General features: G+C 42.9%; 1 protein-coding gene across 3 annotated transcripts; it reads left to right on the top strand.

The window, feature by feature from the left end:
• Window positions 1-42,788: 42,788 nt before the first annotated feature.
• On the top strand, window positions 42,789-123,790 carry PIP4K2A (phosphatidylinositol-5-phosphate 4-kinase type 2 alpha). Of its 3 annotated transcripts, XM_048511343.1 has the most exons (11): window positions 42,866-43,123; window positions 60,122-60,193; window positions 73,128-73,225; window positions 75,815-75,911; window positions 93,903-94,055; window positions 105,560-105,706; window positions 110,431-110,469; window positions 113,228-113,341; window positions 116,801-117,041; window positions 118,415-118,518; window positions 121,346-123,790. In XM_048511343.1, exons 3-11 carry the CDS (start codon window positions 73,161-73,163, stop codon window positions 121,424-121,426), a joined length of 1,041 nt encoding a protein of 346 aa, XP_048367300.1. In that variant the 5' UTR covers window positions 42,866-43,123; window positions 60,122-60,193; window positions 73,128-73,160; the 3' UTR covers window positions 121,427-123,790. The 3 variants fall into 3 exon arrangements, with proteins under 3 accessions (XP_048367301.1, XP_048367299.1, XP_048367300.1); XM_048511344.1 differs by lacking the exon at window positions 60,122-60,193 and having other exon boundaries at window positions 42,789-43,123; XM_048511342.1 differs by lacking the exons at window positions 60,122-60,193; window positions 93,903-94,055 and having other exon boundaries at window positions 42,864-43,123.
• Window positions 123,791-144,179: the final 20,389 nt, after the last annotated feature.

Genomic DNA, 144,179 nt, shown 5'->3' with positions numbered 1-144,179 from the left:
GGATGTAACCTTAACGAGTTCCGCAGGGCTTTTGGAGAGTCCGAGTAAGACCAAGTTATTCCGCCGGGCTTTTGGAGAGTCCAGCCGCTGATAGGGTGCCTAGAAACAACTAAAGCCCGCTGTTCCCTTATGTAGAGATTTTAATAGCCGGATGCCATCCTTATTTTAACTGATATAACTGAATGCTGCTTTTAAATTGTTTTAATTCTTAATATATCCACTGTCCTGCTTAATGTTGTGAACCGCCCTGAGCCCTTCGGGGGAGGGCGGTATAAAAGTGGAATAATAAATAAATAAATAAATAAATAAATAAATAAATAAATAAATGTTGTCATATAGGTGATGCTTTTTAAAGCAGCACTGCAATAAGAAATCTGATGCAGAGCAAAACATCTGTGCGGGAGCAACCAGTTCCTTGTGTGGCATAAATATGTTAGCATTTACCAGAAGCTTGTCTTAATGTGGTTTCTCTTGTGTTATTTCTCGTAAGTTCATTTTTAAAGCATTTTAGGAGTGCCTTGGATTGTCACTGAATGCCACAACAAAACAATAAGACTGCACTGAAAACTGATGTTTCCTTGTAAATAACCAAACAGCAGGAGTTCCTTTTGAAATCACTCTGAAGGGTAATCAGACATGTTAATTCTATTTAGGGGATGTCTGAGGATGAAATAACTCCCCCCACATTATTAACATTAATACTCAGTCTTTATATCATGATTTTGAATGTCCAAAGTGTTCACATACATTATCTCCCTGTAATTCTTTCAACAACCCTAAATCAGACCAGTATTACCATCCCTGTTGAAAGGATGGTGGTTTGAGACTGGGAGATAAAAACTTCCCAAAGAGTACCTAAAGGTTTTGAGGGGAAAGGTTTGCTCAGACCAAGGAGTATCTTCTTGTCATAGATGCAAGGAGGCTATGTGGGGGGTTTGTCCAAGTCCAAGTGGGTGCCCTTTCCCAGGAGTCCTCTAGCCATGCATCCTCCTACCCTCCTCTTTTCAGCCCTGGAGTACGCAGGGGTTGACACCACTCTAATCTGGTGGTTCAAACTATGGAGAGCCCAGAGTATCCTCAGAGTATTGTCCCTTCATTCTTCCAAACTGCCCCCTCTGCTAGCGTGGGTGCTGCTAGGTGAACAATTGAGCTTGAAGCATGAAGACTCAGGCAGACAAAAAAACCAACCACAACAAGGTGGGCAATAACCAAACAGATGAGGGGACCAACAGCCTTAACAGGGAACATACTTTCAGCCGAAATTAACCCCTAAAGAGGTAGTCAAGAAAAAATAAAGCTTCCCTTTCCCTCTAGTTTCACTGCTATCTTGTCAAGCACACAAGCCAAGGTTAGATCAGAAGGCAGCAAACAGAAGCCAGAGGAGCACAAGCCGAAGTCAGGACTGGAGGCAAGCAAGCAGGAACGCTGCGAAGTCAGTGGTACGTAGTGGCGAAGCACCAAAGGGACTGGGGGGGTTGCGATGCTCCGGGTGCACGCCAGTGCGTGGGTGGGTCATTCCAGGGCGTAGGGGCATGGCAGGGGCACAGATTCCCCCTCGCTCCGCCCCTGCTGGTACGGCCACATAAGAGAGACATTGCTACTACAGAGCAGATCTTCCCTTGGCCTCTTTTAAGCCAGACGTGCACCTGGCAGCTGGAGATGCTGTGCTCCTAGCTCATGCATCATTCTGTCTCCTGCTAGCACTCTCTGTCATAACTATGGCCTGGCCGAAGCTGAGCAGCCAAATGAGCACTGCGTTTTTTCTCATGTAAGTCACTGCACAGCTTTCTTCAGCACTGCTTGCAGGCCTCAGGAGAAATGTGGGGAGGGCATGCCCATCGGGTCCCCTGCACTGGTCTGGAGATGGGTGGCTGAAGGGCTTCTGTGCTTCTGTGTGGCTGAGGGTCTTCTGTGCCTGTGCCTGGCTGAGGCTGTGAGTCTTGTCTTGCATGGACTGTCTTGTCTTCCTCTGGTCAGGTCTGTCTTAAGGCAGGGGCATGTTGGGCAGTTGCCCGAGGGCCCAACGAGCATAGGGACCCCATGCTAATCTATGTATGTTGCAACTTGCTGCCAATAAATAAATAAATAAATCCTATACTATACTAAACTATAAGTATTTGTTATTGGAAAATGCATTTTCAGCACCTGTCTTTCTAAAGATAAATCAATATTAATGTTAATTTTTACAGTAACAAGTGGACATTGGCAAAGCAGCCAATGGAAAAAGTTATGGGACAGCAGATGAGAATAAATTTGGACCAAAAGGAGCTAGCTGACTCTGTTCCAATTGTCTTGCCACTTCCCCTCCCTCATTCCTTACAAGACAATCTTGCCAAAAACTGCTTGCATATTTTCACATTTATTTCTACAACAGAAAGGAATTCCCGGAAAGGCTTGGTTGATCTCTGTAGGGGTATAGCCCTCGTATGCCTCCCTATAAATACGGGCCAGATGTAACTGTGCTCTTTAACTTAACTGAGAAGATGGTGGTTTTGTTGCAAAATAACATAGTTTAAAATTATATATAATTGGCAAGAAGAAACATTCCTATGAGTACTAAACGTTCTGCCCAGATTGATTCAACCCAAACTAATGTGAATTTTCAGAGAATCCCAAACCCCTAGCAACTTGGAACATCGTATTTCATCTTCATTTTATAAATGCCTTTAAAAAGCAACATCTGCATATACCAAAGTCCAAGAGATCTGAAAGATTTAAACATTAGAATATGTGTGTACTTTGGATTCCTGAATTAATTTTTCCCAGCACAGGGAAAGCCTGCTGAAGAAGCCATTTTTCACCTCCTCAGTGATCGGAGTAGATTACATATGTGAGATTATTTACTAACATTGTAATGTACTTATTGTACACGTTGCATGGAACAGTCTGATTCCCCTCCTTCCCGCCAATATTTGTGTGACTGGTTTAGTAACATGGAATGGAAGTAGGATTGCTAGTCTTCCAGCAGGGGCAGGAGATTTTTTTTATCCCACCTCTCAGGAGAAAATTTCCAAAAAATAAAAATGGCTGTCAGGCTGATGCTATGAGGTCACTTCTGGGAAAAGAACAGAAGTGGTGGCACACCACTCTAGGAATTTCCAAAAATTGTGTGGTAAAACCACAGAAATTCTGCCATTCCCTAGAGAGGTGTGCTGTAACTTCCAGGTTTTTCCCCAGATGTGACATGCTGTAAGATGGCCAGCCCCCCCAGCCCCTAGCATCCTTCTGGAAACCATAGCTGCCGTCTCAACTGGGTTCTGTCAATTTCAATTATAGATGACAAGACCTTACTTGTCCTGAAACCAGTGGTCCCATGACCAGTAGCTATGATTGGGCCATAAGCATGCTAATTTTGAATGGTTTGTTCACAAAGCTTTTCCAGTTAGGAGCCTCATGTCCTAATCACTCACTTGGTCATGTATAGTGCAAGTCCACTCAATCCATGGGCTTTTCCCCACTTCAAAAGTGAAAGTGGAGGGGACCCCTGCTCCGTGTTTGGTGCGCGGTTTTAAAAAGGTATACTTCCGACCAGGATCCAAAATGACGCGCGTTGAGGGGTGGGAGGAGCAGCAGAATCGGGGTGACTGCGTTGTCGCTGCGTTGTCACTGCTGGTATAGTGGGGAGTGCTGCAGGACCCCAGGGTATTTGCTGTGAGGAGCGCACATCTAATGGTGGGTGGGGAATCGACCACATCTCAATATTTGGACCCTGTAAATGATCCGCTTGAAAAAAGAGCAGATCCCCAGTAGCATTTCCATAATTCGAATAAAGAGTAATCAAAGAGTACAAGTCTGAAGATGAAACTGTACAGAAACTAGGTGCCCAACAAGCCAAGGGTGCCTAGTTCTTTGTTTTATAGGAACAGGTTGGATTATCTTCAAGTGTCTTACAACGGTGAGTTAAAAAACAACAACAACCTAAGCTCCACTGAAGTAATTTATATGCTGCTAACTATCCATTCTCCCCCACCCCCATTCCTTTTGTTTGGACAAGCCTATTACCAACGGCTGAAATAAACAAAATGTTTGTGATGTGTTCAGTCCTTCTCTAATCTCTCTCTAAATTACATCGTTCATTTTTAATATGCACTCATAAGCTGAGAAAGGGTTGCTTATGTGCACTTCTAGTGCTGATAAGCAAGCGGGTGAGATGTGCTTAAAAGAGCTTTGACTTAACCCTCTATATAATTTGCTATTATTGGAAGCTAGTTGAGATGATTACTGGGATTTGGGGTTCACCACACTTCGACTGTGGCAGAATTCAAAAAAGCAGCGGGTAGCCACATACATTACTCTTGACTAATTGGATCGCACATGGGTCATGCTATCGCTCTTTTATTCCTAAATACTTCTAAAAGCCTCTCCTTGCTTTGTTGAGAATATTTTGTTTTCTTATTTCATAATTGGTTAGAATTGTCTTCTTTGCAAGAAAATAAAACATTGAACAAATCAGCTAGTAGATATTTAAGGCCAGTTCTTACACACAAACATATCTTACACACAAACTGCTTATTACTTGATGACTGGAAGATGAATGTGTGAGCTGAATCACAAGAACTTCTGCCTCAGACTGAGGTTCCGTATGGTCTAACATTCTGTCTCTGGCAGCAATCAGCAATATGTTAAGAGGTAATAAATACCCACCTTCTGTTGCTTGGCCCCTAGCATCCAGCAATCAGACACACTGCCTTGAAATGAAGAACACTTGAACACATGAAAATGCCTTGTACTGAGGGACCGTGAGTCTATCCAAGTCAGTATTGTCAACTGCTGAGGTCAGCAAACTTTTATAACTGAAGAGCTAAACTACATGGAAATTCAGAGAAGGAAATCAACAAAGAGCTAGTGTCAGAAATCCTATTTGCACAACTGAAAACATAGGGCTTAGCAGTACTGATAATCGACACATTGATCCATGAAGTTTCCACAGCCCAAACACTGGTTGTTGCAAGACTTGTGTTAGGAGATGGTACACACAGGCTGTCACAATAATTAATAAATACATGAAGAATCACCCTGCTGGTTCACACTTGGATTCCTGGCAACTGTTCCACAGGAGTTGGCTGCATATTCTTGGGCTTGTTATGCACTGTGGTCTGCCCTTTGGGTCAGATTCTCAATTGTGCACACCTTTTTCCCACTCCTGAACTCACCACACTGCAAATGAGAGAATGGCAGCAGTTTCCAAAAGCAGGGAAAGTGCTGCTTTCCCTCCTTCCTTTGCAGGGAAAGCAATGGCAATAGTGTGCATTACTCCCTGTTCAGATTTTCTTGCTCCTCCCTGACTTCCCCAGCCCTCATTCTGCTATTTGAGATAGTTAGAAAGGGCTTCTTTTATTTTTTTAAAAATGAGCCTAAAGGTCTATTGATGCAGCAAAGGCCTGTGCCAACGAAGCAACACAGAAGTCTTTTTTTTTTAAAAAAAAAGCTAAAAGAAGTAATTGAACAAAAAAAGATGGCAGGCAATGAAAACAAGGAAATGGCAGGTGGGCAGTAGTTCCACCGTTACATTAAGAGTGACCTGAAGGTTTAAAAAACAAATAGCAGTGAAGATCTATCTTTAATCCACTGAGATAATGCCAGATCAAAGACGTGGGAGGGGAGAAGGCACCAAAAGGATGCTTGCACAGAAGCAAGCAAGGTGGGCAAAATGGCAGATCGACTTGGCTGGTCTAAGGATGCTTTGCAGCGGCAGACTTCCCTTTTGAATGAAAGCTGCGGGGGAACCCCACTGCAAAGCGCACAGCCGCGCCGCAAACAGTAAGTGCATAAAAGGCCCTGCTAGTGGTTCTCCAGTTTTAGGGAAAGGTCTTTCATCTCCTGCCACATGATCCTCTTCACTAGACATGCCAGGGATTGGACTTGGGGCCTTCTGAAAGCAAGCAGGTGCTCTACCACTGATCCAGGGCCCTTCTCCCATTTTGATTCACTTGTTTCATTGTGGCTAACGTCAACTGACACAGTTATCTTCCATGAATTTGTCTAATTCTTTAATTAGATTGAGTGCGTCTCCCAATATGTTAGTGAACCCAACACCAAGACAAAGGTCTTGGAAAATCTGTGCTCTTTAATGCCACATCCAGGGGTCAGCAGAGCAAAGGAGAACTGCAGAATCATGGTCATATCCTTCTGCCATGTGCCTTCTGCTTCCTGTGAGAGCAACTCGAGAGAAGGAAACAAATTATGAAAAATAGGGGTTGTCCCAATGGCAATTATTATTGCTAGGTGCAGATAGGAGTCAGCAAGAAATTGGACTGGGGGTGGGAGCACTCCACCCCTTGGACCTATCAATAATGGGAAAACTGACGTGGATGAACTTGTACCCCCGACATTTCCTTTGTCCTAAGTCAATGACCCACATCTCATATGGAGAGCTGTGATCTTAAGGAAACGGAATGTTCTTCTTTCCAGAACATTATAGTTGTTTAACAGTAAACACTACTGATTTCAGAGCACCCCAGCCCCAGAGTAGAACAGAGAGCACATCTTCCCAGAAAAAAATCTTTGTTTTCAAATTGCAGTATACTAAGTTTCCTGTGCTTATTATGCCTTAGAGTAATAGGGTGGTTTCCCCACACAAAAAGTCTTGTGTGGTTTCCCTATTGCTGTTGCTGCTGCTTATACAGCACAACAGCAACGGGGCTTCTGCATGGCAGATTTCACTGCATTTTCCCTGCCACAGTCCTTCCTTCATGGCCATCCCTTTGCCCCCCAGGCCATTTTCAGGTTTAAAAATATCAGCAAATGAATAATGTTACATCTATATCAGGAGTGTCCAACTCTGGCCCTCTAGATCTTTGTGGACCACAATGCTGGCAGCAGGGGCTGATAGGAATCGTAGTCCATGAACATCTGATCCGTATAATATTATAATAATGTGTACGTACCAGGTTTTCTGAATTCCCAGCTTTCATCTTTTTTTAAAAAAAGGAATGTCTCTAGCTCCTTTGCTGTGGCAATAGGGTCAGTGAAATAACTGACTTTGATTAACACCTCATTCATCACTGAGTTGGAAGGAGCCATACAGGCCATCTAGTGCAACCCCTACTCAATGCAGGATCAAAACATCCTTTGCAAGTTCATCCAGCTTGAAGACTGCCAGTGCAGGGGGAGTTCACCACCTCCCTATGCAGCCAATTCCATTGCAGAACTACTTTTACTGGGGGGGGGAATCCTAATATCCAATCAGTGCCTTTCTGCCTGTAGTTTCTAGCCATTCTTGCAAGTCCTATCCTCTGGTACCAACAAGAGCAGCTCCCTGCCCTCCTCAAAGTGACAGTCCTTCAAATAAGAGAGCAATCGTGTCTCCCCCAACCCCCAACAACCTCCTCTTCTCCAGACCAGGCATTCTCAAGCCCAGTGTATTGTTGAAGGCTTTTACAGCCAGAATCAACAGGCTGTGGTGGGTTTTCCAAGCTGTGTGACAAATGGCTCTTGGTGAAGCGTTTCCTTTTTTTGGTTCTCAGAATGTTCTCGCTTCACATCTTGGCTTCCATGGCTTTGGCATCTCTCAGTGTTCCTTGGTCTTTATTTTTGGTCTTTCCCTTTTCCTTTCATCATCAGAGATGGGTGCTTTCTGTGTATTAGTAACGTGTGTGGGTATTGGTTGTTGGTTGGTTGGGAGTGTTAGGTAGAGATGCAGTTGTTCAGGGTGCTGTGGGAATGGTTGCCATTGCTACACTTTTTTTTGTCTACTGCTATTTTGACACTGCTGCTGAGAAAGCATAGGATTCCCTAACAATTATGTTGAGCTGGTATATGCCTATTTTGGCATGCCAGAGGCTGTCTTAACAGGACCGTAGCCCTTCCTTGCAGATGTACTGTTCTCATTTTAAAAGGTGCAGTGTGGAGTGTGCTGTGTTAATAGCAAAGCTGCTCTTCAAAAGGTATTTACTTAGACAAACGATACAGTATAAATCTAGTGACATTTGAAAACCTGACTGCAATGCAGCAGATACATTTAGCGAACAATGTCTTTTCTATGTAATTTGCAGTGTACGCATTCTGAAACATATTTTATTTGCTTTGGGTAAGCAGCAATTATGAAAATGCCTTAATAAAGTATGTCTTTCACAGCTGTAATTCTGCATATTAAGAACATTTCATTCTGAAAAGGCCCATTTTGAAAGTTACTTACTGTCTCCTGTGAGAGGTTAACATTTATTTTGGTAGAAGTCTGGCTGCTTTGAAATGCAATCTTAAACAGTTAATACTCTTTTAAACCAGTTGATGTCAAGCATTTTGATATCAAGCACTCTTTTTAGTACTGTACTGTTTATGAAGCTGTTTCAATACATTTAAAAAATACGTTAAGCTGTTTTGAATAAATTAAAAAAAACAAAATGAACTCATGTAACTGAAAAAGTCATTAATTTATTCATGTAGTAAACATCAGCTTTAAAATAATTTTCTTTGAAATACAAAACAGATGGCATGATAGGGTACTGAAATTTTGATCCCTAGCCCAAGGACAATTTATTCTGTTTACTAAGCTAGTTTCATTAGAGCAAACACATGAGGCAGATACCAGTGAACTGATGTTTCTGATTCTTCTTTTGACCCATAATGGATGGACCAGCATGGTGTAGGGGTTAAGAGTGGTGTACTCTAATCAGGAGAACCAGATTTGATTCCCCACTCCTTCACTTGAGCGGCAGACTCTTATTTGGTGAACTGAATTTATTTTCCCCACTAGTACACATGAAGGCTGCTGGTGACCTTGTGCTAGTCACAGTTCTTTGGAATTCACTCAGCCCCACCTACCCAGGGAGAGGAAGGGAAAGGACTTTGTAAGCCCTTTGAGTCTCTGTAGAGGAGAGAAAGGCAGAGTATCAATCAAAATTCTTATTTTTCCCCCATTATAGAATCATAGAATTGGAAGGGGCTAGGTAGCCCATACAGTCCAAACCCCCTGCTCAATGCAGAATCCGCCTAAAATATCCCTGGCAAATGTTTGTCCAGCTGCTGCATGAAGATTGCCAGTGAGGGGGAATTCACCACCTCCCTAGGTGACCCATTCCACTGCTGAACTACTCTTAAGGGTTTTTTTAAAATTCAAATGTCCACTGGGTACCATTCCACTCATAATTTATACCCATTATGGCAAATCCTGTCCACTACTGCCAACAGGAACAGCCTCTTGCCCTCCTCAAAGTGAAAGCCTTTCAAACCCTTAAAGAAAATAACCGTGTCCCCCTTGCCCCTCCCCACAAGTCTCTTCTCCAGACTGAACATTCCCAAGTTCTTCAGGCTTGGTCTCCAGTCCCCTGATCAGAGGTGGGATCCAGCAGGTTCTCACCAGTTCCCGAGAGTGGGTTACTAATTATTTGTGTGTGCCGAGAGGGGGTTACTAATTGGGTCTGCTTTTCCATCTCCACGCCCTCGCCTCCCCGAGAGGCATACTGCCTTTGAACGTGAAGGTTCCATATAGCAATTACGACTAATAATGTAACTCCCTGAACTGGGTTAATCCCTTTCAGGTACTGCAATTCATTGATTCTCAGCCTTTCGTACCTTTTATCTCACCAGTCTCTATCAAAGAACCTGTGTGTTTCACCATTGCTGTGTTCAGATTTGTGAGTTGGGGCATTTTCTATAATGTGATGATGATTTAGAAATGACCTGGTGCAAAAAAAAAAATTGGGGGGTCGTGGTGGGGTGGCTGCCCGGGGGGGGGATCCAACTCAGGTTTTGGCCAGGGCTCAGGTTTGCCTAGGTACGCCTCTGCCCACTTTGCTGAGGGGGGGCTGGCGAGGGAACCTGTTACTAAAAATTTTGGATCCCACCACTGCCCCTGATCATCCTTGTTGCTCTCCTTTGCACTTGGCCCATTCTGTCCACATCCTGGCCTCCTGGATGAGGCTTTAAAACATATGCCATTTATTTGTTTGTTCCATTTTTATCCCGCCAATCCCCCAAAGGGCTTGAGGTGGCTTACAAAATAATTAAAACATAATACAATGTATGCACCAGTGGACTCCTTTGCATCAAGCATACATTCCCTTTGGATTTGATTCTTGGTTACTAATTTGTTTCCCCCTCTTCAGCAGTCACCCCACTTTCATATCAGAGAATCCCCACAGTTTCCCAAAGCTCTGAAAGTGTGTCTTTTCCTTTGCCTTTGCAGGGAAAATGAAGGAGATCAGCACACATTTAGCTTTTTTCAGGTTTTCTTGCTCCTCCCCGCCTTCCCCCACCCACACTGCAGCAGTTCCTCCCACTCTTCAGGCCACCATTTCAGAAGGATCAGAAGGGCTCCCCCCCCCCCGAAAATCTATCACTAAAGCAAGAAACCCTGTGAAATTGGCAAGAAATTGACATGATGTAGCAAACTAACACTAGGCCAAAGCCCCCCCTCCCCGCAAAGGAGCAGATAACCTCTCCAAATGAAGGTTGCACAGAGACAGTGAGGAAGTGGCGGACAGGCAGGCAAAATGGCAAATTGCCTTGGCTAGGGACATTTCACAAGAAGAGAATCCCTATGCAAACAAAAAAAAAGCAGGCAAACTCCACAGCAAAGCAAACAGCTTTAGGGTAAGTAGTGTATGCATAAATGACAATAAACTCTTAGAAGGACATCTACCAATAGGTATTAGACCCTGGAAAGTCAATGGTACAAATACATCACTGTTTATATTGTGAGAAGAAGCTATTACAATGGAACCTCGGTTTTTGCCAGTAATTCATCCGGTGATGCTCGTTGAAAACCAAAACTGGCGAAAACCGAGGCTATGCCATTTGTGCATGTGCTATGCAAACGGCGTAGCAAATTTACGCAAAAAGCATAAATTTACACAAACTGCATGGGTGAAAACCAAGGTGCCAGCGAAAACCAAAGGCAAAAAAACGGCCGGGGGCAACCGACAAAAACCGAAAACTACGATATCCAAAGGCGACGATAACCGAGGTTCCACTGTATCACTGTTTAGGCAGTCAAAGACCTCAGGAGTCCTGTTTGTATGCTACAGCAAATGCATGTGCATGCATACATCTGATTGTAAAAAAGAACCAATGCATGTTCTCTTTACAAATGAAACTATTTGGATAAATAAATCATATATTCATCTGTACATGTGTTGAAAGTAGCATGTTACAAGAGCAGCCATCCTCAAATAGATGTTCAGATGACCATGCAGAACAAGAGGGAGTTAGAACCATTGGGTTTTTCCCCCCCAGAAATTTGACCTGATCGTAATTCCAGGTGTGGTGGGGAATGTACTTCTGCCCATGAAGAAAATGAATCTTTATGCCTAGGTCCTGGAATGGCCCTGCTCTCCAGCTACAACAGTAAAATTCACATGCAAAGATGCTGCAAAATATTTTAGGCATGCGTTTCTGTTCATTTCTGTTGAGACTTATCTGAAGCAATGACCTGTTATCATTGATTGACTGCCTACTGTCAGAAATATGAGTTCGCACTATGCATTGGTGGGGAGGAAAACACCTACCCGATAAGGGTCCTAAATGTACATCTTCTGATCCTAGTGTAACCTAGTGTAACCGTGAGAGGGGAATGATGCATTAAGATACAATCTCACAGTGTTCATTTCTGTTGTGGATTGCAGTCACTTGAGCCCTGCGTTGGACACATCCCAAAGGGTTCACCTCAAGATGACTTTCCTGCCATGCACATTATCACTATTCTTAGCATTTTAGCCCAAAAGGAGACCCAAGGCAGCTCTCAAGCCTATCATATAGCAATCAAGCAGGGATGCCAATCTCCAGGCATGGCCTGGGGATCCCTCAGAATTACTGCTCATCTCCAGACTATAGAGAAAATGGATGCTTTGGAGGGTGTACTCTAGGGCATGGGATCTTGAAGAGATATCTTCCCTCCCCAGGCTCCATCTCCAAATCTTCTGGAGTTTCCCAAACTGGATCTGGCACCCCCGCACCCCCAACCCCTCCCAGTGGTCAGCAGTGTGGGTGACCTGGCACCGTTACAATCAAGAGACTAGACTATGAAAAAAAATCAGCTTAAAAGCCACAATAATCAAAATCCCACCATAAAACAAACCCCTGTTTATTAATTATTCAAAAACATTTTTGTCAGCCAAAGGACTCCCCAGGTGGTTTCCGCTTTCTATACAAGTTGGAGAACCTATTGTTATCAATTCAAAATGACCAGCAATAAAAGGTTGGAACAATAACATACCTCCTACAGCACAGAAGTATTTTAAAAGAGTGGTTGCTGAAAGGTCAGTTGTTACAAGGATTGATGTTAAAAACCTACATGAGAGGCAGGCTGTAAAAAGGAGGGGAGAAGGGAGCGTGTGTGTGTGTGTGTGTGTGTGTGTGTGTGAAAGGCCTGGGGGGAAAGAAAAGTTTTAAGTTGATGCTAAAATCATACATCATGTGATCAGGTCGAGAACTGGAAGGTCCTTAGAAATCCTAGTTCTGTCCTCAAGGCTCTAGGACCCAAGCAGAGCATTCTAGAACAAAGACGGTCCAGGAAATGAAGGATAAATTCAGATCTGGTGTCATCTTTACCCTGAAAAGGGTATAGCAAGGAACAAGCTAAGCCAAGGGGCCCTCAGTTAAAACCTGACCTGTGGAGACGATGGCAAGGAGGGACACCATTCTCCCAGTGAAAATGAAAATAAAGGATACCATTCTCCCAGTGAAAATGAGGGATGCCATTCCCCTCCTCCCATTGCACCCCTCTGGAGAAATATTTTAAAGACCCATAGCATCATATGACATAGGTAACTCTAGGTTTTACCATAGAGTTTCAAGGTATTCCTAGAGCTACCTTATCTCACTAACAGTTTTTTTTTACCAGAAGTTATGTGGCACCACAGTTGGCATTGCAGTTCCTCATATCCTACTGTAACCTTCTCACCAGTTTCCTGGCATCAGTTCAACAGGTATAGGAGTGCATACCAGGGGTGTAGCTAGGGTAAATGGAGCCCGGGGCAAAATCTGAGTTTTGCGCCCCTTTATCCCATTTGGGCAAGCAGTAGCATTCTCCCACTACCCACTCACCCGTGGCAAACAACATTTTTTTTGCAATCCAGGTCATCTCTAAAGTCAAATGCATCGTGCATTATAGAACATGGCCCAACACACAAATCTGAACACAACCTAGGGCTCCTCTAGTTTAAACAACATGACTGAAAGTAGATGCTATTTTTTGAAGATCGGGAATCCCACCCTGAAACAGCATCACTGTTATCAATAAAAGCTTTCGTTTAAAACCAAGCAGAGCCCAGGATTCTCCCTTTTAAATCCACCTTTAAGGGGATACTCTGGGCCCCCTAGTTTAAACAACATTGAAAGTGATGCTGTTTTCAGGGTAGATTCCCACCCCAAACAGCATCATTTTCAATGTTGGTTATTGTGGAAGTTTTCTGTGCGGTGTGGTCAGTGTTCAGGTGTATTCAGCCTTAATAGTTTCACCTGCATCTGTGGTTAGAAGCTAGAGGTAATCACAGGAGAGAAGTCTATTATACACTGTGTCCGTAGCCTTCTTCTTATAACAGACTTCTCTCTGTGATACACCTCTGAAGATGCCAGCCACAGATTCACAGGCTAAACGCTTAGGAACAAGATCTATCAGACCACGGCTACACAGCCTGTAAAACTCACAACTACCAGTTGAATCTGGTTTCTTGGAAAAGCCTTCAACAATACTTTCAATGTTTTTTTAATCTAGGGAGCCTAGATTCTCCTCTTTAAATCCACCCAAAGGAGGTGGATTTTAAAGAGAGAAACCTGTGGGAGGCTCTTGAGTGGGTGCCTGTCAGGGGAGCAAATGTTTAAGCCAACAGTACCAAACTTTTAGGCTATCTTCAGAAGACTTTTTCGATTAAACCACTCCAGGTTTATGAAGTTTCTGGTTCAGGAAGCCCAAAGTTATGGACCCCTCAAAAAAAGGTAGCCCCATCTACCATTAGCTTCCATTGGAATGGGGGATGGAGTTAACCCCTTTTGGGGGTCCATAACTTTGGACCCCCTGAACCAACCTTCACCAAACCTGGGTGGTATCAGCAGGAGAATATCCTTATGGTACCACCAAGGTTTAGTGTGAAGTTTGATTCAGGGGATCCAAAGTTATGGACCCTCAAAATGGTAGCCCCATTTACTATTAGCTCCCATTGGAAACAATGGAGTATGGGGTCACCCATTTTGGGGGTCCATAGCTTTGGACCCCCTGAACCAAACTGCACCAAACGTGGCTGGTATCATCAGGAGAGTCACCTGACAATAGTCTGAAATTTTGGTGCTGCTAGCCTAAAAGCTGCGCCCCCTGCAGGCCAAAAATGGGAAAAACCCTGGAAAATAGAAAAAGCCACTAACGAACCTGCAATTTTTCCGCCCACCACAAGGTGGCGCCCGGGGCGCTTGTCCCCGGATGTCCCCATGGTAGCTACGCCTCTGGTGCATACCCATAAATATCCCCACTGTGGCCTGAGTCTGAGCCAAGTGGATCCTATATCATTGCCTAGACTGCTGGAGCCACCTAGTTCAGCTTGCTCCAGATATTCCAGTCCACTTCTGGAGGAGTTAAGCTTTAATGGACCTTCTTAGGAGAGGGACAGTTTAGACATCACAACCAAGAAAGCTCTACTCTGCTCTAACAGGACTTGCTTTGAGGGCAGAGACTATAAATCATAAAGAGCCATCTACTCAACCCATAGTAATTCGCAGACCAGAGAGCTGCAATGGTCTCCTTTATGGCTGCCTTCACTTCCCAGGGAGATTGACACTAACAAACAGTCTTCTAGATTGCTGTTTGGAACCTAATGTGTAATTAGAAATGAATGTTCTTCTCTGTTTATCAATAATGCAGATTCAGCGCAGCTCTTCTGCTGTTTGTGCTGCTATTATTATGCAGCACAATATGTTCACACTGACAGCGCTGGCCCAATTAATAATTTATAGCTGCTCTGAATGAGTCTGTCACACTGAACGACTGCTTTAGTCACAAAGTCTGTGGCTGGGTGTTGGTAGACAGGGCCAAACGAATGATCAGGCAAAGCAAGCTATAAAGTCGGAGCCATACCAGAAACCCATGCTGTTGCAACTAGAGGATGATTCCAAAGGAGATGACGTTCTCTTTGAACGACTCAATAGTCAGAACGTGGTGTCCAGTACTAGGACATAACATACCACATGACAATAGCCTAGCTGCCAGGAAAACAAAGGTGCATATTGTGATTTGGAAGCAGAGGTACTGTGTTTGTTTGTGACACATGCACCATCTTCTCAATTTGAAGTGCTTTTTTAAAAAAATATTGTCCTTCTCAGAATAATGGTATACATGGCTCAAAGCTAGGCAACCACCATGCCTTTGAGTAATTACTACCTTTTTAAGATGGATAGATAGATAGATAGAAGATAGATAGATAGATAGATAGATAGATAGATAGATAGATAGATAGATAGATAGATAGATAGATAGATAGATAGATAGATAGATAGATAGATAGATAGATGATGATGATGATGATGATGATGATGATGATGATGATGATGATGATGATGATGATGATGATGATGATGATGATGATGATGATGATGATGATGATGGATGGATGGATGGATGGATGGATGGATGGATGGATGGATGGATGGATGGATGGATGGATGGATGGATGGATGGATGGATGGACACTACACCATACCACATTATCTGATTCCACATGGGCCAAAAACAGCAATGTGAAAACAGTGTGAAAATGATGTAAAAGGGTTTAAAACGGTGTAAAAGGTGGGGTTGCCATTTGACCAGGGGGAAAACGGCTCAGCCTGCTCCTTCATCTTCAGTAGCAAGTTGATTTGCAGAAATCAGCACGAGACACTTTTCTGATGTAGATCACATGATCAAGCAGTTCTTTTTTTTAACCACAACGAAGCACTAACAGTGCAATTCGTTGGGGGCAGAGAGAAACACTCAGGAGATGGTTGTGACCACAGTGCTGGGGTCAGTACCACTTGTGCTGGTGTAAGGGGCACTTATGGTGGTGCCGAGGCACTTACGTGAGCGCTGGGGAGCAGCACAGCACTGTGACAGATGAACCCTGGTGCAGTTGTGGGGAAAGCACCAGTTTGGTGCAATGGCTCACACCGGCACAAAAGAGGGCTACATCCTCCCCCCACCCCCCCGGCCCGGATTGTGCTGCCTAAGAAGGAACTAATCGAAAATGCTGCAATTCCACAGTCAGGGATTGTTTCTGCCAATTTACAATTTACTGTGGAAACAATCATACTTGAGTTTATTTCTAATCTGCCTCCCACACACTAATGTCTGTGTTGAAACAACGTCCAAGCATGTTGTCCCTCTTATACATAAGCATCCACAACACACCTGTCACTTAAATAATTTGCATTTCTTGCCTGTTTACAAGATTAATTTGATGTAACTCTGTTTTCCCAACTAACTTTTCTCTTGTGGAGTAAAAATAAACATTTGCCAATAGGAAGTCTTGTTTACATTCCAGATTTGCACAGTGCCATGTTTAGAGTGGATAATGAAGCTTCTGAAAGAGGACAAACCAAATCCATCCACTGACATAAAGTATTCAGACTTGAGCACAGGGTTGCCAATCCCCAGGTGATGCCTAGAGACCTTCCCAAATCACAACTGATCTCCAGATAGCAGAGATCAGCTTCCCTTGAGAAAATGACTGCTCGGGCCCTACTGACCTTAATCCCTTTCCCAAACTCCACCATCCCCAGACTGTGCCCTCAAATCCCCAGGAATATCCTAACCTAGAACTGGCAACTCTATTTGAGCATCAAATTTCACATGGAGTCTCTCCTTCCATCTTGGCTTTCAAAGTGATTTTTTTTTGTGGTTGGGGAGGTAGATTTCCATACCCCCATAGAATGTAACTGTCCATTTCCTAGGTCATCTCCCATCTCCAAAGTGCTATTTAACAAACCTGTTTTGCTCATAGCTTTTTGAAAAGAACACAGCTCAAACACGTTAGCAGCCTAGAGCCAGTGCGGTGTAGTGGTTATGAGCAGGTAGATTCTAATCTGGAGAACCAGGTTTGATTCCCCACTCCTCCACCTGAGTGGCAGAGGCTTCTCTGGTGAGCCAGATGTGTTTCCAGACTCCTACATTTCTGCTGGTTGACCTTGGGCTAGTCACAGTTCTTTAGAACTCTCTCAGCCCCACCTACCTCACAAGGTGCCTGTTGTGGGGAGAGGAAGGGAAAGGAGCTTGTAAACCACCTTGAGTTTCCTTACAGGAGAGAAAGGTGGGGTATAAATTCAAACTGTTCTTCTTCTTATATCTGGAAAGAATGGTGTACATCTATACTTGCACTATTTTCCTGCCATCAGCCCCTTACAAATGCCATTTTCCTACTGTTTTTTTTTCAATTGTGCTACCAGGAGGTTTTTCTTTTTTAAAGTGATAACTCTTATAGCACTATTCTGATCTATGGCTACTTATCTTTTTCAGATTTTAATAGCGTCTTTATGGTGCATGTGTGAATGTGTGAAGAAAGAAACAGAAGAAAATAATGACATCACAACAGTTACGACTATACCCTTAAGATCCAGTGTGGAATAACTGCATCACACGTGGAAGAGAAAGACTGGGGAAATAATCCAGGAAAGTATGCAGGAAACTCCCACCTGTTAAAGTTCCACTGCCAGCATGCAGCAATGAAAGCAATGCAGAGAAGTTCACTGTGCGGAAGCAGCCCCAGTAGCAAATTTCAGAGCCCTATAAAGACTCCAAGAGCACATTAAAAACTAACAACTCTATTCTGGCATATATCCAGGAACGTTGCCCACTGTGAGTATTTGTTTTTTGTTTTTCTTCATTCTTGGTAATGCTTACTTAATACGAGGATATGATTTGCATGGCAATGTTTCCTGATCAACATACCAAGGACTTATCTGGAAAAAGAAGTTACTAGATGAGAGCAGAACTTCCTCTGTCTTTCTTTAGAACAGGATGGCACAACCCAAGTTTACTTAAATCTGTATGTTGTCTTCCTAGGCAGAGGTTGTCATCTGAGGAGGATTAACATATGATAAAACATCTCATGATAGCCTTTGGACCTTGACATGAACATATCCAATGCATGTGTGAATGATTTATCAGACACAACATGGTCACATACTCTGTGTATCAGTTGAAGACTTCAGGTTTCATAATGGCCTCAGAGGAACTCATATTTATCTGTGGCAAGAAATAAATATCAGGCCAGTTACAGCATAATACATGTGATTTGCTTGCCTGCATAGGACAACATTGTGAATAGAATTTAAAACATGTGGAGGACCTACAAGGATTTATGGGTGTAGATATGAACAGCTGAGGAAACCTATCCTTCTCTTAGACTGTATTCAGAGACCACATAAACCGTGGTTTATAAACCCTGATCAGACTCCTGTTGGTTGTGATGCCTGAATGTATATGATAAAGCAAATCCAAGTTTATTGGTTGAAATCCAAGTTGAATTTCAAACTGAGGCTTTTAACTGGCTTACTAGTTTATATTAATCATGATTTGTTGTGAGTCTGAGTTCACAGTCTACAGTCTGTTGAACAGGAGTGGGCCTAGAGCTGTACTGCATTTATATTTGCAAATAGATGCATATTATGATGTCATGTGAAGTCCCCAGTGCCCCTGTCTCATAAACTCTGTAGTGGGAGCCCTGGACTTCTCATTACCCAGGGAAGAGTTGCTGAATATTGTATCAAGATACTAGTGTTGCCAACTCCAGGTTGGGAAATACCTAGAGATTTTGGGGATGGAGCCTGGGGTTTGGAGAGGCAAGAGACTTCAACCCGGTATAATTCCATGGAGATCAGGTGTAATCGTGGGAGATCTCTGGCTACCACCTGGAGATTGGCAACTCTACAAGATACAAATATCTATCACTGCATTGCAGACACCTTGGTTGAATGCACTTTGGCTGCTTTCTGTTTGTGGCAGCAGTCATTGTGGTCTTTTTGAATTAATTTTAGGTCAGTGGTACTTTTACTGCGGCGGTACTTTTACAGAAAGCCACATATACAAGCAGCATCAACCATAAACTATATGAGAAGGATGTTCTCCATGATGGGAAGCGGTAAGAAGCAGAGAATACAGGATTAATGCACAAACTTGGATTTCATACTGGCATGTGATCAATGAACCCAAATTTTCTACACATACCACAGCTAATGTAAACCATGGCCTTTGTACGCAATCCTAAAAGAATCAGGTAGCGCAGTGGTTCTCAACCTGGGGGTCGGGACCCCTTTGGGGGGTCGAACGACCCTTTCACAGAGGTCGCCTAAGACTCTCTGCATCAGTGTTCTCCATCTGTAAAATGGATAAATGTGAGGGCTGGGGGTCACCACAACATGAGGAACTGTATTAAAGAGTCAAGGCATTAGGAAGGTTGAGAACTACTGATAGCGTATCAGATTCCCAAAGAGGATGCAGTGTTCCAAGATGCTTTGCCTGCATCTAGTTCACAGCTCTCTTCAAATTATTGTTTCCAAGTTCCCACTGAAAGAAGGGGAACTGCCATCCCCACCCAACAGAGCAAGGATGACAGGAGGAAAATGTAGGAGCCAAAACAGCATCCCACTATGCCTCAACATCATTTGCGTTGCTTAGTCAGAACAGATGTCTCTGTGTTGCAGGATGTTCTAGATTTTCCCAAACTCTATGGTTTTTTCAGGGAAACCCCACAGCATCCCATGACACAGTGGCATCACTTTCAGTAATGCAATCAGAAATGAGCTCACATACACATGGGGATTTTTTCAGTGAATTTTCGCATGCACGCGCACGCATACACTGCCCTGTGGTTGTCAGTAACAATTTGTCTTGTACAATTTTTTTAAAAAAAATCTCCTTTTAGCCATCTCTGTGTCCCTCAGATGGGTACTGCAGTCCAGAGCCAGCAAGGAATATTCAACCTATTTTGATAAGTTCCCATTACCTTCAAGGTTGTTAGGGAAAAGCACAGCCGCTAATTTTGTGTGTGCGTGTTGTCAAGTCACAGTGGACTTATGGTGACCCACAGGGTTTTCAAGGCAAGAGACTTTAAGAAATGGTTTGCCGTTGCTTGCCTTGGAGATTCTAACCAGGTGACCCTTCTTGATCTCTGAGACCTGATGAGATCAGGCCAATAAATAAGGTTAATTTAGTACCTGAGCCAGGTGGTGCCTTTTCTTCAATGCAGCAATCTCTCTTCAGTTCTCCATCTTATCAACTGTACATTATCAGCTTGTCTTCTATGCAGGCTAATTTAAGAATAGTGTATACAGGTATAATATTTATATAGCTTTTTTCTTCTGTTAATCCTACACACACAATAAAGAATAAGCTTCCACTTTACGCTTGGTCAACACAGCTATTTACACAGGGCCAGCCCAGTTATGTGCAAAGGGAAATTCGATCAAGGGTTGCACAGATGTGAGTAACAAAAAACTATTTTGCCTTGTACAAACTTAAGTCACAGAGTGAAAAGAGAAAAGGTCATCTCGTCTTCCATCCAAACATGAGGATGGATTTGTGAAGTTTCCATCCCGGAGTACGAAGCAAAACCCTCAACCTTTAATTCAGAACTATGTGATCAAACAGGAGAGGGCATTTTTTACATATCACAGCAGAAAGTGCTATAGTTTCTAGCTAGAAGTTGCAAATCGAGTTGTTTTGGGAAACTCACACTGATGAGAGACCAGATTTGTGTTGTGTGAACCTCCTTTGGGAACACCACTCAAGCTTCAAGCTTCACAGAAGGAAAACTTCAGTCGCACCTGTCCAACTCGGGACAGGGGGCTGGTGGCCAGGATTTAGAAAGATTCATGGAGTCAATGGGCATGATCTGAAATAATTAGTTAAGAGTTCTAAAGTCTGGGTGGACCTTAGAGATCTACCTGAATTACAACTGATCTGCAAATTGCAGAGATCCGTTTAACTGTGCAGTGGGCTGGACTATAGTACTTCGGAAGTTCCATTCAACTTCATTTTTCTATGTTTCCCTAGAGAAAATGACTTCTTTGGAAGCTTGACCTTATGGCATCAAACCCTTTTGTGGTTCTTCCCCTCCTTGGACCCACCCCTGGAATTTCCAACTCGGAGGCAACCCTAGCCACCCTTCTGTTTTGCCACATGTATTTCTGAGCAGTTATAGTTTATAGTCTAGAAAATTCGATCTCTAGTGGAGTATAATTAAATATTTGACCATCTCACAACTCTTGTGCACAACTCTTGTACACAAGCTGATTGACTGGTAATGTCAGGGGCTGAAGGGGAGGGAGGGAGAGGAGGGGAGGTGGTGAGGGCTGGCATGCAAGGGAAGGGGAGGGAGGGAGGGGTGGCATGCAAGGGAGGGGAGGGAGGGGGCCCGGCATCTGGACATGGCCCACCCACCCTAGCAGAGGGAGAGGGAGGGGAGGCATGCAAGGGAAGGGGGGAGGGAGGGGAAGCATGCAAGGGAAGGGGAGGGAGGGAGGGGTGGCATGCAAGGGAGGGGAGGGAGGGGGTGTAATTTATAAGGGTGTAATTCTGTTACATAGTTTATAAGGGTGTAATTCTGTTATGTATTGCACCAATAGTCTGTTTTACTTTCCAGAAAGAGCTGTGATAAAGAAATGTGGCTTTTTAAGGTACATAATAAAATACATCCCACTGGACTTTCCCCGTGTGCCGGGCTGATTTATCCAATGGGTCAAAGAGGCAGTTGCCCAGTGCCCATCACCATCAGGGGCTCACAGTGTTGTTTGCAAGAGGAATATGGGGATGCAGCCTACATGCATACCATTTATACCCATGTACAGTGATGTGCCCACTTACGTGCATTTGCCTGAAGATGGAAACAGCACCCTACATGTGATCAAATGGTACATACATGCAGGTGGATCCAGAGCCAGTACATATGCTCATCGGCCTGGAGTGCTTGATCCTGTTGTCCCTTTAAGTGCATTACATCCATGAATGTGGGGGTCAAATGCGATGCACCTTATCTTCCTAACCATCTACTTGGTACCATAGTCTTCCTAAACATCTACTTGGAAGTAAGTCCTGCTGTAGGGTTTTCCAGTGTAGTGACCATGGGCATTATGGTGCCCATAGACATGTTTCCTTTTTTTCTTTAAAAAAGAGAGTCCATGTCTCACTACCTTGCCCAGGCTAAGCTGCAATGGCTATTCACAGTTGCAATCCCACTATTATGATTGGCATGGGAGTTTTTACCTGCCCCATCTCCAACCTAGGCTAGCCCCCCCCCCCCCCTTAGGCAACCGAGTGGCTCACCATATTGACGCTGAACTTAGTGTGGGCACCCAATCTGCATAGCTCACTGCAGCTTAGAACTTCTGACTTCACGCGATCCGCCAGCATCAGCCTCCCTGGCAGCTGGGACTACAAGAGCACGCCACCACCTGGCTCCTATGAACACCTTTCCTAATTCTCACCAAAGTATTTTTGAAAAGCGGATGGAGACAAGTGGGAGATCTGATTGTCTGTGCATTTTAGCAACTTCCCTACAAACTCTTTGGGAACACACAGGTCAGTGCATTGTGGCCATGGCAACAGGAATAGTTGTAACACTTTGTTCTGAGCCAACACATTTTCACATGCACCACCAGAAAAAAGCAAAGTGATTTTTAAAAATATGCATATTTATTTTAATTATTTATGTTCCACTTTTCTCACAGGGACTCAAGGTGGATTACACGTAGTGAGTCAGTACAACCAACAAAATGGGACATTTAATAACCCATGCATTAGTATTTCAGAAGTCTAGAACCATCAGAAAGGGCTGAATCAGGTGTAAGTGGAACAAGAAATGGTTCCAGTAGTTTTTTAAAAAACTTATTCTAAACATGTTTACCCAGGAATCGGTATACTGAGTTTAATGGAACTTATTCCCTAGCCAAGCTAAGCAATAAATAATAGGTGCTGTTTGCCTCATACGGGAACTGGTATTTGCTTTTCCACACACCAATAAACAATAGGTGCTATTTTCACAGAAAGCTGGTTTGTACACTGGGGAAAACCTCAGAACCTCCCAGGCTAATTAAATGGTATTTAAAAATAGAAAAGAAAGGCCTTTGGTGAGGAACTTTGGTCCTAATTCTGTACGTACGTAGTAGATAGTAAAATTGCAGTCAACGTTCCTCAGTCCCATCCTATGCAGAGTTATACCTTTCTAAGCCTATTGAAGGATATAGTTCTTTTTAGGATTGCATTTTACATCTCTTAAAGAAATGGAATTGTCTTGGCCCTGCTTAAAAGGCAGAGACTGAAGAAGAGGATTATCTTAAGCCATGAGAGGTCACTCGAAAGCCTGCATGAACAGAAGGACCTGAATGCATGCATGCTACTTAAAAGTGTTATTCTGCCCTTCTTCTGCTGTTGGTGTGCATGGAGGAAAACCGGAAAGGTAGTTTCAACGCACTTGAACCAGGAATTAATGGATGACCATTTATAAAGGTTGATTCTCCAGTCACATTTCAACCTTCTTGGGCTTTACAGTGCATGTGTGAATTTGGCCGGTTTCCTGTTCCATGGAGGAAAATAAAGAGTCTTGTGCCTTTTAGAACAGGTTTAATTATTTGGTTACCAAGTGGTGTTATTCATCTCCATGCCATGAAGAAGAAGAGTTTGGATTTATGCCACTTCTTTGTCTCCTGTAAGGAGTCTAGAGCTAGAGTGTTATTAAGCTGTTAAATCTGCTGGTTTATATACCAGGCCCCATGGAAATTACTTTGGGTAGTATATGGAGCTACTATACGACTAGCAACTTAGCCACACTGTACTTAACCTGGTCATGTTCTGACTGTTCTCAGATTGAATAAATTAAAAGTAGAAGAGTTTGGATTTATATCCCATTTTTTTCAACAGTAAGAAGCCTCAAAGCAGCTTACAAACTCCTTTCCCTTCTATACACAACAGACACCTTGTGAGGTAGGTGGGGCTGAGGGAGTTCTCAGAGAACTTTGAGAAGTCCAAGGTCACCTGGCAGGCTTCAAGTGTAGGAGCAGGGAAACAAATCCAGTTCACCAGAAAAGAGTCCATTGCTCATGGGCGGAGTGGGGAATCAAACCTGGTTCTCCTGGTTCTCTTATCCATTACACCATGCTGGCTCTTCAGCTGCCTACTTTCACACATTAGACCTTTGTTAAAGGGGCAGGACAGTATTCTCCAGGCCTGTTGGCAACCCTAACTCCTCCCACCATCTAATGTTGCATATTTCTAATGTTGTATTTCCTCTATCCATTCAGTGGCATGGAATGATTCAACATCATGATTCTGGCGATTGCAGAGATGTTGCATTTCTGTGAGTCTCCAGCAACACCCCAGTGACTCAAGCCCTGTGCTATTATTTTCAGATGCAAGTTAATTAGCCTGGGAGGATCTGGGGCTGTCCCCAATGTATAAACTGGTTTGTGTGAAAATAGCACGTCTTGTTTTTTTGGTCTGTGGAAAAATCAAATGCCAGTTCTCACATGAGGGGAAATCTAATATAGAGGGAAATAAAAATAATCGAATAAACTACTTTAAAGAGAAACCCTAGCATGAAAACAGGGTGAATATATCCCTGACCTGGATAGACCACGCTTGCCTGATCTTCTCAGATCTCAGGATGGATCTTGAATGGAAATGAAAAACAAGGAAAGGGAATTAGTGTCAGGTTTTATGTGAGGCCAAATTGATCGCCAGAGTTTGGCTTACCATGTGAGGTGATAACAATTTGAGGTCTGTTTTTCCCCTTATCAAGGACTGACCTCAAGAAACTACCAAAGACCAGGGAACCCCAGGGCTTTCAAAACAGAGGGTGTGGGATTGCAGTTTTCCCAGCTGGGAGTCAGCATGACTTGGTGAGTTTAGCTGCACACCTATTGGAGGAATCTTTGAGCACCGACTGCAACATCCTGAGAGCATCATGATGGGCAGCCCCATCCAAGAACTGCAGTAGGGGAGGTGGTTGGCACTGCCTCAGCTGGTGAACCCACAGCAGGTTTGCCAGCTCAGATTGGCATGGGGTGGGGTGGGTGGGGTGTGGCTCACCAGGATAAATCAGGGTGCCTGGATTGGTGTGCCTGCAGTGGACTCGGCAGGGCCAGATAAGGAGCAAAGTGGGTTTGTCACAGCTGAGTCGCAGGCCTGAGGAGCCCTGTCAAGGGGCCAGATCCAGCCCCTAGGCTGCATGTCTGATACTTCTGTTCTAGAAGGATCACCACCTAGAAGACAGCCTGTGTGATATATTGGTTTTAGTGCTAGACTCTCAGAGACCCAGGCTCAAATACCCATTCTGCCACAAAGCTTGCTGGAGGATCTGGGACTGTTCATTCTCTCTCAGTCTAATTTGCCTCGTCGGTTTTTTGTGTGAGAATAAAATGGAGATTCACAGAACAATGCGCACTGCCTCAAGCTCACTGAAGGAAGGGCCAGATTGAAATATACAAAATCAATACGTTCAAAGGACCGCTGGGAAGTTGCACTGGCTCCCTGCCAGGAAGAAAACCACCTCCAAGGGGAAGACCAGACTGGTCTCTGACGCTAACCAGAGAAGGAAAGCATCAGAGAATTTGATTCACCTTTCTGTACCAGAAAGAACACTGCTCAAGAACCCAAGGAGTGCAGAAAAAAGGGCCTCTTGTTACTTCAGAGTTTTCTGAGAGTTGATAAACTGTTTTTGTTTCTGTATTACATGAAATCTGTTGTTTGTAAGACCTCTTGATAAATGTTTGCTCACAATGCGGGCGAATAAATCTCTAAAATAAATAATGTGGGATTTGCATTTTCCACTCATCAGAACCCTGGCACTTATACAGTTGGTGCTGCTTTTCTGTTGTTGCATCATGTGCCCACTGACAGCAGAAGAAGAGTGGGGAAGAATCTGACCATGTGATCTTCTGATGCATAGCAAATGGCATTGGGAAGGGTTCAGAGATAGCCTTGGTACAATAACATGGCCATGTTGCTGTTCAGGGGCCCTCACATTTTTATTGGCTGTGCACTTCAGTCAGAAGAAGGAGAATGTACAGCTTTTGGGGAACTACCAATATTGGGCGGACATTAAGGAAAAATATGGGAGAAAGGCAGCCTGGTATAGCCAGAGCTTTTCACATCTCAGAAGCTAAGCAGGATAGGTACTTAGATAGAAGACCACCAAGGAATATAACAAGGAACATAAGAAAGAGCCTGCTGGATCAGACCAGAGTCCATCTAGTCCAGCACTATGCTATTCGCAGTGGCCCACCAGGTGCCTTTGGGAGCTCACACGCAGGATGTGAAAGCAATGGTCGTCTTCTGCTGCTGCTCCCGAGCACCTGGTCTTCTAAGGCACCTGGTCTGCTAAGGAAAGCTCTGTAGAGGAAGGCAATGGCAAAACCACCTCTGCTTCTCACTTGGTGGGGACTCCATAAGTTGATTATGACTTTATGGCACTTTGTACACACACCAGGTAAGGTATATGCAATGTCAGGGCGTTGTTACACAAGAAAGGTGGGATTTGTTATTCTTAGCATACATAGACTTTTTAAAAAACCTAGGGTCTTTTGCGGTGTGGCTGCAAGCTTTGTAGTGGTTTCCCTATTTATTTATTTATTTTATTTATTTATTTGTTCCACTTTTATACCGCCCTCCCCCCGAAGGGCTCAGGGCGGTTTACAACATAATACATACAAGTGGATAATAAGATAAAATACTAAAATTTATACAAGTTAAAATGCAGCGCTCCAAGCTTATAAATGTTTAAAACAGATGGCGTTCAACCTTTCACTCCTCTGACTCTGAGGGGGGAACAGCGGATCTCAGTTGTTAATGGGCACCTATCAGCAGCCGGCCTCCCCAAAAACCCGGCAGAATAACTCAGTCTTTACATGGCCCTGGGCGGAATTCTACTGAGGTCCCGCGAGAGGCTCGGACAGCTGGCGGAAGAACATTCCACCAGGCAGGCTTCAGGGCCGAAAAGTCCTCTGGCCCCAGTGGAGGCCAGCCGCGATCATAGAGGGGCTGGGACCTCCAGTAGATTGGCCTCTGGCCGTCAACGCAGAGACCGACGCGGGGACCATATGGGGCCAGGACGGGTTCGAGCTTAAGGTACGGCGAAGGTCCCAGACCACGTGAAGGCAGCTCTTTAAAGGTTAATCACTAATACCTTTGAAGACGCATTCGAACTCAACAGGGAGCTGTAGTGCAAGCGGTGCAAACACGGGCTGATGTGATCTCTGGAGGCACCTCCCGCGGAGCAATCCGAGCCGGAAGCCGCGATGCTGGACCAGTTTCACTTTCCGAATCAGCCTGGCAAGGGTAGGCTCATGAGCGAAGTTGAAGGTAATAGTCCAATCTGGAGGTGACCGCTGCATGGATCACTGTACATGATCCGCCCTGGAGAGGAAGGGCCAGCCGCCGGCTCATGGCGAAGATGGAAGAACGCGAAATCCTGTTGAAAGTTACATGGGTCACCTTTGCCTGCCATGGAAAGAGACGCAATCCAGGTGGGACCCCTCCCCAGGCTGCGTAACCGAGGGGGCCGGTGCCACGAGACCTCCTCCCACACCAACGGGCGGCTGGAAAACCTACTCGCCGGCGTGCCTTAGCCACAGGATCTCCGCTCATTTTGCTGGATTCAGTTTTAACCTGCTCTGTGTCAACCAATCCAGCAACCGGGCCTCCAAACAATACCGCTGTAGAGCTGCATGGGCGGTATGTCTGCTCCCCCCTCCATCGACAGAATGAGCTGGGTATCATCAGCATACTGGATGGCACTCTCCAGCCCAAAGTCTGCATTCAGCCTGAGCAAGGGGTCGACATATAGATGTTAAATAACAACGGGACAGCAGCGCCCCTGAGGCACACCTCACAATGAAGCTGGCACCTCCGAAGCTTTTGGTCCCCGCGACCATTAACTTTGCTGACTCCGGTCCCGAGAAACGAGAGGCAATCCATTGATGAGGACAGTACCCCCCTCGCACTCGAAACGGGCCAGGACGGGTGGGTCAAAAGGTCGGATCAACCACATCAAACACTACGTGTGAGATCTTAACAACACCAGCAGCGCCGATCCGCTTCGGGTCGAAGCTGTATATCGGAGCTGCATCTGTGACGGGCGACGAACAGTCTCGGCCCCATGCCCAGCACGGAAGCCGGACTGGAAGGGATCGAAGGTCGATAAAGCGTTCCATTCCAGAAAACCCCTGAAGCTGCTCCAGAACACCACTTCCCACCCGATTACCTTCCCCAGAAACGGAAGATTTGAGGACGTCGGGCGTGTAATTGGCCAGGATCACTAGGATCTAAAGATGGTCTTTTTTTTAAGAGTGGGCGGACCACTGGCAGTTCTCCTTCAACCCAATCCTCGACAGACTCCTTGCCTCAAGGGAGCAGCTGATAATAGCCAACAGGTGGGGTCGATAGCTCCTCCCCGGCATGCTTCTTTAATAAGCCAGTGAGGGGCACGGATCCAGAGGACAAAGTTAGTAGGTCCTAACAGCAGCCAGGGCTCTGTCAACATCGCCTCTCGAGAGCAGGGAAAACTGGGCCAAACAAGGGCCAAAACGGCAAGGGAGCTCTCCAGTTCACTCTATTGGTTCTCCTGGGCAAGGTAGGCAGGGAGGTCTCTGGCGGAGCGACGCTGATTTTATCTGGCAAGTAAATAGCCTCAGTGCGAATGCCTCTACAGCCTGATAGCCAATTGATCATTTTTTTTGAACCCTCTGGATTAAAGAGGTAAGGGATCGGAATTACGCGGAACAGTTGCGCTTGGGCTTTGGAAGAGCTAGCAGGATGCCAGGAGAGGAGGAGAAGAACACTCTTCGGGCCTTCCTTCGCCGCTTCATCTCATAGCCCTTCATAAGCCTGCCCTATAAGATGTTCACAAGAGTCCTCGGCTTTCAATGCGAGACTTCCTCCACACCACTCGGGCTTCTAGTCCGCCTAAGCCTCGCTTCAAAACAGCCGTAGCTCCCTCGAAGTGTACCCTAACGGAGCCAGCCGGAGCTGGGTCAAGAGGGCGCCGGGGCAATAACCCTACAATTTGGCGGATTTGAGAGGCAGGTGACATTCCAATCTGCTACTAGTCCATCGAGGGTGCTGGTGGGGTTCAGGATCCCGCAGAGCATCTCCGAATCCATCAGGGATCCATAAGTCTCCTCCTCGAGTATGCGAGCATAAATTCGCTCATCGGCCATAGACGGGGTGTAAGGCGGCATGCTCATCCGGAAGCTCTTCAGGGCATAGTGTGGCTCAGATCTTCATGGCACTCTATCAATAGGAGTGATATGACTCAGCATCAACCCTCTGACCCAAAGATCAAATTCTAGTGTGTGACCGGCTCCTCTATGAGTGGGGCCAGAATTCTACTTCAGGGAGAGGCCCAGCGTCAGCCATTGGATGACACCAGGTCTCATGGGCCATCGTGCATGAGGGTAAGTAAGCCGGACATGGACGCTTTTGAAGTCCCCCCCAGGAACAATAAGTCTGGGGGTACCGCGAACGCCCAGTCCGCTTCACCACCTCTAGCAGCCGTAGCTGGGCAGGTCCGCTCCCGGGGCGCCAGGGCTGCACCGTAAGGTACCAGGAGAACAGCCAACCCTCTCCTCGATGCCACAACCACTCTAGGACCGACACACTCCATACCAATGATCTCGACAGGGATAGCCCTAAAAAGGGATAGAATCTCGACTAACATCGCCACGCTCCATCCCCCCCCCCCGCCCTGTGTTCAATGCGATCGGTGGAGGCATCGCCAAACCTGGTGATGCGTGACTCCGCCTAGGGCTTAATGGTCTCACCTTCGCGCACTCCAGGTTCTCGTGCGGACACAGGCCAGGTCCATCTGCTGATCTCCCAAGAAAGTCCCGGAGAACAGTGGTGGTCTTATTATTTTATGGACCTGGCATTTATCAACACTACAAAGACGGGCTAGGGTGTTCTCTTGAACTCCAACCACCCTTCACATCCCTTTGGGATAGGTCGGAGGCCTCAGAAGGTGGATCGAAAGCATGCAAATCCTATATCTCGCCCACCTTCTCTCATATGGCCGCCGGGCCACCGGGCCATACCTGCCCCGGCCCCATCAACAACACTGGGATCCCCAACCCCAAGGAAGGTGCCCCCATCCCCGCCTGTCCCTCCCAACTCAACCTCCGGCAAAACTCTTTCCACCGTGAGGTGGACTCCAGCTCCTGCCACTAATCTCCCATTTACTTCAATTCTAATCTATCTAGCCCTAATACTATACAATAAGCAAGCTAATATAAAATTTATACAAACCACCCACTCAACTAATCTCTCAGCTTAATCAATTAATCAGTCAATACAAACAATACAATCAATCAGTACAGTCAATCAATCAATTCAATTAACTCAGCTAATCAAACAATCAATCAATTAAGCAGTCGATCAGTCAGTATAATAAATACAAAGGAGGGAAGATGGTGGGCACCACAGCAGAATGCAGCACAGCTTCTTAATGCCTTCAGTAGTGCTTTGAATTATATGTCTCCTCATTACTGTCACTGTGGGCTTTCTCGGATGGTAAAAAAGGCAAGTCCCTAAAGATGGTAGGAAGTAGCCACTGCGTACCTCCTGGGTGGTCCTAAATTACAGGTGTTTCTCATAAAATCCCATACAGCTTCCAGGGAGAAAAGCAGAGATAATAAACAGTAACAAGTAAGGAAGCCAGCAAGTTGGAAATCACTGCCACCTGTTGTTTCCTCCAAATCCTGGGAGCACTGATAGACCGGCTGTGGGGGGGAGCTATTGAGTCCCACTGTTCGCACAGCTTCTTTGTCACTGGACAGCTGGAAACCAATGATGATAACCGCTCCCAAGGTCCCTCTAATCACCAGAACTGTAAATCTCACCCACCAGCCATAAAACTTCAACGGCTCAGTTCTTTGCTCTAGTGTCAAGCATAACCGGCAGGTCCAGTCGTGTATGGTCAATCCAGACGGCCCTGTCTCCGCTCTCACAGCCACGGGGTCGATTTTCCTAGGGCCTCCCCCTGCACCCAATTCTCGGCTGCACGCTTTGGATGTAGTTCCCATTCAGGTGCTCCCAATCATGGGGGCTCTCCGGACATAACTCCTCGCCGCGACTCCTCCGCCGCGAAATCCTCAGGCTGGAAATGCCCCAGGTTCTGCGCCTCGGATCCGGGCTGCCTCGCATGGGGTGATCTCTGCCACTGACCACCCCCTGGGGGTTTCTGCCACCAACCCCCTAGAGCACGCTCTATTGATGGCAAAGCTGGGCGCAATCAACGGGAGCAGGAACCAACCGGGCAAAAAACACAGCGTAGGCTGCGGGGAGCGCAGAGAAGGCAGCGTAAGGTGCAGCGAAGCCGAAAGTAGCGGCAAGCAGGGAGTAAAAGGCACAAAATTTACTGAATGGAACTTCAAGGAGGTCTCTGCCACCGACCTCAATAATAGTGCCTTATGCGTAAGGAGACCAAGTCCGAACAACGTTATCAATAAGGAGACTCGCCGGAGCCGTAATAATGGCGGAAGCGGTGAGAGGGGGGAGGGGAAAGGCTCTACGGAAGGCAAGTACTGCATGCCGCTGTCTCGCTGTTTCCACTCACCAAATCTTCCAAAATCTTCCAAAATTGTCCTGATAATGCAGGGTGCCCAAAAACTCTTTCGGGGTTAAAATGGTAAAATGTGAAGACAGGGAAGCTTAAAATCTCATTGTTGTTGTTGCGGAGCTCCGCTGCCGAGCTCCGTTCCGATCGCCATCTTGGATCTTTTCTGTGACAGGGGTCTGCAACCTGTGGCTCTCCAGATGTTCATGGACTACAATTCCCATCAGCCCCTGCAGCATGGCCAATTGTAGTCCATGAACATCTGGAGAGCCACAGGTTGCAGACTCCTGCCCTATGACATCCCATTCAAAAGGAAGTCTCCTGCTGTGAAGTCTCCCTAGACAAGTCAAGCTGACCTGCCATTTTGTTCACCCACAGCTGCCTTTCTTCCTTGCAACTTCCTTTGGGCACCTCTTTTTGTTTTTGGATTAGTGTTATTTCGCTGGATTAAAGATAGCATGCATAGATTTTTACTGCTAATGCTTTTAAAAGTTCCTCAAATGGTCAAACAACTGCTCACCTGGCACTTCACTATTTCTGTTGCCTGCCACCCTCTTTGTTTGCTTGCTTGCTGATATCTTTTTTATTTCTTTTTCGCTTTTTTAAAAAATGACTTCTGCATTGCTTCTCTGGCACAGTCTTTTGCTGCATCAATAGACAGTTAGACTTGTAAAAAAAAGTGAAAATAAAAGCCCTTCTGAATGATTTCAAATGGTAGTACTAGGATTAAGAGAAGTGGGGAAGAGTGAGAAAATCGAAAGAGAAACGTACACCACTTTCACTTTCTCCGCAAAGGCTGGGGGGAAAGTCAAACTTTCTGTATCTTGGCAACTGCAGGAATTCTCTCGTCTGCAGCATGGCAAGTTCTGGAGTGGGAAAAACATGTGCGCAATTGAGAATTTGACCCTAAGGTAATGTACTCTTACTGCAGAGCAGACCACAGTGCACAAATTCCCTAGCTTTTCTAAATATTATTTTGCTGATTGTACGAGGGAGTGTTTGTGTGAGAGAGATGCTCTTCTTAATAAAAGGTGGGAGGAGGTTTGAAAAAGATTCCCAAGGGTAGGGGCATGGGGGATGAGGGTTGTATGACATCACACAATATCCAGTCATTATCCACAAGACCCAGACAATCACATTCCTTCTGACAATTATTGTCAAAAACGACCAGTGAAGCTGGAGGGGAAGAGACACATTTCCCCCACTCAGAACCAACAACATTCATTTGAAGTGGCAGGAAAGGGCAATAACCTTGCCACTGAAGCATATTTTCATAGCAAGGACTACATGTGACAAGTGAGAAATGAAAATGCATTCATTGCACATTCATTGCTAGCAGAATTAGGAAGCAATGTGGAACACTAGCTAAACTCTAGTGCACTAATTCATAAGAAAAAAGGGGTCTTCAATTGTGGTCTCCCTCTCGCCCCTCAGTATCAGGGTAAGTTACCAGGATTCAAGTGTGCAGACACTTGACTATCTGTTCAAAAATCTGGGGATTTGCCTTACGAGATGATGCTAATATGGGTATTTTTGTGAGGTGACTCATATGTTTTGGCTTATCCTCGTCTCCTTTGTGTTCACAGAATGCGTAACTCTGCATAGCAATTTCCTTGTCATACAGTAGGTGTAAAAGAGGGGCGTGAAACACCCTTGCCTTCCTCTTCTTCTCTCCCCGCCCCATGCTGGGTTTCCCCCCTCTGTCTCTTCTCCTTTCTTTCACTCCTTTCAGCAATTTGCCTCCCTCCAGCCCTCCTCTTGGCTTTCTTTCCCTCAAACATCAATTTTTCTCTTTCTTGTGTGTGCCTGTGTCTTTGTGCAGTCTGTGTGCATGCCCTTCTCCTGCATACTAAGACTGGATCCAGTACCACAATGGGCTCTACACACTGTTAAAGCGTCTCTCAGGCAACTAAAAGGAGGGGGCGGGGTAAGGTTGACTTGAAATGGGCTTTCTGCCACCCTCTTCCAGTGCCACTGAGGTCAGATCCAAAGATGACCGTGACTGAGGTGAAAAGCACTTTTCCAGGGGACTTGGCATTTGCACAGCATCTTGCTTAAACTGGGATGCACACACCCTGCGTGAAGCAGTTACATGTGCCGCGCTTTGCATATGTTGCAGCTCTTTTTAAACAAGACACTGTAGAAGTTCACAGCACCAGTTGGGAATCCTTTTGCCAGAATCACATTTCAATTGAACTACAGAGAGAGCTCAGAGTAAGAAAAGTATTGACAGCAGACTGATACTCATCGCACCTCCAGGGCAGGGAGGGGTCTCAAGGATCAAGGAAAATGGTGAAGAGAGAGGAAAGAAAGCACGCTCCCGGTGGCAGGTGTCTTGAAAGGAGATGAGAAAAGGAAAGCGTTGGAAGGACAAACAATGATCCAGGTTACTGGATCTTGTCAGATCTCAGAAGCTAAGAAAGGCTGGCCTTGCCTAGTGGCGTAGTGGTTAAGAGCAGGTGCACTCTAATCTGGAGGATCCGGGTTTGATTCCCCGCTCTGCTTCCTGAGCTGTGGAGGCTTATCTGTGGAATTCAGATTAGCCTGTGCACTCCAACACATGCCAGCTGGGTGACCCTGGGCTAGTCACAGTTCTTCTGAGCTCTCCCAGCCCCACCTACCTCACAGGGTGTTTGTTGTGAGGGGGGAAGGGTAAGGAGATTGTCAGCCCCTTTGAGTCTCCTATAGGAGAGAAAGGGGGGATATAAATCCAACCCTCCTCCTCCTCCTCCTTCTATTTGGATGGGAGACCTCCAAGGATTACGGAGGTAATGATGCAGAGGCAGGCAATGGCCAACCATCTCTGAATGGCTCTTACCTTGACAACCCTATGGGGTCGCCATAAGTCAGCTGTGACGATAGCACAAAAAAGAAGTGGGGAGACAGACTGTGGTTCTGCCACAGGAAGTTTTTTTAATGCCATTTTCAGTTGCTTTCATGATACTTGGTTGCTGTTCCATTAGTTTCCCCATTATTGTTTTCCTTAAGTTCAAAAACCTGACACTCCCTCCCCAGTTTGTGCATTTTTGCTGTCTAGCCCAGTGGTGGTGAACCTATGGCACAGGTGCCAGAGGTGGCACTCAGAGCCCTCTCTGTAGGCACGCGTGCACAGAGTTCATCATGTGATAATAGTGTAATTATTTCAGGGAGATTATTAGCATTAAACCTAAGACCTAGTTTTGGGGAAGCAGCATAGGTAACCCTGTTAAGCGCTGTTAAACCCCACTGATTTTCTTGGGAAGAACTAAAGCGTGATCCTTTACCTGGGAGTAAGCTTGGTTGCTGGCAATGGGGCTTGCTTCTGAGTAAACCCTCCTAGGGTCGTGATTCACTCCGCTCGAAGCGCTGCCAGACTGTTGCTTCAAAAAGCAATGCCACTGACTACCACTCAAGCTTTTTTTCCCTCGAAAGTAACGCCGCGCGTCTTGGCACTCCAACCTCCGCTTTTTCTATACTAAAACCTCAGGTATCATCAGGGATAAAATTCGCCATGTTGGGCACTTCTTTGCGATAAATAAGTGGGTTTTGGGTTGCAATTTGGGCACTCGGTCTCAAAAAGGTTCGCCATCACTGGTCTAGCCTCTTTGGTAATGTTTCTGAGGCCCCTTCCGCACACGCAGAATAATGCGTTTTCAAACCACTTTCACAACTATTTGCAAGTGGATTTTGCTATTCCGCACAGCTTCAAAGAGCACTGAAAGCAGTTTGAAAGTGCATTATTCTGCATGTGCGGAAGGAGCCTGAGTGACCATTTGGTCATTCTACAAACAAGGGTAAATTGTGTGGTTATGATCTAGAACTGTGGCTGGCTGGAGCTAGGTCAAAGACTAGTGGTAGACCAGAGGCCAATTCTTGGTAGATCCTCAACTCCTTGAATCTAAGCCCTTGGAGCAGGACTCAGGAGCCTGTATTCTTGTACTCTGTAAAACACTATGCACAGTGATGTGCAATGTGCACTTTATATATATGGACACCAAGAGAGGCTTGTGGCAATGTGCCCTTTGGTCTAGGAGAGGGAAAACGTTTGGAAAATCTGCTCCTTCCTGTGCGTGCTGTTTATTTCGTAGCTTGGCCTTGCAACCTTGGTGTTTTTAAATTTTAAAATCATCACCTGCAATGTGAGAAGTTCTTTGACCCTGAAACATTGCTCCTTCTTCTGAACTCTTAGAGCTCGCAGGCTTTCTTTCTATGCTGCTTGAGTATATTATTATCACATTACCTTTGAGGGTATTGTCAGACACCGGTATGATTCACTATGAGAATCACACATATGCCTTTTTTTTAAAAAAAAAAAAGTGCAAGAAACAACACTTAGGATACCAAAGCTGGGATACTACTCCTGCTAAGTGGAAAAATAAATGTACTGGCTGCCTTATGTTTTTTTAAAAAATGTTTAAACTAACACTTGTGGTTAGCTGCTGACAGAAAGAGAGTTTTACAAATGGCATTACCTCTTTCCTGGGTTCCATCAAGGCTGGAATAGGACAAAATGTTGGCTGCCCTACTGTTCTGTAAGGTTTTGACCTGGTTCTGAAGCTACGAGAGCCAGGAAATGTTACACTCTCCTTAGAACAAACATTTAAGATTATCTGTAATCTAAGATGCTGTCCAAGCTCACTCACTCCTTGGGCTGAAAAGGAACAAACGTGAACTGGAGAAATGTCATGGCTCAAAAACACAAAAACACACAAAAAAGCCAGGCAGATGAAGAATAGGATGCCACTCAAAAGTCTGCATTCTACCTTTAACACACTCAGGATAAGCTGGGGCCTGCGCTAAGGAATTTTTGGTCTACCTTCTAGTGCTCCTTGCTGCATTCACAGCTGCAAAACAGAAGGGAACACGAGTAGCAATAGGAATCCCGATATTAACAAACAAAACAACTAAAAAATAGAAAATAATGTTTGTTATTATTATTTTAATGAAAGTGACTACTTAAATTACCAGTTAACATTTGGAAATATTTAGATCTCTTCATTATTCCGGTACCTGGCTGACTGGTTGTCATCTTCTTGCCCGGCAAGCCAGACATCAACATGTGAGGAGTTGTCCTGCTGAACTCTCAATGCAGATCTACACAGGTGAGCCAGGGTTGCCAACTCTGAGTTGAGAAATTTTTGGAGATTCAGGGGTACAGCCTAGGGAGGGCAGGGCTCCGAGAGTGGAGAGACTTTATAATGCCACAAAGTCCACCCTCTAAAGTAGCCATTTCCCCCCAGGAGAACTGATCTCTGTTGTCTGGAGATCAGTTGTAATTCAGGGACATCACCAGGCCATACGTGGAGGATGGCAACTCTAACCCTGGCTGAGTCAGCAACATCTCCCAGGCAGAATGGGAGGGAGACAAGGGCAGCACCTCTGGAACCCAAAGCCAGCTCCACCAAGTATGTAGCCACGGTCTCCAGCCAAGCCTGATGTCCTTGCAGGTGGTGACTACACCTTGTAAGATATCTGCATGAACTTATGTGGGGCTGGTTTACAATTCATGGAAGTCAGTGAGGAGGCAGAAATGAGAGGGGATTTTTTGCCAAGTCACAGACTTGTGATGACCCCATAGAGCAGGGGTAGGGAACCTGCGGCTTTCCAGATGTTCAGGAACTACAATTCCCATCAGCCTCAGTCAGCATGGCCAATTGGCCATGCTGGTAGGGGCTGATGGGAATTGTAGTTCCTGAACATCTGGAGAGCCGCAGGTTCCCTACCCCTGCCATAGAGTTTTCAAGGCAAGAGCCATTCAAGGGTTGTTTGCTGTTGCTCACCTCTGTGTCATGATCCTGGTATTCCTTGGAGCTAATGTAATTGAAATAGACTTCCTACCTCATTTATTGCACCACATGCTGGTGCTGGGCCACTGCCGTCAGTACAGCCAGCCCAATCGATCAGAGAATCAATCTCTCCTGCCTCTCCTGCAACTTCAGGTGATCTTCTGAGAAGTCTGTGACACTGTGTTTTTAGTGCACCATGAGAAATGTAGTCTCACGGTAAGTGACAGGTCAGGCATTCTGGGACAAGGACAACATTTCCCAGGGAGCACTGAACTGGGGAATCTTTGTTCCATCAGAAAGCATATCTTAGGTTCTGATACCCAGCGGCATACCTGTACCGCACATGGGGACAAGGTGGTCAAATGACCCCGGGTACAATGGCAGGGGGGGTGCAAAATTGCCCCCCCTCCCCCACACCGACCCAGGTCAGAAGAGCTGAGGGAGCAGGGGAGACGCCTAAAGACAGTCGCGGCACCCATCTGAGTCACCCCCTTCCCTCCCCAGGCCCTCAGGGGCAGCTTGGACGGGCACAGTAGAGGCAGGCCACCTTCTGGGCCACCCACCGTGGCGCCCTTCCCCCCTCCCCCCTTTCTGCAGGCCAGCTTCTGCTTTCCCCAGGGCCTGGGAGGGCAGGAGGTGGCATGTAGGGAAGCAAGGGGGCGGCTCAGATGGGTGCCATGGCAGCAGGTGCTGGCCTGCCGCTGTGGTACCTGTCCGAGCCACCCCTGCGCCCCTCCCCCACAAGCAGATTCTAGTTGATGTAAATCCAGCTGTAAAACCAGTTGTGGGCTTCAGGCAGTTAGTGCAAACCACCAAAGGTGAAGTATAACCTGCTCACGTGCAGTCTCATATAGGGAGATGTCCACTGATTTCAACAGGCCTAAGTATGCATGATATTACAACTTTAGCACAAAGGAGGACCCACTGGAATCAGCAGGAGCGCTGGATGAAGGGTACTTTGTCCTCTGACCAAGGGTGGGGTAGGTGGGGGAGTGACAACATTTTAGAAAGAGGCTTTCACTCGACCAGAATCTTTAGCAGTCCTTGAGATTTGCTATTGCCTCAAGTACCATTTGAGGAAATCTTAGGGCCCTGGTGGCATGCAAATGCATGTTTCTGAAGCCAGACAAGCCTTTGGAGCTTTAAAAGACTCTTCTGGAAGGCATGATTAACAGTGCAGAAGCAGCAGGGAGAGAGAGAGCAGTTAATACTCTCTCCAGCTGTTGTTTCCCCAGCTCCTTTTCTTCCTGGAGGTTTAAAATGTGTGCAAACAGTACATTTTAAAGCCTGTAGGGAGGGGTGGGGGTGGCTAATGGAGGTGGAGCTTGTGACTGGGGGAGGACAGGTGGGATCTGAACCCCAGTTCCGTTTTCCATGATCAAATGTGCCCTCTCAAAGTTGCTTTTGAATTTTAATAAGCTTTTGGGCAAAACATATGCATTTGGCTGTATCATATTGCTGGCCATTAAAAAAATCATAAGCAGCTATTAGCACACTTGGCACGGCACAGGCTGCTCAGAGACTAAACTGCAGGAAAAGGGAGACCCAAAAGCAGTTGCAGAAGGCAGCAAGAGGCTCCCTGCGTTATGTGCTTATTTCAAACTTGGCTTGTTCCTATTATTCTCTTTCTGGATGGACTTCAAAACTGTCTGAAACCATTTCAACATTCTGCACTTCTGCGTCGAAGCAGCATAATTCAATGCGTGCTTTTTTAGGAAGTAAGAGCCAAGATGGATGTAACGGCAGCAGATTTGCCAGGTTAAAGATAAGTATGCCTAGAGATGCCACTCTCCAGGTAGAGACTGGAGTTTTCGACTGATCGCCAGACGAGGGAGATCAATTCCCCTGGAGGAAATAGCTTATTTGAAGGCTAGCATCTATGCCATTATACACAGCTACCCACAGTTGTGGGTAGAAACACAGAGATCGGCTTCTGTCTTTTGTGCCCATGTGCTTTCCTCCTGGGTAAGCATGTGCAAGATTGCAGCCTTTATGTTTGATTCAGTCAGAGAAAGCTAGCTGTATCTCATGGAGGGCACGGGCTGTGGGATGAACAGTATTGCTGAATTACCCGTTGCCTTGACTCGGCAGTTTCTCCAGCAGCAAGAATGTACTTCCTCTGCAGTTGCAAACTCTGACAGAGCCGACCTATTGCTGGCTTGCAGAGGAAGTTTTGGCAGCAACTTCAGCTGCAAACATAGGAAGGGATGGGGGGAGGGGAGAAGCACACAAGAAGTATTCAGAGGCAAAAGGGCAGCAGCGAACAATGTGCTTTTCCGTAGTGCACATGCAAAGACTTTCTTAGATTCAAAAAGTGATGTGAGCAAATAAAGCCTCTTGAAGAATATTATGAATTGCTAGTATAAGGCTGAAATCTAAGAATCATGATATCCTATGGCACATTCCCCAATAAATGCAGAAATTCCTGGAGATTTGGGGGTAGAGGTGTATCTAGGGAAAACGTAGCCCGGTGCATCATCTGAGTCCCCACTCCCCATATGGGCGGCCACCCTCCCCCACCATGACCTAACAACATTTTTTGCACCAGGTCTTGAAGCCAGTGTATGGACCCAGGGGAAAGGAGGAGGGGTGTGGGCAGTGATGGGATTCAAATAATTTTACAACCGGTTCCAGTGGTGCGAATTCAAATAATTTAACAACTGATTGTTTCTTACTTTAAAGCACTCCATTTTTAACAACTGGAGTTCCCCTGCCGAAGTGGCGCGAACTAACTTGTTGAATCCCGCACCTACTGGTGTGTGGGGGTGATTTTTCTCGTCACTTCACTTCCCACATGACTAAATGGCTGCAGCCTGGGGACACTTGACCCCATATGTCCCTGGGCAGTACACCCCTGTTTGTGGGTGGATCCTGGGAAGGGCAAGGTGTAATGCCACACAGTTCACCTTCTAAAACAGCCATTTTCTTCAAGGGAACTGCTCTCTGTATTCTGGAAATTGGCTGTAATTCCAGTACATCTCCAAACCCCATCTGGAATCTGGCAACTCTGCCTGCTAGCATAGTAGACCTTTATGATCACTATAATTCACTTGACCCTATAGATCACTACATTCAAAATAGGTGCTTTCTCTAGTTTTTTGCTAGTTAAAAAATAGCTTGATAACTGAAAAATTCAGTTTTATTTTCCGTAGAAAAGATACTTTTTTTACAACAACAAAAATGTGCATCCTAATTTCTAAGCATGTTTATCTAAAAAGCCATGCTACTGATTCTCTGGAACTTACTTCTGAGTAAGTTGCATGTAAGAAGTGCAGCTACAGCATCTTTCTAAATCAAAGGAACTTGTCAATGAGAAACGAGAGTTAACAGAAAACAGATGACCTGGCAGTGAATGTATTTAGGTGCGAGGAAAACATCTCTGACGAACTCTGTAAAGCCTGTTCAAGATGAAAAATGCTTTTTGGCACAAGCCACAAACTGAGAAGTTGGCAACACCGTTGATAGGAAGAGCAAAAAATCTGGCATTGCCTCATAAGTTGGACCACCCTTCAGATGAAAACACCGGAACTTATTCAAAACACAGACAAATATATTAACCTACCCTCTAGAAAGGTCTGCTGGATTCGAGTTACAAGTGAACTGGAGGAATGTAACAGCAGCCGTGATGTAGCAACAATAACCAGGAAAGATCCAACAATGTACAGTCATGTTAATCCAGTTAATCAAAGGGCAACCTAATTATTTGAATAGGGGAATATTTATCAGGGGATCGGTTCATTGATTTGGTATGCTAGATGGTAATTGAATTACAAGCTACTTCCTTGCTGTTCCCTTGTAGCTCCTATAGCGCTGCACAAAACAAGATGCCATCGTTGTTCCTCACATGGGATAAAAGCTGCCTTTTCTGAATGCAACACACTGGTGCAGTCTAATGATACCCTGACTTGGAATGGTCCAGGTTAACCTGATCTTGTTAGATCTTGGAAGCTACACAGGTCAGCTCTGTTTAGTACTCAGATGGGACACTACCAAGGAAGCCCAGGGCTGCTACACTTTACCTTGAAATCTTTACAGGGTCATCATAAATGGCTACAATTTAATGGCACTTTCTACTCCCAATCTAATAATGTTTCCCACTCAGCATTTCATTTGATATTATTTTATTAGTCTATCTGGCAGCACACTTATGTTCATAAGCTCAAGCTTGGCATTTACTTAATACTTACTGGGCTTTGGAGCTTTTCCAGATGAGCAAATGGACTATCTTGGAGAGTGGCTATTCTGAACAGTAAAATCTACAGGCTGCTTGTGTCTTGCTTTGAAATGCCCACAGGGGTCAGCGTAAGTCAGCTATGACTTGTCAGCACTTTCCATCACCACCAATTTGTTGCTAATTTTAACTATTATTTTATTAGTTCTAAGCTTCCCTTATTTTATATGGTAATGTGATTTTGAATTGGCATAATCTTTTTCTTTTCTTTTTTTTGCAGTTTGATAGTGTAAGTCATTTGGCATTACATGTAACAGAAACAGGGCACAAAAGGCTCAATCCAGAGTTGTTAACATTTTCATGTATTTAATATTCTCATTTATTTAAATATTTGATTTCTCGGATAAGAGGCAAATGATAAAATTTTCCAGTCAGCTAACATAAAGAGAGAAAGCTAGGCGAAAGCTTTCATATAGTACTTTTCAGTCTAGAAAAGTCTAGAGACCTTTCATTCTGTCAACATATATTTTAAACATATATATTTAAATAAATATATTTAGAGGTGAAGAGCAAATAAATATAGGTTTAAATAAATATAGGCCCCTTCCGCACATGCAGAATAATGCACTTTCAATCCACTTTCACAACTGTTTGAAAGTGGATTTTGCTATTCCACACAGTAAAATCCAGCTTCAAAGAGCATTGAAAGTGGATTGAAAGTGCATTATTCTGCATGTGGGGAAGGGGCCATAATACGTTCAAAATATATGTTGATAGAATATATTAGAAATATATGTTGACAGATTAAAAATATATATGTTTAAAACATATAAATAAATATATATGCATAATATATATAAATAACTATATATATATAACTATATATAACTATATATATAACTATATATGTATATAGTTATATATGTTTAAAATATATACTGATTGTATGAAAGGTCTACGTTCTAGTTACAAAACTATACTTATACCAAACACAAGGCACTTAATATATCTTTCTCGGAATGTTGCCTCCCTTCTGTCATTTCTATTCTACAGTCCCATATGAGAAGTACTCAGAAAAGGGCACCAAGCAAGGGGAAAGGGTGAGGGAAAGACGTCGCTTTCTCCTGGAGCGCATGCTCGCCATTCACACGCATGCGCGCAAAAGCGCCGAGCCACTGGCGCTTACTTAAAATATTCCCTGCGGGGTCGACGTCTCCAGTCGACGAATGGGGAGGCGGGGTGCTCCGTTGTCGAGATGGGCGGCCCCGAAATGCTGGCTGGGAGGGGGTGGCGGGCCGGCTAGTGGGCGGGGCCTGCGCAGGGTGGGGGGCGGGTCCATTTCAGCAAGCGGCGGCCCGGGCAGGATGCGCTTGGCATCGTCTCGCGGCGGCGCTTGCAGCTGCGGCAGCGCCTGCGACGAGCCCGCCGCTTCCCCCCTCTTGCCGCAGCTGCTCTAGAGCTGGCCGTGCAGTCCTCCTCCTCCAGCCTCTTTTCGTCCCTCTGTCGTCGGCGGCTGCTGCTGCTCCTCCTCGGCTCCCATGGCGATGGCGGCGGCGGCGGGCAACATCGTGTCCGTCATGGCGAGCAAAACCAAGACCAAGAAGAAGCATTTCGTGGCCCAGAAAGTCAAGCTCTTCCGGGCCAGCGACCCGCTCCTCAGCGTGCTCATGTGGGGGGTGAATCACTCGGTAAGAGCCGCTTCCTCGGGGTGGGGTGGGGGCTTCCCCTGAGCTGCGGCTCTTCCCCTGTCAAAGCTGGGGGGTGGCTCTTTGTTAGGCTTCTGGCATGATTTGCTTGAAAGCAGCTATCCGTTTGCTCTTGCAATTCTCTGCCAGCTCTGGGTGACCCTCTGGAAGTGCCACACTGGAGCAGTCTTTTTTTGTACCTCCTTCCTCCCATATAGGAGCCCTGCCAGGGATCAAGGCTAACCGTGCCAAGGTGACTGTAGAGGAACAGCTTTGTTTGTATGTTGCAGCAAAATTGGAAGGGAGTCCAGTGCCCCTTAAAGAGCAGCAGAAGTTATCCTGCCCATCTCCCCTCCTCTTTCTCTCGTTGTGTAGTTTATCAGCTGTGTCTAAGAGCTATGCTTTGCAACTGCATCTGTCTGAGGGATGTGCACTTAATGCATCTGGTGAAGCGAGCTCTGACTTGCAAAAGCCTATGCAGGAGTAAGTATTTAGTCCTTTAAGGGGCCACTGGACTTCTCTTCTGAATGTCCACTGAGTGTGTGTATGGGGGAAGGGGTTGGTTGTGTGTAGGGAGAGAAACTTTATTTGAGAGGCAACGGTAAAGCTTTTCCATAGACATCTTTGGGCACTTGAGTGCAGAAGCATGTAACCCTTGGAGTGGGGAGGTGGGAGGAAAATAGAAGCAGTGGGTGTTCAGTGCTGCTTCTTGCTTTCCCCTCTTTTTGAGGAGGTGGATGCTTTTAATCCTTCCTTACCTGCTTGTATTATCAAGACTGTAGGCATCTCAGTGGCTGGTGACTAGTGTAACCATAGCTGTTGCATTTGGTAGTTAAATAAAAACTCTGTGTGCAAGGGTACTGTATCTTTGAATAGTGGATGCTACCAACGTACAACACAGGGTGTCCCTGTGTGGCCCGCTGGTGTCTGCTTGGCTAGCTGCTTTTGAAGACACAACAATATACCTTGATCTGGTGCAGTGACACAGATGTCTTCATAGGCCTACTGGTGATGCATTTTCTCTCCGAAAGTGCTCCGAATCTCTGAAGCAAATACCTCTAGTACGGTGGATGGTGAGGCTAGATCAGTGGTCAGAGCTTGTGTTTAGTCACTGGGCTAATAGCTTTCCTGCTGTCCAGGATAGATGCATTTTGCTGAGCAGCGGTAAAAATGTCAGGCTGCAAAGGAGCTTGGATATGTCATACACATTTGTAGCAGTCTGCCTCGCAGCCCTCCAAGCATACCTTGTATCCTGTAGCTGGAATGGCATCTGTGCTAAAATACTTCCAGCTAGGAAAGATCGAGGTGTTGCTGCCTTGGACTGCTGCAATGTCCTGCAATTGCTGTTCATTTACCTGTGCACTCTCAATCGGATTGGGCCAAGGAAAAGGGAAATATGAAGCTTAGCTATCATTAGGAGGATCAAAGGAGCTGGTGTATCAGCATGAGTGTCGGCTACGATTGCACCTTCTGACTTCAGCCAAATAAGTGTGTTTGTGTGTAAGTAATCTTTTGAGAAGAACTACTTCTCTGCATGTACACCTGTCAGAATTTTCTGAACCCTTGTCATATAGTTCTTCTTTTCCTACACAGTTCTGCTGCATTTTGGATTATATTGACTATCTAAAAACTTCTTTTGGAGGGATGGGGGGTGGGGCAGGAATTTCTGAAGAAAGATGTATAATGTTCACCTGGTCGTATGTGATTCTTTATTTATGCAAACTTGTTTGTATCGACAGGATATTACGTAAAGTTCTGTTGAAGAATTTTACGTGAGTGTGAATGGCATGGTCTTTCTCACAGTCTGAACTTCTGGTGTTTTGTGCTGCTTTTTTTGTACAAAAATCATGTAATTTTTAAAAAAAACAGAAATGGTTGGATGATTGGCCTGGACTGAAACCTTGTATTTCCTTCAATTATTGCAGACCTTTTCCTTAAACGTAACGGCATATTTGTACTGTTACTTGTGTGCCTAAATTTTTATCTGCTGAATTTTCTGCAGAAAACTTCCTCCTAGAGGTTGCTTCCTTCTAGATTCTGCCTCTTTGCCCATCCCCCCACTGTACAATGTTTTGTGGTTTATATGACTTGCCCATATTAAGTGTTTGAGAGCATGGGTGCAGGATATATCTCTCATTGTCCATGCCCAAGTGAAATGAGACATAGGAAAAGTGCTGATTTAGATCAGTGGTTCTCCGCCTTTCACTCTCCTGTGCACCACCAACAAAACATCACTGAATTTACACCTGCCGTGAGGTTTTTTAAAAAGGCACAAACAGCAATGCAAATTGGACAACTTATACGTACATGTATATATGCTGCCTCTCCAGAGTTAATGTATGCAATACGATGGAATGATCACATATTCAGTTAGACGAGGGTTAAGTGAGGGGATGGCCTTCGTTTCATGCAGGGTTGCCAGGATATGCTGCTGTAAGCCAACTGTTGAGCCATAGACAGTGTACAAGTGGTGGAAAGAGCCTGCTCTTCTCTCCCCACTTTCTTTTGGTGTGTAGATCTACGGGCAGTTGGCTGCTTTCAAATGTGGGACCTGAGGCAGCTGCCCCTGTTACCCATTAGCCCCTCTAATGAGATCCTTGTTTCTAATGACAATTGGAGGCTCCTGATCAGGAGCGTATTTACGGGCACCTGGGGCAAGCACTGAAATTGCAATCCCTCTGCCCCCGGACTCTGCTGCCTTAGCACTGTCTCCACAGTGGGGCAGTGGAATCTAGGTGGGATGGGGGGAGCCACCCTAATTGTGTTTACAGGAAGGAAGGAGGTGAAGAAAGAGAGAAATAATGGAGTGCAGAAAGAGGAAAAAATGATAGTAAAAATTGCCTGCCTCAGCCAATTCCTTTGTCTTAAAAGGCACTAAGCATTAATATCCGGCCTCTCTCATGCCCTCCATTAAAAACATCAACTGGCAATTGCCCAGAAAGGGGGAGAACTGGTCAAGTCACTTTCAAACTAGCCAGCAGGTAGCTCTAATGAAGCCAAAACTCTCAACCCTTGGCCTCTCAAGCTAGAGTCGTTGTCCTGGCCAAGACCATGTGGGCAAGTGCCAGCGCACACCTGCAGGGGAAAGTTGAAATAAGATCTCTACTCAGCATCTCCCACTGCACATGGATGGTGTCACCAACCCTGTTCTTGAACAGGTCGAGGGGTATCTTGGCCTACCTGTTGCCCTAATGGTTTTAATTTGCTGTTGGGACAAAGGACACCCTAACAGACCCAATTCCTCACTTCACTTCAGGTGCTTCTAGGCCTGAGGGCAGGCAGCTGGCAGTAGGAGGCACCTGAGTCAGGCAGGCACTGCCAGGAGCGAACCCGTGCACAAGTTGGGCACGCATTTGCCTCCACCTGGCTGGTGATTCCTGCGCCCTCTGCCCTCACCTCAGGGTGCCAGCTTGGGGGAGAGGTGACTGCAGGCAGCAGACGCCTGAGCAGAGAGCGAGTGTGATGGCTGGCAGGGGCACCAACAGATGCTCTGGTGGAGGTTCTGGCAGGGGACATAGGGGGAGGAGGCGGCAGCAGCAGGCAGCACAGTGTGCAGTGCTCCAATTCCTTGCTCAGGATGCACTGGAGCAGCACCCGGGGCTTGAGCCCCCTCACAACGCCTGTGCTCCTTGTGCTAGGTTTATTTTCTCCTTTATATTTGCCACATTTTGAAGGGTCCTTGGAGACCAACTAGGATGTTACTTTCAGAGTAGGGTGAACAGTATAAAACTGATATTTGCTGCTGGAAACCATTGCAAATGGAAAGAAGTACCTAGAATCATCAACACACAAACACACCCAGGTTTGTAGGTAGCCCCTATTTAAAAAATTGCTGGTCTTGATGGAATCTTGACCTGTTTGACAGTAATAGTTAAATTTTACATAATTTACATGTATTTCTAGTTTTGTGGAAACTGAGTAATGGTGATGCCGTACTGCATACGTGATGGGCACTGACATTTGGTGATGTCCAGAAGTAGCAAAACTTTATCTATGTACTGGGTTTTATTCAATGAGAGAATATTGCATATTGCAAACTTGGTCATGTTCTCAGAAGCCTTGTTCTCAGGAGCTAGGTATATTGGATATGGTACCAAAAAGAATGGTGTAGGATGACAATTTGAGCCCTAAACCTGTTGCTGTTGTGTAAGCACAGTTCTGGTGGCATTGTTTGCGCCAGTGTTTTTTGAATATTGGTGTCTGGTTTGTATGCTTCCAAACAGCACTAGCTGTTCATGGTGGGGATGAGGAGATCACAAGAAAACTCTGAAAATGTAAGCACAATATCTGAAGTTCTGCCAATTTCATACTGGTATATTTACACACATGCAGAAGACCAAGGTCTCTTTCTCTGTAATATTACATATGAATTACTGAAAACAAAACAAAAAATGAGCAGGCTAAACAGGGTGAGAGACAGGGAGGTAAATGGCTGACTGTTCAATTCTGCCCAAGTTAACCATAACCTCTGACTTGTTTCCTTCATCAAGAGATAAACATGAGTTGCTGTCTCAGGATGAGAGAGAAGTGAATCTGTTTCTCTCGATTACACTAGCAAATATCAGTTGTTGATCATTAATAATTTTGACTTTAATCATCATAACTGACAATGTTACCGGATAAAAGTTCGTTGGGTTCTTCATAAGTTCTTAACTTGAAAACTCCCTGTTACTGTGTCATTATTGTGAAACGCCTCCTTCCACTGAGCGAAACAAAGATTCTAACAAACTAACTAGTGATGGCATAAAACCAGCCCTCTCTGACAACAATTAGAATTTGGATACATTCAGTAACTCTTGAAATGTTTCCAACAACGTGGTCCTAAAGGTTGACCTGTACAGATAACTGAGTGGAATTTAGAAAAGCTAATGCAGAAATATTTTGGTATAGAAAAGTGAATATTAAATGCTGCAAAGCTTTATTTTTTCTTCTTCTTGGTGTGTGTGAACTCCCAAGGGCTAGCACCTCCATATTACCATCAACTATACTGTTATCTTATTAAAGCTGCTAAAAACTGTGTATCCACAGATGTAAAAACTGACGTTCCTATTGGGAACTGTGAAGTAAAACAAAATGTAAGAAGACTTTTTGCAAATCTTATGATTGTGTAAGTTGAAATGGTTTTATCTCAGGAATTACAGAACCCTCTGACAGAAGAATGGATTTGAGTACATTCTTATGCCCTAAAAAACTTCACGCACACTCAGCTCTTCGGTGTTCAGCATTGTGTTTTGCAAATGCCCAGGTTTCTGTACCAGACAGGGAAAAAAGTAAAGTCTCTGAGTAGGAGACATGCATGATCAGTAGTGCTCCAAAGTGACGCAATCTAATTTTCAGTTTCTCCATGGCAGAGGTGTATGGCCTATAGGGACATGGGGGCGCCAGGCCAGCAGGGCCTGGGAAGGCCTGCATGGAGGCCGAGGGCAGGACGAGCGCAGCCGGGGTAGGGGGGTGCCCAGAGAAGGGGTTGCTTCCAGGCACCATTTCCCCCTGATATGCCTCTGCTCCATGGTCTCTATACAATTTAAAAAATGGATCCAGTCCTGGATGGGATATCCTTGGACCTTTCTAGAGCTTCTTCAATTCCAATGGGTGGGGTTAGAGGTTAAGCTAATTTTGTTATGTGGGCTGGATATAACATAAATGTGACTTGATCGGGCCCTGGGGAGGGGTGGGTAGCTGCAAGGTCCCATCAGGATTCCAAGCCTAGGGATGCTGACTATCTTACCTTGAGAGGACTTATAAGGCCCACAAGCCAGCATAGGCAGTTCTCCCTGCCCTTGCTTCCGATAAGGAGTGAGGGAGGGGGATTGCCTCAGCTAGCTCATGGGCCTGATAAGCCCCTTCAAAGGCCAAATCTGGGCCACATGTTTGACACCCCTGGGCTATAGTCTCTTGTTTAGAAGTGATTGCCACACGAATATGGGGAAAATACAGCCCTTTACTGCTTCAGAAGGCACATCTGGAGAATTGTGTAAGTAGTTGTCCTATATTCCTAGTTGTCCTAGTATTCATTCTGAGGTGGTGAAGGGGCTGCAGGTAGAAAGTCTTGTTCACCCTCATATTGACAGGACAGTATATGTCTATGTGGCTTCTTCTCTCTAGGAACTGAACTCTATGTATGCTTAGGTCTAGTGGAAACTTCAGGAAGGCCAGCTAGTATTCAGTATGCAAGTTTTTCGGTTGCATAGAACTCCCCCTGGTTTTTTTTTTAAGAAAAGGAAACAGTTATGTCTGAGCTGCAGCATAATTTGAAGTTTGCAGAACTTTTTTGGTTTGGGACTTTTCTATCCAGAACTAACAGAATAAATGGAGCACAGAACTTCACCTGCTTGTACTTTCTGTTCTCCAAAATGGTTTCCATCCTTTCAATCAGCTTTAACTGTGATTAATAACACTTAATGTATTGTCGAAGGCTTTCACGGCCGGAATCACTTGGGTGCTGTGTGGTTTCTGGGCTGTATGGCCGTGTTCTAGCAGCATTCTCTCCTGACGTTTCGCCTGCATCTGTGGCTGGCATCTTCAGAGGATGATCCTCTGAAGACGCCAGCCACAGATGCAGGCGAAACGTCAGGAGAGAATGCTGCTAGAACACGACCATACAGCCCGGAAACCACACAGCACCCAAATAACACTTAATGTAATCTGAATGAGAGTTACCTGTCAACCGGAATGCAAAAACAAGACTTGGAGCTGAAAAGAGGGCTAGACTTAACCACAGCCAGCGTGGTGTAGTGGTTAAGGTCAGACGAGGATCTGGAAAACCCAGGCTCAAATCCCCATACTGTCATGGAAACTTGCTGGGTGACATTGGGCCAATCACACATTCTCAGTCTCAATCCTGACAAATATTTGGGTGGGAGAACTTCAAGGGATGCCACGGGCGTAACATGGAGGCAGGCAATGGCAAACCACCTCTGAACATCTCTTGCCTTGTCTTGAACAGGGTTGCCATAAGTCAGTTGTGATGTGAGTGCCAAAAAAATCTTAATCACATTTAAGGATGGTAGAGGGAAAGGTACAGCCATCTTACAGAAGGGAAATGGGAATAAGGCCTCCTCCTTTGAGCAGCTGTTGGAATGGTAATTTGTAAACAGCTTTGTCTGGAAATAGTATGGTTTTGAAGGTGGCTTACAGCAGATTTTTAAAAATTGAAAATGCAGGATATAAATAATGGATCTATAATGCTATATTTTAGAATTGTTGCAGAATGCCCCTCTGACCCATGAGCACTTTGAGAGGTTGAGACACACAGTGGCTGACTGAACTTCTGTCCAGTGGTACGCAGCTTTCCCAAGGCCACCTGTCTCAGAGGGGTTCCTTACTTCTGCCTGAGTATCTACACAGCTACTCTACGCTTTGGGTATTGTATGGTTTTCGGGCTGTATGGCCATGTTCTAGTAGCATTTTCTACTACCTTCTTTTCTACCAAAAGATGACAGTAGAATTATATATTAACCCATCATTTCCTGGACCTTCTAGAATGCACTGCTTGGGTCCTAGTGCCTACCTTGTTCTATTCCCAAGGCATAAGGACCCAAGCAGAGCATTCTAGAATGTCCAGAAAATGGTGGGTTAATATACAATTCTACTGTCATCTTTCGGTGGAAAAGAGTATAACTAGTTGATCCAAGTATTTCCTGCTAAGAGGGCTAGTATTCCTGCAAGTATTTCCTGCTAAGAGGGCTAATAGTCACAGTTCTTCGGAACTCTCTCAGCCCCACCTGCCACATAAGGAGTCTGTTGTAGGGAGAGGAAGGGAAAGGATCTTGTAAGCCACCTTGAGTCTCCTTGCAGGAGAGAAAGGTGGGGTATAAATCCAAACTCTTCTTCTTCTATCATGGCCTTTTACAGGCTCTACTTAGTGCTTTCATCTCCATCTTTTACTCCTTCTCATGTTTGCACGGGTGGTTTATTACATTTGCACACTCATTGGAATCTAGTGATCTTGTTGACAAATCGCCTCCCTTCCCTGGCACATTCTTAATAACATGTTTATTGGGACTTTGTTAAAGTTTTTAAAAAGAAAATGTCTATACGCATACTCTGCACATCAGTGGCTTGAGCAAGCTTACTTAGATAAAGGTGAATACATGCAATCCTCTGTCCCTTAGCTAAACATACCTTGACTGCTACTATTCTTAGGTAGACTCTTTATTCTTAAAGTTGCACTGTTTTATCCATCATCTGTGAGGCTGAGTATTTGTCTGGGCTGCCCCTTCATTAGTTCTGCATGGTCATGGCAGTTGTTAAGATGGGGCCCAGGTTTGAGAGTTCCTTCCCACCTCTTCAAGTAATCCCCAGACAGAATTACCCCAAGTGGACCTCGTTCTCCTCATGTCCAGGAAATTTATTTCTTCTGTCTGTTCACCCCACTGTGGGTCAATCATTCTCTTCTTGTCCAGAAGGTGATATAGTTTAGCATTTGGCATCCCTAAGTCTCTGACATTGCCTAGATGTCACCTTTGATGCCTGAGATGACCCTTTGATTGTTCTTCTTTGGCTAGAAACATTGTATAGCCAAACCCTAAGTACTGGGTGCATCTGAGAGCCATCAGTAATATAGGGGTGTTTGAGAGCAATGAACTGCTGTCCTATTTTCTGCCCTTGTATGGAAAGAGAAACTTCTTGACATGAATGTTGGGGTCTTGAGGACCCAAAACTCTTGACAGTGTGTAGCCCAAAGTGAAGTGCATTTCTCCATGAGAACATTTTCTTTCACTATTCCCTTGATATGTTCAGGTTAAAAAGTTTTACCTAACACAAAGCCCTGGGAAACTATATTCAGAAAGGATTGTGTCCCAGACTATTAATTGGCCAGCTGTTATCTCCTGCTCCATTTATTGGCCACTAGATTTCCTTCGTTACTTGTGTTGCTAGGAAATCGTGAAAATAGCTTTGACTTCAGAAAGTAGACTGTATAACTGTGTGTGTGTGAAGTTCACTTGTTAAGAGTCATGCCTACATTACTTCAAACTGCACTTGTTTGGTGTGGGGGTTGTTAGATGCCCAAGTTAACAATATTTGTGAGAGGGATAGGTTATGTTCTCTGATTCCCCTTCTTCCAGTAGCTCTGCTTGAACCATTTGTCAATTGCATTTCCTTCCATATAATCTTCTAAAATACCAGATATAATTTGCAGTATGCATTAACTGCTGCACCACCATAATATTTCATCGGAGGGAAATTTACTGGAGATCCCTGGCCCAAAGGAGGTCCAGCTGGCTTCCACAAGGGCCAGGGCTTTCTCAGTCCTGGCCCCTACCTGGTGGAATAAGCTCCCTAATGAGATCAGGGCCCTGCGGGACTTGAATGAGTTCCGCAGGGCTTGCAAAACGGAACTTTTCCGCCAGGCATTTCCATCTAGCCAGCCGGCCTAATCAGTACTAACATTGACCTCTCATGGGGGGTGGGATTTCCGCCATCTGTGGTTGTTTTTAAATGTTTTTAACCATTATTTTACTGGCTGTTTTATCTGTGTTAATTTAGTGTTGTGCTTCCCTGAGCTCTTCTTGGGAAAGGTGGGTTACAAATAAAAATTTAAATAAATATTCCAAAGCTGCCTATCTATAGTACTGTTGCATTATGTTAAACTATTCAGGTATGTTGAAGATGCACATTTATATGTGTGCTTAAAGCTCTAACATCTTGACTATAAATTGTCAATAATATCCCCATTTGCCCCAAATTGCTAAAATAACAGTATCTCTCCTTCTGTACAACACTGGTTAAGTTTGAAGGGTATATCTGATTTATTTTCTTCATCAGATGTGTAGAACCTCAGGATTGTGTGGATTTCTGAAATGTATTAACTGTAAATACCAAGATTTCGAGGATCTGTCTAAAATGGAGTTGAAATTATTTGCTCTATTAAGGATTTTGCAGTACTGTACTTCTGTAGTAATGGAACGCAATGGATACGATTAAGATGTCAGGTATGCAGAAATGGAACTTTCAAACGTGAGAAAACTTATAGCGATGTTAGCAGGATTAACTAGTCATTGAAGGGATGATGGGTGTGTGTGAAATGGAATAAAGTTTAGATAATCATGACCCTAGGAGGTTTTACTCAGAAGCAAACCCTATTGCCAGCAACCGAGCTTACTCCCAGGTAAAGGATCGTGCTTTAGTTCTTCCCATGGTTAAACAGAGGGTTGATCTGCTGACACTGAAAACTCTGGCATGAATGGAATGTAGGACACAAACTGTGGCATCTTCTGCTAAAAGGTGGCCCAGACTGCCCTGATTTTCTATCTCAGTAACAGAGGCTTATCTAGGGAAAATGTCGCCCGGTGCAAAATCTGAGTTTTTCATCCCTTCCCTTCCCCCTCGTATGGGTGACCACCCTCCCCCACCACAACCAAACAATGTTTTGCAATTTAGCTGTTTTTGTTTTAGTGCATTTTTATTCTGCCATTTTTCCAACGAGCTTGGGCAGCATCCATGGTTCTCCCCAGGGAGGTACCCCCATCGACCATTGAATCTAGTTTGTGTTTCGATCTACATAGTTCTTCTCATATGGGAAATGCATGAGCTTTTCAATAGTCCAGAGTGCTGGGTTTTTTTTAGGTTTCAATGGCAACTGCACAACAAGAAATACAAATTCACTGAGCTTCAGTAGAAAATGCTTTCTTTTACAGTAAACAAGTTAATTTGGTACCCAAAATTCTTCAGGTGTCTAAATTTAGAGAAGAGGCAGAGAGATGAAAGCACAGATGGCAGTATGCTTTCTTCTGTTATTTTTTTAAGTGGGGAAAACATTGGCTTCTGTTTTTATTGATCAAAGTGTTATACAGTTTTTCTTCCGGCCCATTCCTTGCTTTCGTGCTTATTTCTATTAACACAGGAATGTTCGTAATAATTATATGCTTATCGGGGATTATTTGAGATGCAAGCATATATAACATCTCTATTTCAGTCCGAATTCCAGTTTTGAGTAGTTGCTTTAACAGATTGGCAGGAAGGCCCCATCACTTTCTAACCAATGAAATGGCTAGCAAAACTGTGTGCTGATCTGATTTCAAAAAACCCTATTCTGTCATAGTATCTGCCCTATTTACTGAGGCATAGTTTCTTGGGAAAGCTTGATTGTGTTTGGTTCACTAATTAGTTTACATCTGTCAAAATTTGCTATTGCTAAATGCACTTCAACATATTATGATATATGGTGTAGAGAGTCTATAGGGGCAAGTCAAGAAGAATAGGAACAACTAAAAAAACCTGCCTAAAACGAAGTTAGTTGGATTGGACCTAGCATACCAAGGACCTCTGTGATCTGTTTGGGAAGATATGGTTCTCTATTTTTGTTGGACCATTAATTCAGTCGCTCAATCAATCTTTATTATAGCCATAGACCAGCATAAGAACCATTAATTATGTCGAATGCAGTAATGTCTAATGTGCAAAAAAACTAAGACGACCAAACAGGGGGTGGGTAAGTGGTCAGCTACAGAGGACTTTAAAGTTAATGACCTCTCTGTCCTTTTGTGTCACCTCTTGTCTGTTGTTAGACTGATGCTCTCAGGTCTAATATCCTGCTTCTTCTCGGAAGTTAAAAAAGAGACTCTTCTAACTAGCAAGATTGCAGCATGCTATTGTTCCCTCTTTCCTATCCTAAATCTTCTTCCTATTAAACGTTTACCTATTGCCCTTTTAATCACTGTGTTAGCCGCTTCTCTGTGTGGTAAACTCCAACAAAGTGAGCCCCTTGCCCTGAATGCAGAAAGCTACATTTTGATCACAGGACTTGATCATTGGAAGTCACATTTCTGAAGTAAAACCAGAGTATGGAAGTCACATTTCAAAGGCAAATGTAGCAAACTGACCATGAGCAGGGGATGTAGGCGAGTATCTTTGATAATCAAAACTCAGGTTTGGTCCTGATTACCCATCGAAATAACAGTTCATTTGAATCAGTACCTCAGGTACTAAGACAGAGCAAGCATCTTGGCTGCTGTCAATCTCAGTGTTGAACATCTTATTTACATTTAAAAGCTGAGATTCTCAAGAGGTGGAATATAGGGTGCAATAATAAACTCTGAGCTTGTGGAAAATTCAGAAAAACTCAGAGCTATCGACTTCATCTTTTCAAGGTTTTTACTGCATCCTTGAAGGCTAAAAACCTGTCATGTCAAAGTAGCACTTAATTTTCTTTTGTCTAGCTCTTATTTGCATATATGTCATATTTAATTATTGCCTGACTTTGTCTTTTTATAACTATTTACATGCTCCAGGAAATATTTGTTTCTGTTGATATGGGCAACTGAATCTGCTAGGATAATTAGTCTCTTATCTTGACACACTTCAGATTATTAAGATAAAATTGAGAAGAGAATCATGTACACTGCTCTGATGTTCCCTGCTTTCAGGGAAAGAGTGGGATACAAAACATTTTAAGAGGTGCATTTGTGGTTATCTGCATCAATGTCATAACGGAAATAACTCTTTAATTGTGACCCCAACAATGGGGGGAAAGGGCTGCTGGGTAGCAAGCAGGAGCAAGTGGAAAAGTTCAGAGGGCTGAGAAATTGACCTAGCCCTGGGAGAGAAAAGCACTTGAAAAAGTAGGATGTGATTCATAAAATCTCATGCTACAATAAATGTGTTCATTTAAAAAAAATTTTCATTTATCTCTGAAATATCAGTCCATAGCTCTTCCCCTCTTGAAGTGACATTGGAACTCAGGTAGCTTTCCAAAGCCCTTTAAGTTAGGCATTTTGAGGAAGCTGCCAAATAACCATGGAAACTCAGGTTTAGTGTTGAAGACTAAACTTCTTTTCACAGTATTGCACACGTAAGATAAAGTTGCTCCTATCACTTTCCCAATTGTATTAACAGTTCAAACTAAATATTGCCATTTCAAGTTGGTGTTTTTGCAACAACTGCAGGTACGGAACAAAAGTGGAAAATGCATCCAAGAAAACAGGCAAGATTTAGAAAGTTTTCCTGGTCATTTATGAAAATATTTCTAAATCTCTAATTTTAATCCAGTCAGCCCTAAAGCTGCTGCACTGTACTAAGAACGTTGGAATGGCCCATTTAAAATGCCTAAGAGACTGGAGACTGCAGTAATGTACTTAATTATGGCAAATTCTCCTTTCTCTTTTAAGGATTTGGATAGGATAGGCTTTAACAGCTTAAAAGCAAAGGTAGCTATTTAAATTTATGGCTATGTAGCTGATAGAGTTCTCCTTCCTGAGGCATAACATTTTGTTTTTAATGTCCTGTTCTAATGGTTGCTTTTGTCCCGCATCACATTGTAATTTTGCTTCCTTGCCCATTCGGTTCTTCCTAAAAAGTTGTGCATTAATTGTGCCATTCTTTTTAGGAGTTGCATAATCTTTCACTGGCCTGTTGATGGTGAAAATTCTATGGCATGTTGAGATGTGCTTCTTTCTCCACTGTCTTCCTTGGTAACACATTTGCTGTACTGTAACTATTTAGATAAAGGCTGATTCGCATAACTGCACACTCTTTTATTGTCTGTGGACAGTCTTCCATGCCATAACCTTGTCCTTGCCTGTTCACAGCAGCCACAAATGTAGATTTTTTCCCTTTGCCTTCTGTTTTATGGCGGGAGGATGTATTAGATAATGGCTTGAAGAAATAAGGTCTTTATGCTTATTAATAATTCAGCATACAAAACCGAGGGGCAAGTAGTAGCAAGAGGGGAGAAGAATACAACCATTATTAATCCTAAGCTTTTAGAATCCGTGTTTGCTTATTGTGATGGGATTTCCTGAAATTCTTGCTGAGTCCAGCAACAGGGGACTACCATTTGGAGAACAAACGTTGAGTTTGCCATCACAGGAAAAATAAATTGAAGATTATTGTGTTGTCCCTGGTTCTAGTGTTCTGTAGTATGCCTAAAGTATACACTTCCACTAAGTAGCACCTTGGAAATAGTGTGAGTAAATTGATTAGAACGACTGGTTTAGATGACTTAAAAATAAAATGTCCTTTCTCTTGAATGTTCAAGTCTGTTCATACAATATCTAAGTAATCAATGAAAGTAGCAGCTTGCTAATCTTCAGTCATGCGAGGAATGCAATAAACACAGAAGCTGGCTGTTCCCGCTGAAGGCAGAATACTCTTCCAAATTGACAGACCAGTTTCTTTTAAAAAAATCCTTTCCCTTTAGTCTAAAATGTCTGGTAGTGCAATTTAAGGAAGGCTAATGATGCATATGGAAGTAGTAGTCTAACACTGTGTGTGAAATTCTGGTCTGAAAGGTGGCACTGCTTTTTTAAAAAATAAACAGTACAAAATGGGTATAACGTAAGGCTTCACAAATCCCATCTTCCAGGGCACCATGACGCCCAAAATTTTCAATAATGATTTCATTATGATATCTCAGCAGAACTCAGTGGAAGTGCAGAGGGGCTGGATACAACCAGTTTTCCCACTGATGAGAAAAGGTGGAAGGCCGACAAAAAGCTATGCTGAGATCATGAACAAAAGTCATATGGAGACTATCATAAGGAAGGGAACTGGCTGACATTGAGTTAAAAAGATGGCCGTGTCCAACCAACAGCTTATTGTTTCACATCAGAACGTTCTGAACTATTACATAAAAATCAATATGCATGAAGTTCTTGTCATTGCATGTTTATGTATAAACACAACTCAGCATCATTCAGTGCTGCTAGATAAATCCATCTCTTGCCCCATTGATTTCTGTAGCGGCTGCAATATTCAGTTACATGGGGGTTTTTTTAAGCAATAATGGATTTTGATAAATTGGCAAAGAATTAGGTTTGCAGCAATAATTAGAAAATATGGTAGTCAAAATACAAAAAGCTGAAAAATAAGTTGACTCCTAAATTTCTGGGCTGGCTCCTGGAACTACTAAAAAAATTTCAAGGCCTAGCACCTAATGCCCAACCCTTTAATACAGTTCCTCATGTTGTGGTGACCCCCAACCCTAACATTTATCCATTTTACAGATGGAGAACACTGATCCAGAGAGCCCTAGGCGACCCCTGTGAAAGGGTCATTTGACCCCCAAAGGGGTTCCGACACCCAGGTTGAGAACCACTGGCCTAGCATAACATTCATAAATGTGAAACTGTGCCATCCTTTGTTCTCCTTCTCCATAGTCTTATTTCTAGTTTCAAAATTAATTTTACAAATAGGATATCAGCAAATAAAAACTGTGTTGTTTAATTATTATATACTCAAAGTGAGATTCATGGAGTCATATGTAAGCTTTGAGTGCTGCCATGCAATGACTTTTGTAGCTGGACTGGGAGTGGCGGGGACTGCAGTAGTGTGGTCCATCTTTTTTTTTTCCAGACAATTGCCACCTGGAATTGAGAATGGGCGTACTCCATTAAAAACTTTCTCCAATGATGGATAAAATGCATTTTAGAGCAAGCTCTTACACCATTGGTTTAGCTGCCTTACTCTCTCTCAGCATGCTTGCTAATAACTCTAAGGCAGCCTACTATATTAAATAATTATAGGCATGTACAACTTGTATCCTCTTGCATATTTCAGATTCCTTCATCTTCAGCATATGCGGAAAACTAGATATGGGCAAAACGTTAGGAGCAAAAACTACCAGATCACAGCCACACAGCCCAGAAAAATCACAACAGTCAAAAAATTACTCTGTTTGGAAATAAAAGTAAAAAAACAAATTAATAATTGAAAGAAGAGATGAGCCTTTAATGCAAATTCACTGAAATCTGTGTAAAATAAAGTTTTGGAATTGGAAACTACTTATATTTCTGATCGTTGAAGGACTTAGTGATGGTATTTTGAAGGATATTGCTTAAATGTCATGGGCGCCATGGGGCTAACTTTTTATACTATGACTAGGACTGTGATCATACATTACTGAAGAGATCAATGTTGCTCTGAAGTTTAGCTATCAAGAGCACTCAGGAAACCTGTATACTATAATTTGGGAATGGGCAGTCTTTTGGCTTTAGCCCTGACCCACCTCAACTCACAATGTGGACAGTGTTAGTGTGCCATCCAAGCAAAGGGAGTTGGCTAGGAGCTCACTGGCCACAGCTGTTCTACCAGCCCTTTAGAGGTTAGTTGTGGTTGCTTAGGTGGAGAACCCTTCCTGTGTGGTGTCATTAGATGCATGCAGGCGCTTACTGCCCAGAGAGACATATGGGGGTCAAATGTCCCTGGACTGTGGCCATTTAGTCATGTGGGGGGCGGAAAATTGCCTCCCACACCCCTCCTGGCGGAAAAAAAAGTTGTTTGGTTGTGGTGGGGGAGAGGGGCTGCCCATATGAGGGGAGGGGGCGGAAAACTGAAATTTTGCACCAGGCTACACCGGGTGCATGCACTGGGGTTGTCTACTTCTGCAATAACTGATAAAATTAGAGGGAGGAATTTGTTTTGTATGTGAAGCTGGGAGCAGTTTAAGAAAGGAATTCCTGCTTTTTGGCATATATATTGAACTTCTCTCCCCACATCACCTTTGGCAAACTTGTGGTATATAGTACTTGTATTGTCTTGGCATAATGGAGAAAAAGACCATTTTAAAGTCGAGATAATTAAAAAAAAGTCCCGTCCCTTTGTTTATTTCAATGATAATGGTTTCTAATTTTGTAGTTATTTTCTCTGGTCTTCCCAACTGGCACAAATGAGGCTGTGCTTAAGTACTTTAAGGTACAGTTTGCTCCTTTGATGAAAATGTGTTTGCTCAAATAAAAAAGATTCTCTTCAATTTCATAAATAATACAAATGGTACAATTTAAAAACCTACTGGCATGTACTGTCTGTTTTTTTCCAGACTGTATTTTATATTTTAAGTAAAACTCAAGGTGGGAAGAAGAACCCAGTTGTATTTCATGGCTTCAAAATTTCTGGGAACTTCATATTTCCAACCACATGTTGCCCTGTGTGGCAAGGTATTCCTGTGGCTTGAATTGTTTTCATATTTGTTGTAAAGCAGAACTGCTATCTTCAACCATTCCAACCACAGTCTACCATATTTTGGGACGAGGCAGGCGCTTGACAATTTTCTTGTTCTTGCAGTCTTGAGCAGAAGATGAGGATAAGAGGTACCAAGACTGCTGTTCATGATGTTGACTGAACAACATTTGGCTGGTGAGTCACACATTGGTCAGCCATGTTGTTCAGAAATGTGTTGCAACAATGGCTTGGACAGAAAAGATAGTCACTGTAGACTAGTGTGTTTTCATTCAGTACTAGAGCATTTGTGTTCTTTGTCTTTAAAGACGTGGGTAATGCCTATCCTGGAAGCAAGTACAGCAAAGTAGGGAAAAAACGCTGTTGATAGAAATGTGACTTTCTAAAGATGTTAGTATTCCCGCTTTTATGTTGGCCTTATTTCTGATGTTCATAAGTTAGACAGAATTTGGATCCATTCCATAAAATCTTGGAATAGCAGACAAAGTTCTTTGATTGTAGTAGCTGTTGGACTTGTCATTCATGTGGAGTAACATGCTTGAATAAGAAAAGTTGTGTGCTTTCTTAAAGAGTTCTGATCACTAGTGTTTCTACAATTGTGTCTTATATTCTATATTGTAAGATCTACCGTAATATTAATGCATAAAAGCTATATTTTGATACCTGCATATTCAGTTAAGAAGGTTCTTGAGAATCTTGAGTGTGTTGCTTTCTGTCACTACTAGCACTAAAGCACATTTTAAATTAAAATAAAATGGGGTGAGGGAAGGAGGGTGGGGGACCCCCCTCCTCCTTCTTCCCTCCAGGAGAGCAGCCCGTATTGTTTGGGGGAGGCTCCTGGGTTGGGGGAAGGTGGGCAGGGGTGGGATGGAATGTTGTGAGCTGGCTGGGGTTTGTCGTTGAACATTTCATCCCTTACGCAATTATGTATAAGGATGTTTCATCTATACTTTCCCCCACTGCTGTAAAGATACTGAAGCTGCAGCCATCCAACTTGTGGGACTTTACAGACTTCAGCTCACTTTTTAAAGACAGTCTGCATTCTATACCCACTGGGAATGATACCATCTGTTTCCATTTGCTGTCTGTGGTAGCTTGAACATTTACAAAAGAATTGCAGTCTGCTCTTGAGTTTTAGTGGCTGATAAACTGTTCAGTCCACTTTCCTTCTGCTAAAACAAAAATAGGAGCTGGTAATGTTTGATTTGAGACTGAGTTTTTAAAAAACCTGATGAAAAGAATGCAAACTTTAAATGAAGTAAGGGTGGTGCTATTCGTGGTTGGAGACGACATGTAATTTCTTCGTAGTTTTGAACAATATTTATCTAAACAGCTTTTGTGTTTTCACTCTTGCATGCTATGACAGAGCCTCAGTGGCTGATCCCATCTCTGGAGTATTAATAAACATCAAAGCATTAAGCGGGAAATGTTTACTAGATGCTCTTGAAGTACTGTGTGTCTCTTTCCTTGGTACAATGACCAATCAACATTCATGTTCTAATTTGTTGGATTCTGATGACACTTAAATCAAAACAGAAATGAACTTGTCACACTATGTACACATGGAAAAATAATCTAGTGGTCAGCTTCTCTGAATATTCTCCTAGTGTAAACTAACTTATGAGCCAGCCCACACGCACTCAGGCTAACCTACTTCACAAAGCTGTTGTGAGGCAAAAATGGAGAAGTTAAGGTTCTTTGGGTCTCCATTAGAGAGGGAGGTGAGGTATAAATGAAGTAAATGATGTGTCTCTGAAGTACTGTTTGGGGGATAAAGGGAAATATGTACTTGAACTCCCTTTTAGAATAGATCAAGTGTAGGATACCTGAATGTAGTCTTGCTGTACTAGAAAAGGCTCTAATAGTGTAACTTTTTTATATTCTCCACAAGAAACAGTGCCAGTTGTTGGAACCATTTGTCTGAATGGGTGGCAACAGCTGGGCCTAATTCAAAATATTATGTGGCAGCACCACTGTGGAAGGCTAGTTGGCCTCTCCTATGTCTTCATTGGTTAGCTTCTTTGAATAGCCTGTGTTCCCCTGTCTACTGTAGCACATCAGAGCCAGGAAGGCTTCTTCAGGAACAGGAGAAAAAACTGCTACTAGAATTGTAGGGCTAGGAGCAATGGCAAGGGATGGGAGTGTATGTGTATTCCCATTGGATCAGGTGCGTTTAAGATTGCATCCTTCTCCTTGGGACCTTAAACACCTTGCCCCTAAAACAAGCAGAACCCTTGGTGCATATTTACGCTGGAAAAAAATTGTTATGTAATTGCCACAAAACTCATCTTTACATTTGCTGAAGCAGGTGAACATGGCTGGCCTTTTGGAAGTTTTCTTGTCCAAGGAGAAGTAAAAAGAGGAGGAGGAGCTTGAATTTATACCACACTTTTCTCTCCTGTAAGGAGACTCAAAATGGCTTACAACCTGCTTTCCCTTTCTCTCCTCACAACAGCCACCTTGTGAAGTAGGTGGAGCTAAGAGAGTTCTGAATGAACAGTGACTAGTCCAAGGTCACCCAGTGGGAAAGTAGGAGTGGAGAAACAAATCTGGTTCACCCAATAAGACTTAACTGATCATGTGGAGGAGTGGTGAATCAGACCCGGTTCTCCAGATTAGAGTACACCTGCTCTTAACCACTATACCACTCTGGCTGTCAAGAGGAAAGACTATGGCCTGATTGTCAGAATGAATTGATAACATGCACATCGTGCCATTTGTGAAGGAAAGAAGCTACGTTGGACCAGACATCCTATCTTCTTAGTTTTGCTTGTCACATCAACATAGAACTTGACACTAATCCTAGTATTCAAAATAATTTTCAGTCTTTATTGTGTCATTCATATGGCCTGATATAGTTGTGACTTCTGGCATGAGAAAAGAAGGACATTTGGGAAACTTAACAAAGCTAACTTTAACAAGTGCCACCAACCTATCAAAGCATGAGTTCCAGTGTTGTGAGATGTAGTGTTGATCCATCACCTTTTTTCCTTTAAGCTTTCAAACCTTGCTAACAAAATTGCATAGAAATGCACTGTAGTGTTTGAGGAAAAGCTTTAATTGCATTTGAACAGTTCACTAAAATTATTTGAAACAGTGGGGTGTTGTGTGGTTTCTGGGCTGTATGGCCATGTTCCAGTAGCATTTTCTCCTGACATTTTGCTGCATCTGTGATTGGCATCTTCAGAGGATCCTCTGAAGATGCTAGCCACAGATACAGGCGAAATGTCAGGAGAAAATGCTACTAGAACACGGCCATACAGCCCGGAAACCACACAACACCTCAGTGATTCCGGCCGTGAAAGCCTTCGACAATATTTGAAACAGGTTTCTAATGCATCACTTTTAACTCTTGCAACAGTCTCCTTGGCATAAGTTCCTGCAAGTGGTAGCAATTAAACTAAGTGGCTGTTTAGTGATGGGAAGTTATATATGCTGTATGTGATTGGGCTCATATAGTACAGAATAAGCTGCCTTTTTGTTTAACAGACTTGATAAATTGCATATAATAACTGCTGAGTCAATGCACGATTGTGTTACATGTCATAGGGGAGGCCTACATAATTGTTGAAATACTTTCAGACTTTTATGCTGGCATTCAGAAATATTTCAGATGAACACAATCCAAGTCTTCATCTGTTTGGCTTTGCAAGCTTTTTGCTAAGAATACCTGTAAAGTACAAGAGTGGAAAATTAACATGGAACTGATTCTGATGGTTGTCCTTGTGAAGAGTCAGGGACAGCAAAGGAGGAAATTTTTATGCTAATGACTCTTCTTAGTTCCTTCTTTAAAATAAAGGAGGAAATCACACAAAGATTAAAGACTGAAACTTGTTTGAAGCTACAACTGGATCTAGCTTCAGCCAAAACTAGTCTGGAGGCTTTACAATTCTATAAAAACATCATCAATGAGTTTAATGATTTCATTCAGCCACCTTCATCAAACTTCTCAAAGGGCACCCCCAACGGTTGATTTAACATAGAACATTATTTGTTAATGAAACAGCTATGGCAGCTATATTGGCAAGAACCCCAAAGATCACCAGTGGAAAAACTCCACTCTTTATTTTGAAAAGAAAAAGGAACTACAAGTAATGCAACAGAAAAAAACACAAGCCTTTTCTTTAAGCAAATGGTCGCAGTTTTCAAATGCAATTGTCTAAAAGAATACCAAGGATTTTGGAATCCTCATAAATGGCACATTACAAAGACGAATATGGGCATCCCAGGAAACCATTTCTCCACATGTATGGCAATAATATTACCTGAATTTCTTCAAAGATTCTGAGACAATCTCACTAGGGAGAGAGGACATCATTCAATCTGATTTCCCTGAATGGCCCCTGGTCCAAGTGGAAGAGATTTCAGACCTTAAAACTTGATATAACTGATAGACTCATTTGAAGATCAACACCGAAAAAAAAATTGTTTGTGTCCAACCAGTCAGTTCCAAAACTAGAAATGGTTTTGCATCTTCAAAAGAGGAGATTGTGGTTCTCTCCACCACCATCCCATTTTTTTTTGCACAATTTAGTGGGCTGCAGTGGGAGAGAGAAGTGGGAGTAGGAAAGTCCTACTGTGCAGTGCTCACTTCAAATCTTGGCCATTCTACTTAACAGGAAAAATCTGCTAATGGAAACTCTGTTGGGGAGAGGAAGTTGTACTCAAGCAGATCCTAGTTTGACACCTTAACCACTACACCATGCTAGCTTGTAAATCTAAATTATTAATATGCATTTTATAGCATGTGTGGATGTGAAAATTAGACACTGACGAAAGGAAAAAACTAATTCATTTGAATTGGGTTGGAGGAGAGTTTTAAGAATACTGGAAACTGCAAAAAGGGTGGGTTATACATCAAATCCTCCCTAAAAACTAGAATTACCAAATTTAGACATACTTTCTTCACATCATGAGAAGACAAGAGTTACTGCAAAACATAATAATGCTATGAAGAGTTAAAGGCAGCAGGGAAAGAGGAAGATTCAGCAGGAGATGGACTGAGTTAATTAGGGACACGATCTTCCTGTTTGCAAGACCTGAGCAAAGTTGTTACTGATAGAAGGTTTTGGAGGTCATTCATTCATAGAGTTTTTGTAAGTCAGAAGTAACTTGATGGCACATCATAGACTTGTGTGTTATATATGTTCTGCTAGTACTAGCTTTGATGGACCCACATATAATCTAATGTGGTTTGCATTTAATTCTAAACAAAGTATGCATCTTGGAATAAGTTTTTTATTGCATAATGTTCAGCACTGATTACCTCTCCTGTACATGTGTCTGCAATAGTTTCTTGTGTTTTTCCTCATGCATAAGTTTCTAAAACATAGTAAATTGCAGGCTATTTCTCTGCTCTGGAAACCAGAATTACAGGCTGCCCAGCTCACTTCCATAATATTTATCTTCCTTAGTGTAATATGCTATGCTATGTCATTATAACAGGACTTTACTAGTCATTTCTGTTCTTTATAAGTCACTTTTAATCTGAGGCTGATTGCAGTTGGTTCTGGAAGAGTGCCAGGTAGCTGAACACCTAAGCTTCTAAAACATAAGTGCTGATATCTACAGAACTAAATATTTCCTTATAAAAGTAAGGAATGTTTGTTGTGAGGGGGGAAGGGCAAGGAGATTGTAAGCCCCTTTGAGTCTCCTGCAGGAGAGAAAGGGGGGATATAAATCCAAACTCTTCCTCCTCCTCCTCCTCCGCCTCCTCTTCCTCCTCCTCCTCTTCCTCCTCCTCCTCCTCCTCCTCTTCTTCTTCTTCTTCTTCTTCTTCTTATTATTATTATTATTATTATTATTATTATTATTATTATTATTATTATTAAAATTGCTTCAGGGATGCAGTTGCCAGTATCCCACCTCCCCCACCCCACCCCACCCCACCCCAGCCTTCACAGTACTATTGAGAACATCGCAGTTTGGAACTCAAGACTTCCAGAGAGGTCTTTCCTGTATGCTAGATACTGTCTGCTAGAACTTTGGATACTGAGCTGCAAAATGGCGTACTTAAAGTGGGTATTGACCACTGAACTCTGTTTTAAGGGCCAGTCTGAATTGTTCGAAGCCGCTCACATAATCACCCAGATACTTGCTGACTTGGATGAAGGTTCTACAAATGCTGCCTTTATACTTTAATATCCTGAGGGTCTGGGAAAATGGACAGTGAAAGGAAACAAGGCTTATCTATACCTGAAGACAGCTAATGACTGGGGGGGGGGGGGTATTTTCTAGTTTAGACTTGTCTAGCCTTCTAGCTGGTTAGGCAAATTGCACCTTTGGTGCATCCTAAAGCAGAATATCTTGCATAGAAATCTCTCTTTGTAAAGAAGCAATATTGTCTTTTCTATACAAAATAGCAGAAAAAGGAATGACCACAGCAGTATGTTTCAGTTCTATGGTATTAATATTTGAGAACAGAGAAGTATTTGTTCTTTCTTGAGAATCTTTTAAATAGGAGCCACACTTTTCTCATGGGGAAAGGCTAAGTGAAGTGTGGTTTCCTCTTGAACGCTGTCAGGCATTATAACCATGGTGATGGTTCATGAGTTGTTGAACTACATCAGGCCCACATTGAAATGACTACTGGCTTGGAAGCAGAAGTAAGAGGGATGAGAATGTTACTACAGTAAAATCCAAAGTGTCTATGGTGTCCTGGGAATAGTGAAGTTGCATTCCTTCCTCATCAAGAGAGGGCAGTGGGCACAGACAGTAGGCTCTTTCCTCTTCCAGCAGGTGAGACTGCATTCCATGAAGTTCATGATTTTTAAAAGAAGCTTGTTTGGTCTGGGGTTGAATGGGGCCGTCATGCAAAAATTTCATATATACCCCTGTTTCCCCGAATATAAGACATCCCCTGAAAATAAGATGTAGTAGAGGTTTTGCTGAAGTGCGAAATATAAGGCATCCCCCGAAAGTAAGACATAGCAAAGTTTTTGTTTGGAAGCATGCCTGACGAACAGAACACAGAAAAATAAGACATCCCCTGACAATAAGACATAGCGCATCTTTGGGAGCAAAAATTTACATAAGACACTGTCTTATTTTCAGGGAAACACGGTATTACACCATAAGTATTTCTTGGTGTTCAAAGTATGTTAAGTTGGTGGTAGTGCTATGTTACAAACACTAATAAGACTGAAGATGGTTCCCAGTTTCTGCCTCAACTCTAGCAACATCCAGCATAGTAAACAGGAGTGTGCATATCTCTGTTCATCCAGAGCAGCAGTTCCCATGCGATGCCTGTCGTTATGTTTTTGGCATTTGCCTGGTGCTTGGTTCAAGGGTCCTTGAACAGGACAAAAAGAAAAAAATGCGACTGAGCTAGTTGGTACAGGGTTACCCAAAGAACTGGGCGGATTCTCCTAGCTGGTGCACCAGATGTTAATTTGTTTTGTTTGTTTATAGTCTCGCTTCTCACCGAGACTCAAAATGAATTACACAGTAAGTCAGTGCAGTCAACAGGATAGGGCATCTAATAAACCATGTAATTAGTTTAAGATTTCAGAAATTTGAAAGCAAGCAAAAATCTGAAACAAAACGTATTAAGATGGCACATTTAAATGATGCTGAAGTGACATAGTGGGATTATATATGCAGCAGCCGTATGTACTGTGCACAGTAGAATGATCTTCAGTCCCGTTTCCTTCATTAAAATGACTTCCTAAACCATTCTGTTATAATATAATCCTGCTTGCTAACCTCCTGAATAATTATTTCAGCCCAAAAAAATAAATTCTATGGCCTTGCCAACTTCTTGTAGCCGTGGAGGGAGCAGACCTTCTTCACCTTCTTTGGAAATTTAATGCCAAGTATTCTGTTCCTCAAAACGAGCTGAGCACTTTTCTTCTACTTCCCTGTTGCGAGAGATCTTAAGAACACAGGAGGCATGTCATGCCTGCAGGAAGTGCCCCTCTGGAATCTGTTGGTTTGGTTATAGACATAGGATAAAGTTTGACCTGGAACTAGTGATGCCAGCCTCTAGGTGGGGCCTGAGGATCTCCTGGAATTATAGCTCATCCCCTAACAGAGATAAATCCCCATAGAGAAAATGAATATGTTGGAGTGTGGACTAGGACGTTGTATTCCACAGAGGCCTCTATCCTCCCCAGGCTCCACCCCTGAATCTGCATGATTTTCCCAACTTGGAGCCGACAACCCTACCCCCCCCCCCCTTACACACCAGTGGTCAGGGGGACTCTATCTGGAACCGCCCAGTATTCTGTGATTAGCTCTGGCTTCTACGGTAGCCATTTTGTAATGGTGCCTATTACCCTTTCTTATAATTTGAAGACCTTGGCAGGTTCAGCAAGGTTGGGCACTTACTCTTCCATCAGATTTGACTCGGGCTTTGTGTCTGCACCCTTCCCACTTAATTATGAGGCCTTCTACTCTCTCTCTAGATACGTCACATGATATCGGTGAGCTTTGCATTCGCAGCCAACAGGCCTCACAGTGTAGCTATAAATAGAGATGAAAATACAACTCACCAGCCTAGACTGACTTTGCTGTTATGTGTCTCCTGTTGAATGGAGTCCTGATCAAGGGAGTCAGTTTAACATGTGTAAAAAAAAACCCCAAATTGCTTAACATTAGCCCTCCCACCCTCAAATTTCCTTGACCGTATCATTGAGGAATGTTAAAGTAATTCACATTGTTTATAGGATGGGTCTAACAGAGTTTTCAAAATGTGGCTGCTTTTAGAGTTGTATTACAGCATTTTGCAGCTTCAATTTGGATTAAACTGAGGTAGGAAGGATCAGAAACCTGCCACCTATACTTAAATCTCAGGCAACATGAGCCTTCCAGTTTATCTGTTCAGGCTGGTTTGATCCTTTATGGCAGCTATAAAGCCGGAAACGTGTTTGAGCTTACAAAACTCTTCAGATGCCGTATTTGTTGCCTAAAGATCTGCCATAGCTGTGGGTGTGTAATTCATTGGTTTCATCATTATTGTTGGGATTGGAACATCTGTCTGAGCGGGCTTGTGTAAACATGAAGCTTTATTTGGGGCCACAGAAGTGTGCAAACTTCCATTCTTCACCAGACTGCTCATGTCCCAGTGTCAAATGAGGAGCCATTTGGTGCATGGACTCTCCAGATTCATCCTTATATGCTTGATCTCGACCACAGAACTGTTTACCTTAGGTGGCAGAGACTGACTTTGGACTGCAACACAATGGGAAATGGGTATACTCTTTGTAGCACTGGAGTTCCTCCACATCCTGCTGGGTGACCTTGGGCTAGTCAGAACTCTTTCAGTTCCGCCTGCCTTACAAGGTGTCTATTGAGAGGAGAGGAGAGGAGTTTGTAAGATGCTTTGAGGCTTTTTGTAGTTGAAAAAAGTGAGATATAAATCCAAACTCTTCTACTTTTCAATCTGAGGACAGTCAGAACATAACCAGATTACGCATAGTGTGGCTAAGTTGCTATTCCTATAGTAGCCCCACATACTACCCAAAGTAACTTCCATGGGGCCTGGTATATAAACCAGCAGATTTAACAGTTAGGTCTAATAACACTCTAGCTCTAGAAGTGCTGAAATATAATTTTCCATGCCATATTTGAACATAAGCTGTAAACAGTTGAACAACTGGTCAATATTGTGAGCTCTAATCAGAAGCAGTTTCATTGGAAAAATCTTTCCTAGTGCCCCTACCCAAGATTTTTTGACCAAAGATGCCAGAAATTGACTATAGACCATTTTGCTCTGCCACTGAATGGTGACACTTCTCCCCATCTCTTCAGCTTCCAGTAAATAAACAATTTGATTGTGAAAACCTATTTGGATGTGGGTTTTTTGCATTTAATATGATGGTCCATGTGGACATTGTGAGGATCTTATCTTTCACCAAAGGAAACTTCCCGGCTTGAAGCACCACAGTACAGCTTAATCATTGTTTATCAGGAAACTGCATCTTTGATCTCCAGATGAGACAAAAAGCTCCATTCTGCCCTGTTACACAGAAAGATTCAGTAATAGCTGCCTCCTCCTAGAACTTAAAGCTAGGCCCCAGAAGGCTTAAAACAATTGATTCTTTTTTTTAGTTTCTGTTGACTGTCTCCATTGTGTGCCTGTCTCCATTGTGTTTTATTCCAAGCCATCTATCCACAGCTAGTCAAGCATTGGTGGTATTATACCTTCTGCAAAATCTGTGATCCAGTATATTTTCTGGAAGAAATGTGGGTTGCATATGTGGCATAAATATCACTCCAGCAATTAGCAAGAAATAATGGAAGTATGGTAGCACAAAGAAATGAAAAATAAACTAATCCAGAAATAGGAAATAGTTTTAAGGTTCTTCATCTATGGTGAAATAACATCAGATACAGATGACAACAACCCTGTGTTATTTTGGCCTAGGCAAAGATTAAAGTCATTTTATGTCCTATCGAGGAATTGAAATGTCTTTATAGATAGGATGTATCACAGTCTCTGTTTAAATCCAATCCAAGGCCTTTATTGGGATCTACTGTTTATAAATTTGATAAAATAAATAAATCAAATAAATAAATAAAGTCCAGTTTGTGCAAATCTGATTGTGCTGTTCTAATGTTGCAAGTTTTCCAGCTTCCATGTTAAAAGTAGTATGAGTAGAAGACTCAATATGAGATATGACATTGACTCAGTAAAGGAAACCACAGCCTTCAGTTTGCAGGACCTGAGCAAGGCTATTAATAGAGGTTGTTAATTCATATGGGTGCCATAAGTAGGAAATGACTTGATGGCACGATTTATCGAATGCAGGGATGAGTGGTAGTACATGTATGTAGTAGTAGTTACCACTAAAGTTATATCCTCTGTGCCCAGTGCCTAGTTCCTCTGGGCGTTCCACGACCTGTTTCTCATCCCAACTCTCCAGCATCACCTTAATATTTACTTTTTAAAAAAACTCAAAATTAACTTTAATTCATAAGAGCAGCCAGGAGCTGATGCTTTCTGCTAGACCTCTCAGGTTGTGCTATCTTCTTCCCGTTCATTATGAAACCTTACAAAATTCATTGTAAAGTATACTTATGCATACGTTCCTCTATTTTTCATACTTTTCCACTTCTGTATATATGTCATTAGTTAGAGTAGGTTTTTGTGATGAGTAAGTGAAGTTCAACGTTATAAATGATTTACTGGTGCAGTTAATGGGAGATTAAAGTGCAGTCCTAACCAGGATCTACCCTTCTATAAGGCCACCAAAGTCAGTGGGCTTAGAAGAATGTCACGTCTTAGGATGACATTATAGAATATCTCTTGAGAGTAGTGATATGTTTATATGACTGCAAGATGTAGTCTGCATTCAAGATGGGTTTACTTTATTGACATTGCTCCCTGAGTGGTAAAAATACATGAACACTGCCATTCTTGCCATTAGAAAGCGCAGTCTGGGTCAAAGAAGGTTGGGCCTCTATGAGAATATATCGGAAAGGAGGCACAACAATATTTGCTTGAGAATGTCAGTTGTCACACAGTAACTCTGTGGCCCCTTCTGCATATGCAGAACAATGCACTTTCAATCCTCTTTCAATGCACTTTGCAGCTGGATTTTACTGTGCGGAATAGCAAAATCCACTTGCAAACAATTGTGAAAGTGGATTGAATGTGCATTATTCTGCATGTGTGGAAGGGGCCTGTGAGAGTTAGGTATGATATACCATACTAACGGGGGGAAGGTGGAAGTTACAGACAAACTGTTGCTGTGCTGATTGCAAAGCCTACTGTGAATTTGATGCACCCTTTCAGCTGTGTAAGAAATGGTTTGTAAAAATAGTGTAGTGAGAAGGAATATGCTCACTGTGCTTTTTTTCTTGACATGTTTCGGTTTCTGTGGAAGATGACATTATCATGAGTAAAAGACAAGTCAAATATGGTAATTGTGGGATGAAAGAGGAAGTAACTGAATATCTTAAGAATTGTATCAAAGTTGGTAGTTGTGCATGAGGTGTAACTAAATGCATTTCCCTTCTAAAAAAGAGCGTTGTTTGATCAAGAATCCCATTGTGTTTCCCACTTTTGATGGAGTTCAGTTGACCCTTGTTGACTCAGTGAAGAGCCTCATATTATAACAGACCCAAGGTTATCGCTGGAGAAGCACGTTAACACAGCTGTGAAGAAGGCTTTCTTCCATCTGAACCTTAGCCTATAAATTAGCTGCTTATCTTGTGCATGGATCCATGCAGAGTAATACTGAGACTGCTATGATGCACCATACATCTCATAATCAGTTTGGAAACTCCAGTTCACACAGAATTCTGCAATCCAGTTATTATCAGGAACTAGATAGAGCGTGCATATTACTCCCATTCTCCAGTCGCTCTTTAAAGGGAGAGTTCCCTTTAAATCTCCCCCCCCCCCATTCTCGCAGAATTTAGGCAAACAAACAACGCTGCTTTAAATGTTGTTTAAAGGCCCCCTCTCCCCCCGAATCCATTTGAATGCCAAACTGTGATTCGGATTTGGCCATTCAAATAGATTCGGATCTGGCTGGGATTCTGGCTGCTTGAATTTGGTCCAAATCCAGGTCGAATTGGGCCCAATTTGGCTGTTTTGGCAAATCGCCAAGCCTATTGATTTCCAATTGTTATCTATTTAATTTCTTTTTTGCTTCTTTTTTAAACAGAAGCAGTCTTAACTTATGAGTTCAAATTACACTAATCCCAGAGTAGACTTGGTATTCATGGTCCTCGTCATGAGGTGGTCGTGAAGTCAAAAGAAGATGGACATGCCCATGAGTGCAGTAGACTTCATGCTAGCCTTACGTAATTGGTCCATACCAAAATGGTCACCCAAGAAGACTAGGATGAGGTGCAAGTAAGGGTCAGTGATGCAGCTGGTATTGTTTACACGCTGTAAGCATTGCCAGACCTATGATCTTAGTAACCCAAAGTCCATAATAATGTTATCATCTGACTCATTTTGGGGGCTTTGAAAGCAGGTGTTGTGTAATAACTTAGAGTGCAAGCTGGAAAGAGTGCAAGCTGGAAATGAGTGAAATGCTGTTTTCGAGTCCATAGTTCCAACACAACAGCAGCAAAAATCTATGATTGGTTTATCAAGAGACACCCATTTCAACTTGAGATCAAATTTCTCTAAACAGTTGCATTTCCCCCCCTGTAGATCAATGAGCTGAGCCATGTTCAAATCCCTGTTATGTTGATGCCGGATGACTTCAAAGCATACTCAAAGATCAAAGTGGACAATCACCTTTTCAACAAGTAAGTGAAAGTAGTAACACTCCTTTAAATTTTAGCAAGACTTATAAATTCTAGCTTTATTTGCATGTGGATGGAAGAGAAGGTTTCTAGATAACCTTGAATTTGTGACTACAGCCAGATATTTGTGACTACAGCCAGTTGAGTGGTAAAGAATTTCTGTTTGGTCATGTGGAATGTCTGTAAGACAGTAGCATATAAATGTTTCAAAACAGATTTTCATTTGTCATTTTTGAAGTGCAGCTGTTCGTTGCAGTGTTTCGGATTTCTACTCTATTCAGAGTCGAAGAGCAAGGTAGCAATAACTTAAAAGCATGCACGCACTATCCAATTTAAAACCAGCTTAATGCAGTAAATAAATAAAACAAACATCCTTGCTCGTTCATACTGACTTAACCTAGTTGCTAAAAGCCAGCACAAATGAGTTTTCCCAGTGCTTCTAAAACTGTCTCTTCTGTGTATGTGTGAAGAACCAGAAAAAAGGTCTCCTCATAGTGGCAGCAGTTACTGCTTTTTCAAATGACTCCTGTGGTTGATCAGGCAAACATGATGTATCCCTTGTTGATCCTGGGTTATGAGTCAGAGGACAGGGTCTCTTGTGTGTGTTTGAAGCCCATCTGTTGAGCATTTCGTAGGTCAAAACTAGTGTTGTTTCTGGAAGCAGGTAAGACACTCAGCATCATGGTGAAATGTGCTTCTGAGGATACATTGTTATCAGGAAATGAAACTCCAACAGATGAGTTTTCTACAAGGATATGTCCCGTCCCGTCCTCCACACACATATTATGGATTGTATTCATAAGAGTACCGTGGCATTAATGACTTGGTTCTAGATCTGAGTCCTGCTTATTGAATTGTTTTCTGATTCTGGGAAGATCGCTGTGTCTGGTGGTTAAAAGGATATAACTGTGTTCAGTATTGTCCTGCTGATCCTGACATTGCTGGCTCACTGATGGATCCAGGTTCTGCTGCCCAGGCTGAGAACCAACCATTAGCTGATACTGTCAATGGAAGTCTTTTTCCTTCTTGCATCACAGGAAGGAAGTCTTTTTCCTTCCTGCAACAACTACTACAGCAGGCTTGTCTGGATTGAGGCTCAGTTTGTCTGACTCCAGTCCCTACCTGTGGCCAGGCACTAGGAAGCACTGGCAGTTTGCAGGATCTTGGTGCAAAGAAAATGGCAATCTAGGCTAGAAAGATCAGCTTTGTGGCTGGCTTAACATTCCAGACAACTACATGAATTCATCCAGTGACTGTATATAATCCTTGAACAGGGCTTGGATGGAAGTTTTGTGGGAATGTCACATGAGAAGTTTCAGGAAGAAAGTGAGCAACCTTCCTTTGCTGGCAATTTTTGACTCTCTCTCCGGCGTAAACAAACAGATCCAGAGTCATTCATTCAGACTTGCTGATGGCCAGCGGGGGCATCACCGTCTTTTAAGGATCGGTACTGGAAGCTGCCAAAAGATTGAATGAATTTGAAGCTGGAGAAGGATGGGTAGCAACATTTGCAGCTATGCCTGCATATACTCTGTGATTTCATACAAGCAGCAACTGGAGAAATGCCATTGTGTTGTGACCCACATTTCCTAAACAGCACTGAAGTGTATGTGCCATTCTGCATCCCAGATGATAGTCTTTATTCAGCTTATTTATAACATTTCTTAAGCACCTTTCTACCTTACGGAACTTAAAATGGCTTACAGTGTGAACAGAACATAAAAGACATAAAATGCATTAAAAGGCCACAAATTGAAATCACAATTTAAAACTGCTGATAGGCAGAAAAATTAAACTAATTTACTGCCATCCTGTTCTGGGGGTGGGGGGGAGTGTCATCAGCTGCCTTATAAAGCTCAAGGTAGCCAGGTGCAGCTCCTTGGGAGTACGTTACATAATCATGGAGCTGCCATTGAAAAGGCCTTCACTTTTACACTTGTCAGATTAGATTCTTTGATGAAACAATCAAGAGGACCTCTCCCCGGGATCTGGCAATTCCCAGGCAGAAACGTATGGGAGAAGAGGGTCCCTAAGTAGCCTGGTCCCAAGCACAAAGAACAGTTTGAGGTTTGACATCTAGGGGACCATTTGTTCAAAATATACTATCTGAAGTGCAATGCAAAAGTACAGTACAGTAGAGTAGGCATAAAATATAAATCTCTACAAACAATAAAATCCTATACACAGATACAAAAATAAAGAAATCCAATATCCAAGTCATAATAAAACATTGTGTATGCAGATCCTCGGATATATGACAAAATATTTAGAATCAAGCAATTAAGATCAGATTAAATTATGATAACCACTCACATTTGTCACTATACTAAGTCACGTATGGACCTGTATATTTGGAAACTTGTGTGACTACGTGAGATCAGATTTTTGATATCGTCTTTCATTTACTACTTCAATGCAAAAGTGCTTATTGAATTCTGCTCTTACTAGATTTTAGTGTAGTTACATGTGTAAAAATATTTTAACTATCACTATAATTGGGAGAATAATTGGCCTGCTATTTCAGAGTTACATCTGTAAAAATTATAATCCCAGTTCCGTGTGTTTCACTTTGTCATCCAACTTCTCTTTCAGGGAAAACATGCCAAGCCATTTCAAATTCAAAGAGTATTGTCCAATGGTATTTCGCAATCTGCGTGAGAGATTTGGGATTGATGATCAGGACTTTCAGGTAAGGTTTCCTATGTGGTAAACCTCTATTTGATAACTTACAATCCTGCTCACTGTAAGCAGGAAAAAAATGTGTACATGGAAGCCTTCCTCTACTGTTTGAATGCATTGTTATGTAACTTGAAAGACAATATTCTGTCTCCACCACATAGCTGGAGTTTCTAGGTTCTCTGCTGGTACCCTTATCTTTTTAATGTGCTGAAAAATCTGCAACTTTTGCACTGCCTGTTCCTCCATTGGATCTTTTATTCTCTTCCTCAAACTCTTGTGGTGAGCAGGATTCAAATTTCACACTTTAGTAGGAAGGGCAGGTTAGTGAAAGGGAAGCAATAGTTATATTTTCTAGTGAGGTTTCAGGTAGATTAATGGCGAATCAGTTATTTCCTTATAACCTTCTATAACTCTTTTGCTAAGCTCAAGCATCTGGTGAGTACTTGTGAAGATGGGGGAGGGGACACTTGGCCCTTGGTGTACTTCTTCCCAGGAGTCTGTGAAATGGGAGATGTCCCAAGAAGAGCTACTAAGGCATATGGGTGGTATATAAAGACACTAGTTGGCCTGAAAATGCAAAGGGCACAGCAAGGGAACTCCTGGATTTATTGAGACTTTCCCAGGAGGACTGAAGAGTGTCCTTGTAAAGCTGAGCAGGAGATCTTGGCAAGATGGAGGTGAAGCCAGGTGAGGCAGGAGCATCAGGTGTCACCTATCATTGGTTCAGTGTCAGTGCCCATTATTGGTTAGCATCAGAAACCATTAAATTCAGAAGGTCTTAACCACTTACAAGAAACAAGCACCTTTCTTGAAACAAATAACATGTTATCTCTTATTCCTCCCACCCCACCCAGTGTCCTGCTGTACTCACAGTCATAGCAACAAAATTGTACCTTAAGCAACACAGTGGTTTTGAAAACTCACCATGGAGAATTCCAGGTGGGCAGGTGTGATGGGTAGAGCTAGGAGCACTTTGAAGAAGGGAGAGGCATCAGCTGCCAACTGGTTCTTTTTTTGGGCGGGGGGGGGGGGGTTTGGAAAAAAATCCTTTCATCCTTGAAATGAGCTGGGATGTGTCCTCATTTGGAATCTTGTCTGCGGTTCTGGTCACCGGGTTTTAAAAAGGACATTGCAGAGTTGGAAAAGTTCAAAAGAGGGCAACCAAGATGATTAAGAGGTTAGAGCACCTGCCCTATTTATTTATTTTATTTTAATACTTATACCTTGCCCTACCCCCAAAGGGCTCAGGGTGGCTTACAATGGCATAAAGCCTAAAATCATACATACATACATACGCATGCCAGCACGCATGCACGCACGAGGAAAGGCTGAAGAGTCTGGGACTTTTCAGCCTACAGGGGACATGAAGAGCTTTTATTTATGCATGAGGCAGAGAAAGTGGATAGAGAGAGCTTTTCTCCCTCTCCCATAATACTAGAGCACAGGAGCGCCTAATTAAGTTATTTCAGACCAGATAGTTTCAGAACAGATAAAAATAAATACTACTTTAAGTACTACTTTAAGTGAGTAAATTGTGGAATTGGCTGCCAAGAGCTGGCTTTAACAGGGGGTGAAAAACCATAGCAAAAAGCCACCTTTGCCCACACAAAATTAGATTCATAGTGGAGAGGACCATCAGTGGCTACTAGTCATGATGACTAAAGGGAACCTCCAAACGAAAAGCTAAACCTTTGAATACCTGTGCTAGGAGGCACCGTCAGGAGCAAACCTCAACTTCTGTGCCCTATTTGTTTGGCCTCCTGAGGTAAAAGGCTGGGTTCTATGTGAAACCACTGGTCTGATCCAGAAAGCTTGTGTCTTATGAAATGGAAATGTTCATTTTTTTCTTCAAAAACCCTGTTTTTTGAGTGCGGGGGTGGGGGGACGACTGGGTGGATCAATGCCTTGATGTATCCTTAGTGAAACTCGATTGAAAACAAATTTTGGAGATCTTAGTTGTACAGTTTTCTTACTGAATTCATGAAATGTATACTTCTGTGGTCTGAAATGAGTTCCATTCATCACACAAAAGGAATTTATTTTGTGACTCCTGGTTGGTTTCTGAAAACTAGATAAGGTAGGAAATGCTGACATTTCATAGAAGAAAGGTTCCATCTCTCTTCCATGTTGTGTGACAATATTTCATTTTGTTTAATCTTTCCTTCCACCGTACTAGCTGCTGCTTCTTTCTTCTTCCCACTTGTGCACATACCCATATCAATAAACCTGCTGCAAGTCAATCTTGTAAATTTCCACATAAAGAAAAACGTGTGTCCAATTGAATCAGAGGGCTAAGTTGGAAGAACTATCATGATGAAATGGGTATTCTTTAAAGGGTGCATTTTCTGCAGACGTTCTTTCCGCACCCTATCACCCACTGGGATTCTCTTGTCTGGCAGAGCTCTTTAACCCCTGCAGATTGGCTCAAAAATGTTAATCACAAGTCTTGCCAAGGTGCTCTGTATCTGGGCTCAGAACCCCAATCTGGGAGGAAGTGGGTGGGCTAAGAAGTCCAAAGATCCTACTGCATGAATGTAAGAAGAAGAGTTTGGATTTATACCCCATCTTTCTCTCCTGTAAGGAGACTCAAGGTGGCTTACCTTTCCCTTCCTCTCCCCACATCAGACACCTTGTGACGTAGGTGGGGCTGAGAGAGTGCCAATGAACTATGACTAGCCCAAGGTCACCCAACAGGAATGTAGCAGTGCGGAAACACATCTGGTTTGCCAGACAAGCCTCCGCCGCTAATGTGGAGGAGTGGGGAATCAAACCTGGTTCTCCAGATTAGAATCCACCTGCTGTTAACCACTACACCACGTAGTGCTGTCACTGGAAAGCCAGTGCTGTATAGGGGTTTAAGGACCTGGTCGAAGACCTGGGGAGAAGCTATTCAATTCTGAAGGTTGCTGGGTGACCTCAGGCAGTCACTTTCTGTCAGCCTAATATACCTCGCAGGCTGACTATGAAAATAAAATAGAGAAGGGAGGAACTGTGTGTAGTGCCCTGAGAAAAGGGGAAGGATAAAAGTGTAATATCTAGATACATTTGTATACATGAGTACTATTACCTCACCCAAAAAATCTCTGGGGCTGTTTTTTAGAGGACATGAAGAATGGTTGGTTTTTATACTTCACTTTTCTCCCCTATAAGACGTCTCAAAGCGGCTTACAATCACCTTCCCCTCCCCACAACTGGCACCTTGAGAGGTAGTTGGGTCTGAGATAATTCTGAGAGAACGGTGACTAGCCCTAGGTCAACTAGCAGGCTTCATGAGTAGGAGTTTGGAAACAAACTTGGTTCACCAGATCAGAGTCCACCATTCTTAACCACTACACCACGCTGGCTCACTATGACAGGAGTGGGAGTTTCTCTCTCTACTTAGATGAATAAAAGTTGATCTTAATGATTTCTGTGCAGTCCCACACCAAGGTACGTCTGCACAGAAGACCACTTGATGAACAACAGTTACAGGTATGTACAACACTGCTTTTCATCTTCGTGGCTTCTGTGCAGACACACTTTGGTGCACAGAAGACTACTTGATGAACAGTTACAGCAAAGTGCAACACTGTTTTTTCTTCTGCTTATGCAATGGGATTGTTGAATTTAGGCCTGTAACGGACAAACTCAGTACAAGCTTTTTGGGAAGCTTTTTAAAAAGTTACACATTTGTCAAAAGCAAGCTACACCATTCTAAATGGATAATAAAGTACATATTTTCATCTTGGTTCAGTTTGCTTGGTAATGGGCACATCTCTATTAAGAAGGCTAAGATTCCTTGACAAGATATCGAAAAATCCCTCAGCAGTTTCTCCCGGGAAAGCGGATGGTGGGAAGAACATATTCTTGTTTAAGAATCTAACTGTTAGGTTTTAAAACCATGTTTTGATGCAATTGGATTTTCTCCGCACTGCTTATTTTTCGTTAGCGTATCCCATCTATAAATAGAAAATCTCTTGCAGTGCTTCTTAAAGATGTTCAGGCTCAAACTACACATAGTGTTAATCACATGTAATTTTTCCCCTGACGTTTTCTATTTTTATTTAAAGCAGCTGTCAAGGCTGCAGTCTCCAGTGGGAGACATCTCTGTTTCTTCTCTGCAGGTTTGCTACCTTCATTTCACCCTGCCAGATGCTTTTGGCTCTGGAGGTGTGCGCGGCAATGGGGGGGAACATACTAGTGTCTTTTCACCAAAAGGGCTAATATATCGGGCGGGGGGGGGGGGGGCAGTTTTGAACCATGGAGCCTCCCCACATCACATCAGTCTGCCATTGAAGTCTGCAGTTTCTTGATTGCTTTAAATCAGGGGTGGCCAACTCTGGCGCTTCAGATTTTCATGGATTACAATTCTCATCAGCCCCTGCTGGCATGGCCAATTGGCTGATGGGAATTGTAGTTCATTAACATCTGAAGCGCCAGAGTTGGCCACCTCTGCTTTAAATAACGCAAAAGGCAGGGGAAGTAGCAATTCATATTGTGAACATCATTCTTTGGGGCTATGGATTGAAGGAAATAATTGAAGACCTTTAAGGGTATGCAACATGCTCTTAAAATCTAGAAATATTACCTTAAAAACAGAGAGCAGATGAGAGCATGGACAAATCTAGTTCAAACATGTTCTGAAGGTATAACGGCTTGTTCATGTTATTGTTTCTGGAATATGTAAATACTGTCCTTCTAGTACAAATGCCAGAGTACGTTCATAACAATGTGCTAATTTTAAGCTGGACTAAACACACATAGAGACAATTCTAATATTAAACAAAACTACAAATTCCAGGAAAATCTGACTGTTGCAGGTTTTCCAGGCTGGGGGGCTGTGGTTTTTGCTCCTAATGTTTTGCCCCTTGTCTGTGTCTGGCATCTTCAAAGGTATGTCATAGTGAGACTTGTTTCTCTCCATGGCAAGACAAAACATTCTGGAAAATCCATTAAAAACTAAAAGCGTTTCCGAAATGTCAGCAACGGTAATCAGAAGCAAACAGTAAACCAAGTAAAAAAAATCTTAGCCTGTCCAAATGCTGAAAGGAATTTTTAAAAATCATTTAAATTAATCAACGAATCATTAAAAAAAAAAAAGATACCTTGTGAGGTAGGTGGGGCTGAGAGTGTTCCGAAAAACTGTGGCTAGCCCAAGATCACCCAGCAGGAATGTAGGAGTGCGGAAACACATCTGCAAAGAGATATGACCTTGTGCTGAAAAGGTCCAACTCAGGTGTCAGTTGTGGGGTTCTTTTATACTGCAGCAAATACTGGGTCTGCCACCCAGTGTACTTTGACAGGGCAATGTAGCCAGCCATGACTTTCTGGCCAGTGTTTCCATATGATTTGTGTTACCAAATATATTTTGCCGCAGTTCTTCCTGCTGCAACCCTTGAGCCTTCTCTCTCACTTCAAAAAGGTGGCCTCCATAACAGTCTATGACAGTGGTGGCGAACCTATGGCACGGGTGCCAGAGGTGGCACTCAGAGCCCTCTCTGTGGGCACGCACAAACAGAGTCCCCCCCCCCCCCCCGCACACATCTAGGCTGGCCTGGGCCGCTGGGCTTGATTATTAGCATTAAACCTAAGACCTAGTTTTGGGGAAGCAGTGTAGGTAACCCTGTTAAGCGCTGTTAAACCTCACTGATTTTCATGCAAAGAACTAAAGCACGATCCTTTACCTGGGAGTAAGCTCAGTTGCTGTCAATGGGGCTTGCTTCTGAGTAAACCCTCCTAGTGTCATGATTCACCCACTGGAAGAGTTGCACGGTTGCTTCAAAAGCAAAGCTTTCACCCGACTGCCACTCTCAAGCTTACCTCCCCGAAAGTAACGCGATCGCCTCTTTGGAAGCTTCAACCGTTTTTTCTAAACTAAAACCTCAGTATTCAGGTTAAATTGCCGTGTTGGCACTTTGCGATAAATACGTGGGTTTGGGGTTGCAATGTGGGCACTCGGTCTCAAAAAGGTTCGCCACCACTGGTCTAGGAGGAGGCAATATAGATGGAAAAGGGCATCTGGAGATAGATATATACATCGGAGGCCAAGAATATAGTTAGCTATGGAAAAATTCCCAGACCAATAGTGACATTTCTTTTTTATTTGAAACTTCCAAAATAGCACAAAGTAAGCTTTCAAGTTCTCAGTATCAGACTGGATATTAAAGCTATCTCCACCTCAAAAGGGCAGATGTTTCAGGGCACTGTGGTAAAAGACTATTTGCATAAGGGGCTCTGAAGCATGAGTTTAATAATGAAATGTTACACGGTAGAAAGGTCAGTATCTAGCATGTTCATAACTTTGCCTGCTATAAGTGATTTGCTAGCTCTCCATGGTATCAGGCAAGGCCCATTTTATGTACTGATGAATAATGGCTGTACTTCTCTCGTTTGAGAAGCTCGCTTCCGATACAATCTTTGGAGGGGCATTATTGACAAAAAGCTTTTGCTTCTTTTTCAGAAATGCATTTCAATATTTGATTTATTTTTGAGAGCGCTTCAGGCCACAAGGGAACTAATTTTTGCTATATCCCACCTTTCATAAATTATTCTAGCTGCTGCTCCATTTTGTTCCACATTCTGACTGAGTGCTCCGGTCGACTTTATTATTTGACAGCCTCTTGCATTTGGCCTTAAGTAAGCTTAGGAAGGAAAGGTAATGACTGTGACAGGACGAGGATGCGAATAAACATGCATGATGATCGGGTCTCACTACAGCTTAACTCAGTTTTCCCCTACTGGAAAAGTGGGTGGATGTGAACAGGATGCAGTTCAACAATGCAGAACTGAAAGTGTTGGTTCTGATCCTCAAGGCCATTAGCGGCCTCGGGCCCTACATTCCTGAGGGACCACCTCGTTCGGTCCCTCCACTCCGCAGAGGAGAACCTTCTGGAGGTCCCTGGCCCAAAAGATATCCGGCTGGCCTCGACAAGGGCCAGGGCTTTTACAGCCCTGGCCCCTATGTGGTGGAACAGGCCCCCAAAAGAGACCAGGGCCCTGCGGGACTTACAAAGTTTCCGCAGGGCCTGCAAAAAGGACCTGTTCTGCCAGGCGTTTGGCCAGTCGGGTTGATTAGTGGATCCTGTAACATCTAGGCCTCCCATGGGCACGGGGTGGGAGGGAATTGTCGCCTTCTGGATTGGGTAGTTTTAACAGATTGTTTTATTGTATTTTAAATTGTGATTTTACTGTTCACTATTATTGTTCACCGCCCTGAGCCCTTCTGGGCAGGGTGGTCTAGAAATCTGATAAATAATTAATAAATAAATAAATAAATAAATAAACAAACATGTGGGTAACAAAAGTGAGAAACCCGCATACTGGATAGGAAAACATTTCTGAGTAGCAGTGTGTGTGAACAAGATATTGGGGTATAGGCAGACTGTGATCAACTTGCTGGCCAGTACATCTTTGCGACACACAAGCAAGAAGGGTCTGTATTGCCTGTTGGTTGACCAATCAAGTTAGGTATGTCACTGAGTGGGTGCATACGCTTTCCATAGTTTTACATTCATAGCAGTCTTGGTTTGCAGTAGACATGCAAGATTCAAGTCCGGGAGCATCAACAAGATTTCCAGGATATAAGCTTTCAGGAGTCAAAATTTCCCTTGCTGGTTTTTAAGGTGCTACTAGACACTTTTTAGAGTTTGATTTCATTTATTTTAAAATATTTTAGCATGTTGCTCGGAAAACTCAACCAGAATCAGTTTTCAATTGCACAATTACAGTTAATTGAGTAGTTCAGGAAGAATTTGGGTGCATGGCTCATTTCCCAGTTGTTGTTTTTTTTAATTGGACCCATCAGTATAATTAAAATAAAATGCTTTCCCCAAATGTGTTTTGTTTTTTGGAATGGATGCTAGAGGTCCTTGGTAGGTTGTTCCAGAGGCTAGATAACAATGTTCTCACATCACAAACTTTCAGAATAAGTCTGTAGGTAATGTTATTGTACTCCAGGTCATTTGATGACATTTTTGCTGCCCTGAAGTTCCCGTTTCAGGAAAAACCCAGATTTTTGTACTTAGCTGTAGGAACTGATGATCATGTGAATTAGTGTATCACTTTAAAATTTCTATCTCATACTTCAAATACTTTAGCCCTTTGGGGATGAGGTGGTCTGCAAAATCTAATAAATAAATAAATAAATACTGCAAAAAGTTGTGCTCTGATCCTTGTAACAGAATAACAGAAAAAAGCATCAAGCTCCAGTTACCATAAATTCTTGAGGTCCAGGGGGATGTCTAAAACCTTATTTGAATACAGACACCCTTTGATCCCAATATTGCTTTCTCTCACATAAGTGTGTTTAGGGTTCTACCTACATGATTTTTAGAGGTGATACACAGCATTAATTATTGAAAGGTTTACATTAACTAAAAAGGCTAAATGGTACTGATTTGAATTGTTTTGTTAATGCGCTTCACTCCTCTGAGAGAGACAATCGATAGCTGTCAGACCACTGTCATAAAAAGTAGGACAGTCATTAGCAGATGGCTTTGACCTTTATCAGGGAAATGGCTTACTGGGTTTTAATCAGGATGCTTCCAAAGAAATAGTAAAACGTCTCTTCCTCTTTCCAAATACACTGTTGTAGCATAATAACTCCTAATAAAAAATATAGATTAAAGCCCCTGTTATGTCGTGGAAGCTGATTGAGACGGGCTGCCCTCTAAATTTCATTTAGGGCCGTTTTTTTTTAATGTCATTTTTCATCTAAGTGTTCAGTTCCAACTTGTGGTCTTGGTCAGCAAATTTCAAAATATTTTGTTCGGGGGAGGAAGAAGCTCAAAAGGCCACATTCTCCACATATTTTGTAAGAGAAGTGGGATGAAGCTGCTGTTACTTCTGCATTTTAATAATTCTGCTTCAGACGTCAGTATGTTCCTGTCTGCTTATCTTCTGGTGTGGCTTATATTTAGAATCTGCAAGTCTTCTTCCTCAATTTTATTAGATCCTCTAAAGAAATAACCCGGTTTCCTACTTGAGAACTGAGCTGTACCCTTTGGGGAATTAAGCTGCCCAAGATTGTCAGATGCTACCCTGTTTCCCTGAAAATAAGCCCTAGCATGATCTTTTGGGAGTTTTTGAGGATGCTTGAAATATAAGCCCTACTCCAAAAATAAGCCCTAGTTACACATTCCCTGGCGCAGCTGATCTGGTCATGTGGGGGGTGCAAAATCATGGGAAAAAATAAGACATCTCCTGAAAATAAGCCCTAATGCATCTTTTGGAGCAAAAATTAATATAAGACCCTGTCTTATTTTCGGGAAAACATGGTAGGTAACCAAGGGCAATGGGGAAACTCTGCAATTTTATTCACAGAATAGTACCAAGTACAAGATCAGTTCAGGTGCAGGGGGTGAGGGGAGGCAGTTGCCCTGGGCTCTGAACAGTGAGGGGGCTATGGCATCCTGGTTGTTGTGCATCCATCCCACTCTAGAGTTTAAACAGAGAGCTCACAAGAGTCTCCAGGCTAATTCACCATAAAAAAAAAAAGTACCTTGGAGGCAGGGGTTCGGGCCCAATGGAAGGACTTTTTCATATCACCGCAGCGTAACTTCAGAAAGGGGGAAGGAGTCACTCCCAAGACTGCAATCCTACACACCTTTTCTTGCCGTCAAGTCTCAGCCCTCCCATGGTGTCTGGAGGGAGGGGCTTTCCAGGCTAGTGAACATCAGAGGCGGTTTGCCTTTACCTTCTCAGGTGATCCTTCTCGGGTGATCCATCCAAGTCCTGACCCTTTTTAGCTTCTGAGAGCTGACAAGGTCAAGCTGTTCCATGCTGTCTTCCCCCTCTGTCCTTTCAGTAGAGGCTTTATGTGTGGAAATGGGCAGCTGAAGCTTTTCATGGCATGGAGATGAATAAAATACCATTAATCTTAAAGATGCAGTTTTTTCCCCGCAAGGAAGTTGGCAGCCCTACCCTGGTCTTCCCCTACAGCTTTAGAGTGGCTACCGTGCTGAGGTCCCTGCCCTCCCCAAATCCTCCCCAAATCAAATTCCACACAAACCCAGATCTGCCCTTTGCTATTTCCTCCACAGTAAAAAGGGTAGACCCTAGCATTTTGGGTAATAGGGTTAGGGTCTGGAGATGGTGGGGTGATATGACAGCAGCACCATTCCCAATTGCCTCCAGGAACTTGATTGGGCTGTAAGAGTGTGAATTATGACATACAACCACATGATGTATGTCATAAAATGAATTAAAACCAAAAATATCTATACCCCTGCACCCAAAACTTCTCAGAAACAGAATTCAGCTAACGTTTCACAAAATACACTTCTAACCAAACAGGTTTTTGCTGCTTTTCGAAAGGCAAGTAGTGACGGGTCCTCCCACAGGACAGTGTTACATAAACTAGGCATCACAACTCAAAATATTGTGTTGTGTTCTTGGCTCTTGTACTCCAGATGGTGGGAGGACACAGACAGAGCAGGGTAAAATTCATACAGAAGTCGACGGTCCTTGAAAAATCCTGCAAACAGACCTCAGAGGGCTTTATAGGTCAAACCCAGGGGGGCTAGAAAGAACCATTCACCAATAAAGAAGGAACAGTGTCACTGGCCAAATTTATTTATATATTTAATTCCATTTTTATCCCGAGTAGAGTCGGGCTTAAGGTGACTACCATCAACAATACAGACATTTATATTAAAGAAAGGGTTAAAACATACTTTAAAATAAAACCATTAAAACTTCAAATTAATAAAGGGCGCCAAGAAAGACATCCCCCCTCACGTGGGTGAGTAGTAGGAGGCAGAGGGAGCAACGGGGCACAGATCCTCAGAGTGTCCAGCGGAGAAGGCCAATTGATGAACAACTGTCATTGTCCTCAACCATAGGCCTGGTGGAGCATCTCTGTCTTTGCAGGCCCTAAGCCAAGTCCCGCAGGACTCAGGGCTCACATAATAGAGAATTTCACCAGGCCTGGACCAGAGCTAAAAATGCCGTGGCCTGTTCGAGGACAGCTGGACATACTTTGGCCCAAGGATCACCAGCAAGTTGGTTCCAGTCGAGCACAGCATTGGGGGGAAGGGGTTTCCGGAGCAGGGTAGCCTTTCGTAAAGTGAGTTATAGCAGTCAAGTTTGATATTCTGAAAGCGGCATGTCGAGTCAGTAGTCATTTCCAAATATAAATTACCGTGTATCTGAAATCTAATACTGTTGCACTTACTCTTCCAGAGGAGCCCTTGATTCTAACCTAGGGCTCCACAGTTCTTCAAACATTTGTCTTTCCTTTGGCCCTTGAAAACATAGATTTAGGAAAGGCATTTTCAGGATGTTTTTGTTCCATAGATGAACAGTCCGGAACATTCCCTGTGCAAGGGTGCTTTAACTCTTCCTAAACTAAGTTCTCCCTCTGACAGCATCCTCCCCCCCCCAATCTTCTTAAATCACTGTTCCATTGTTATATATATTTTTGATTGTCATTAGGAATATATATATGCATGACAGTGAGATATCTGCCACTCAGTTTGTGATCTTCCTTCTATTTGAATGAAGAACCATCCAATTATTTTTTTTGACCTGGAAATACAAGACTCAAGTCTTATTTGCGAAAAGTCCTGGTACTATAAAGATGTTTTAACTATGCGGATTCTAGGCCGAGAAGATTGAGTGCTTGTTTGAAATTCAAAGTTGATGAGAAGTAGCAACCTTACATTATGTGATCTTTTATTTGGGGGTGAGTGGTAGAGTTCCTCAAAAAAGACATCTGTTTGAGGAAGGGGTGCTGTAGGATTATTATTATTATTATTATTATTATTATTATTATTATTATTATTATTATTATTATTATTATTATTATTATTATTATTATTATTATTATTATTTAATTAATTTCTTGGGAAGCTGCTGAATCTTTGCTCTGGTCAGATATGTCATTCTATCAAATGAAGGTTTAAATATTGCTCAAGTTAATTTCATTATTTCTGTTTATTTTATCATGTTTTGTTTTAAAACAATTTGGTGGCCTTTGTAAGGGCGGGAAAAAGCTACCCTGTGATTTTTTGGGTCTGAAACTTTTTAAGCTATTAGCATAATCAACGTGTAAATTAAATATATTGTGTTCCTGTATACATAATCCTTTAGTCCTACAAAATTAGTAATTATAATTTAATGATATTAATATGCCAGTGAGAAGTTTAAAAGATTGGAGATTTAGAATGGGCTAATTAAATTGACCTTTAAATCCTCCCTACCCTCGTGGAGTCTGTCAGTAATCCCTGAACTCCCATAGTGCAGATAAACTTCAAAGGAAAATGATGGTGCTGCTCATTTTCCAACCTGCTGCCCCTTAATTTTCATTGAGGAATCTTTAATTCAGAAGATGCTTGGTTGTTGGAATCACCGGGACAAGAACATTCTCCTAATACCTCTCTGAGTAGTCCGTGTGCAGGGAAATGCTGACACCTTCTTCCAGCTATGCAGTTCATACAGTAAAGGATCATTTTCAATTTTATTCCGTGCTTGTTCGGAGGGAAGATCCCCCCCACTCCTGTTACATTGCTTCTTGAGTTTGTCTTTATTTATTCAATGGTTTATACCTCCCCCCCTGTTGCCACAGTCTCAGAGCAGTTCTACTCAGTGGTAGGATTCAAATCATTTAACTGGTTCCGGTGGTGGGATTTAAGTACTTTAACAAGCAGTTGTTTACAAGAGGCATTTTAACAACCGGTTCTGCCGAAGTGGTGCAAACCTGCTGAATCCCACCACTGGTTCTACTCCCTCCTGTTATCAGGGTTTTGGAAGATTAGGGCCACTAAGATCACGTCCTTGTAGTGGTCTTCCCTATATCTGGCTTTCAGTCATCTTTATTGGTCTTGGCTCAGTTGTTGTTCAGTTCTATTGCCTGATCACCTGCCCCATTTTCCCTCATGAGCTATCTTGCCACCTTTTATCTTCTCCCTTGTTTCATCCTGTTTGATCAAGCACTCTTCCTGACTCTAATGATCTTCAACTTCCCTGTAGAAAGGTAATCGGTCATTACTGACCCTTGTTTACTAGGTAGATTACGTCTACAGGGTGGTTTGCCATTGCCTTCCCTATTTGACTACATTCAACCCTCATCAAGCTGGGTACTCATTTTACTAACCAAGGAAAGATGGAAGGCTGAGTCAACCTTGAACTGGCTACCTGAAACCCACTTCCTTTGGGACTGAACACAGATCATGAGTAGAGCTTGGACTACAGTACTGCATCTTACCACTCTGTCCACAGGGCTCTTTGGTTTGCTGAAGTAGCAGCAGCTAAATCTCATTGGAGGCCTCCACTGTGCCTTAAACTCTTCTTAGAAATGTACCTTCAATACATTTGGAAACAAAGGGCTTTTTGATTCCTGTCTGCATTCTGTCACTGCTGTTTTGTATGTGTTGAAGCGTCTTTAGCTTGGCATGAAATGGGTCTGAGTATAATAATTGGTCTTTTCTCATTCTTCTAATGGGAAAGTAAATATGTCCATGTGAAGTGAAGCACTTGCTATGGATAAAATTAGTAATGCAATGTAATAATCTTAAAGGTACTCTAGTAGAGTAGTTGGATGTCAAGGCGACCTGGACCACTTGGTATTCTATGTATGCTGTTGTGAATTCCTTGGGTGGAGAGTGAGATACAAATCTAGCATTTGTAGTAACTATAACATTTAACACAATGTAGTAACTATACCATTTGTAGTAACTGCAATATTTATCTCACTGTTGCTCTGGAAGCTTGGAAGAAAATATCAGCTTACTGAAAGGAACTTCATTGAATAGGTGCTAAGACGCCTTGTTTCACAATTAGGTGATGAAATCATGATACATGCACAGATTATCTTTATCTGTGTCAAAAGCCACAAATTACTTTAAACCCATGCAGGAATTTTTGGTTGCATCAGGCTATATATAGTAGAGCTAACAAGTGTCTGTATCCCTTTGGTATGGACCATGTGCTTGGTTTGATTGAAGTTGTAAGTGTTAAAGGTCAGATTAAATTTCATGACCTTCAACAAATACTGTTGCTGACTGCTCTCAGCACGAATAGACAATCTCTTTATTGACCTGTATAAAGACATGGTGACATTTTCAACCAAAGGTTGCTCAGAAGGCAACTATTAGATAGATTAGTAATGGGGGGGGGGGGGGCAGGGTAGTTGTGTGTTCAAATACATTGAAGTAGCTCAAACAGAACTTGCCGAACATGTTCCATATGTATAAGTAGTTAACAATGTAGTTTTCTTTCTCTCTAAGGTGACCTCCACAAAAGTAGTCAATTTGTGAACCAGCAAGCTTGTTTATTCTCCTGAGATCAAAAGCCAGAAGGCATGTAGCTTCCTGAGTGAATGTGGAGCCCAGGCAGCTGTGTTTCATTCTCAGTAATGCACTGCAAAGGACACTAGTAAAGCTATTATACACTGTTGAGTTCATGAGCTTGATATGTATTTTAATCACATAAATAGAGCTGCCAGTGTACAAAGTAAGGTTAGCACTAAATGGAACAGCTCTGGTCTCTGCTTAACTTTCTTTGCTATGGGGCTAGTTCAGGATCTTAACTTTCGGGGTGTGTGTGTGTTGCATTCTCATTATCCATAGGGACATATTCCCAGGAGGAACCTAGTATACGGTTCTGCCCCTCAATGGAGCCAGTCACGGCCACCTGGAATGCATTTCTGGAACCACACTTACATGTTCTTGTGTTCTAATCTCCTCATTTGAAAACTTGCACCCACAGAACGTTCTGACCGATAGGTGAGACTGGTTTTACTGAAGAATGGGGAAGTAATTAGGGCCACTAATGTTGACACCCACAACTGGTGCCCAGTCATCCACCATGACATTATGCAATAGAGAATCTCTGTTCTATGCAGAAAAGCATATTGTAGTGTTATGAGGAGGTCAGGTTCTCAGTGTACTACCTAAGGAAGGACTACACCAGTGGGAGAATTGGCCTCACTCCAGCTTCACTCCCAGAATCACCATAGCCTGTGGAACACCAGAGAAGGCAGGCCCAGAGGGAGGCACGGGAGCAATGCTGGAGCACATGGCTGGCAGCTCAGCCTGTGAGCTTGAATGACCACAAGATCAGGGCTGACAGACACATAGGCTACCCAACCACGGCTGAGAAACACCTGTTTGTGGTTGATTCAGCAAGCTGAGGAGCTGCCCTTGCTCCTGATCAGGTTTTCCCTGATAAAAGCAGCCAGAGAAGAATGAACCAACATGGAAGCAACTTGTTCACAACCTTTGTATACCTGCTGGTGTGCTGCTTCTTAGAACTTGGTGTGCGTCACCTTGGGGCTGGATTTGGACTTTGTTGCTAGGATGTACCCCTGACCTTGGAATGAGCCTTGGCTTGTTCTTTCTGGATTTGCCCTCCTGTTTTGGTGCTTGAACTCCTAAATACTTGTGTGCCAACCTAGGACTGTGCCTTGGACTACATTTGCTGCCTGTTGCCCCAGGGGCTTGCCTGAACCCAGATAGTAAGATTGTGAAGGGTTGCAATCACAGAGAAATCATATGGTGTTTGCAAAGCCTGAAGGCCTTTCCTGTTAAAATGTTCAGGTTTTGATAGACCTTCCTGCCACCTCCCGTCTTTCTGGTGCTGTTGTTAGACCAGCATACTTCGGGATTTGAACCCGGGACTTTGGTCGCAATTGCTGCAGTTTTATATAGTTTGCATTCTTGGCTTCCCCAACACTTCTGCTTTTGTTTTGTTTTTAACCATTCTGACTCATACCTGAAGGACATCTTATTGTATATTAAATTAAGATAACTCTACCCAAGTGTAAATAATGTTCAGCTAAACAGCCTGGACTTCCATTCCTGTCACCACATTATGATGGGACAAACCTTTTTTTGAACATCATTCCTGCAGAATGACACTGTGTCTTTAACGAAGTGCTGCATCTAAAAAAAAAAGATGCATTGTGTTATATTGCTTCTTTAATCTTCATCATTCTTAAAATATACCGAGAAGAGTCTCTTGCTGAGACTAGCATCCTTTAAAGATGCAGAGTATTAAATTGGAAGGCATAAACCTATATTATATTGATGTTTAAAAGGCTGTCTTGCAGAAAGCCAGTACATTTGTTAATCTACAGTTTGCTTTTTTGTGTGCTTTAAAAGAGCTTATATTAAATTTCTGCTTGTATCATATGTGGTGAGAGAAATGGAAGAGAGACGACTGTTCATAGTCAGTGATGTGATATAATGGATCAACAGCAGGCTGTCAAAATTCAGAGGTGGTAATCTTTTTTTATTATCATTCGAAGAACTCTCATATGGGGATTGATTGATCTCTGTCGTAAACTGTAAACTTCACTTTGATTTGAAAAGAATTCAAGAAAAACTTCTGTCTTGATGTTGCAGGCAGACTCTCAGGAATACTGGGTAGCGAATGGGTTCTATGGCACAAAAACAGTCAATTTGAACTAGAGCTAAGCAGAAATGAGGTGGGGCTGTATTTCTCGTATACCTTTCCTTCTTGCTATGTGTTCTCCTTCAGTGATTTGGGGGAGAGGCTGTGAAACAGAGGTTCATGTAGCAAAACTGTGTTCCTGATAAGAACATCAGAAAAGCCATGCTGGATCAGACGAAGGCCCATCTCCATTAGGGTGTTCACACAGAGGTCAACCTGGTGCCTTTAGAAAGGGCACAGTCAAGACAACTGCAGCAGCATTGTCTTGCCTACGTTCCACAGCACCTAATATAATAGGGATGCTCCTCTGATACTGGAGAGAATGGGTATGCATCATGACTGGTGTCCATTTTGACTAGTAGCCACGGGTAGCCCTATCCTCCTTGAACATGTTCACTCCCCTTTTAAAGCCTTTTAACACATCCTGTGGCAAATTCCACAATTTAAATATATGTTGTGTGAAGAAATACTTCCTTTTGTCTGTTCTAGATCTCTCATCCTTCAGTTGCAGTAGATGTCCCTTCATTTCAGTATTGTGAAAGAGGGAGAGAGCCAGCGTGGTGTAGTGGTTAAGAGCAGGCGGATTCGAATCCGAAGAACCTGGTTTGATTTTCCTACTCCTCCACCTGGAGTGTCAGAGGCATATCTGGTGAACCAGATGTGTGTCCTACATTCCTGCTGGGTGACCTTGGGCTAGTCACAGTTCTTTGGAACTCTCTCAGCCCCACCTACCTCACAAGGTGTCTGTTGTGGGGTGAGGAAGGGAAAGGAGCTTGTAAGCTACCTTGAGTCTCCTTACAGGACAGAAAGGTGGGGTATAAATCCAGACTCTTCCTCTTCTTCCCTGGCCACTCTCCCCATGCCATGCATAATTTTATAGATCTCCATCATGTCTCCCCTTAGCCACCTTTTTTCTAATCTCAACAGCTTAGTAAAGCTTCTCTCACTGCTACAACACAGGTTTTTTTTCTGTATAAAAATCAGCCACCCTATAAGTAACGCTGATGTTTTCACACAACCAGTTTTGATTAATTACAGGATGTCATAATTGTTACTAGGAAACAGGGCTATTTTCAAACAACCCGACTTTTGTGGCTTTTCAGGAAACATTGTGCCTGGAGAGGGGTACGCAAAAGCTGCTCTGCGCTATAAATATTCATCCCCGTGCATTCATGCCTAACTACTGCTAAAGAAAGCCTACCTTAGTGTTCTAACGTACCACATTATCTCTGCTTTCTCTTGGAATGTTGTAACTTCAGTTCCAAAATAACGTTTCACATTGCAAAACTGAAACTGTTTCAGAGTGTTGATATTAATATATTTGAAAGGATTGGATTGGAAATTTAATTGTTATGCCGTCCTTCCCCGAAGGGCTCAGGGTGGTGAACAACATCATAGTAATACAATACATCATAACAATTCATAATAATACAATACAATAAACTAATCATGGTCTCAGCAATAATAACAGTTTCAAATCCTTGCACTCTGTGGAGAGCTTGTTTCGGCAATTACATCAAGATGAATGTCAATGGTTGTAAACTTCAGAAAGTTCCATGGGTTGATGGTGTAACAAAGTTTGAATTGTGCTGTTAGCTGACACTATTTCCCTTTTTAATTTATGCAATAGAATTCTCTGACAAGAAGTTGTCCGCTTGCAAATGACTCTCAAGCTCGCAGCGGTGCCCGATTTCACACCTCTTATGACAAAAGATATGTCATCAAAACGATAACAAGTGAAGATGTAGCAGAAATGCACAACATACTGAAGAAGTACCACCAGGTAATTAATTGCTTGTTTTCAAGGGGCAGAAATGGGAAGAGAAACACATGGAGGAATGTATTGTCAAAGGCTTTCACGGCCGGAATCACTTGGGTGCTGTGTGGTTTCCGGGCTGTATGGCCGTGTTCTAGCAGCATTCTCTCCTGACGTTTCGCCTGCATCTGTGGCTGGCATCTTCAGAAGATCTGAGGATCTGAGATCCTCTGAAGATGCCAGCCACAGATGCAGGCGAAACGTCAGGAGAGAATGCTGCTAGAACACGGCCATACAGCCCGGAAACCACAAAGCACCCAACATGGAGGAATGTTTTATGTAACATTGTAGGAAGAAGGAGCTTGAGCTGAAAGTGTTATGTAAAATTTAAAGTTCTTGATCACAAGTAATCCTCTGTAAGGCAATATGTAGAACTAAGTCATCATTGGCTTTCTTGACTGCTGCATCACCAGGCTGACATGAACTGAACATGAGTCAGCAGAGTGTCAGCCAAGAAAGCCAGTTCAATTCTGGGTTGTATCCATAGGAGTACAGTCTCTAGATCAAGGGACGCAATAGTACCACTCTATTCTGCATTGATCAGACCTCACCTGGAATACTATGTCCCAGTCTGGGCACCACAGTTCAAGAAGGATATTGACAAGCTGGAACAGGTCCAGAGGAGGGCAACCAAAATGGTAACAGGTTTGGATTCCGTGTTGAATGAGGATCGGCTTAGGGAGCTAGGAATGTGTAGTCTGGAAGTTAAGGGGTGACATGATAGCCATGTTTAAATATTTGAAGGGATGTCATGTTGAAGAGGAAGCAAGCTTGTTTTCTGCTGCTCCAGAGATCAGGACAAGGAGTATTGGATTCAAAGTGCAGGAAAAGAGATTCCACCTAAATGTTAGGAAGAACTTCCTGACAGTAGGCGTTGTTTGGCAGTGGAATTCACTGCCTCGGAGGATGGTGGCATCTCCTTCTTTGGAGCTTTTTGAACAGAGGCTGGATGGCCATCTGTCAGGAGTGCTTTGATTGTGTATTCCTGCATGGCAGGACAGTTGGACTTGATGGCCCTTGTGGTCTTTTTCAACCCTATGATTCTGTTGTCCTGCCCTGGATTGCCCAAGCTAATTTGATCTCATCAGATCCCAGAAGCTAAACAGGGTTGGCCTCAATTAGTGCTTGGAAATCAAAGAAGTCCAGGGTTGCTATGCAGAGGCAGGCAATGACAAACTATCTCTGAATGTGTCTTGCCTTAAAAACCCCTGGAGGGTGTCACCATAAGTCAGCTGCAACTTGACAGCACTTTCTACCACTCAGATCATCACTAGTGTATTTTTATTGAGTCTTCAGCAGTCAGTCCCTAACTCAGTGGTTCTCAACCTTCCTAATGCTGCGACCCTTTAATACAGTTCCTCATGTTGTGGTGACCCCCAACCCTAACATTTTTCCATTTTACAGATGGAGAACACTGATGCAGAGAGTCTTAGGCGACCCCTGTGAAAGGGTCGTTCGACCCCCCAAAGGGGTCCCGACCCCCAGGTTGAGAACCACTGCCCTAACTGAAATGACTATGCACCTGCTTGCTAGTCCCTGGTTACTTCTGTGCCTTCACCAGGGCGTCTCCTTAAAGTCCACATTTAGTTTGTGAACTCCTTGAGGCAGGGACTTGCCTTCTGCTAATGTTACTCTGTAAATGTACATCAAGTATATGAATAACTAATTCAGGATCTTGCTAGATTCGCTGGTGGTATAAATGCTGATTCTACCTTGAAGTAGTTATAAGTACTGTAGATTATAATAATGATGTGGCATAAGCAGGTACCAGGAAGCAGGCCGGCATTACTGGACTTAGGATGTATGGGAGCTAATCACATTTACACCATAGTGATAAAACCTATAAGAGAGTTGAATGGGAATGGCTTTATTGGATCTAGAACTTAGAAACCTGTTTAAATACTACTGTTTAGCAGGAGATCATACTGGTGAGGAACGTGTCCAGAGGAGGGCAACAAAAATGGTAAATGGTCTGGAATCCATGTCCTACGAAGAGAGACTTAGGGAGCTGGGTATGTTTAGTTTGGTGAAGAGAAGGTTAAGGGGTGACATGTTAGCTATGTTTAAATATTTGAAGGGATGTCATGTTGGTGAGGGAGCAAGCTTGTTTTCTGCTGCCTCAGAGACTAGGACACGGAGTAATGGATTCAAGGTTCAGGAAAAGAGATTCCACCTAAATATTAGGAAGAACTTTCGGTTAGGGCTGTTCGACAGTGGAATTAACTTCATCGGAGAGTGGTGGAGTCTCCTTCTTCGGAGATTTTTAAGCACAGGTGGATGAACATATGTTGGGAGTGCTTTGACTGTGTGTTCCTGCATGGCAGGGGGTTGGACTTGATGGCCCTTGTGGTCTCTTCCAACTCTATGCTTCTTCCTGTTCATCCTGTCATCAGGGAAATGGAGTGGGCATTGGTTGGCCACCGCCTGTAGCTTAACTGGGGGATTGTTCAAAAATGTGAGACTCTTGCAAAATAGTTACTCGCTTCAGCAGAGCTTGTAAGGAAACACCTTCTCAGTGGATAGCACTTTTATTCAGCCAACTTGGTTTCCAGAAATGATGGGATAAATACTTCAATCCTCGTCATTTTCTGTCCTATAACTAGTCTGTTTCTAGATAGTAGAACTATTAATTTGCTTTCAATGCAATGCCAAGATCACGCAAGTTTGTGTACCCCTCGGCTATGACACAGTGCCTTCTTTCTTAAGCTAGTTTGGCTTCCAGGGTTGTTGTAATCTAATAATCTATATTTAGATTTGCTTTTAATAAACCCTGCAGTCAAATAAGTATTGTTCTCACCTTGAATCATTTACATAGAGTAGGATATTGATCTAATAAAACAATCAGTGGTACATTGAGATTTAGGGCTCATTTATGTCAGCGTGTTTTTTGTTCATTCGTATTAACCAGTGTAGCTTTTCCAATCTGTGAGATTTTAGATCTCAAAGGGAAATGCACTTTTAACAAAACCAAAGCTTTGGAGGAATCAGACTGAAATATGCTGAAGTGATCAAAGCTTAGAGCAATGCAGAGAACACAGTCAGTAATCTCTGATTTGAAGTAAAAGTGTAAGTAGCGGTGACTCTTGATGGACATCCTGTGCACAGAAGAACAGTGCAAAAAGATGAAGCTGAGATTATAAATCTCTCCCTCAGATGAAGTTTAAGGATTTTCTAATGTTTGGAAAGTTTCCAGCGTGGCTTAAGCAATACCTGATAATAATGATGGATCTCATGGGCAATCCAATTTGAAAGTCTCTGGCAGCTGGGCATGGCAGGGACTCTGCCACTGCCATGCTGCCTCCAGAGGGCACCACAGGGAAGCAGCAGAAATGGGATAAAAACTCTAACCACCTGAAAGCTAAATAGAGTTATGCCAACCTTTTGGGTGGCATAAGTCCGAGGCCCTGGCCAAGGTGTTCCTGGCATGGAAGCCTGGGTGGAAGCCAACTATAGTCATCTCCACCCCGAGGAACTCCCAGGTCTGCCCCCCCCCCCCCCCCCCGACTGGCATCTGCTTGGATGCCAACATAGCTCCACAGCAGTACCCACTTCCTAGTTTTGTTGCTGCAGAGTCATTGAGCATCCAGAAGCCAGCGTCTTTGCCCTCTCCACCAGCAGGGGTGTCCCTTATACCAGCAGGGGGGCAGATGCACCAGTGCAATCCTGCACCACATTCAAGTGGTGACTGACTGTCTCTCTCTCTCTCTCTCTCACTCTCTCTCACACACGCACGCACGCACGCACGCACGCACGTGCGCAGAGGCGTTCCTCCCATTGGGCAAAGTGGGCAGTTGCCCTGGGCGCAGCCCCGTGGGGGGGCGCAGGTTTGTTTGTGGGATTTTTTGTATTTTCAGTGTTTTTCCATTTTTGGCCTGCAGAGGGCGCAGTTTTTAGGCCAGCACCAAAATTTTAGGGATGTTTTGGGAGACTCTCCTGATGCTATCACCCAAGTTTTGTGAGGTTTGGTTCAGGGAGTCCAAAGTTATGGACTCCCAAAGGAGGTGCCCCATCCCCCATTGTTTCCAATGGGAGCTAATAGGAGATGAGGCTACACCTTTGAGGGTCGATAACTTTGGACCCCCTGAACCAAACTTCACCAAACATGGGAAGTATCATCAGGAGAATCTTTTACTGATACCACCCAGGTTTTGTGAAGTTTGGTCCAGGGGGTCCAAAGCTATGGACTCCCAAAGGGGGTGCTCCATCATCCATTGTTTCCAATGGGAGCTAACAGAAGATGGGGGCTACACCTTTGAGGGTCCATAACTTTGGATCCCCTGAACCAAACTTCACCAAACCTGGGTGGTATCATTAGGGGATTCTCCTAAAGATACCCTGAAAGTTTGGTGCTGCTAGCTTAACAATTGCACCCCTGCCAGCAGGCACCCCCCAGATTTCCCCAGATTTTCCTTTTAAATCCACCCCCTTTGACATGGATTTAAAGGGAGAATCTGAGGTCCCCAGTTTAAACATTGCAAGTGATGCTGTTTCAGGGTGGGGGAGAACCAACCCCAAAATAGCATCACTTCCAATGTTGTTTAAACTGGGAACCCCAGATTCTCCCTTTAAGGTAGATTTAAAAGGAGAATCTGGGCTCCCTAGTTTAAACACCATTGAAAATGTGGGCTGTTTGGGGGTGGATTCCAGCATCACTTGTTTAAACTAGGGAGCCCAGATTCTCCTTTGAAACGTTGAAAGTGATGCTGTTTCCCCCAGTTGGGGGTACTGGATACAACACCATAAAATGTTTTCATAGCAGTAATGAAACATTTTGAAAGCATTTTGAAAATGTTTTCAAAAAATTATTTCTGCTGTGTGGCATGGCTTATTGCTGTGCTCAGGTTTGTGAGTTGGGGCATGTTCTATAATGTGATGGTGACTTTGAAACAACCTGGTGTAAAAAATCATTGCTTGGTCACAGTGGGGGAAGGTGGCTGCCCATGGGGGGCGCCAAACTCCAGTTTGCCTAGATACGCCACTGGACGTAGCTACAAGGGGGGTGCGCGTTGCATTGGGCACACGCCTGGGGGGCATCAAACTCAGGTTTTGCCCAGGGCTCCAGTTTGCCTAGTTACGCCACTGCGCACGCGCCCACACACACACACACACACACACACACTAGGATTGGCCATAAATTCATCAGTGTGCCCTGCTGAAACGTTCTTTGTTAGCTCAAACATAATGCAGTCTTGAAAATTAGATATTTCATTGTACTGATCCTTCAAAGTGTCCTTCCTCTGTTCCTGCTACTACCACGGAATGCCTTTAATATGTATTTTCCCACTGTGCATGCATCATGACTGAACTTGACAGGGGCTTGCCCCAGTGCAGAGCTGCCACATTCTTGGAACCTGGGTACAGTTTTTCCAGACTTGGCAGCAGCGGGCAGCTAACACAAAACCTCAGCTGTCATACGGCATGCTGAGGCACATGCCTTTATGAATGGTGTGATATATCTTTGACAGCATTTGCATGAGATGTTATAGAATATGACAATATGATCTCTTCTTTGTGATGGACAGGGGCATACTACTCAGACAAGGACTTGATCTTATTCTGAACAGAAACTCTTATAGTGCCAAGACTGAGTCCTGCAGAAACTTTTTCAGTGTTGAGTCTTGCCTATGAGCCAGAGACTTCTCTCCTTTTACCAGTATGCTCCCCACACAGCCCAAATAAATATGTAAGCACTGGTGGGTGTTGTTTGGGTTTCGATTAGGGTTATTTTGCATACAGCTTAAATTCTGCATGGATGTTTCTTTAATTGTTTATGCTTGTAAGTGTCTCTAAACATATAATTTTCCGCTGTGTATTGCACAAATCTTTAAAGTTGTCTATTCTACGACACACTTACATGGAACTAAATTTCTGCCACAATTGGGACAATAAGTAGATTAATACTAACTCTTCCACTCAGTATATGGATTATTTTGAAACCAGTTTCTCCGAATCACTTAGTGTTTATTAAAGAAATAAACGTGAAAGAGCGCAATTGTATTTTAGTCCTCTTTTGGTAACTGTGGAGATCCTCTTTCCAGACTATTATAAATGCCACAAGAGTACAGATAATTATTGCCTTGATAATTCATTGTGCTTTGTGTCTGTCTTGTAACGCAGCGAGTTTAATCTTTTCATCGGTTGAATGACATGACTGGTTAAATACTTTTCTCGTTAAGCAGTCAATCTGTGAAATAAAATCCCGCTGTGCTGTGTGGCCTGATAAAACAATAGCACTAAAACCATTGAGTGCAGGCAGCTCACAATGGAATTCATTTAGCAAAAGGGGACCTAATGGGTCAGGCTTGTAATATTAATTGTACAAGGACAAATGGATCCTTTCTAGGAAGCATGAAAGAGTTACAATAATGAGCAATAAGGCTTAATGCTGACTTTATGTCAAATAGAGGGGGCTGTAGACTCCTGTATTGCCAGTGGGCTAAGGCTGCTGCGTACCTGTGGCATTGTCTCTCTCAATATACCCCCCACCCAAAAAAAGGAATGTTATGCTCAGCTAGTAGTAACCTATTTGTGGTCCCTGAGCCAAAAAGCACCTGGCTGTCCTCAATCACAGCCAGAGCTTTTTCAGCACTGGCCTCGGCCTGGTGGAATTCTCTGTCAAGTGAGACCTGGCTCAATTCTTCTGAATCTGCAAGAGTGAGATGTTCTGCCAGACCTACGGTTGAGGCAGCAACAGTTACATCTTCGCGGGAAGCTGTGATGCTTTGTTTTGTTTTTTGTCCCACATAGCATACTGGAGCATACTTAAATATATAATTGGCAATATGGATTTGAATTACAAAGCAGTTATTCGATAAAATGGGATGGGGAGCCATTGGTAGTCCTAGCACACAGACACACCCATTTCAGGCTACATTTAATGTGCTGTTTTATTTTATTCATAAGGAGTTTCTGTATTTCTGTATAGTTATATTTCTGTTTAGGAGCTGCATGGCGTAGTGGTTAAGTGCTTGCACTGCCACTCACACGATCAGGAGTTCGAGCCCCCTGTGGGTCAGATATCCTGGCAGCTGGCTCATGGTCAACACAGCCAATTTCTTGGTCGGTAAATGAGTACCTAGCACATAGCTAGCGGGTAAAGAATAACCGGGGAAAGCAATGGCAAACCACCCCACAAAAACGGCTTGCCTATGAAATCACTGCTTGCAGTGGTACCCCAGGGTTGGACATGACTGAAGGGGAAACTTTACTTTATATTTCTATTTAACTCCCTGGTTGTACACATATTTCACAGCTCTACACAGGGTTTTTTTACCGTGTGCTTAAGTCCATTCATGACTACTACAAGATGCCTCGTTGTCCTGTTATAGCATTTCTATAGTTTATTTGTTTTCTGGAAGTAAACAAAATACCATAAAAACAGCAGTATAAATAATCAATATTTAAAAGCTATTAAGAATGTTCCAAGTTTCTACTGGCTCAATTTTTAGGCATACTTTCATTCTTGCTGTGGTTGGAAAGCTGCATAAAATATTTCTTTCAAAACATAGCTGCGGATGAGGCAAGGGGGATACAAAGGGGGATACAAAGAGAATTGGTAATTGAAGTGAGAGGATAATTTATTCTAATTCTAACAAATGGTTACCAGTTTCTCGGCCCAGGAGAGGGGCCTGTGAAGGTTACCAGTTTCTCTTCTAGCAGGCCATTAAAGATTTCAGCTGATTTAATTTTGACTTAATTTGATTAAATATAATGTCTTATCAGATATTTTCATTTATGTGATTCTGTCAAAATTTGAGGTAGAGATCACAAAGTGAAGAGAGGGAGGTGGAGCTGGGGAGAAATCAGGAGGATATGCACAGATTTCAAGCGTAGGCTTGTAGGCAAAGGTTGCCAGCCCTCAATTACAACTGATCTCCAGGTTAGATATCACATCCCCTGGACAAAATGGCTGCTGTAGAGGGCGGACTCTGTGGCATGATGCACCGCTGAGGTCCCCCCCCCCCAAAGTCTATCACCAAACACCCAATACTTTTCCAATCTGGTGTTGGCAACACTACTTTAGGCTATGATCCAGGTGTGGTGGGGTGGAGAGGGGAAGAATAGAAATACGAAGGTCCAGGAAGGAATGTGTGACATTCCCATGTGTGTAAGTACAATTTTACTAACACAGGAATTTTTGCACGAGGATAAGAGACCTTATGTAAGTTAACTAGATCTGATGGGGTTTGATGCACATTTTTCAATATTTACAATTTGATTAATGTTTTTGTGATTTAATATAATTGTAGCTCTTTTTGTAAATTGCGGTGATATCTCCATATACAAGGTTGTTCCTTGTAGCTGGGACTCCAGAGAGTAATTATAGAGAATTCTGCAGTCTGTCGGAAATTTGGAACAATGGATGTGTTTTTAGAATCTCAGGACTCAGTAGGGTCAGTTGGGTCATCTTCTCCGGTTGGTGTTTCCCACCCCCTTTGAGTATACATGGACTCCTCATGGCTACAGGAGGTAATGGAGCCTGCCATGGTGTCTTCATGGTACTTAGAATCTTTTCTGGTGGATTCTGGGCTTATCCTGGAGTTCAATTGTCCTGATGACTCACAGCCTTGTTTATAAGTCAGATTTGGAGAAGTGTTGAGATAAAAAACCAGGCCAGCTTTGGAATTTTACATATATAGTAGTTCCTGTAAAGTAATATACCAGAGCAAAAATAGTTTCAAAAATGATGTTGCTTTCAACTATGTACTGATAGGTTCTGTTGCCTTTTTTTTCTTATTGCCGGAAGAAAGGGAATAATGAGTGAATTGCAAAATAGCTGCTGTTGGATACATCTTGAGTTTTTGCTTCTGTTTTTAAGGAACTCTTTCCCTCTGCCCCATCCTTAATTGAATTTGGCATGGGAAGAACTCTGATTCTTCTGTAAAGCTACTCCAACAACATGCTCGTCAGTCTCAGACACACACTCCTTCAAAGGGGGCAGGGGGCAACAATAATGCGGCACCCAAGTGGCAAGGACATATTGCCCAATAAAACCATTGCCCAGTGTTAACAATGTAAAAGCTTTTAGGCTAAAACATGCAAACGCCCAAGGATTAAAACATATAATTCAGCTAACTCACAGAGAAATTTGCTGGTGAAAAAAAAATCACCTTCCACCAAATACTCTCTGGAATAAAACTAGTTTGCACGCCTTCCTATGTGTTGTCAATGAAGGCACCCTTCTTACCCACTCTGGCAGACGGATACACAGGACTGCAAAGTGTAGATTCATTTGCCAGAGAGCATGAGGTGATTAACCTTGAAAACCTAGTTACTGTGTTAGTTGTGATATAGGACCTTAGATCAAACTGAAGTGCTCTTTAGTACTGCTATTTGTACAATAAAGAGAATTAGCAGACTGAATTATTGAGTAGTATAAGCATATTTATGGGATTAATCGGAGCCCCTGTTTTGTAAGCAGCAATTAATTTGATCTAAACTTGACTCATTAGTAAATAAAATATATAGTCCTGTAGCAAATGTATCAGATGCTTCACAGATATTACATCAAATGATACTCAAATAATGTTGCATGTCGTAAGAAACTAAATCCTCTTCCAGGACATTTCCATGCTTTCTCTCTTCTATAACTGTTTAGCCTATTACCCTGTTAATCTTAGGATTTTATGATTCCCAAGCAGGAAATATTTCTACACTGGTACTCCTTCTAAGCATGGTACACTATTATGATGCCCAAAGTAACTAGATTTATAGTACTGTGCATTTATTTGTTTATATTCTTTCTCCCCAATGGGGACCTGAAGCAGCTTACATCATTCAGCTCTTCTTCATTTTATCCTCACAACAACCCTGTAAGGTAGGTTAGGCTGAGTATGTGCCTAAGGCAGGGGTAGGGAACCTGCGGCTCTCCAGATGTTCAGGAACTACAATTCCCATCAGCCCCTACCAGCATGGCCAATTGGCCATGCTGACAGAGGCTGATGGGAATTGTAGTTCCTGAACATCTGGAGAGCCGCAGGTTCCCTACCCCTGGCCTAAGGTAACCCAAGAACTTCTGCAGAATGGGGTGGGGGAAGGGGTGGAGCGAGGGGAAACTGTGCCCAGGGTGCATGCACGCCCTGTGCCCCTGCCGCCCCCGCCCCAGAATGGTCCCGCCACAGCCCAGCCATGACCCCACTGTGGCTCCACCTGGGGCGTTCCCCCCCCCCCGGTCCCATTGGTGCTACGCCACTGGGTGGAGGAGTGGGGATTCAAACCTGGATCTTCCAGATCATTGTCTGGCACACTCGAGTATTACACCACACTGGCTGTCAGTATAATATTTATCTGTACAGGGATGTAGTGACATATTTCAGGGACTTTTTCTGCAGTACGTAAATGCCTGCCTTTACATCAGATTCCAAAGTGTATTTTCTGCCTGTGATTATTGCATCAGCAGAAACAATGTCAGCCTTCGTCATTCAATAAATCTTTGTTATGTTCTTGCATCTTTGTCAGTAGTAGAACAGGAAGTGGAGTGTTCACTGTGATTCTTTATGGTTAGATGGGTAAACTCCACTCAGTCTAAGTGTACATGGAAAGAACTCCAGAGATTTGGAGAGGTGGCATCAGCGGGGGGAGGGGGGAGCAGGGGGGGTTGGGGTGCAGTCCCTTGCAGCTCATGGGATGCTGGAGCGGGGGGGGGGGCGGTTGGGGTGCAGTCCCTTGCAGCTCATGGGATGCTGGAAGGCTCCTAACTTTTGAGGATGCTACTGCTGAAAGGAGGAGTTGAATGTCTTCTATGTGCATGTACTCTTCTGAGACCCCATAAAAGTCCTGATATAATTTGCCTTGTCATTACCTAAAATAAAAAGTATTAAATGCGTAGATTAATATGTTAAGAACATATCTTTTTTTTTTAGTGCAAACAAGCCAAATTCTTGCATACTATGCATTGTGTTTAATCTGCTAGTTGTCCCAAGGCATGATACCTGTTTTGATAGCTCCCATATATCTGCAGGTGGCAGGCTCCAAGGCGGACATCCTTTTTTGTGAGGCAATGCTGAGATCTTAGAAGTGAAAGTACATAGTTTCTACCTGCTGGAAGTGAACTGTGTAATCATGAGGTGCAGATTTGAGGTGAGAACTAGCAGAGAAGGGAATCGGTAGGTTATGTGGAGTCTAAAATGTTCGTAAGAAAAACAGGCGTTGGTGAACCAACCAAAGAGATTCCAAATATATTTGAAGTCTGTTTTCACATTTCGTTTCTGTATTGAAGAGCCTTCTCAAAATGTAGTTTTTATTGCGGCACGATCCACAGTCTGCATAATAGTGGAGGAGAGAGGGTGCTGTAGAAACCTCTTTAAGTGTTTACTTGCAGTACATATCTTCTCTAAGTGAAGTGATGTGTCTGAATCTTGTATTCTTTTTATCTGTCACTTTTATGTACCTTCAAAAACACATGTCCTGCTCTGTGTGTCAGGTAGGTACTGAATGTCTAATACAGTATCTGTCCTTCTGTTTGTCTCTAGTTTATAGTGGAGTGTCATGGAAATACACTTCTTCCCCAGTTTTTGGGCATGTATCGGCTTACAGTGGATGGAGTTGAAGTATATATGATTGTCACAAGAAATGTATTCAGCCATCGCTTATCTGTTTATAGGAAATATGATTTAAAGGTAAGCATCGTTTTCAAAATATGATTATTGTAGTAGTTCAGATTGATTGGGAGAAAAAGTGATGTAGAGACCATTTCTGCAATATCTGCCCTAAGTTCAAAGCTGTTGGGAGACGGAGATTCTACAACTTTCTCATGGCATTATGGTGCATTTCCTGGCATTTCACTGGCTTTTCTCCAGTCTTTCTCAAACCTGGTTTGTGCTGAATTTTTGCGGAAGATTGTAGTGAAGGCTAGAGAAGTGCTGTATGCGTGGGAAAATTCAAATTTTCCCACCTGCATGGCCGCCATTTTCTCTAACCCTGTTTTGTGGCAGCCAATTCCTCCCCTGCCTCCACAGAGCTTCTTTTTTTGGCCCTAGAATATCATTATAATGTTATCACATTTCACCAATATGTGTACCGGGTTCCCTGAAATCACAGGTTTCTTTTTAAAAAGAGTAAGTCTCTAGCCCTTTCCATTGCAGAAATATACCTTTCCCAGTAACATCTGTGCATTGAAAGAGCTTAGAGACTTATTCTTTTTTAGTGAAAGCTGGAAACTTCGAGAACCTAATATGCATATTAGTATAATGTTACATTGACATAACATTATTCTAGGGCCTAATTTTTAATTGCAAAGCCCAGGAGGGATGGCTGATTCTGGGGTACTGGGGCAGAGAAGTTACATCAGCAACAGGGGAACCACCCAAACTTGTCCCCATGTAAAAACTACCAGAATCTGTTGGGTATTTCCTACTGAGTACTAGCTATTGCCATATTTTAAAATCTAACCAACAATTCTGTTAAAGTATGATTACTAAAATAGAATTTGTGGCTTATCTACCCCCAAAATACTTTTAATGGAAATAAGATAATTTGAGCTACATTGTGTGTTGTAAAGGAAGTGGCTTGGCAGAAGTGTGCTAGCTTGAAAGTAGAGAAGTTATAATTAACAGTTGCAGTAGAAGCCATTTGAGGGCAAAATGAAGAGGCTGCATTGCATTTCTAAAGCATTCGAATGGGTCCTGCAACTTGTAATGCATGCAGATTTCTTTTTGGTAACCAGTAGAACAGCCATAACAAATTAAGGCAAGCCTCTGTTGTGACTCTCTGGTGCTTCAACATGATTCTTTTGTTTATTAAAGTAAGTTCAACTACAGCAGGGGATGGGTGGGATTGAAAAGTCACACTATGCAAATGTCTGTTAAATGTTAACCTGAGATAAATATATTTAACTAGCAGTAAAGCCCATTATAAATTAAAATAAAATGTGCTCCAGATAGAGGGTGGAGGAGGGCGGGGGGCCAGCCTGGCTTGTGGGAGGCCCACCTCTTGTCTAGCCCCCCAAATTTATCTTTCGCTTCTGCTGCTGGGTAAGTCTTTGCCTTGGTCTTTGGGGCTGCCTGGACTGGCGGGGAGGGAAGCTTGGCGCCCATACCCTGTCAGGCCTAGCTTGGACTCTGGCATTTGGAAGTGGGGAGGCTTGGGCTGGGCCAGCAGAGCAAATTGCTGGGGGGGGGGTCTTGAATGGGGAGGCTTGGGGGGGAGGCTGGAATTGGGGAGACTTTGGGTAGAGGAGGATGCAATGGGGTGGCTTGGGGCTGGAGGAGGGTAGAATGAGGACGCTTGGAATGTAGGGAGGATGCAATGGGGACACTTGGGGCAGGGAGGAGGGTAGAATGGGAAGGCGTGGGGCGGAGGGAATGGTGGAATGGGAAGGCTTGGGGTGGGTTGGGAGAAGGTGAGCGAGGGAGCACACAGCAACCCCACGCAGACCCACGGGGCCGGGTTGCACTTTGGTGGCTGGGAGAGGGCAGGCAAGGGTGTGGAGGCAACTGGCAGCCTATCCATGTCTTGCCTTACATGAAGGAATGCGGTGAAGTAAAAGGCTTCTCAGTACTTGCTGGCTGTTCTTTTAAACAGACAGTTCTCAAGGGCAGGCTGACCTTCAGTATGCCTTATTTTAGCCAGAGAAAAAGAGAAATATATTTTACACATTCACGTATGGATTTTCATTTTTTTAAAAATATATTTTTCTGAGATGGACTTAAATGCAGTTGTAAAGTGGAAACTGATATACCAAAAATCAGAATACAAGTCCAAATAAAATAATGTGAGTTTATTGGCGTAGTGTATTATTGAGTGTCAGGAGTCAACAGAATGACAAGTAGTCATTCTTGCTCCTTCTGCCATTGATGCTAGTATCCCCCAATATTAAAACAACTTTTAAAGTTGTATGGTGTTGTTTTTATGATTTGATGGTGTTGTTTTTACTTCATAAGCTTCATTAGCTTTAAAAAGGGCTTGAACAGATTTATGGAGGAGAAGTCGATCTATGGCTACCAATCTTGATCCTCCTTGATCTGAGATTGCAAATGCCTTAGCAGACCAGGTGCTTGGGAGCATCAGCAGCAGCAGAAGGCCTTTGCTTTCACATCTTGCATGTGAGCTCCCAAAGGCACTTGGTGGGCCACTTGCGAGTAGCAGAGTGCTGGACTAGATGGACTCTGGTCTGATCCAACAGGCTTGTTCTTATGTACTGTGTCCATCTCTGGAAAGGCAGAAAGTATAGTTTCTAAATAAATTGGTTATCCTAGTCTACAGTTCTAACTGTATATATTTATTTGAAATTAAAAAAAACTTTTACTTGCTTATTCTTGCACTGACAAATGCAAACTGGTATTTGGATTCATTTAACAACAAAAACAAGGAACTGGACATATGGTAAAAATGTAGTTGTTATCAGTGCTAAATTTCTCATCCTTCCCCCACTAGTTACTACTTTGGGATGACACTCCAAGCTGTTCTTCTCAGTGACTTCCTCTTTCAAAATTTGGTTTTTAAAAATTGCTTCTACAAAGCAGCGATTTCGTGAAGATGACTAGAAATATTGAGAATCTCACCTTTCAGTTGCAAAGTGCCCTGATTTGTTGATGAATATGCATTGGGTTGGATCCTGTGACGCTGAAGAAAGTCTTTCTTTGTTGGTGGAAAACTCAGAACAGAGGAAAGGTTCCTATGATAGAAGTCTTTTTCTGTGAAAGAAAACTTGGCGGAAGTAAATCACAAGGTCCCGCTTTGTGAGAGAGTGTAATACATAAGTGTCAACCTCCGGCCCTCCAGATGTCATGGACTACAGTTCCCATCATCCCCTGCCAGCATCATGCTGGCAGGGGATGAAGAGAACTGTAGTCCGTAACATCTGGAGGGCCACAAGTTTGACAGCTGTGGTGTAATAGGATCCAACCTTGTGTGCCCTGCAAATGTTTCGGAAGGAGGAAAAAAAGACATCTAGTATTTATGCAAGTGGAACTGGGTATACAGTAGACCTGCTTTGATTACTGTACTGTCAGCTTCCCCAGCCTTACATGGTTGGTAGATCATAGTATATGGTTCCTTGGCCTCTACGATAATGTCACAATATGTAGTGATGTTAGGCTAGATATCACCAGGAAGAAGGGAGAAAGAGACTCAGAGGAGACAAATGTTTGGAGTCTTTTGTATTGAATGTCAAGAGTTCTGCACACTACAGCTTTTACTGTGTTTAGTGAGTTACTGGTTTCCTTAGACTACAATCTGGAATCAATTCAGAAGTTTCTATTGTAGAAGAAAGACATGGTACAAATTAAATAAATTAACAGATTTATTGGGATGTAAATTCCATAACACAAAATGCTTGCTTTCATGAGGACCATTTGTCCTGCCGTTGCTACCAAGCTCCTAGAGCACATAGATGGCTAGTGAGAAAGGAAAGATGAGAGAGTGAAGTATATACTTCCAGCATTAACTAGGGTGAGATTCTTGTGTTTTTGTTGCAAATGGGGAGAGTAGCAAGGAGTTACTTTACAAGCTGGGAGTTTAAGCTTGGAGCCAGCGTGGTGAAATGGATAAGAATGGCGGACTCTAATTTGGAGAATCGAGTTTGATTCCTCACTTCTCCACATGAACTTAAGCTCAGAAGCTGCTCACGCAAAAGCACTGATGTTGCCGAGCACATTAGCTGAAGTGCCTATTTTGAACATTTGTTTGTATTGATGCTAATCTTATCTATGCAGTGGCATACAGGGTCATAGGACAGTATCCATAGGTAACACTGAAATACTTAACAAAAGGGCAAGATCCATATGCCCATGTATTCCTTGGAATAGTTTCATAGTGGGACGATGGGGAATTGGGGGATTTCAGAAGTGTTTGTGGTGTAGCACAATAGGGTCACAGAGGAAAAAGCAAACATTCCCCTGGAAAACCCCTTTCATCTGCCTAAGCATCTCTTTGGATCCTTGTCAATGTAGTGAATAAATTAATATTGCTTAGTGTGTATGTTGCCAATTGTCCTTAGATAAACTATTTTATAATGGCAATAAGGAGGTACAGTTAGATTTGATGGCAGCCCCTTTACAGATGAGAGCTTGAAGAATATTTCCTCAGAAATGTGTAGTACAAATTAAAGGTGATAATAGTAGGATGAGGAAAGTCCGTATGTTCTTTAGTTGTAGACCTCTGTTTCTTAATGCTACTGGCAGAAACGTCTTGATTGGTTTACTTTTTAAAAATTATGCGCTAACATGGAATTGTATTGGAATATTCATATGTGACGATATAATCTGAATTATCTTTGTAAATTTTTGTTATGTGAAGAAACAACCTACTCATGGATCTGGCAAAGTAATTCCACGTTGAATAGTAGCTTTACCTTTACATGTTTGTTCCAACACACATTACAGATATAACTTGTCTGTTTTAGGGTTCTACAGTAGCAAGAGAAGCCAGCGACAAAGAAAAGGTATGCCAAAGTTATTTTTACTTAGGTGCCTAACTTCATCTTTTTGAAAAAAAGACCAGAATAGTAACTGTTCTGCATAATTATTCTGTAGCTTTACATCCTGTATGTCTGTTGGGAAAGGCCATGCCTTCAAAACAAAAGTCCACACATACTCAGGGCTCTTCTTGCCAATGGTGGAAGATGACACCCAGCATGCTATTTGTCTGCTTATTGTATCTATTACAAAGAAATGCAACTTAGCTAGCATTTTGAAAGAGTATTGGAAAAATATCTGCCACTGTCAGTTTGTCCTTTCCTTTTGATTTATTAAGCAAAATGTCATTCTACAAATGCTGCTTTTCTAAATTTGTTTTAATAGCTTTTTATTGATATATTGGATCATTTTTACAATCACTTTTCAACATTATAGTACATCCTTTATATCATTTTATCCCTTTTTTCCCACCCTACCCCCAGATTCCGTCCTCTTTTCTTCAAATGTGCAGCAGCAGGTTCATTCTGTCGACTCTTCTTTTCCAATTTTCTTCTTTAATTCCAACTTCATTTAACCAATCTGTAAATTCAGTCCAAATCATCAACATGTCCATTTGTTTTTCTTGCCATATTTGGTTTCTGGAGCTTTTCTGAATTTGAAAGGCAGCTGATCCCCAGAAGATCCTTATGGCAATGTGCTCTGAAGCATTGTGCAAGGGAAGCCTGATGAAATCCACAGATAGTGGTCTGCTTGAGGGACAGCTTCTACAAGCAAGCATGCCCACTTCCAGAACTCGTCATAACCATGAAGGAACTCAGAGGAAGTGCCGATGGAACCTCCAATATTATTTTCCTTCTGTTCACAGTCCTTTAGAACCAGACCAACCTAGAGTTATATGATTTTTCCCCTGGATAACATATCGGCACTAGTGAAACTGCTTTATGCCAATAAGTATTGAAACGTACTTGGAGAGGCATTGATTTTTTTCACAAATGAGCAGTAGATTTCAACAGCTGCCAAATTCTGACAGCTACTGCCTCCTCTCTCCTGAATGTATGTAATAATAAACAGACTTCAGGCATCTTCAAGACTTGCAAACATTTTATTCTCACATCTATTTTCACGGGCAGAATTCTGGTCTATTAAAAGCCAATGCTAGAATTAAACTGTGCTAGTTTTTAATGTGCCACAGAACTCCTGTTCATTTGTGCTGCAGCAGACCAACATGGCTGCTCCTCTGCAGTTATATAGGGACGTTGCTCTTACAAGTCCCAAATCATTGCTTTGGATGATTTTTGCCTCGAACAAGAATAATGTGGAATTCATGAGCCATCTGTCTTTCATAGTTTCCTGTTCTCTTCATTGTAACATACATGTTTTTGTTATAACTCTTCTGGGGATCTAAGCCTTTTACTAGTGAGTAAGCTGCAGCAGCAAGTGCTCCTGGGTACTTAGAATCATAGAGTTGGAAGAGACCCCAAGGGCCACCAAGTCCAACTGTTCTTTCACTAGGAGGCCCATGTTCTAGATCATTCAAGTACTAAATTTTATTCAGGGAGTCCACACTAAAATTAATATTCCACCTCCTACAAAAGAAAGTAACAAGCAAAAGAATATATTCTTAATGAAGTGAGCTAAAAATTGTTGCCACTTTAGTCTGACACGAATAAAGTTTGACATGTTGAAGATGCATCTTTTTCTTAATGACCCTTTATTTACTTCAGTTATACTCTGTGTTTCTTCATAATTAAGGCTCAAAACAGCAGACATTACTCCTCTGTTTTATCCTTGCAACAACCCCACGAGGTAGGTTAGATTTAGAGTGTGCAACTGGCCCAGGGCCACCCAATAAGCTTCTGTGACAGAGCAGCATTCGAACTTGGGTCTCCCAGAACCTAGCTAGTCCAACACACTAACTACTACACCTCAGTGCTTGGCTGGATAGTCTTAGTCAGACTGTTCTAAATCTCCTGCAACAGGAAACATCTCTTCTTCATAGCCTGCTTGTTTTGTGTGGCTGTTGTTGCTGGGACCAGCGCATGGAAACTCCCTTATTTGCTCTATTACTTATTTCCCTTGCTTCTTACACAGGAAGGAACTTGCCAACAAAAGGAATTCTTCAGTCTCTTACCCAGTAAGAGTTCCAGCCAGTCTACTAACTGGTTCCAGTCTGAACCTGATTTCACTCACGAATTCCAGGCTCTCTCCACAATAAATTTGCAGCTGCTTATTTGTCCACTTCTACTTTATATAAGTGTGGCAGCTTCCCTGTTAGGACAAGTGTCTTGATAGGACTGCTGTTGAAACTGAGCTGCTATAAAATTGCTTCAGACCAGCTGCTGTCATAAGGTTGCTTAGTGGTTGGAGCTTTATTTCTTTTTCGAATTCTGACAAATAGGTGCTTGTACCTTGCAATGAGTATTGACAAAGAGGTAAATAAAATATTTAAAAAAAAAATACAGATCAAGCAGCGCAATATTTCCTTTATTTTCTTCCTGTGAGTTCTCTAATTGGCTTAATGTAAACAAATCAATCACGAAAGCCAATTAGGGTACTGTTAATGTGTAGGGGGAAAATACGATACAGATGTGTGTTTTGAGTGCTGAGTCAAACTATTCCTTTTGGAGCATCCTGTTGCCATAGCTCATTAATGCCCTCTTGTGGCGTTTGCTTTGCATTCTTGATGATTCTGACTTCATGTCTGCTGCCGTCGAGCTGTGCCTGTTTTGTTCCGTGCATACTCTGAAACGGTTCTTACCTTTCCGTTTTTGTCTCTTGTCTTAGGCCAAAGAACTGCCAACCTTCAAAGACAACGACTTCATTAACGATGGTCAAAAGATACATATTGATGAAGTCAACAAAAAGATGTTCCTGGAAAAGCTTAAAAAGGATGTCGAGGTGAGATTGCTATTTGGTGGCCCCTGAAGGATGACACCTTTAGCAGGAACACCCGCCACATTAGCAAATCTGTAATAATTCCTGTCATGGTGATGAATGATTAACTTGGGCCTCACAGATACTCGCACTGTGCAAAATACTTCAGGCAGAAATGTTTAAGGGCTTAAGAGTTACCATTTTGTAAATTGTTTACCCTGATAAAGAACTCAGAATTCCATGACTGATAGTTGTTGTTTTGCTGGTGTTTGAATAATATGAGAGCCACATAGTCCTTAAAATCAGGGGTCACTGACCTTGAGCCTGTGGACTCTGTTAGAATTCTGATGGTGTGTTGTGGGGACACACAATTTTGGAGGTGGAGCCTGGGAACAGTGCAGTTGGGGGAGTAGAAGATCTCAGCGGGGTGTGATGCCCTCCAAAATCTACCCTCCAAAATAGCCATTTTCTCCAGGGGAACTGATCCTGGTCATCTGGAGTTCAGTTGTAATAGCCGGAGATCTCCAGGTACGACTCTATACAAGAGGCCGAGCCAGGCACAAAATGGCTGCCACAGTTTACCTTTAGTTAAACAGTTATGATTTCTGTGCTGTGGTGGAAGCTGCTGCTAAGGCAACATTTTAAAAAACTCTGCACAACCAATCAGAAGGCTGTCTGGGCAAAAGTGCCATCTGGCCTTACCCACTTTCTAAATACATTTGGTATCAGGAAAAGTGCTGGCAGCTTGGTAGTTTGGTATCAAGAAAGGTGCTGGCAGACACCATAGCACCCACTGGCACTGTGTTGGGCACCCTTTCCTAAAGTATTCCATACTGTAAGGGTATTAGAGGATCTCTATTAGACCTTCCTGATGGCATAAGGACTGTGATAAACTTGTCTTGTCTTTAGAAGATGCAGGTGTACATACATGTCTTGACATATGTGAAGCTGCCCTGGGAAGAAAAGACATATGACCTTCCAGCTTTGTTTTTGAGGCTTGTTTTCTACCTACATTGTAATCTATCACTGTTCCCAGTTATTTCCTCTGTATCATTAGGTTGCATGCCCATCTGTATTAAATGTAAGGTGGCATCTGGTCTCAGTTGTGGAACATTGAATGTTTGGAACTGTGTTGATTCTGATTGAGAACATGTTGAGTACATAGTTACATATTGTTGAACAATCTGAGCTTAATACATAGCTGGTCACTCTTTTGTCTCTTAAATGGGAGAATAGTAATCTCAGGGGTCTGCCATTAGGTGAAAAATTGTTTTCAGGGTGCTGGATGCTGTGTTCTCAAAGACCTGGACATTCGTGAGGCTCTAAACTGGTAAATTGCACCATAAACACTTGGTTTGTGTCTGAAATGCTGGTCAAATTGTATTTCTGCTGTTTAAGTAGAACAGTAGACTCTTAGAAGGTTGCTTGCATAATTGTGTTCAGAGTAGCTGCTGCAGCATTGCTGCAGTTTAAAAATTCATGGTATATGTAGGCAATTATTGTGAAGTGGCTCGACATCTTATGCTGATAATGGAAAGCCAGGATTGAGTTTTGGTTTTGTTTAATGTTTGTGTTTATTTTTTTTTCCTGGATAAGGGGTTTCAGCTAAGCAGTTTAGCAGAGACTCCAAAGAATGAACAGCATTCATATTTATCTAGCTTGTTTAAGTCTGAATGCATTTTCAACAACTATATCTTCCTTAATCTTTGGCTACATTTGCAAGAGTTCTTTTTTTTTTCTTTTTCTTTACAAGATGCTATCTTCTTCTAGGGCCGGTCTCTTCTGAAAATTCTGGCCTCCTTTTCTCTTGAAAGTCCTGCTTGATTATTCACAGTCTGGCTACCAGCTGCATGTAGCTGAGACATGACTAATCAACATGCCCTCGTGTCAGTCTCAAGGCAGTTTTTAATTTATAGAGCTCTCATATATCTAAATGTGTCCTATAGAAGGGTTTCAACGTCCCACTGTTCCCGTCTATCTTTTCTTAAGATTGCCCTCCAGTTACATGAAAAAAAATGTCTTGTTCATGCTGACTTCTCAGTCTTCTCTCACTTAACAAGTATCTTCCTCAGAACATAAGAACATAAGAACATAAGAACTAGCCTGCTGGATCAGACCAGAGTCCATCTAGTCCAGCATTCTGCTACTCGCAGTGGCCCACCAGGTGCCTTTGGGAGCTCACATGCAGGATGTGGAAGCAATGGCCTTCTGCTGCTGCTGCTGCTCCTGATCACCTGGTCTGCTAAGGCATTTGCAATCTGAGATCAAGGAGGATCAAGATTGGTAGCCATAGATTGACTTCTCCTCCATAAATCTGTCCAAGCCCTTTTTAAAGCTATCCAGGTTAGTGGCCATCACCACCTCCTGTGGCAGCATATTCCAAACACCAATCACACGTTGAGTGAAGTGTGTTTCCTTTGTGGTCCCTAATTCTTCCCCCCAGCATTTTTCAATGAATGCCCCCTGGTTTCTAGTATTGTGAGAAAGAGAGAAAAATTTCTCTCTGTCAGTATTTTCTACCCCATACATAATGGTACCAGACTTCCAATCCTCCCCCCTCAGGCGTCTCCTCTCCAAACTAAAGAGTCCCAACGCCCCCCCCCCCAACAAACCCCCCCCCCCCAAACACCCCCCCCCCCCCCACCCCCCCCCCCCCCCCCCACCCCCCCCACCCCCCCCCCCCACCCCCCCACCCCCCCCCCACCCCCCCCCCCCCCCACCCCCCCCCCCCCCCACCCCCCCCCCCCCCCACCCCCCCCCCCCCCCACCCCCCCCCCCCCCCACCCCCCCCCCCCCCCACCCCCCCCCCCCCCCCCCCCCCCCCCCCCCCCCCCCCCCCCCCCCCCACCCCCCCCCCCCCCTGCACCCCCCCCCCCCCCAACCCCGCCCCCCCCCCGATTCCCCCCCCCCCCCCCACATCCCCCACCCACACCCCCCCCCCCCCCCCCCCCCCCCCCCCCCCACCCCCCCCCCCCCACACCCCCCCTCCCCCCAGAAGAGGAAAAAGGGGGGAGCGGCGGCCCCAGATAGAATCAACAGTGGGCCCGACCGAAATAACAAGGGATGGAGAATGGCAGCCTCAGTTTCAATTCCGATGTTTCAGTGGGGGGCAGTAAAACCGCGGCCAGCCTCTCCAAAAGCCCGGTGGAATAGCTCTGTTTTGCAGGCCCTGCGGAACTCACCAAGGTCCCGCAGGGCCCGGACTGATGGAGGTAGAGCATTCCACCAGGCAGGGGCCAGAGCCGTAAAGGCCCTGGCCCGGGTCGAGGCCAGCCGCATCGTCGCGGGGCCGGGGGTCACCAGCAGTTCAGCCACCGCTGAGCGTAGTGGCCTACGTGGGACATAAGGGGACACTTATCGAAGCTGGTTGTAGTAAGAAGTAAACTTCCGGGTGGAAAGAGGGACCCACTGCTTTTTCTTAATTGGATCTTGGATTCTTTATGTTCTCCATGGTAATTGATGCTGTCCTTTATTTTCCTCTAGTTCCTTGCTCAGCTAAAACTCATGGATTACAGTTTGCTGGTTGGAATTCATGATGTTGAAAGGGCAGAACAAGAGGAGGTGGAATGTGAAGAGAATGATGAAGAGGAAGGGGAAAGTGATGGCGCTCACACAACAGGAACCCCTCCAGATAGTCCAGGAAACACACTGAACAGCTCTCAGCCATTGGCTCCAGGAGAATTCGATCCATCTATTGATGTTTATGGAATAAAATGCCATGAAAGTAAGTAGTTTTGCTATACCTATTTAGAAAGAGGAGACTCTTTGATTCCTGCATCAGAATCTCTGAGCTTTTTAAGAAATTCAGATTACAGAAAGGCAAACTGTGTGTTAATTTCACACAATAATTGGGGTTTTTTACACTCAACCCCCTTGTTTTTTATATAACTTAAAAGAAGAATCCCAAATGTGCGACTATGGTATTTTTATATGTTTAGATGTCCAAGAACAGAGAAGAACCATTCATCTGTAACTCAAAATGCTATTTTACCACTTTTTGCTATTTACAGTATTGTGAAAAGATAGTCTTAATACTATGGAAGAGTTTGTCTTTTCTTTGGAGGCCAGGGCTACTGAACCTCACTGTGATTTTCAAATAATTTCATAAGTTAATTTCAGGCTGGCTGTAGCCAACTTTTTAACTCTCTTCCTTGCTGCAGTGACCCCAAACTATATGGCTCTTAAACACACAGGTCACATGGTCCCCACCATAGCCTTTCTGGGTAGTCAGGTGGGAGCTTCCTCCCTTTTTCAGCAGCCGAAAAGAAGATTGGACCCCTCCCTCTGCCCTTTATACTTAGTTAACTTGAAGTTCAATTCCAGGCTTCCTTTCTAAATATTATTTATGTGCTTTAATCACATCTGCCATCTGAGGGAGAATGGTGGTCAACCTGAGAACTGGCCTTCCCAGTTAAACCAAAATTACGGAATTTCCTCCCCAGCTAGATCTGCCAATGGGTGAAGGCTTTTCTGTTTTGTTTGGTGTTGCCTTATTGACCCTCTTTCCCATTTATGGCTGTGTGTTTGTGTTTTATTGAATTGTGTTTGTTTTCTTATCTATATACATTTTATATTTTTTTCTAACGTTCTGGCTGTTTGCTGCCTTGGGTACCCTGAACTGGGTGGACAGGCAGCATAAATAAATGCATGTGTTCATGTGAACTCATAAGCCAAAGTTACCACTATTGCCCAAGTTACATGTGAAGCTTTATCCCAAATACAGAAAGAATATGACTCACAATAGTTTGGCTTTCTGGGGTTTTTAATGGCTTACCATTGTCTGTGCAAATTAAATGAAATCTATGTGATCATACTTTCCAGTCTGAGTTTATATTGGATCGTAGTTGGCCATCTAGAAGTACTTCTCTAGCGTCTTGTATTTCCTGAGTTAATGTAATCTCCAAGTTTTATGTTGTCAATGAAAGAAAAGGTTGTAGATTGAAAGTTTTGAACAACGTCAAACTGTTAGAAGGCAAAGGCCTTCAACTCTATCAGTTCCTTGTAGCCTTTGGTTATTCCAAATTTCTTCCATCAATTGGTTGATTTCCTACCCATGAAGTATATGTGTTTTTTTACAAATGTCTTTCCTTTGTGCAGATGCACCTAGAAAGGAAGTTTACTTTATGGCCATCATTGATATTCTTACTCACTATGATGCAAAAAAGAAAGCTGCACATGCTGCAAAAACCGTCAAACATGGCGTGAGTATCACCGTGGCAGCAGATTCCAACCCTGCCCTTCTCTTCACACCTTAACTATTTGGTGCTGTAATATAGAATAGCCTCCATGGGAGATTGGCTTAATCTCCTTTCTCCCTTTCACCAATCCCTGAAAGAAGTTTTGCAAATTGCCTGGGGATTTGTATTGTTGCTTCTGTGAGTTTACTTTCTGAAAAATAATTAGATACGATTTCTTAATGACGTTTGAATCCCTTACAAAAGAAACTATGGATGACGAAATATTTGTTTACAAAGTTTCCTTACAGCTACCTGACACATTCAACCTAATCTATGAATCTGTTCATATTCATGTGATTTTTTAAAAAGCTTTGGTTGAAATGTCCACAGATTCCTCCTTCCACCTCAGGGTCCCTGCTCTAGAATGTAATGTATGGGTGGGAATGGAGCCATATGAGTTTTATTATTCATCTGCCTGGACCTGTATCGCCTAGGCTAGCTTGATCTCATCAGATCTTGAAAACTAAGCAGGGTCAACCTTGGTTAGTGTTTGGTTGGGAGAGCACCAGGGAGGTCCAGGGTTGCTTTACAGAGGCAGGCAGTGGCAAACTACTTCTGAATGTCTCTTGTCTTGAAAACCATAATTGGCTTCAACTTGACAGAAAAAAAAAATCTCCTGGGGATTCTGTGGAAATATGGGGAGACTGCTTTTCCTTATCTGCCATTAAGATGATGCTGACCTCCTGAAATAGAATTTGAAGAATGTGAAGTGAGGAAAGAGTTGATAGAGGCACTAACAGAAAGTGTATGCTTATGCAAAGCATGATTGGCAGGAGAGGTGGAGGAAACAGAACAGTACATCTGATGGGAAAGAAAAGAGCAAAAACTTCTAACTACATCAGAAATATTTATGGAGGATTCGTTCATATGAAACTGTATGTGTTCATGATGTGTGTGTATAAAATGCAGTCAAGTCATGGTCAACTTAAGCCAACCTAGTAGGGTTTCCAAGGCAAGAGACTAAGAAAGATGGCTTGCCAATGCCTTCCTCTGCAAAGCAACCCTGGCGTTCCTTAGTGGTCTCCTATCCAAGTTCCAACCAAGACCAACCTTGTTTAGCTTATGAGATCTGACAAGAGCAGGCTGGCCTTGGGCCATGTAGGTCAGGTCATACATTTATCATATTCATTGGTTAACTCTACAGCGATCTGTGATTCTAACAGAGAATTATGAACAGAGAGGGAGGATGCATAAGTGAAAGGGACTTGGATTGGTGGATGGGCATAGTTGGCAGCAAAAATTTAGGGAGTACTAGCCTACTTGAAGGTGTGGCTCAGTAATAAAGTACCGTATATACTCATGTATAAGTCGACCCGCATATAAGTCGAGGCACCTAATTTTACCACAAAAAACTGGGAAAACTTATTGACTCGCGTATAAGTCGAGGGTGGGAAATGCAGCATCAATTGAGGCATCAGTAGGTTAAATGTTTTTGAATATTTATTTCAAAGAAAAACAGTAAACTGGCTCTGTAAGTGGAAAAGAGGGACAACAAGAACAATATGGTACCAACAATAACTTTAAAAGTACAAAAACCTTAGCTCAACCAGCAACCAAGCTAAAACACAAGAGCTAAAATCCTTCAAAACTGGATTCCTCATCATCATCTGTATGTCCAAATGTAACCCAACTTAGATTTTAAGAGGGATATTATCAGAAATGAAAAATCTACTATTAGCTTCCATCAGAAATAAATGGGGATGTGGGGCATCTCCTTTGGGGGTAAATAACCTTGGATCCCCTGACCCAAACTTCACCAAACCTGGCTGGTAAAATAGAGAAAAGAGATTCCTCTGATAAGACTAGGCCAGGTTTGGTGAAGTTTGGTCTAGAGGGTCCAAAGCTATGGACCCTCAAAAGTGGCAGCCCCATCCACTAACAGCTCCCATTGAAAACAATGGGGAACAAGGTTTCTTTGGGGGTCCATAACTTTGGACCCCCTGAACCAAACTTTACCAAACTTGGCTGGTATCATCAGGAGAGTCTTCTGAGGGTACCCTGAAATTTTGGTGCCTCTAGCATAAAAATATTGGTGCCTCTAGCATAAAAACCCCCTGCTGGCCGTCAAAGTAAAAAAACACAAAAAATTTTAATGACCCGCATATAAGTCGAGGGGAGCTTTTTCAGCATTAAAAATGTGCTGAAAAATTCGACTTATACATGAGTATATACGGTAACTCTACAAGTCCCAAGTAAGACTGAGTGGTTGAAGCAGTTTCATGTGTTCATGAGAAATAGCCACTAGCTCATGTGTCCCTGTGCTTTTTCATGATTGTGCCCATTCTTTGGAACAATCTTTCCAAAAGGATGTGGAAATGTTCCTCACTTCTGGGCTTTTGTAAAATTTCAGAAGTTTGGAGAATGACTATATGGACAATGTGATCAGAGACTATATTGACAGCCGCTGTGGTGTAGTGGTTAAGAGTACTGGGCTCTAATCTAGAGCACTGGGTTTGATTCCCCGCTCCTTCACGTGAGTGGCGGACTCGTATCTGGTGAACTGCATTTGTTTTCCCCACTGCCCTGCAAGAAACCTGCTGTGTGACCTTGGGATAGTGTCACAGTTCTCTCAGATCTCTCTCAGTTCCACCTACCTCAAAAGACATCTGTTGTGGGGAGAGGAAGGGAAAGGAGTTTGTAAGCCTCCTTGAGTCTCCTTATAGGAGAGAAAGGTGGGATATAAATCTTCTATATTTGGAAAAAGTTGTGTTTGTCTCTAAAATGCTACAGGCTTTCTGTTACCTCGAATGTAATCTGCTTTCTTTTTCTCTCTTTTCATTCTTGTTTTTAGGCCGGTGCAGAGATTTCCACAGTTAACCCCGAACAGTATTCAAAGCGGTTCTTGGACTTTATTGCCAACATTTTGACGTAACCAACCATGTTCCATTGGACAGATAGAAGTTCTGGGAACAGCAGCAATGGCTGCAAGTGTGTGAGGGACAAAAGCTTCTTTTTAAAAGGAACTCTCAAGTGCTATCTTGCAGAAGGCGGCCCCTTGGTTTACATCTGCTGGCCAAGATGACTGACTGGGGTGAAATATTCGCTTTAACAGCTGCCAGATACGCTCAGCATAATTCTAGCTATTTCTGGTGTGTGCGTGTGTGTGTGTATGCGTGTGCGCGTGCAAAACCCCCTACAAATATAAATTAACTAATTAATAACATAGATCAGCATTTTACTTGGCGTATTGCAACTGCAACACTCCAGATTCTAGCCAAGATGGAACGACTGGGCCGAATTTGGAGCGGAAGAACGTGCATGTTCAGTCTCACAATATTGGCATCGAACTGTAAAACTGTGGATCAGTTTATGTTTTGAATGGAAAAGTGAAAGACTGTTTCGATGATGATGTTGATGATGATGATGATAATGATGACATTACAACGTATGCTTCACTTAAAACAGCCCTGCATGTTGGCACTCTTTAAGAATAGCGGCAACATTGTAAGCCCTGTGTCAGGGGTGTCCAACTCTGGTGCTTCAGATGTTCATGGACTACAATTCCCATTAACCCCTGCCATGCCAGCAGGGATTGATGGGAATTGTAGTCCATGAACATCTGAAGTGACACAGTTGGACTCCCCTGCCCTGTGTGATGGAAGCTCTGCTTTTGGCATCTTTTGCTTTTTTTTATCTTCTCTCTTGATTTTAATTGTCCCATCACAACAGGGAACAGTCTTCCAGCCACTCAGAGGTATGTATCTTGTTTAACCAAGACCTACTGGCATAATTATAATTATAGTCTGTGTGGGTTTTGTTTTGTTCTACCCAGAATAAAATTACTGGGGGGGGTGGGTGGAATGTTAGGGCTAGGCCATTGTTGTACCACGTGGAGATCTATACTGTTCATTTATCATGTAGGAACTGATCATGCACACATTTAAGATGAATTTGGGGACAAGAAGCAGCATCATTTCCCACCACATAAACAAAAGGATAGGAAGCCTATTTGCCTACGACGGATCAAAACTAGGACCTTTCAAACGCTGATGTCGTGCTGTCATAATATTTTATTTTTTAAAAAATCCTTTTTAAAGCCCTAAATTTTTACTGTTTACATTAATAGGAGAACAGGGATGCTTTTGAGTTTGTGCACAGTATGTGAATATAAAGTTTACGTGTAAAGTTATTTTACAGTGCAGATGAAGTAATATTCTGAAGTGTAACACGCAGTCATGTATTAAAGTGAATTTTTCACCCACCTCCATGATAGAAAATCTTTTACAATAAATGGTGACAGATTATTTTTAAGCGTATGAAGGTGGGTTTTTTCATCCTCTTGATAATTTGCTTTCTGTTTCTCCAAATTATGTTGTATGATTCATTGCCTAAACGTGTGCTGTCACCTAGTAAGCGACCTGTTTTAAAACTTAATAATAATCAATTTGGGGAACAGGTTCCGAGCTTCTAGAAGGACAGAATTAGAAATGCTTAAATATATTATTCTCTACTTATACACTGTGCTAAAATTGTGCCTTTTTACAATTCTTTGTCTGTTTGAACATTAACGAGCAACTCAGAAAAAAAAATCACACTTTCCCTTTCAAGGTATAACTTAGTCCTGGCATGCCAGGTTGCCTTCTCTAGTAACTTAATGCCAGCGCTGTTAAGGCTGCAGCTGTCTGTTATGTCTGTAGTGTTGACTTCATAAAGCACTGATAAACTAGCAACTGATCTTGCTATTGTATGCGGCCAAAGGCAATACCATCCTTATTACTCTGTACGAATTTTTTAAACATTGTTTTGTTACCCTTCTGGTGATGTTAACAGTACTGTTACATATGTGTACAATTCTGAACTCTTGTGTATTTAAGTTGACAATTGTGGCTTTGACTTCTGTTTTGTTTTGTTTTTTAACTCCTTTTCCCCATACATGCACACCCCATTTATCTCTGGCACCATGTGAATGTTGTTGTTTTTTTATTTCTTACAATACGCAGTGGCTACTTAAGGTATGATGAGACTGCAAAGGACACCACTGGGGGAAAATGAGTTACACATTCATAAAAGAAAAAAAATATCCCATTGTAGCCAGTTAGCATATGCTTTTAATGAGCTAACTACCAAGCCTTCATTTTTCTGTCTGTAACAGTCTCTTGTCACTCACGACTGATGGATAAAACTGTCCGTGGAGAGGGTGAGGAAGACCCACGCTGTATTGCCTAGTTATAAAACCACACTCAAAACATGACTAAGGCTTTATAAAATAAAGCAGTTTGATGACTTGCTAGGAAAATCCTTTGTCCCTTTTTCTTTTTGCTGTGCATTCAGTCACTTTTGGAAATGATGCTTGAGATGAATGTATAACTTGGATTTCAGAAAGCAGAAGTGGAAGGTTTTTCAGCAGAGTATGGTGATCTTCCTGTATACACATGTACATATGCACATCTCTGACTATGACAGCCTCTTTTAAAATATTCCACCCTGAGTCCTGCCAAGTTGCTTTATAACATTGCCATGGAGTGACAGAAGGTTTAGTAAAACCTGAAACTGGTAACCTTTAGTGATACCCAGCTCTCCATAGTTAAATTAACTACTGAATGGGTATCATGTTCACAGTAAGCATTAGATGTGTTGTACTCCTTATTTGTGGATCACATGAGGGGATAAACTTTCTGCTTCGGTGTGGAGGGCAAGAATGGTAGCAACCATGATCTTGATTGCTACATCTTCAAGAAGTGGTTTGTTTGGAAGTCTACAATGTAGTTTATGTGCTGTAATCTGCAAGGGAGCTATACGAAGAATGCTCAGCAAAATAGATAACAAGCATAATATGCATAACCAGACATAGATTCTGCAAGATGTGTTCCCACGCTAGAGAGGTACATTCTAATATAGAGAACTGCATTTGCTTCCTCGCTCTGCCGCTTGAGCTGTGGAGGCTTATCTGGGGAACTAGATTAGCTTGTGCACTCCAACACATGTTAGCTGGGTGACCTTGGGCCAGTCACAGTTCTTTGAAGCTCTCTCAGCCCCACCCCTCACAGGGTGTTTGTTGTGAGGAGGGAAGGGAATGGAGTTTGCAAGCCCCTTTGAGTCTCCTTACAGGAGAGAAAGGGGGGATATAAATCCAAATTATTCTTCTTCTACTTGTGGGTCAGACAGCAGCAGACAAATGCGATTAAGCAAGTAGTTTCTTCAGCCACATAGCAGATGTGTATGTGTGACTGGGGGGGGGGGGGGGTTGATTTAAAGAATACAAGAGATATGCGGATGGGATGTTTAGATCTCTTGCCCATAGTATGTGGCACTACACCCTGTGTCCTGAAATATTTTTTTCTTCAGCAGTACTGGATGTGGGCCTGACTACGAGGAAAATCCTTTCATTGTTTGGAGGTAAGCCTGGGGGTCAGGGACAACATATTGTTTTTTTTGTTTTTAAGTTGGGCTGAACTTCAACACACTTTGTTTGTGATGGGAGCAGACCTGGATCTAAATACACTGAACTGCAGCCATTGGCTTGCATTCAACAAAAACTGCAAGAAACTGGACTTCCTTCTGTTTTCCATTCAATGTTCTCCTCCCCTACAGCTCTACTACTTATGAAATAGAATGGGTGGTTGAGATGTTCATTTTTCCTCCAACAAAATATTCCAAAAATGCAAATGGATGGCTATATATGCGAGGGGGATGGGGGGAAAGATAATTATAAAGTGAAGTTATGGGAAGGATAAAGCTCAAGAACTGAAGTAGGAAGGTTTGGTTATGCCATAGCACACCTGGCATTTCATGGGCACAGGTGTTCTAAGTAGCAGCTATTCTTTTCCAGCAGACACCATGCTGGCTAACAGACAAGCAGCTTCCTTATAAATATAATGATGGCTTAATATCCACTTTCAGTATTTGGTAGTGCTTCTTTGTGCGCTATTAAGGACCAGAGGGCCTGATGGCTCATCCTGGGGAGATGATGAAAATATAATGTATTTAGGGGAAAGTCAGATTCTGTGTCTTGCTTCTTTTTTCTTCCATTCAATCCTTGACCAGGTGAGTAAACAGCTTCTTCACGGGGGAAAAATAAAGATTATAGTGATTACTTTCCTTTGTACATAACCCCATGCCTTTCTCCATATCTTGCCTTCTTTTGGATCAGTTTTTAACCTGAACTTTGCCTACGTCTAGTGGGAAAAGAGAAATGTCTGAAATCTCCTGGATAAAGGATTAGATGAGCTCAATATAGTAAGGTTACATTTCTCTTAACTTTCATCTAGCTGCCAAAAATAACATCAGGGAACTCTTGCAATTAATTCAAATGTATGAATGATGTAGGATCCTTAGGTGGGAGTGATCATGTTCTCCTGGAGCTTGTTATACAGTGGAAAGGGGATGCCGAGCAGAATCAGACATACATTCTAGACTTTTAGAAAACTGATTTCAGTAAACTTAGAAAACTACTAGGGGTGATCCAATGGCTAAGAATACAGTGGAACCTCGGTTTTCGTTGACTGCGATTATTGTCGGTGTCGGGTTTTTCGATGAACATTTTGTCTCGATTTTCGTTGGTTGCCTCGGATTTAGTCGGATTTTGCCACTTTTGCTGCTTTCATCGTTGTAGATGTCTGCTAATTTCCTATAGAACTCTCCTATGGAAATCATTGCCTCCGTTTTCATTGGTTTCAGATTTCGCCGATTGTACGAAAAGAGAAGGGACTGCATGATAGATAGAAGTTTCTTAAAAATGAGATCTTGAAGGGCCAATGTCAAACAGTTCCAGTGAGAAGGAAAAATGGGAGGTGTCTAAAGAAACCAGCATGGATGTCTACAGACCTTTCAGCTGAGCTAAGATTTAAAAGGGACACGTACAAGAAATGAAAAAGGGAAATCACCAAAGAGGAATTCCAACATATAGCCAGGATGCATAGGGAGAAAGAAGAAGAAGAAGAGTTTGGATTTATATTTAAAACAAAAAAAGTTCCTTCATTTGGGACTCTCCCATTTTTTAAAAAAATCATTAACATCTGACATATTTTTTATTAAGCCAGTATTTTTCTCAGAGCAGTTCGAAACTTCTCTTTGTTTTTTCAGACCCCTTCCCACACTTGTTCTGCTGGCTTTTATCTGGAATTTATTAACACAGTCAGGCTGTTCCTTCCCACTTTGGTGCAAAATCTCTTCCCATAAAGGGGTGAGTCTGATTAGAACTTGGGTCAGGGACTTTGGCTACCCTTTGGGACCTGACCTTGCAGGCCACCGTACAGACAAATAAAACATTTCTTCTAAACATGCTTTTAAAGCATGGCTCATAAAGGGTCTTAAAATGTTGTTCAGAGGACAGAAGCCTCTGCAAGGTGTGCACAGTTTGCCATTAGGCATGCTGCAAACATGAACACACTCAAACTGTGGACTATTCTGTATACACAACAGGCTCCTGGTTTTCTTAGCAATTGATCCACAACCCTTTTAATTGGATTGGAAAAAGTACTTCACACTCATGCCCCTTCCCCCTGATTCCCTTCTGCTGTGGAGTTGGCGTATTTCTTCTGTAAATCGCCAAATAAGCAGGAATATCCAGCAAGATCCATTACCCACGGCATCACTGGTAGTATAACACCACCACCGCCACCCCACTTTTCCACTCTTTGCACGCGGATTCTAGCACTACAGTGCAGAAATGTCCCTGGTGATTCTCTGTTTACTGGTTGAACAATCAGAGCACATGTGGAAGAGTTAGAGAAGAGAACGTTCAGCAAAATAGCTCCCAACCCTGCTATGAACTAGAGCCATTTTAACAATATGTGAAGCAAAACTCTTTCAACATGGAGTAGGGATTAACAGAAGCAGTATCCCCACAGACCAGTTGGTGCAAACAGCTCCTCTGCAACCCCAAACGGCCACCATTTTATTTTTTTTAAGGGACGCAGTTAGCTAATGCTGAGAGGCAAATGTACACACACAAATCTTGAAGACAAGTGATTTCCTTTTTTAAAAAAAAAAGGCACTGAATACTGCCACATTGCTAGAGTACTGAAGCAATAGTCTTAGCAGGTTCTCTGAATTCCCAGCTTTCATTTTTTAAAAATTAAATGTCTGGCCATTTCACTCATGGAGATATGCCTTTTTCCCCATGTGTCTTTGTGAGTGAAAAGGCTAGAGACTTAGTGGATGCAGGTAAATTCCTCAGCATTTGGTTGCTAATCTTGAAGTTAAAAAAAATTTAAGCTCAAGGAAGCCACAAGTGGAGGGGACAGGCAGGACTTGCACAGGTGTCAAACTCGCGGCCCTCCAGATGTTATGGACTACAGTTCCCATCATTCCCTGCAAACATGATGCTTGCAGTGGATGATGGGAACTGTAGTCCATAACATTCTGGAGGGCCGCAAGTTTGACGCCTATGGGAATCAAATAGTGGAGGGTGGAGATGGATGTGGGTGAACAAGCATCACTAGGCAGTGAAAAAATCCAGACACAATATTTCCCCACATTGAGGGAAGCTGACTCACAATTGCTTGAGGAAAAAACCTCATGATAGAGGTGTTCATTTAAAAAAACGTGGAGAAGAATTGGGGAAAAAATAATGGGGGCAAAACATATGGGAAAGAAAAAGTCGGAAGTAGTTCAGGGACAAGACCAACAAAAACCACACATGTGGAAAAGCCCTGTGTAACAATACAAGGTGGGCTCCCCAACAGCATTCCCTGGTGACGTTCGTCTTGAGCATTGGTACATAGCTTTGCACCTGCACAGTAACCACTTGGTTGTTGCAGTTTGACATCCAATAACTAAATGTTGTTGGAGTGCACAAGCTAATCTAGTTCCCCAGATAAGCCTCCACAGCTCAAGTGGCAGAGGAGGAAGCTGGAGAAACTTCAATGGCCCCTGATGTCCTGGTTGCTCAAGTCATTCTATTTCCTGGCCCAATGCTCAGTATAATCACAGAAGTGAATTGTTCTACTTGTGCTGTCAGATGCATCCTTTACACAATTACCACTAGAATATGTTGGTCTATTTTTTGCACCTGCACAGTTAGCAGCATCTATCTAAGAACTATTAGATGGCTTTGTGGGCAAACAAAAAGGCGCACGCAGACTCCGTAAGTAGTAAGCCACTTCTGAAAAAAAAATCATCTAAAAATCTGTTTTCTTTTTGTTGTGTGCTTTTTAAAATTAGAGGTTGCTCTGGCAAACAAATTGCATGGGAAAATTGGTGGCTGCAAGAAAGAAAACAGCTGGTTGGGTAGTATAACACTTTTATTGTGTTAGGTGTTCCAGGCTGACAACATCAAAGTTCTATTCCCAAAGTTACCAGCTCGACCATCTTAAGCACAACAGAACTCTTGTGACACCTTTAGCATGCTTTTATTTTCCTTTAAACTTCTGGGGACTGGAGCCCAGATGAAGTAGGACTCTAGTCCACAAAAGCTAGCGAGAGTAGAACTGTGCCAGTCTAAGGTGGCTTAAGTCTGCATGTCTTTTCACTGCACTAGTCTAATGCAGCTATTGATCTTGAATTAACAGGATCAAGGCAGCTCAAACAGAAACATGTACAAGAATTAAAGAGTTACTAGATTCTGAAGACACTGAAGGGAAAGGAGGAAGATGATGCTGTGTGAAGCTTGTTATTTGTCAGGGCTTGTAATGGTGCACAGAAGCTAGACTGTGATCCGCCAGTAATAACCAGACTACGTCACACCAAATCTTTTTAAGCTCTTCATTTTGAAGCCACAGGGAATCCTCTCTGTCGGTTCACCCCGGCTTAAGTGGAGCTCTCAGGATGAGCCTCATCTTTCCCACTCATCCTGTTTTCTGGGAAGTTCCCACCCCTGTAAGGGCTGACCCCATTGCTATAGCAACCACTCTAACTGCCTGGGCTACAGCTGCTCCTCTCTAGTAAAATCATAAATAAGACGGCTGACACAAATTGCTGCTGATTGAAAATTGTAACTAGTGATGTTTCTCTCTCGGCCTCAGTGCTCCTCCCTGATAAAACAGTGGTATCAATTTGCTGCCTGGGACCAGGTGTAGCATTTTTAGGGTTGGATTTTTTTAAAATCCCCATAGTTCGGGTACTTCAGCCCAGGTACAGGTTAAGGTTTCAGTGAATGGCTTACGTGGGGTAGCAAGTGACTGTAATGGGCAGTACTCTCTGGGTCAGGGTTTTTTTCCCCAGGTGTCCATCACATTGCCAGCAGGCGCTGCTGCAAATGCTCCGAGAACAAGGATGGGTCTCATTATTGGCTTCCAGGAAAGCTATTTTGTCACTGGCTGCATGCGCACCCCAGGAGGAGTCTTTTTGCCACAGGTCCCAGAACTCTGGCCAAAAAAAGAGTAGATTTCTCAAGCCTAATTATCTTCCCAGGTCTGTGATGACTGGATAGTCATATGATTAAAATAAGGCAGTAACTTGCTTCGAACTGATGAGTGGGCAAGGCCAGTTTAGACAGATGGGATGCCGCAAACTGATAGCATCTGAAAAAGTTCTGAACTCACAAAAGCTCATCCAACCTATAATTGTCTAAGCGGTGGAATGTTGTGGGAATGAGCCCTCTACCAATCAGGAAGTGTCCTGCTTGCCCATTGGTGGGTGACATTTCATCCACTCCTGTGCCCACCTTGCACCAACCCAGGAGCAGCCCTGACTCTGTCGGGCCTCCAAACACCCCGCCACAACCCCCAACAGCCTGACCAGTGAGGCAGTGGCACCTTGGCATTCACTGCTTCATCAGCCTGCCAACAACCTCCTGGTTCCCCCCAACAGCCCGCCCAGCTCAGCTGGTAGAGCAGCAGAACCTTGGCACCTGCTGCTCCACCAGTTCACCAACAGGCTCCCGGTTCCCCGCCCCCAACAGCCCAGACTGGCTGGCGGAGCAGTGGTGCCTTGTGCAGTGTATTGGGCTGAGCATAAGTGGCCCAAAGTCACCCAGAAAACTTCTGTGGAAGGTCAGAGTTTTTAACTTTGGGGTTGTGAGTCCAATACTGTAAACACTACATCGTTTATACATAATATCATAAAAACAACCCAGTTTCTGAGTCCTTCATGCATCTGGACAGTGAAATGGAGACCACCTTCCCCACTACCATCATGGTGCGGTGGTTAGAGTGTTGGACTAGGACTTGGAAAAAGCTGGTTCAAATCTCTGCTCTGTCATGGAAGCTCCTCATGTAAAAGAAAAAAACACACACACTGGAAATACTAAGGAAGACAATTTGAAGTATATAGATTGCATGGATGACAGGGAGGAGGTTGAGAACACCCCTGTGATACTTCTGTGCTCTAGTATTTTAAAGGTAAGGGCATGCCATTTGAGAGACTTTGGTTGTGTTCTTCTCCTTTAGTTTACCCCCTTCAAGTCCTGTATAAGAAGTAGGCTTCTGTACATAGATGGAGACATGAACATGTTCCTAACTTGGAAGACTTTAGCGGAGTTTTATTTTACAGTGTCCAGCTTACTTTAAAGCAAAAAAGTTTCTTCTTTACATGAGCCATATCAGAAATGAAATAAATAAAAATAAACAGACTTTTCTAAGAGAAGACAGGTAGAATAAAATAACAGACTTTACCTAACAAGTAGAGTTTCCAACAGACTTTAGCTAACAAACTTACCTAACAAGCTTTCTTGCTGCGAAAAGCAAGGAGGCAGAAATACAGCTTATTCACTTGTTGCCCCATCAGGAGTTCTGGAGTTCTCTTGCCAGGTAAGAACCGATCTTGTAACAAAGCTTGACAGCCAAGCCACGTGAGCCCAACTGGCATCCTGCAGTCTGACTTTAAGTCTAGACTCCAGGTGCCCAGAGTGAACTGAAACTTCTGCTTTTATAGAGTTGCATGCATTAGTCATCACCACCTGATCGCAATTAAGTCATCTTAAACCAGCTCTCTGTATGTAAATTAGGTCAAGGTCCTTGTCAATCATTCTGCTGACCGCCTGTCTGTCTTATTAGAAAACGGAGGTGTATTGAGGCCAAAGCCTAGCCCCAGTCAGTCAGTCTTCAACCAAAAGCTGAAAGGGGAGGGAGGTCTGGTTTGCAGGTGAGTGACTGCACAAGCACCTGGCAAGATCTTGGCAGGCTGACAAGACATCTCCCCCTTAGCTTCAAAGACGCTCAAGATCATGTGACTTTTACAGTGAAGTAAAAGGTTTATAAAAGTTCAAGACAGACTTTCATATGCAATTTTTAAAAACATAACTTCTCTGTCTAGGCAGCAAAGTCTAGACCGCTCATTCTATCAACATATGTTTTAAACATTTAAACAGTTAAAACATTTCTACTTTCTACTTATAAAGCTATACTTATGCAAGACATAAGGCACTTAATATATATTTTTTCAGAATGCTATCTCTGCTATATCATTAGCAGCCCTGCAGCCAGATATAACTGTTCTTAAGTATAAACAAGTCAAAAATATTTTTAAATCAGATATTTTACCAGTACTCCAAGCTGCTTACAATAAGATCTCAAATTCAAAACATTAATGATCAAAATAATAAAAATCCACATAAAATAAAAGCAGTAAACAAAAGCAGTAATAATCAACCACATTCCAGTTTTTATGTCAGCAACCCAAAGGACCACCACAACAGAGAAACAGAAAGACACACAGGAAAGGGAATCCCCCAGCTTTGACACCACCACCAATAGGGCCCCGTCCCATGGAAGTCCTTGCCATAGTTCCAGTAGTCAGGATCATGGAGCCGAGCCTCTACAGATGATACTGGTAAATTCATGGAGAAGACATTAGCCCTCAAGCTTCCCTGGTCCTGGACTTTTAACAGTTGAGAAAAGCAGGGTATAAATCCAAACTCCTCCTCTTCTTCATATCAATGTATATAATCAACAACTTTTTTTAAACGATTAGAATTATGTTGAGCTCTATGAACTGTTAATGAATAATTAAAATTTTAGATTATTTTATCTTATAATGTATTCCCTCAGCCCTTCTGCACAATACAAATCCAACCCGAGAAAGTTTTTCAGCCTAGCTTTTTCCAGACATTTTTTAAAAAATACAGCACACATAATTTTGACGTGGGAAATACCAAACACATCTCATGCTCCTTCGCAGCCAGGTGGCATATTGGGATTGATATCTTCAGTCTGGAAGGGTTTGATATGACAGTATCCAAACGGTATGCTTCAGACCATGGTCTGAAAATTGCTGGTCGCACAGCACAGGAACCAATGTAATAAATATTGTCTTTGGGACTTCCTTGGGTCAAGTACACACAAATGTTAATGATGTTGATGTGAATGTTGATGCAGGCAATCTAGTTGTAACCCTGCTGTTTTACCGTCCAGTTTACAAATTCGTGGGGTGTTCGTCTTTGCATCACAAGACTCAACATTTTCTGCCTGTTCTCCACCAATACTGTAACTGCAGTGCTAACAGCAATGCCTTTTAGTAATTAAGCATACCATTTATGTTTGTTTTGTTTTCATGGCCCTAGCCTGCCAGAAAAGTTCTGACTTCCAGTATTCAGGTGCTATATAAAATTGACCATGCTTTTCCATTGCCTGCAAAGCATATTTATTGGGAAAAGACTGAAAACCGCAAATCGTTTGAGATTATTTAATTGCAAACTGTAATTGACTGATAACAGTCTTCTAAAACTAATGTTAAATACTGTGGTTTCCCACTACTTATACATGCCCTTTATTGGACAAGTGAAACCCACAATTAAACATTATATTTTTCTACTCATAGTGCTTAGCATATTACTTGATCTCTAAGGTATCCAGTAAATGACTCCTGTAAAATCATTTGCTTATTTCTTCTGTGGCCATCTGGCCTTTCTTTCTCAAAACTGGATCTCAAGGAAGTACACTCTTAGTGCATGCCTGTGTACTGTTTCATAAAATGTTCTTCATATTGAATTGTTTAGGTTCATTTCTGCTGAAGTTAGTTTCAAATCAATTCTGGTACACCTTACTCTAAACATTTGCATAAGTGTATTGTTGAAGGCTTTCACGGCCGGAATCACTTGGGTGCTGTGTGGTTTCCAGGCTGTATGGCCGTGTTATAGCAGCATTCACTCCTGACGTTTCGCCTGCATCTGTGGCTGGCATCTTCAGAGGATTCTCTGAAGATGCCAGCCACAGATGCAGGCGAAACGTCAGGAGAGAATACTGCTAGAACACAACCATACAGCCTGGAAACCACACAGCACCCATTTGCATAAATCTTCCCACCCCCAAAAAACCCCAAATAGCATGGAAATAATCAAATAATTGGATTTTTGGTGAATCTGTGCTGGAGTACTGCTGAATAGGTGTTTATTGATGCCCTGACTTATAGGTCATACAGGAAATATGGATTACCTCATGAGAATCAGTTGGGAATGCTGATGGGAAGTTCAAGATGGACCACGCAGTCATGTCACAGTCTCCCTGTCTATGGAAAGTTAGCCTGGCAGGGAGTCTAGTCTGGTCAAGTCTTTTCCCTTATAGCTTTCCTATTAGGGGAGACTTCTACATGCAGAAGCATTCAATCATGCTAAAACTATGTAGTCCCAGCAGAACGTTGCCACATGGTTTTTTCTGGATATATACGTTTAATAGAAACAAGGCAGGAACTGAGAAGGATGTTTCAGCTGCCTTTTTCCCCAGAAAATGGTTGACTGGACACACCTGATGGGTAATTGTGGACCATGTTCATTGTAGAGATTTATAGGGAAATTCAATATTTTCTGTTTTTGGAACACATTTTGTGTTCTTGGCTGCATGCTGTAAAGCTGATAGTCACAATGGGACAAGCCATTTGAACACCTGTTCTTAATCCTATTGAATCAAAACCCGAATCAAAATAAATTTAATTATTGCAGAATGCATCATTTGAGTCTACTATTTTACAATATATATTTATATTCTGGAAACAAGCTTTCAGGCACTACCTGTAAAAACTACCCGTTTTATTCCCTTTTCCTTAACTTTCATAGGGAAAAACAGCTCTTCTCTATTTAAGAGGTAAATGTGTGGCTCTTGCATTCCATGTTTACCCGCATGGGGCCCAAATATGCAACAGAGTGTGTGACAAACAGCATCAGGAAAATGAGCTCTTCCCTTCCCGTGTTTCGATAAAGGTCACTTTCCATCCTGGAGAGAAAGGACACATTTGCATTTATCACTTACAGCTCATTGTCCAGAAAAATGCTGTCACAAACTAAACAAAAGCCAAATCGCCTAGCCCAAATGTGCCTGCCTTTAGATTGGCCTTATCTAGCTGAAAATGCCTAGATCTCTAGTCTATGTCACAGCCAAAGAAGTGACACTGTCAGCTGAGGCAGGTTTGGGTAACCTTAAATGTCAGGCCATGGCTTCTCTTCCTTGGGCTGCTTTAAAGGAATTAACCTCTCTGTAAACAACAAGGTCTTAGTCTGGAGCCAAGCTGATGAGGTTTTCTTCTTGTTTTAAAGCACTGAAGGCAACAGGCATCACCATTTGTGGTGACAGCTTCCAGAGAGGCACCCATGCTTGTTTGTTGCAAACCAAGCACGGTCATAGTTATATTCAGGCCATGGGGTACTGTCTAAGAACATAAGATAAGCCTTGATAGATCAGAGCAATGGTCCATCTAGTCCAGGGTTCTGCAACCTGTGGCTCTCCAAATGTTCATGGACTACAATTCCCATCAGCCCCCACCAGCATCAGGGGCAGGGCTGATGGGAATTGTAGTCCATGAACATCTGGAGAGCCACAGGTGGCAGACCCCTGATCTAGTCCAACATCCTGTTTCACTCTGCAGTCAACCACTTGCTTTGCAGGGCCAAAAACCAGGGAACAGAGCCCAAGGGCCTCTCAAGCAGCTGGCTAAGTTGGGGAATCAGTCATCCCTAGCATCTTATTTTCTGTGTGCAGGGAGGTTTTTATATGGGGAGCATCAATCCTCCTTCAATCAGAAGCGATATGGTCCAGCAGCCATTTTATAGCAGGTTGAGCTCTTGGACTTGACTGGGCGTTGGCTTCAGTTGACACCCACTTCAGTTGCACAGCATATCACCTGTGCAGCCACCTGTCTCCTAACCTCTGGAATCCAATAATGTTGTGATTTTTTTAACAAATGCCCTTCTGAACAAAAATCTGTTTTATTCATTCAGGCCAATGAACAATCTTCCAACAGTATATTGAACAGCATTCAAGCTGAACCGAAAAGCCGGAAAGCAGCACAAAAGCCTCCGTTTGTGATTCTAGATCAGGATAAATTGCCTATTTTCAGCGTCTACAGCTGTCAGTTTACAAATCCAGTCGCTGATTTAAGATGTGTGATGCGTAGAACACAAAGGTGCACTGTATTTTATCAGCTTCATGTCCTTTTCAATACATCAAATACAAAAAAAAACCCCTTACAGCTTAATCTTGCATTAAATCAACATGATGAAGTCATTTGTATAAACTCCAGGAAACAGAAAAGCAAGGAAAAGAGGTTAGGATGGAGCAAGCAGTAGGCACAAAATTCATTACGTTGATGGCACTATCGTCCTTTTGAGATGATCAAATAATATCCCACTAGAATTTCATTGATTTTTCATAATTGAGGGAGAACTGCCTCCCAAATCTCCTGCAACAACAGCTCTCTTGGCTGAGCCCGTCATTACCAGCGAAGATTATTCAAATAACAAATGAGATTGAAAGCAATAGCAATATTTGCACACAAACAACTTTATATTAAAATCAACAAATGAGAGGATTTTATTGCAGCTAAACTTTTGATGCTTTTCCCCTATTAAATTTAAACCCTGCTAGATCAGCGTGGCAGTGCCTATTTTTTCTCAACGCAGTGCCTAATACTTCCTTTCAGCCTTCATAAAAAACTGATCTCTTAAAGCTCAATAATATTTTATCCACAGAGAAACAACTACTGACCAAACTGGTCAACTGTTTGCCTGCCCGACAAGTCACAAGCAAACTGAGAGCAGTACTTCTTCAGTTTTGCTTTTTACTACCGTTTCCCCGAAAATAAGACAGTGTCTTATATTAATTTTTGCTTCCAAAGATGCACTATGTCTTATTTTCAGGGGATGTCTTATTTTTCTGGTGTTCTGTTCGACAGGCATGCTTCCAAACAAAAACTTTGCTACGTCTTACTTTTAGGGGATGCTTTATATTTAGCACTTCAGCAAAACCTCTACTACGACTTATTTTCAGAGGATGTCTTATTTTTGGGGAAACAGGGGTATGCAGTGCCCTGTAATTTTAGTCATAATGAGACATGTCTCTGAAGAAATATTTCTCTCCGTGGCACACTGTGGTAAAACTACCAGACTGTGGAAAACCCACAATAGCCAGTTCCTCTCCTACATTGATATTTCCCTAGAAGTAGAAAGATAGCACAGCATGCCAATGGCTACAGTAGAACATCCCCTCCTGATATGCCAAATGATTACTCTGAGGGAGCTTTTTAACGTGGGGAAAAATTAAAATGGAGGAGAGGCCCTGGAATAGCACACAGCCCATGCCATCTCAGAATGCCACCATCTCATTCTGCTGTCTGTGTAGTCTGGCTTACTTATGACTAAGTCCTGCTGACAGTGAATAAGATGAAAGTTAATCCTAACTAACTTGTTCCATCATTCAGTGGAACTTAAAGCCATGATTAATTTGCCAGGTTGGTGGCCCATGATTCAAGAGCAATTTTTTTTCTGTGGTCTTGAAAAGCACTCCAGAGTATTGCCCATTGTACATTCACCATCCTTAAATGTGAACAGAGCAAAACACATGGTATGCAGATGTGTTCATCTCCAGGGGTTTCCACAGCTGTTTCAGAGGCAGCTGAAAAAACACAGACAGCAAGAGGGCAGCATGACACTTGAGAGAGCCCAGATTTATCCTCTTTGCTCTCTCCTCTCTTGTTCTGTCTTTGTAAACTGAAGCAGCAGCTCATGCGCTGCTATCCAAAAGAAGAAAGCATAGCTTTGCTCCAGTTTTCCCAAACTGCAACATGTGTGGTAACCATTCCTGAGGGACAGTAACATTTTGTCCAACAAATATTCTCCTTGAAGCTAAAAGCCTTCCCTGACTGTGGAAACACACAGCAAATTTAATTCTACAGGAACCCAGACTAACAAAGTACTGGGGGCGGGGGGCGGGGGGCGGGGGGCAAAGTTATAGCTGCTTTACTGCAAGGCTTGCTGGGGTTCTCAAAAGAGAGGATGGTCAGAGGTGGTTTGCCATTGCAAACCCTGGAATTTCTTCATGGTTATCCATCCAAATACTAACAAGGTCTGACCCTAGCTTCTGAGATATGATGAGATCTGGCTTGTGTGGACCATCCAGGTTCAGGGCAACAAAGTACTGAAGACTCCTGGCCATTGCCCCCATTGGCCTTCAGACTTATGTCACTGAAAAGGTGGCATAAGTCCATTAAATCCATTAAGCCCAATGATGGCTTAACAGCAGCAGGGAAGCTTTTTTTGTTTTCGACCTCCCCATGCTTCCAGGAAGCCTCCATGCCACTCTGAAGAAGGGCAGAATGAAATCAAGCATGCTTAAGCAAATGGAACAATGAGAATCTGCCGGGGCTGCCAACAGCTTGCAGGGAGATGTCTTTAGAAGCAGTGGCGTAGCGCCAAGGTGACCGGGGGTGCTTGACACACCGGGCGTGTGCTGGTGCAGGGGCATGGCATGGCAAAGGCGTTCCAGGGAGTGGTGTGGCATGGCATGTGGCAGGGGTGCAGGGTGTACATTTGCCCCGGGCCCCGTTCCCCCTTACTCCAGCCCTGTTTAGAAGCAACCTATATCTCTAAAGTTGTTTTGCAGTGCAGCAGTGGCGTAGGAGGTTAAGAGCTCGTGTATCTAATCTGGAGGAACCGGATTTGATTCCCAGCTCTGCCACCTGAGCTGTGCAGGCTTATCTGGGGAATTCAGATTAGCCTGTACACTCCCACACACGCCAGCTGGGTGACCTTGGGCTAGTCACAGCTTCTCGGAGCTCTCTCAGCCCCACCTACCTCACAGGGTGTTTGTTGTGAGGGGGGAAGGGCAAGGAGATTGTAAGCCCCTTTGAGTCTCCTGCAGGAGAGAAAGGGGGGATATAAATCCAAACTCTTCTTCTTCTTCTTCTTTTTCTTCTTTTTCTTCTTCTTCTTCTTCTTTATTTTATTTTTACTTTATTTTATTACCCTTTCACTGCATGACCATAATACTTTAGTTAACTCCTTTAAAAACAATCTCTCGTACACACACACCCTGCACTACTATATAAAAAACCTTAAATTTCAAGTTAAGCGAACTAAAATGGCACCCCAACAATTACTTCCTCATTATGCATCTTATCCCAGATGGGAGACAGGAAGGAAAAGAAGGATGTAGAAGGAGCATCATAAGGACTTTTTTTCTGAAAATTAAAAAGGAGACATTTTCTTTCACAAATTAAATGTGAGGGAAGTGATTTGCAGAGCTCCTAATCAGATTCCCAGCTAAGAGTTTCCATAGTATATTCCTTCGCAGAGTTACTCCCATCTAAGCCCATTGAACCCAATGGACTGAAGTTACTAGTTGCTGATATTTACTACTGTCAGGGTGCGAACATCATCAGATGTTCCATAGCTGTTTCAAATGTCACCACTGTTCTGTCTGAACAAGTGCTTTGGGATTGTTCCTTTAAAGTTTGCATGTTAATTCAAGAAGAATGTGGATGATTAACAAAGCACCAGTCTCAACAGGGGCATACCGTCCAGGGGGACCATATGGGGTCAAGTGTCCTTGGGCTGTGGCCATTTAGTCATGTGGGGGGGAGCAGAAAATTACCCCCCACACTCCTCCTCCTTCCCCCCAGGTCCATATGCTGACTTCAAGACAGTCCCTCTGAGTCTCAAACTCCTTATTTCAATGGATTGCAGTAACTTGGCATAAGATTGCAGCGTTAATTTAATGAGCCTTTCTTTCCTGAGGAAGTGTACAAAGCAAGAAATAGTTTCAGCTCCTTGTTCCTACTAACCTAGGAAAAAAGCTTTCAAGCTTCAGCACACCACGGAAAGATATAAGAAATCTTGTTTCTTTTCTAATTTTTCAAATGGCTGGTACCGTTTTTCCTTTATTACTGACGAGGTGTGTGAATTATGCAAAGACTGGACTTTATTTTTAAGGATAGCTTTTAACTCCTATATTTGCTTTTTCCTGCCAAGCGTCATGACTGTCTTGTTTCCCTGATCTTCATGCTGTTTCTAATGATTTGGGGCCAATACTAATTTCCATTAGAGTGATCGATTGCGAGACTCCCATTGATTTCAGAGGAAGTCAGGTTGGGCCTCTGATGTTTCCTGGTCTTGTAATTCAATATTATGTTCCTATTCAGGAATATAAGAAATTGACTTCTTCAATATTTTCCCTTTATCTTTGCCCTTTATGCCTTTCATCCAAAGTACAGCATAATGCTTGCTAGTATGACCTTACTCCATTAAGAGCTCAGACCTCAGACCTCTGCTGGCAAATAAGTGGTTAGAATGAACTACATTCTTGTAAGTCTATCAACAGCTATAGGCATGAGAGTTCAGTGGAACCTCCATATTCTAGGGTAGCATACCTTTGATGCAATAATACCAGATGCCAGCAATAAGCTACCCTATAAGCCAGTCTCCACAATACTTGCAAGCAGGGATCTGTGTAACTTAAATTTTTCACTGGTCCTATCTTTCTTGGGAAACTTGAAACAGAAGATGTTTTCTGGCTATCCGAACCAGCCTGTTCCCTGCTTACTTTGACCCTGTGCTTGTGATCTTCTAGAGGTGTCGGCCTGCTTATTTATTTAGCTGCTTCAAAAATCTGCAAATTCTAGAGCCAGAGTGGTGCAGTTGCTAAGGCGGTAGACTCTAATCTGGTGGGTTTGTTTCCCCACTCTTCCACATGAAGCTTGCTGGGTGTTCTTGGGCCAGTCGCAGTTCTCTCAGAACTCTCTCAGTCCCACTTACTTCACAGGGTCTCCATCATGGGGAGGGGAAGGGAAGGCGATTGTAAACTGCTTTGAGACTTCTGGAAAGTTGAGAAAAGCAAGTATAAAAACCTATTCTTCTTTTTCAAATCTGAACAGGTTTTTTTTTCTTTTTAAGCCTATGGATTTAGAAGAATATAACTCTGCTTAGGACTACACTGTTAAATATTTTACCTAGTATTCAAGTGGCTAACACCCCCTGAAATAAAACAGATGGATAACCTAATATTAAAATGAGTAATAAATCACAGCATAAAAGAATTATACCTATAAAACCAGAGCAGTAAGACCATCATCATAACATCCAAGCAGTAAAGGGCAGCAAAAATAATTTAAATTGCAGTAAAGTAGATCAGGAAGTGAATGAGGGAAGTCTAATTGTGGATAGAGGAGCCTAAATGGACTTTGATCCATCTAGACCATTTTTCTATGCTTACACAGAAAGTTAATGCTAGGTTTATGGAACAAGTAGAGGGTGCAAGAACTGATGTTCAGAGACCAGCACTTAGAAAACTGAACTTATCTTGTCAAAATAGTACTGCCAACTACCTGGAAGGAGGAAAGACCCATACCCTTAGTATAGGTTTAATGGGATATTATTTACCAGGTGATGCTACGTACCGGCATGCCGTAAAAATCTTCAGCTTCCCATTTCCACGCATTAAGCCTCTATTGGAGAAGCAGAACATTTTTTTCCTCCAGGCTGTTGGCAAACTAATGTCAACGCCGTCCCCAGCTGTGAACTTGGGTGCCACCACTTCTAAGCCTCTGTTTCCTCATTTGTAACATGGGACTATTATATTTCTGAATATAAACTAACCCCAAAATGTTATATGCAAAATGATTTTTTTATTAATGGACATATCTGTAACTCATATGAGAATTTAAGATGATCCCCTCTTTTTTTTTTTATGACATACCTGGGAGAAAAACGTAGTCATTTGTGTAACTACAATAATTATCTACTTATCTTTTTATTGTAGCATGTAAAATGAGATAAGAAACATTAAAAGAGGTTATCTTGACGTTCCCTTATACTTAATTGAATAAGAAACTTCCATGGGCAGCATTAGTTTCTAAAATGGCCGCTCTTCTCCACTTTCTAGGTAAGGTACAGGAAACACCCTGTGCAAACAGCAGGTCGCTACTGACCCTTGGGGTGACATCATATCATGACTGTTACTAGGCAGACTTCGTTGACAGGGTGTTTTGCCATTGCCTTTCCCAATTGTCTGCGCTTTACCCTCAGCAAGCTGACTATTCATTCTTCTGATCTTGGAAAGGTGGAAGGCTGAGTCAGCCTTGTACCAGCTACCCTGAAACCAACTTCCGTTGGGATCGAACTGAGGTTGTAAGCAGAGCTTTAATTGCAGTATTGCAGATTACCACACTGAGCTATGGGTTCCTCCAGTTTCCAGGCCAGGTTCCTCGCACTCTGTCAGAACAATAAGGGTGCTTTGTACATGCTGTGTGCAGTGACTTGTTATACACATTTGAGAATTTGAGTCCACAATTTGGTAACAAAAGAAAGCAGATGTCGAGAAAGGAAGCATTCCTTAGGGAGACAGTATAACTTTTAAAAAGGTATGGCTGAGTATGCTGAATATATCTAGTAATAACTGCTGCTGTTCAAAATTCTTTCTTAAGCCTGCGGAAGCCTGTGGTTACAAAGATTTAGAACATATTGACCCAGATTATTCCAAAGTCAATATTGACTTTGACAGCTAATCAAGTTTGAGAATTCCCCTCCTGTAAAATAAGTAGAACAAAAATTTCTGGGTTTTTTCCCCCCAGAGAATGCAAACTATATTACTAGACTGCAATCACTGAGTTTTACATTTAAGTAAGTAGTGTCTACTGTTAGTCCAAAAGTCCTTGGCCAAAGTGGTATTTTAAATAATCTCCACTGCCTTGTGAGTACTAAAAGTGAGCACTTTTATTGTATACTACCCAGAGCCCTTCAGGGGTGGGCAGTTCTCACCCACCCACAAGTGAATATGCAAAATAAAAGTGTCTTTGCGTTTGGTTGTTAGCATTCCTGGATGCCGGATACAAACTTCAAGTTTTCTGATCTGTTGGAGGCAAACCACTGGAGAAATGCTGGTTTTGGACAGCGTGCCTTGAGTTAAGTCTGACCTTTGGTCAGTGCATTGTTACATACTTACAAGAACCTATTTTGAAGAGCACCAGCTCATTTTATTTTTGTGCATATCTATCATTTATTGGAGATTTCAGGCTTTATTTGGTCGCTCATTCAACTAAAGGTTTAGCTGTGAAATTAGTCAAGGACAGTTTTAAGTGCTGAAAATGAAAGCTAGTTAATGGGAAATGTGTTTGGGTTATTTTTAAGGTTCTGTTGTAACAGGGAGAAACAGAAAAGGAAACATTAATGCTTCTTTTCTTTCATGCAACGAAGCTGAAATAGCTTCATAGGAGAATTGCGGCTGGATCTCCCAACATTTTTTTAGCAACTACTACAGGGAGAGCAGGCTGAGGGTCAGAGCTGGGATGATTTTGGAGTCAGAGTTCTGTACAGATAGTTTCCCAGGTAGAAATTGTTTCCTCCCCCTCACCCTTCCAATTGCTATTAACCATGCTAGTTTTAAAAAATGTATGTGACTTCCCCACCCAGTAAGGCTAATTACAGCTAGGCAGGGGAGTTCCATCACAGAAACGGCGCATCAGATGAAAGGTTAACCCACCCTCTCAGTGATTCTTTTTAATATTAAAGAAAATGCAAAGAGATCTAGTCAGAAATCTTCCATTTAACTGCTCTGGAGAGAAACATACAATTTAATGATTTTTTTAAAAAATTGCTGTATAAAGTGATGTAAATGTACATTCTGGTAATGTGCAGATTTCTTCTAATGCAATCTTTTAAGTAAATTTTAAAAATTGGTGATCAACCAAGAATTCTTACAGTTGGCAATTCAGGGTTGCAAAATGCCTGGAGATTTGGGGGTGCATCCCGAAGAGGGAGGGTTTTGCGTGGAGAGGGTTCCGTGGTATATAATGCCATAATAGAGTCCATCCTCCAAAGCAGCTACTTTCTCAAGGGAAACCATTTTCTCGCTAGTCCAGAGATCGATTGTAATTCGAGGAGAACACCAGGCCACACCTGGAGGTTGGGAATTCCTAATGGATTGACAGTCCTGATTATACTAATTAGCTGTTTTTGATATTTAAAAAAAAGAACCCCGCAGTTAGCCTGGAGAGTTCATATCTACTAGGCTTCTTAAAATCATATGGGCACATAAAAGCCAATTTACAAATCCCTTTGTTTCCAAGGTAGGTTCATTGTTTTTAATGAACATACTTTAGAGCAAGCAGGATGAAGAGTAATGCCTAAGTATTCCTATTTTTTATGAAGACAAGTCCCAAGAGCTGTGGGGATTTAATTGCCCCTGGTAGATTTAACTCTTCTGACTCCTTTTGTTCAGAGCCGGAGAGGCTTTTTCCTTTCCACATACAATGTTGAGAAATCACTCCTCATTTTGGACTGCCCTAAAAATGTCCCTTATGGGGCAGAGAAGAATATGGCTTTTTATAAACCTCTCAGGGTTCTTCCTGATTTTTAACAGAATTAGTTTAAGTGCCTTCCTCTTTTGTTATTTCTTTAATAGATTTTTTTCCCTGGGTCTGCCTGTCTCAGTTTTCTGGGTCGGAAAGCTGCTTTCTCTCTTCTCAGGAACAAAGAAACAGCTCCTGTTTAACTTAATCAAATACTCTGCTCTTTCTGATAGAAAGAAAAGCAGCCAATTTACCTCTGA

The sequence above is a fragment of the Sphaerodactylus townsendi genome, linkage group LG11 (assembly GCF_021028975.2).
Source record: "Sphaerodactylus townsendi isolate TG3544 linkage group LG11, MPM_Stown_v2.3, whole genome shotgun sequence".
Classification (NCBI taxonomy): Eukaryota; Metazoa; Chordata; class Lepidosauria; order Squamata; family Sphaerodactylidae; genus Sphaerodactylus; species Sphaerodactylus townsendi.
This window is presented reverse-complemented; position numbering and strand designations above follow the sequence as displayed.

Bases quoted from the DNA above. Each gene is read 5' to 3' on its own strand.
- PIP4K2A (XM_048511344.1), top strand. From the start codon at position 42,974: ATGGCGATGGCGGCGGCGGCGGGCAACATCGTGTCCGTCATGGCGAGC. The intron at 73,226-75,814 runs GTAAGTGAAAGT...CTTCTCTTTCAG, and splicing joins GACAATCACCTTTTCAACAA to GGAAAACATGCCAAGCCATT. The intron at 118,519-121,345 runs GTGAGTATCACC...TCTTGTTTTTAG, and splicing joins CAAAAACCGTCAAACATGGC to GCCGGTGCAGAGATTTCCAC.